Genomic DNA, 144,179 nt, shown 5'->3' with positions numbered 1-144,179 from the left:
AAACCTGCCCCAAGCACAGTCCTTCAAAGACAATTTCATATGGCAACAGAGGTATGTGCAAGGCGACCTTTCTTGCGTCAATGTCCTTCAAAACCTTGGTCTTGCCCTTGCACGGAGGGACGTATTCGGGAAACTTAGTAATAGGGTCAGAACCCTTGACTACAACATCCTCCACTTCCACCCCCATATCCTCATCATCCATCGGGATGTCCTCAATCTCTTCATCCTCTGGTTCCAAGTTAATAGTTTTTCCCTTTTCCTATGGGGTGAGCTTCTCCTTCTGTGGGTTTCTTCGAGGCAATGCACGCACAAGTATCGCAGCCTATTTGCCTTTCTTACCCTTCACACTCTCCTTGATCAGGGTAGGATTTTGTCTAGGCATCTGTGGCGACTTTGGGACTTCAGCTAGTACCTTTGCAACCTCCAGAGCAGCTCCCTCTACCTCCATAACAACCTCCGGCACAACCCCCGTGGTTGTCATTGCTTTGGCATCCATAGACTCTGACCCTGGGATAATGTCATCACTGATGTTGCAGTTAGACTTTGGAAATTGATCAAACACTAGCCAGTCAAGAAATTCTTCAAAGAATGCACGGTTCATGCACGTCTGAGAGCTCACCAACTCAATGCTCAAAATGCCAAATGTTTTTCATTGGGCAGCCACATGTAATTTATAGGCTATTTTGAATTCAAATCTGACCGTTCCCCCCAAATTCAGTTCGTTACTGCCAAATTGGCGACAGATTTTCAAGGTTCTTACCCATAAATTTCATCTTAAATGCCACCCCCCCTCTACATTTGGTCATGTTCTCATCGTCAAATCATGAAAAATGACTTTAACGGTCACTTTTTAGCTAACCTTCACTGCTTTTCCCTGGGTAGCACAACTCTCTCCGCACTATTTTGAACACTGTAACATCTCCTCGTTTCACGCAATCCCCCAATCACGCAGCTTCCCAACCTGGGCAGTGTAGTTTATAGTCCCGCGCCTCCTTTCAGCTGCTTGGAGCGCTAAGACTATGCTATCTTCATATAGTCACCTGGCCTGATCACTGGTGTATGGCTTCGATCGACTGTCATTCACCTTTCCTGGGAAGGGATCTCCATTCAATTTAACCAACTGAACTGCTCCACCATTGGTAATCTCCTTAATAACATAGGGCCCTAGCTAGTGCATCCTAAATTTCCGTGGAAATTTATCATTGCTATCATATAACAAAACTAGATCATTTACCTTAAAGGTGCGTAGTTTAATGTGTTGATCATGCCATGATTTTCCGCACTGCTTTTGGACCTGTTGGTGAAATCCAGCTGTTATAGACATATTTGGGCACTGTAACCCCAATCACATATGTCCATAAACCAAGGGCTTCTAAGTCCCTAAAAGTGTTGTTTCATACCCTAAAGGAGCAAGGTCAGCTGATTACATCATCTCCCAGAAGTTCTCCATGAAAAGCTACTCATAACCAGTTAAAGCAGGACCATACAAAGTGCCCAGTGCTAAAGGTGCGATGCATCTCACCTGCCACATGCAAAAAGTGCGATGTATACTGGAAAACCCTTCTATAGGGTGCGATGAGTGAGAGTAGACAAATGGCACAAGCAGTTTGCTAGGTGGAAACCCAGAGAATCTTGTAGAAGCTGCTCATTTGACACTTGCCTCTCTGATTTCGCCCAGGGATGAGTAAAAGATCTAAAATCTCCAAGTGGAACCAAGAACTATAAGAGAGATGACACTAATAAAAATCCCAGAAGCTGACTCACCCCCCTACAAATATCTATAAATGGATCCCTCATCCAAGAGATCCAAAGGTTGGAATTTGGTAATTTGCAAAGAGGTGCTACTGGTTTCTCTTTGAAGACATTGTTGGGTGATCTTGCTTTGTGTGAGGTGAAGAGGGCTTTCAAGCTGGGAGGATGACGCTGGGTCAGACCAAGTGGTTGTAATCCTCTATTCTATGACTTTTACTAATAAATCTATTTGAGTTTTCCTCCATATTCTTGTGTATCTCTGAATACTGTGTTTGTTATATGCATTTGTATGGTCAATATATATCTGATCCTATATTGTTTACAGTGAAAGATCTCTATGCTTTGATGGTATTATGCTACTGTGAATCTACAGGTGCTCTTTGAAGCTGGACAAGTAAGGAAGCAGTGGCGAGATTCTGTCAAAGGGGAAAGGAAACAAGCAAGGAGCCAAGTAGAAGACTGAGGTTGGTACTCTCTGCTTCTTTCTCATTTCTCTCTCGTAAAGGAAAAAACAAGTGACTTTAATCTTTTTGTTTCTAAGATAGCTACCCATCTTAATGGGACTAGTATCTCTGAATAGACACTAGATTTCCTGGTAACAAAATGGCGACTCCGCTGGGGAGCGATTAGTTTGATTGCTTGTCTCTATTTGTTTGATTCATAAACCACAGATGGAGCCTGAAGTCAAGCCAGCTAGCCTTCGAACTGCATTTGCTATGCAAGTGCAAAGTAGATCAATGCTGCTTCAGTTAATCTCCGGGTTTGTTTATGAACTGAAAAATTGACTTTCAAACCTCCTAAGTGCCTTAGAGGTAGCTTGAGTAACCTCATTAGATCAGCCCTATACTTTGTAGTTACTGATTATCATTTTCTCGGCCTAAATCCCTGAACTAAACTGCAAACTGTGACCAAAAACCAAGTTAAAGTCTCGTTCCTTGACCATTGCACCCTCTCCTTTAGGAAATCTGGATGCATCGCACCTCTCGTGTGCAGTAGGTGAGATGCATCCCTGTTTCCCTGTGTTACAGGTGCTATGATCAGACAAGGCTAGATCTGCCTCCAGATTTTGGTTTTTTCTTCACTATCTTCAGTTTTATTCAGGAGTTTTGCTGCCTATGATCAGTAGACCATTGTAGAAACCCCCCTTCTTTGCATCATCCAACCTCTATTGTACAAACAATTGTGAATGTTTTTTATGTATTGTGTGCCATTTACAGTTCTCTTTTACAAAATAGTAGCTTAATCGAACTGTGGTATGTTGATTTGAAAGTGTCACAAGTGTCGTTTTCAGTCAAAGAAAAGAATACTTCTCTTTTTTATAGTCGATTACACTGTTACTCTTGTATTTGATCTGAATTTATAAGTATTTCAAGTGTCGAAAGCAGTTTTCAATTCAAAATCGCAAAGTGTCGTCTTGCCTTCCTGTCATTTTTGAAAATAAAATCGTTAGTATTGTCGCTTTGAAAGAAGAAATAATTCAGATTTGTACTTAGTATTCTTTTTTGTCATTCACAAATTAAGAAAGCGGAAAACAAATACATGCACGTGCATTTAGACTGCTTGTTGATTTTCATTTAGGACAGTGCATCTAGTGTGTGCTCTCTGCTCTATGTTGAAAGGATTTCATTTCTCTTTCCTTAATAGCTAGGTTTTTCATTGCAAAAAGAAGATTAAACGATTGTTTATCATCTTAGATTGCATTTTAGGAATTGCATATCTACATCATGCGGTGAACCTTAAAGGAAAACTTCTTAAGAAAGATCAACTGTAAAATAAATTCAATGAACATAAAAATGTTTTGGAACCTAACACACAACATCTAGAAGTCTAGGCTAGAGACATATTCCAGCGTCGTAAATCCTGGTAACTGTTGCTTTCATCGTAGGTTTGGTGATTCCTCCGCTTTGAGACGATAAGTGCCAGTACGGACTTGTGCTCCCACAATCCGTCGAGTATATATTGGGAGACCGCAATATGCTATATCCTTTATCCTTAGGAAGCCGTGTCTGCGACCCTATCGATCGTAATGCACTGAACACAACATTCAAGAAGATTGACTGCCGTATTGTAAAAAGTATTCTGCAGTTTTGCGATTGGTTTGGTAATCCCTCTGTCTAGATTTCCAGAGTAGTATCTTTCATTCCTTTTCAGACTCCTTAAAGGAAAAGGTCCATCTGAGCACTTGTCACTTCAGCCTCATTAAAAATCGAAGGCAACTAGAGTCATCTTTAGCTTTTTCTTGACTCTTTAAAAGTGAAAAAGCAAGTTGTGTCAAAGCATCTAAAACTTATTTTAAGCGGAATAACATCACTGTTCCCTCATTGGTCTTAGGTTGAGAAAATGGAGTCCACCAACCAAGGATTCCCCTTGGGGGAAGTCCTAGTCCTTTCTCCTCTTGAGGGGATGTTTGTGCACCTCATATGGCCACATTGTCCCTTCCAGGACTGACAATTGGCTTGTCGGTATGGCTTTTCTCGACTTCTGTCGTTCAAAGCACCATAATTCCTGAACAATCGAATCATCAACTAGATCATACCAAAGCTTCCCCCCAACCTTCTACTCAGTTTGTCTCTCCCTCTCCTTCGTCCTCTTCGCTTGGTAAAGATAGCAAAAACCAAGTAACTGAGAAGAAGAAGAAGGGGAAGGAGAAGAAGAAGAAGGAGCCAATGACAAAAGGGGGAAACTGTGCGTCGCCTAGTGAAAATCCACACACTGCATCGTCCAAACCTAAATCTCCATGTGTCATCTGCAAAGGAGACCACTATCACCGAGATTGTCCTTGCATCCCACGGATCCTAAGGGATTGGTCTCCCCGCTTGCACAATCCGGTGTCGTCAACCTCTGACGATCATGTTGAAAGTGCACCGTTAACTAGTGAAAGCGAAGTCACCGGAAAAAATGGAAAATCTAAATTTCCCTGCAGACTGTGTGAAGGCGATCATTCCCTCCACCATTGTCCCTTCCTGGACGAAGCTAAAAGAGTCTTGGATAATCGTCCTGTATCACCACAGCGACTCCCTCCTAGGTACAAGAAACTCTTGCTGAATCCATTGCTAGTTGAAAATCCAACTGACCCACCTTTGGAGTCAGTCAAAGCACCTATCATTGAAGATAAACCCTCTGAGTCCACATCGGACCAAATTTAATAGGTCGAGACGGCAGTCGATCCCATCTTGACTTCAGAAGATTTACCTTCAGATGATATAGTCACTGAAGAGAATGAGAACAACACCGTTCAAATTCTTTTCGTAAACATAGACTCCGATGAACATGGGGGAAATCTATCCATTCCTTTACTGCAGGAAGGAAATTCGTCAGATTCATATCCGGCCGTTTATTCGGTCCCACCTCCAAGAAACCTACTCATTTCCTTCGATTGGAATCTACTAGGAAGACCTCATTTACCATCTAATGTACCATTTCGAATCATAGTGCAAACTTACAAAATGGTCATGGTTGGTACCATCATAGATAAAGGGGCTTCTGTGAGTATCTTTCCTCAATTGCTTGGAAAGTGCTTGGTTCACCATCGCTTTTGCCTGAGATGCGATATCTGACAAGCTTCGATAAAGGAAACAGTCGACCGTTAGGGATCCTTCCAAGTTTGCCTATAACTTTGAGAAGGAAAACCGTTTATCTAAACGTAATGGTGGTCCAAGAACCTTTAGATTACAATCTACTCCTTTGGCATGACTACATTTATAGCATGGGAGCCATCGTCTCCTCACTCTTTCGAGTAATGTGTTTTCCACATGAAGGCAGAGTGGTCCAGCTCGTAGAACAGCTTTCATTCCCCGGATCACACATAACTAATAGTCAAATGCCATCCATAACAGGCCTTTTTGCGCAAGGAATGTCTCATCAATCTCCAGTCCGTCCACCTGATGAGCGCGAGTGATTCGGTGGTCAAGACTGAAACCCAGGGGGCATGCACCCTCGCCTGCTTCGGCAAGAAAACTTCAGGTATAGGGTGGGTTTCCGCAGAAGATATATGACTAGTCTGACACACCCGTCTGTTTAGGAAAATGGGATTAGACCGGAATAAGATACCTCTGTTAGAAGGTAGGCCTCTCCTAATAGAACAAATGTTTCGTTTACAAATTGAGGGGTAACCTGGAGAAGGTAGGCCTTTCCCGATAGAACAAATGTTTTGTCTGAAAATTGAGGGGTAACCTGGAGAAGGTAGGCCTTTCCTGATAGAACAAATGTTTAGTTTGCAAATTGAGGGGTAACCTAGGAAACTCTACTTCACTATACCTAGGGGCATGCAAACCTTTTAGTGTGAAAGTGAAAAACGACCATTTATTTTCTTAGTTTGTAGGTTCTTAACCCTTTAAACTCGTAGGATTGGTCATTCCTAGCTTACATAATAAAAGGAGTCGGAGCATAATTTTGAATGGTGCAAGCTCCCTAAAAAATGAACCTATTGATGAGACATCCTTATTATACGACTGGCACGAGCAGTTTTACGCGAAGTTCAAGCTCATTAAAAATTAAACCTAGCAATGAGCATATGTTCAAATAAAATTTTAAATAATTTTAAATATTAATACAATATACTAATTTTTCTATTAATTAAATACTAATATATATTAAAAATAAATAATCATTTCACATACAAAATAAAATAAATAATATTAAATTAACATATATTAAATATTTAATGATTATTATTAGCATTAAGGTTAAGGATTTTATTAATAATAATTTAAATTAATATATTAACTCAATAGTAAAAATTAATATATTAAACTCAGTAGTAAAAATAAAAATAATTCAAAAATCTACAATTAAATATTAAAAATCAAGCTGACATTCAACTGATCCTTAAATCTATTTCCTCATAACTATTTATTTCCTTCAAATTAGCTCTTCTTATATCATCATTCATAAGTCCTGATGATGGATCCCAGTTGGGATTTGAAACGTTGACAGAAAAATGGTTCATACTGTGGATTCTCCGATAACTGAGTCAAAAGATATAAACCACAGATCTCTTAAATCCAGAAATAATCAGTCGTGGTGATAATGTACCATGCTCCCGTCTTCTTTCCTTGAGGTTGAATGGGTCCCACAAAATCTATTTCCCATTTCTCAAAAGGTTATAATGTCATCTGCGGGTTCAGAGGTAGCTCATCTCTTCACGATGGCCTACCAGTCCTTTGACACACATTGCACACCCTGCCGTAGGCTTTTGAATCCTTATGCAGGGTTGACCACCACAACCCTACACGTAGAATCTTCTCGGCAGTCACCCTTCTTGTGGAATGCCCTCCCACGGCACCCCCATGAGCATTCGTGACGATACTGCTTCTTTCAAAATACGGTACATATCGTCACAATACTTCATCAGAACCCATTTTGTATAAATGTCTGGAAATGATAGAAAAGTCTATCACACGCACCACTAACTCCTTTTTCTGCTGGGTGTTGTAGCCTTCTGGGGCAGTTCCTGTCATTAGGAAGTGTATGATGTATTTAAAGTGACCATCCATGATGCACAATGCAAATAGCTGCGCGTCAGGAAATCCCTTCTCCAAATTAGTGGGCTCTTCTTCCATTTCGATGCACGACAGATGATCTGGTCCTGCGTTCAATCATCCAGGATTCATAATAACTTCAAAATCATACTCCTGGAACAATACAACTACCTGCAGATTCTCCCCCCCAACATAGGCTTATTGACCAAGTATTTCAATGTAGAATGATCCATATACATCTTAAAATGTCCACCCAGCAAATAGTGTCTAAACTTCTGGAGTGCGCATACCATGGCTAGTCCTTCGCGTTCAGTGGCAGAATAGTTCTTCTTAGCCTTGGATAACTTCCTACTTGCAAATTCTATAGGATGGTCCAATTCTCCTTCGCTAGCCTATGTCAGTACTGCTCCCAGTGCTATACATGACGTGTCTACATGTACATGAAACTCCTTCTCCCAATCCGAGAAGACTAAAATCAGTGTGGTGACCATTTTTCCTTTCAGCACATCCAAGCTTTTCTGACAGTCCTCGTTCCAACAGAATGTGACATCCTTTTTCAACAACTTCTCCATACACGCGGTGATCTGGGCATAGCCCTTGATAAAGTTCCTATAGTACCTATTATATCCCAATGTTGTGCGCAACTGTTTCACACTCCTTGGCACCTCCAAGTTAATTATCACTGTGATCTTCATGGGATCTACCATCAATCCCTATCTGCATACCACATGACCCAGCAGAGTCCCAAAAGGGACACAAAACAAACATTTCTTCAGATTGAGCGCAATATGGTACCTTCGACAAGTATCTAGCATTAAGCGCAAACTTTCCACATGGCGTTTTACCAACCCAAACACAGTCCAGTCATCAAAGTACACCTATAGAAACTTATGAATGAAGTCTTTGAATGTAGCAATGACTACGCGCGAAAAAGTCGCAGGCACATTCTTTAATCCGAAGGGCATTATGGTGTATTGAAAACATCCCCATTCAGTCACGAAGGTCGTCTTGCTTCTATATTCAGGCGCGATTTTGATATGATGGTACCCAGAGAACCCATCAGTGAAGGAGTACGCTTCCTAGCCAATTACATTATCTAATGCCTCATCAGTGAATGCATTTGGGAAAGGATCATGCACGCTAGTGTCACCCAACTTCCTGAGATCTACGCATATCCTTATTTCATCCTTCTGCTTCTTTTCCTGTACCACCATTGGGCTCACCCAATCAGATTCCTCTACGAGCTCAATGATGCCTACTGTGAGCATCTTATCTAACTCTAAGCGAACCTTCTCTTTATACTTTGGATTGACACAGTAAGGTCTTTGCTTAACTGGCTTCGCGTCGGGTTTTAACGTGATCTTCATAATGCCCAGGTCAATTATTATCCCCTTTAACTCCATAAACTTGGTAGGGAAAAAATCCTGGTATTCATGATGAAAATCATCAAAACTACCCTTGTACGTACCCCACCATCTCGTCGGCGTAGCGCGCAATGCCCAATCCAAAGCCTAGAAGCGCTACTTCTCTAGTACTTTCCTCTCAAATGCATCCAAAAACACATCCACATCATTCAAGCCATCATAAGTGGGCCTATTGCTTACCTCTGACGACACACAATGCAACGACCGGGTCATCATGTTACAGCTCAACATAGTTACTTCATGTAGCCGATTCTGCCAGTGCTCTAATTCTTCGTCCGAGTTTGAGGTTCAGGAACTCTCATGATCCCATGTAATGTGTCCATCTGCTTTTGGCTTCACCCAATATTAGTCTCGCACTGTTATCTTATATATGCTTTCCAAATCGCCATTTCTTTAGTAATTGTGGATTGGTTCAGTATAGCGTGATCCTTCTGCAGGATTTAGGGGTACTATTACGCGAAGAGATTTCTTTTCAAATATCATCTTTCACTTCTTTAGGTTGATTACCCTGTTCATGTTAGTAGCCCAATAAATTCCAAGGAGTGCAAGGTAGGGGTTGCTATCATCCACAATTTCTATTACTTCAAAATCAGCCAATGCACTCGTGACTTCGATATCTACAATTACTCCCTACAACCATCCCATGGGGATCATCTTCTGCTAATTTTCCATCCTTAACTGAATCGGAGACCACCGTAGCATGGGTCTCCCCATCTGCTTGCAAGTATACTTTGGAAAAACGTTCGTGTTTGACCCTAGATCCAAAATAACTTGATCCCTTTTATATTCTCTTATCTACATGGTGAGTCTCATCTCACATCATGTTGTTTCCTTATGCTTACCAATATTCCATAACACGTGCGGTTACCTGGAGTGTTTACGGTGCATCTATTTATAAGTTCCTATAACCCCTTCACAGCCTTCCTATCGCATGGCAGCTTCATGCAGGTCTCTAGAAAGGTCGTAAGTATATAAGGGTACATTTCTTGAACAGGGTTATCCCATCTCCTTGAGGTAGAGGCCTTAGAGAAGCTTTTCTTTTCTTCCATGAATGTTTCGCATGCACGCTCCTAATAAAATTTAGCCTCCTTCTCTGGAGCTTTGTGAACCCACGTGTTGTCTTCAAGTTTTTTCCCCTTATCGTCACCTATTGCAATTCCACTTGGGAGCACTATATTCACATTCAAATCTTCTTCTCGAGGCTCAGACCTCATCATCTACATGTTCTGAGTCGGTTGCGAAGTAGAACCCATTTTTTGTGTATCCTTGCTATCAGTGTAGGAGAATCCTAAGTCTCATGATCACCTGAGTACAATATTTGCACGACAGACATGTTGGGTTAGTGCATTCACGGGCATAGTGTCCTGGTCCTCCGCAATTGTAACAGATCAGCTATCCCCGACCTCTGCCAGGTCCCCCTCCACCTCAGCCTCGTCTACGCCATCCCAACGCCCTGGTCAGGAGGCCACGTTTATGCTTGAACTCTATAGGAGGGTGTTCTATCCATCATCAATTCATAACTTCAACAAGTGCGGTCATTTTTCCCTACCGACCTGCAAAAGTTGCAAAACAGTTGTTGTGGTGTTTGTACAAAATTTTGTAGCAAATGACAATTATTAGTCATATGTTTCCCTGTTACCTGGCATATAGTGCACCACAATGTAGGCCCCGCGCTTGACCCTACTTGGGCTTCTGGACTCAAAGGCATTGGTCCTCCTGCTGCAATATAGTTCGCAAATACCACGCAGTCATATTTTTCATGCCCCTGACCTTTACATTTCAAGCACCATATCTCCTCACGTGCCTCTGGCTGAACTGTTCTATCCTACTTTAGACTTTCCATTTCGAGGAAAATATTTTGCAACTGCACATGGATTTACTGAACCCTAGACTCGAATCTTGCATTGGTGTTTCATGCAGCCTTATTGCAATCTCCAAGGCCTCTGCCTGAGTCATAATATTCTGTTGTGACAATGCAACCCTTAGGTGAGGCACGAGCGAAGCAACGAACCATTTGCAGTGATGCCCATCCGTTAAATTCATGTTAGCTTCACGGATTGTACACTTTAACCTCTGATCCAACTCCCAAGGTGTCTCACCTGGTTTCATCGCGATTTCCTTGAACCCCACAATCAGTTGCACTTCGGATTTAGGCTTATTGAACTCTTTATTCATTGCAGTCTAGATCTCTGCCAACACAGCATTTGGGTTATCATTAGAGTACTTGATGTACCAAGTTAGCACGCGATCCTGAAAAGAAATAACCAATGTTGCCTTCTTCATGTGATCGTCTGTGATGCCTTGAGCTTCCCATACAACGTTTATGATGAACTAGAACTAGTCCAGTTCCTCATTTCCCAAGCCCTTAAACAATGGTAGCTTCACTGAATTCGCCATGTTGAACTTTGGTGGAGGTGGTGGTGGTGTGGGCGAAGTCGCAGGTCACAGTGGTGATGGTGGAGGTGGTAGTCATGAGAACCCTTGTTTTATCAACTGAACTACACTTCACGGAGAAGCTTGCACTACTCCCTCGTTGTCACTCAAAGGGGTGAAATCAGTGGGCTATATTCAGGACCCTTTCTTCCTTTGTCCCAGTAAGTCTTTCCACTTTTCATAGCTTCGAACATTAAGGTAGCTGCATAATCCGTGTTTTGTGCAGTAACATCTTAATCCAAGTATTTAAAGACTTCAAGTACTTACCTTGTGGACCTTTAAAAAATCGTTGCTTCGCCTCGCTGTAACTGACTGATATATCGACCGCGAATTCAATGACAAACCCTCCTATGATATGATTGAGCTAATGGTCGATAGCGTAGGTAATCTTATCCTCAGAGGCTTCCAGTATCTGTACTAACTCCGGGGTCTAGACAATAGGACAGTCAAGCTTCCACCTTCCTTGGTTATCCGCTAAGTCAACTAGAAAGGAACATAAAAATATCTCATGGCTTTCTATATACAGGTACCTGTCTAGACACTGTTCCTTCGTTAGTCGCGGATTTCTGTTCTCTTGCACCACGAATTCGTGCATCTTCCTATCCAACCAGCCTTCGATCTCTTTCTTGGTTGGGTTCTTGTGATATGACATCACACATCTCTCATGAAGATTCTCAGTCCCGGTAATAGAACCATTTGTTGGCTTAGTGAGGCCCTAACCCAGGTTCAGCGTTAGTCAGCCAAACAAATCCCTACACTACTAGCCCTTTCAACATCAACCCATGGAGCGAGGACTGAAGTCTCAACCGAAGCAGTATGGGAGGATGCTGGAACCAATTTTTTGTAGCTTGAGATGGTCATGATGTCAGTTTATACCCCCTACTCCTACCTTCGCGCAGGTCACTAAGCCTTACGACTTATCGATCTACCCTTTATCCCACCCTTTAGTACCTTCGCGAAGGTGTATGATTGACCTTCGCGCAGCCCTAACTAGCGGTTTAGGTACTTTCGCACTCCTATGATGATGTATTGTATAAGTTCCCAAGTTATCTCAAGTGTTTTATTTATTCTACCAAATAATTACAGTTATCGTCGCGTAAACCAATATTCTTACTTGTGTTCATTTAACAGATATAATCACATACATTTGTGCATCAAATAAACAATGTAATATAAACCCAAATCGTAACGCAATATAATCGTATGCATTAACAGAGACTATATAGACAGTAATTGCATAATACTTCTCTTTATTGATATCTCCAGTTTAATACAGACTCTAACCACCCTGCGCACACAATTGTAGCAGTCCGCGCACTTAGTTGCAGACTTCTACCCTAGGCCTCTGCGCACTCAAATGCAGAGCCTCTACCTACGCTAAGACCAAAAAACATTTAGTCTTCTCCCAGCGAGATCACTCTATAGAAACCATCTCAACTCTACTTCGCTACTAACTACTTAGATCTTACTTACTTAGCTCCTTTTTATACAATCCCATGGTCTACATACCATGGGTAGATCTTTACAACCAACTTTGACACTTTAGAAAATAAGGGCAGAAAACACTTTATGAGTCTTGACACCTTCGCACTCCGCGACCACAAAATCTGGATACTTTACAAATTTATTGCAAAATTGTAAAACATGGGGTTTTAGCCCCAAAACTACTCGTGTGGGAACTTGTTCCCAACAGTTAATAAAAAAGGGAAATTTTAAAACTATGAGGGATATAGTGGGAAAAAGAAAACATCTTTTTCAGTGATGTGTATAAACTAGTCCAAAGAATCACCAAATTTATATTTTTTTCTCTATTTTCTTCCACTTATATATATATATATATATATATATATATATATATATATATATATATATATATATATATATATATATATATATATTCCTTTTCAAAAGAGATTAAGAAAGTTCCAAAGGATGAATGGCATATATCCCAAACATGTTTATAGATATCTCCACAAAAGTGTACAAGGGATTGTTCAATGAAATGAGAATAATTGAATCATATGAGGATTTATCCCACCAGAACGTGTGTTGGGCCATAGGAATTGCATCTTTTTGACAGTTTGTGACACTACTCTTTCAGTCATTTGCCACTTATCCTCACATTTCTACACTATTATTTTTTAAATAAAAAGCCATAAGGGCTACATAAATAATAAATAAGGTAAAGGTCCAATATTCTCTCAATTCTATATGTTTTCTTTGTAAATTTCATTTAGTTTGCATGAGTTACAGAATTTGACACATTCCGTATCCTCTCTAATATTTTGCAATTGAATCCAAGGTTTGAATAGATCCTATGGAAGATAGATCAACCAAAGCACATAAAAAGATGCCAAATGGTGCCTATATGGATTTCCACCTATTGGGTGCAAGCAAAAGAATCCTAGTTGACCACAACATCAAAGTCAAACCTTTGGTCAAACTATGACATGGCACATTCAAAATATACTTGGCATCAGAACAGAGAATCAGGCGAGGCGAATTCCATATCAGGAGACTGATATCATGAAGGAACGAAGGATCCGAATGATGATGATGTGTTTCTCACATGATTGGCTTCCTTTATAGTGAATCATGTTAATTAGAGTTTTCATAGAAATCAAAGTATGTGATTTTGTTTAATAGATATAGCTTCTAGAAATTATTTTCTCAAGGTTGTTATTTTAAAACACTATAAAATGCTTCACTAAGAAGTGAACCATATGCTTAGCATGCACAATGTTATTATTAATTTTGAATGCAAGTGAATTTCTTTTGATTGTACATGAACTACTTAGGTAATATAGTACTCTTTTATGGTTGCACCTTCATGAAAAGAATTGGTGTTTGATCAGTAAATTATCTTAGTTTTTTATCTCTCTTGTGCCTTAGGAGGGCCCTCTATCGAGTATGAGTGTAGATTAGTTTCCCTTATGTTTACTTTTTGCAAGATTTCTTTCAAGTATTTCGTTTAATGATCTATTTTTCTTTGTTCATTTACGCATTTTCTTTTACTCATTTAATTCTTGTTCTTCTATAGATACAAGTTCTTAAATAAACCTCTTAAAAACAACAAAAACATGTGTTAATCACTTCTTATCCTTAGTCTCATATTTGTAGATATTGCGTAGACATTAATGAAATTTGAACTTTGTACACGCACACTAGTCAATCTAAGTTTACTTTGATCTCATAGACAATTGTCATTTCAAATTTATCTTTCCTAGAATAGCATCTGCTCATTTTCATAGGATAAGTTTATCTTTATTTTCCTTATAATAGAGTTCAAATGCTTCTTCAAAACAGTGTTTACATTCTTTCTTAGAATAGAGTTTTCAATTAAATAGATTATGCTTGTTTTCATAGAATAAATCTATTTTTATATTCATTAGAATAAAATCCAAGATCTTTCACGAAATAGGTTTATAATAATAACTTTATATTCTTTCATCGAAATGGAAATTGGAAGTCTTTCATACAATTAAAGTTTGATTGCTTTCATAGCATAAGAATTTTGTTGTCTTTTATAGCATAGAGTTGGTTTCATAGAATAGAATTGCACTTATTCTTCATAGATTAGAATTGTGTTTTCATTTCACATAGATTAAAATTTCATTGCTTTCTAGTTTAGAATCTATTGCTTTCTTTAGATTGAATCTTATTTCATTCCTATAATATTTTGCATTTTTTTTTGTACAATGAATTTCTTATTTTCATAACAAAGTTTGTGAGCTCATTTTGGATATAATTTCATGAGTAGGATTTTATTTTAAATTTCATTCTTGCAATTCCTTTCAATAGATTAGATTTCCTCTTAAAATTGAAAGTTAATTTCCTAGCATATATTATGTAAGTGTACTTCACAAGTGTACAAATATGGACTGATAATTTAATACTAAGTAATTTAACTCACAATTAAATTACCCAACATTTTTGGCATCATTTCCAAGGAAGTATACATAGGCATTTATTGTCAATTTATAATGTATTTTTATTTCAAATAACTATAATTAGGAGGATCAGTAAGATGAGAGGTAAGAACCTGCACATCACGATTGTGGGGTTCTTCCTAACCAAAGTTGTTGCATTTTCATCTCATTCTTAGTTGCATTCATTTTTAGATACATAATTAAAATTCATTTTAGGATGCATGTATAGGGAAAGAGGCTCTAGGGGTATATTTTTTAGAGGACGTACTTCAATTCCATCATCACCAACCCCCCCTCCTAGACCATGTGGTGTAGTAAGAGCCACATCACCAATCATATCACGAATTCCATGTTTTGCAAGTAGAATAAGACTTCCATAGGTACAAAGTTCATAGATTTTACCTAGAGAAGAACCAGTGGTAGAGGATCCAAAGGAAGACAATTCAGTTGAGGAACCTTAGATAATCTCTGAAGAATCAACAATGGCATAATGAGAAGGAGAAATACATTATGGAAACACATTGAAAGGAGGAGGAGAAGTGAGACAACCATATGGCAGTGGTAGAGGAAGAAGGCCTCCTCCTAGACGTGGTAGAGCTGGAAGAGGTGGAAGAGGAAATGATAGAGATAACAATGAAGAAGAATATACCTTTGTATTTCCTATTCAAGATACTGACACTACCATTACTATGAAAAACATCTCCCCATCCACTCTTCCTAACTTCCATGCTATGAGGACATAGGATCCAGTAACATTTCTATTTGAATTTAAATTATTATGTAGATCTTATGATAATTTTCTTGATTCTCAAAAGTTCAAATTGTTTCCAGCCACATTGAAAGATGGGGCTCTCAAATGGTTTATGGGTTTAGGAACTAATTCTATAAGGACATGGGATGACATGAAAAGATTATTCTTAGAAAAATATAAGGATTATTGTATACATCATGACATTATAGAGGAATTTTTTTTAAATGAATTAAAAAGAAGATGAGAGCCTTGAGGATTTAGTAGATATATTTGCATATAATGTTAAAAGACACAAATTGCATAATTTAGGACTTGATACATTAAAAAATCTCTTACTTAGAGCTATAAGGGATGAATGGATTGATCTTATTAACCTCATGGGTAAAGGAGATGTGTCTCAACTATCATTTGAAGAGATTTGTGAATTATGCAAACATATCTCAAGAGGAAAGAGAAAATATGGCAGGAATCCTAGAGATCTAGTTATGGAAAGAGTAAGTAAATTTGCATCGGGAACGACAAGTTGAGAAGAACTCGATAATTTTCTTGATAAATTTAAAATTGATATTCTTGGTAATATTAGTGAACAAATTGATATGATAAGAATGAAAAACAAGAAAAAATATCAAAATGACGCTTTGTCTATATTATATCGTGGATGTAGAAAGAAACATGCATTACAAGAATTTCATCTTTACAATATTGAAATTTGTGTTATTTGTGCAGAGATTCATTCTACAAAATATTGTCCTTCAATACTGGAATTAAAGGTTGTTTACCAAGAATAAGTTGAAGCAATTCAAACAATACAAAAAATTTGTTATGTTACTCCTAGAAGACCTTGGCAGCCTCATCAACCAAGTCTGGCACAAGATCCTAATGCACAATTTCAATCTTATTCACAACCTTAGAATATTGAAACACACAACTACCTTCGAAAACTTGCCCACCCTCACCACAAAATTCATCATGGTCACAAGGATGGAAAGGTTCCTATGGTATAAATACACAATATCCTTAATATTTCCCACAATATCCTTAATATTTCCCACAATATCCTTAATCTTTCCCACAATATCCTTAATATTAGCTACAATATTATTCTCTGTAACACCGTCCTCCCACACTTACCCAATATTACTAGTCCATTGGGGTAAATATGTGATGAAGAGTTACTATGATATGATTCGACTCCCTACATCACCTTATGGAAGTGGAACCAACAAACCAAAACTTTACAGACCTCACTCGGGTGCTATAAGACCCCCTGGAGCTAAAAAACCACCCCATGTGCCCAACCCCTAAGTTAACTTAGCATTTCACTTAACTAAACCCCCAGTTGCTCCAATGACAAGGCCTCCCACAAGCCTGCTTCCCAGTGACTGCAGTCTTTTCCAAGCAATTATGTGGCAGTGACCGTGAGATCTAAGCCACTTTTTCTGGGCTAGGATCTAGAACTCTTCCCAGAACTTGATGAAACACTCAGAAGTGATAAATAACAAGACTAAAAAGCCTATATTGAAAAGCTTGAACAAGAACCTAGCCTGTCCCATCCTAACCATGACAAGAATTTTGTCAATCACATCATGAACATGTAATGTATATGTCATGAAAACACATATGAACATAGGGGCCTCATAGTTATCTGAGATTTGTTAAGAAGGTGTGGTTCCCTCTCACAATAATTGCATTATCATCTATTAGGTCATACATTCATTTACATTTTATTTACTAATCAAAACATGATGAGAGACATAACTCAAGTCTTCCATAAAACCATGCTTATAACTAGCATATAACCAAAATAATAACGATGATAAAACAACCATCAAAGCCACATAATAGCAAGTACATTTACCCATGAAATATAAGAGGAAAAATAGCTATTATTAACATATGCAAAATCTAACCAAGTTAGGGACTTCCACGTACCACCTGACCATAGATTGGGATGAACCAAATATTTATTTCAACCAATCACCCCCATGCCATATTTCAAGCATGAATGTGGGACTCACAACAAAACCAACTAGGGATTTTCAGGCTTTACCATGTATCTCGCCATTACTATTCAAGGGATTTCAAGGCCCAATACCCTCATATATAAAACTAGGCTTTATCGTGTATCCCGCCATTACCAGTCAAAGGATTCCTAGGACCAAACAATAAACATACACTACCATGTTTTACCGCCACTACAAGGAAAAAGGTCATTGGTGAGTGGTCATGCCTGTGACGGACCTTTAAGGTCCGTCACCAATGTCACATATGGTGACGATCTTTAGAAAAGCGTTGTTGTAAGTGTATATAGTGATGGCCCTTTAAGGTCTGTCACCAAAGACATTTTCAATGACACTTTTGGTGAGGGTTGTTAAAGGCCCGTCACTAATTCTCTCTTTGGTGACACTTTTGGTGAGGGTCATTAAAGGCCCATCACTAATTTTCTTTTTGGTGACACTTCTAGTAACGATCTTTTATTGACCATCACCAATTATATTTTTAGTTACTTTTGGTGACGACCAATAAATGTTTGTCATCATTGATCATTCTAATGAGTTTTTGATGATGCTTCATGCCTGTGATATGCGACAGTCTTTAAAAAATCGTTGTTGCAAGTGTATATAGTGATGGCCCTTTAAGGTTTGTCACCAAAGCCATTTTCAATGACACTTGTGGTGACAGTTGTTAAAGGCCCATCACTAATTATCTCTTTGGTGACACTTTTGGTGAGGGTCGTTAAAGGCCCATCACCAATTCTCTCAGTGGTGACACTTCTAGTGATGATCTTTTATTGACCCTCGCCAATGCTCTTTTTGGTTACTTTTGGTGACAGTCAAAAAATGTTCATCATCATTGATCATTCCAATGAGTTTTTGATGATGCTATGTACCTATTACTATATTTTTTGTCAAAATATAACGATTATAGACCATTTTTGTGGAACCTTTTTCATTATGTGTCCAAGGTCATAGTGGTTATAATAGTCAGTCAATTTGTTAAGAAGTAATTAGTGTGTATCATTTCCCTCAAGTCATAAGAATATAGTCTTCCTATGAGTCAACACATGATTCATCTCTATTAGGTTTATTATCTGGAAAATTTCCTTTAAATTAAGTTCCACTAGTGTGTGTAGGAGCTATATTATTTAATACATAATCAATCGCTATCAATTATATTAATGAGAGAAACCTAGCACTCCTCAACACTCATGGCACACCTTAACATGCTTTGGAACAATACACTAACATTCCTTGGCACCTCCCATGTCTTGGAACATCTTTGTACCTAGAACATCTTGCCATGAGTAGGACGCCCAAGCACATGTTGGCATGCCCTAGCATACCATAGAACTCCCTTATCATGTGTTGGCATGACCTGTAGTCCCTAGCATGCCTTGGAACACCTTGGCATAGTATTCCATTGACAAACATTAGCACTTGGAACACATTGGCACTTGGCGTGTATTGGAACATATTATTAGTTTGCCTAGCATGCCCCTTTTGAAAATGATAAAGTGCTGACTTATTAACCCTCTAATGTGTTCATTTCCTTGCATTTTAGCTTAGTTATTCCTTTTGTTTCCTTGAAACTCCTTGATGCACATTGGCATACTTTGGCACCATGCACATCCTAGCATGTCTTAGCACCTACCATGCCTTGGCACTATTTGTCACATGTTAGCACACTCTAGCACTTCTTGTAATTCCCTAATATTCTCTAGCATGCCTTACCCGTGCTTAGCATACCTTGTCACTCCCTCCTTGGCATGATATCAAACACTCATTGACACTCCCCGAAACACCCTCATATTCATTCCCTTCCATGCATTTTGACCTAGTGCTCCCTTGTGTTGTCCTATTACTCCCTAACACTCCTTAGCATGCATTAGCACTCTCTAGCACACCTTAGCACTCTTCAATATGCTCTGCCATTTCATAGCAAACATCACACTCCCTGACGCACATTGGCACTTGGCACTTGGCAAGTATTAGCATGTTTGGCATGAATTGAGATGACTTGGTGTGCTTTGGCATCGTTTAATATTAAATTTATTTGAGATCAATTATTGAAAACTATATGAGAAGAAACAGAGGAAGATTTGGCACTTAGAATGCATTGACACTTGGCACTTCACACCTATTGGCACCTAGTCTTGGTGTGCCTAGCCTGCCCCTCATGGAAAAGGCAAATTGATGACTTAATAACCCTATTATATGCTCATTTCCTTGTAGTTTAACTTGTTCCTCCCTTTTTTTGCCTTGACAGTCCCTGATATGCATTGTCACACCCTTGTACATCTTGGCATGCCTTAGCACTTGGCACATATTAGCTTGTTTGACATGTCCTTGTACTATCTGGCACATGTTAGCATGCCCTAACATTCCATAACACACCTTGGCAGTCATGACCTCACAACTAGCATTACATTTTTCCATGACTTGGGAACCTTACATTCACTAGAACACCTTGGCACTCCCTAGTTTTCATGCCCTCTGTTATCCTCCACAATGTCCCAGGCTAATGAGGAGATTGGCGGAGGTAACCATAGACCAAGATTTTAGTTTGGTAGCTAGCCCTACCAAACTAGAGAGGGCTCTCTCTATGAAATCATAGCCAAGAGATGACTGGAATGTAAAGGATTTTAGTCTAGATAACTAGGCTCAGGTGGGTTTTGGAAAATTTAGGCTCATCATGTTTGCACTGACATGGTTTGGTGCTGGCTTGGTGAAGTGTTTATGTGTGTTTTCAAGGCTTCCTCAATGAAGGTGTCCCATGTCGTGTTATTCTCTTTCAACTGATGGAGTACTATAACCTTTATTAGGCTATGGTGAAAGAGGTTGGGATAATGCACTTTTCCTTTCAATTGCACCCTTTCAAACATTTTAGTTAGGCTCCTATACAAGTAACTAGACAAATTTAGAGACTTGGTAGCTATAAAGTGCATGAGCAGTCTTATGTGGTATTCATATAACCTAAAAAATATGCCCTCACATGTGAAGAATTTCATCAAAGCCTTCATCAATGGTGCATATCTCTCCAACAAGTATACGAATGGAAAAACATATGAGTGAGATCCTTTGTATTGTGATTTCAAGTAGGGTTTGTACTTTTCTAGGTCTAGGTTCATGCCTTTGAACCCGTTTTCACCATGGTTTGGTATGCCTATAGCTTGAGAGATGGCATCCACTGAAAACATGAAATCAGTCCCTGCAATGGTGATCTTGTCTTCCTTCAAGGTGAGGGAAAATATACATGTGATATGCTCATGGTAACCTACTTCCTACACTCTTTGACAAAACCCTAAACAATTGACATCTTCAAAGCATTTCATGACAATTAGAGGTCTCAAGCCTCAATATCTTCCCCCCCTCAATAACTTTAGACCAAAAGAATTGATGCTATTATAGCTCGGTGCCTTTGGGCTAAGCCTAAATCCACAAATAGGATACTTAGCTAGCATAGCATAGCACTCCCCTATCATGTGTTGGCATGCCCTGTAGTCCCTAACATTCCCTCGAACACATTGGCATAATATTGCATTGACAAATATTATCACTTGGCACACATTGGCACTTGGCGTGTATTGGAACATATTATTAGTGTGCCTAGAATGCCCCTTTTGACAAAGATAAAGTCCCAACTTATTAACCCTCTTATGTGTTCATTTCCTTACATTTTAGCTTGGTTATTCCTTTTGTTTCCTTGAAACTCCTTGACGCATATTGGCATACTCTAGCACCCTTGTCACACGGAATCAGTCAAAAGTGCGGACACAACCGACCTTCCTAGAAGTCTAAGACATTCTAATGACAAACAAAACAAACTAGAGCTATCCTTCTCTAAACATGCATTATGATATGAGAAATCAAGTGTTTCGTTCTTACCTTTGTCCAAACGCTGTTGTAGAAGTCCAAGCTTTGTTGATCTGGATGAGCTCCTCCTTTTCTCCAAAACCTGCAATCACCAACAGTCAAACAATTAAATAGCACCTGATTATAACATAAAACAAAGCATATTCAACATATAGACCAAGGAGTACATGAAATAACCCATAAACAACAAGTTATTGAGAAGAATGGACCAATTTGCATTAAAGGTAATCAAAAGGAACCATTACAACCTGAGCCTTGGTGTTGTGCAAGCTCCTTCCAGGGTCCACAAGAGTCTTCCTCTACTTTGACAAAGCTCACCCACTTCCAAATAGAACAAGCAAAGATGGCAATCTCTCCTCACAAGCTTCTAAATGGGAGTCCTAATTCCTGCAGCATTTACCCTTAGAAATGTATAGCTTTCAACCTCCCTCCTTCTGGCCCAATGCCTGTATTTATAATGTTCAAGAGGAAGGTAATCAGGTCCACCATCAATGGGATAGTCCCCTCTTTGGATGGGATCACTCCCTTATTGATGGGATAAGTTCCTCTTTGGTAGGAGTGCATGAACCATCTGGAGGCGCTCAATACACGTCAAACAACCTTCTAGAATGCTCTAGAAATGACCACAAGTAAGTTTTTGAAGATAAAACTTGTGCATTTTAACCTTTTCAGAGGGACGCACCTGCCCCTTTAGATACAGAGCGTCCTTGGACGCAGACATCATGAACATTAGGTGCGTACCCGCAGGCAAGGTTGAGAGAACCTGCGTACCCAGAGATAAACACATTTATAAAAACTTTCTCTCTTTCTCGGAGTTTGACATGGATAGTAGAGGCATAAGACTTGCTTAAGAGGGTAGTATGACTATTGATAGAGCCATACCAACTGTAAATAGCCATGGTGACATTTTTTGGTGTAACAGATTGCCCCCTAAAGTGCGAAGCCTGGAATAGATTAGGGTTTTGTATTATCTAGGAAGGGTGAAGCGCTTTATCATTTCAAGGATTATCTCGTGGAGAGCCTGGTTGGAACCTGCAATTTTCAACACACAATACATGTATAAGATTATATCATCACTGAGGTAGGCATTTCCATACTCAGATAAAAACTTTAACTAACAGACTAACTACTCTGATACATGAATGATTTTGCAGTACATCATAATCATAGAATTTTGTAGACACAGTATAGGCGCAACCATCTGTTTATGATTAGTCTACTTAGATAATGAATACAAAACTCCTCGCAGCCTGGATGGTAAAGATTCGATCCAGGGTCTTCATTCCTACTTCTCGAATTGGTACGATTCTAGCCATGCGAATAAATGAGTCGATGTCGAACATGGTAGAAACCACTTGATTACCAGTCGATGATGTGAACTATTAACAAGCATGAGAGAGACCACCAGTAATGTCAATGGTTCTCAAAGTACCCAGTACAATCCATGAGATGTGAATGAATGATTTGATGTCGAACATTTCACGGAATCCTTCGATCGAAAGTCAATGATGTAAACTGACGTCAAAGGCGAGAAACCTGCCATTGATGCATGCAGACTTCAAGGTACTGACGATTTCTAAGTCATCTCTCTAGATAATGTGCTGATGTCGATAGAAAGTGACCCGTTGCAGGCAAGCCCACAACACGAAATCATTGTTCAAGTTGAAGAAATGTTGCTGTAAGGACTGACTCAGGGATGGTCAAATGGATGACAAGTATTTTGCAGATGAAAGTTTTGTTTGCAGACCTCTTGAACACATAACGACACGACAGATGGTTTGGTGCTAAATAACTCAAAGTTAATCCCCGGAACCCGGTTGAAGACTTTCAAAGTGGTTTGATCAACTGTGAGGTAAAGGATTTCCCAACCCAGGTGAATGAAAAGTGTCGTGTTCAAGAGTGGTAGTAAATCTTCTTCTGAGACAAAAGGTAACAAATAGGCTCATTCTTCTCTCTTTTCCCCCACCATTTCTGGCAAGTACCTCTTTATTTTTAACAAGCTTGAGGAGGATAACATGTGCTTGATTATAAGCTCACCCTTCGGATAAGTCCAACCTAGTTTTGATTCGAACCCTAGGAAGGAGTGGTTCGTTCCTGTTTGTAATTGAACAGGTCCTTTACTGTGAAATGTTTAACGAGCCCAGTATAGGAGAAACTCGGCGTTTTTCAATTTTAGAGAGTCTGAAAAACTTAAGAAGACTCCAAGTTGAACTTTTTCGTAGATTTGTGTCCCTCAAGCCCGAAAAAGTATAAAATAATACCTGGGGGAACTGCTTGATCTTGCGACCAAGGAGTACTTTCATAATTAGTGCCACTGACCTGAAAAGTAAAAAGCGATCAAGGACACGTCGTTTTATTTCCGTATCGAGTTTGAAACGACAAAAACCCGACAACCTTTTCCTGATTTTACGGTCATAAAAGAGCTATAAGGGGACCGTCTTTTAATTCCGTTTTAACGAGTGTAAAAGAAACGCTCGGCAATCTTTTCATTTTTTAGGAGTCAGAAAAGGGCTTAAAAGATGACTTTGATGTTTTAGTTCGTAAAAAATGACAATTTTCCTTCTAAGTCCCTTTGTCCTGCACAAAAGCGACACATTACTCATACCTATTTAAGATAGGCAAAAATACATCGAAAAACATCTTTCCATGGTGAAAAATGAACAAATTCATCCAAAAAACCTATAAAAAGACTTTTTACCATGTCATTTTTACCGTTTGACTGTTGAGGTTGAAAAAGGAGCTTTTGACAAGAAACTTCCCGTGGTCGCTGCGGAAAATCCGACCGTTAGAATCGAACGTCGTCTCTTCCAGGTATTTCACAACATCCTCCTTGTCAATTTCATCCATTTAGAAATTTATTTTAGGTTTCATTTTCGATTTTTGGGGGGTTTTGGGTTTTGAAAACCGCTCTGCGGGGGACGCAGGTTCCCTAAAGGCTGGCTTGCGTCCCTCGACTTTTTCCTACACAGGGAAAAGGTCGGGGGACGCAGGCTACCTTCAGGCCACCTGCGTCCCGGCGCACTGTGCGCCAAACGCGGGGTGCGTCCTCCGCAAAACGCGGATTTTGAAACCCCAAGCTCCCAAATTAACCATTGAATTTACCCAAAATTTGTTCTAATGCCTGTTTGTTCATGTGTAGGGCACTTATCATGCTGGATTGGAGATAAAGAGAGCATGAGGAGGTTGATGAAGCTGCAATCAATCATCAACCTTCCCTCGATGCCCTAAGAGGATGTGGATTATACAAATACTGGGCCATACCTGGCATGAGGGCTCAGGTAAGATTCTTGGAGTGGCTGGTCGAGAGATGGAACGTTCAAGAGCAATGCTTTTATATCGGGGGGAAACAACTCGAGATAGAGCCCTCTGATATCTACTTTCTTACTGGCTTGCCGAATAGAGGCGAGCAACTCAATCTAGCCGGGACTAGGCCGGGTGGCGAATCCCTTGATAGTCTCCGAGCAGATTGGTGCCTACCTGATCGACACCATGCGAAAGGCATAGAGATCAAATACATCTCTCGGCGTGAACTCATGGTCTTAGCTTTCACTGTGACCAGGATTTGTGGCTCAACCACTTTACATATTGCCACTGGGTCCCAAATGCGGATGGCAATTGACTCTCTCCAAGGCACCATCTTCAACTGGTGTGATGCGGTGTCGGCTAACTTGAAAGCTCAACTGACCAGGGCAAAGACCGGGAAACTAAAGACCTTTGGATATGGGCCTATAGTCGTGAGCTTTGCCTTAGAGAGAATTCCGATGCTGATCCCTCAGCATCTCACTGTTGATATTTTAGGTCCTCAGGAACCAAAGCTGGCACGATGGGTTACGGTGATGGCCCGGCATCCGGACGAGGGTGCGGCAGTTGTTCGATTCACTGACAGTTATTTTCACTGGTTAGAGGACCAGGTGTTTGCGATTCAGGACTTTCCGTATGCCGGAGTAGATTTTCGAGGTGATCCGGACATGGTTCTTCCACAGGGAGAACAATGGGACGACAGAGGTACTTTATTTTTCACGAGTTTTCAAATTATGTATTTTTTTTTTATATATATCGTCTCAAAACTGACAACAAAATTTTCAAAATGCAGATGTTGGTCCACAGCGTCCAGCCAACCTCCGACCTTTTGAGAGGAGACATCCAGTTGCACCGGTACCGGCCCCACAGGACACGGCGGCTGCAGAGGTACTAGCTGAGTTGGAGCATGATCTACAGCGTCTGACGGCGGATATACCTGAGACTACTATGGATGATATTCCTATCAGATTTCAGTGCTATGTAGTTGCGGTCCCTGGAACGTTTAGGAGATTTTTGCGCAAGGTAGCCCGTGCAGTGGTGTCATACAGAGAGCACCACCAGTGATTGGCTAGTCACTTTGTAGACACATGTGACATTTTTGACTTTTTTGTACCCTATCATTTTGCCGATCATAAGGTGTTTTTCAACCTATGATCGAAGACGATGTATATTTTTTGACACACTCCTATCTATATATATATCACTATTACCGGCTCATCTTGTTTAACATGTATGATGAAATGTTTTAAAATTTACTTGCATGATTATCGTAAATGTCTGTCCAACACTCGAGAAGCAATTGCATCTGCTAATGTATTTAAGGACCTTGGAATATGATGATATTCAATGTAATCAAATTCACGTTCCAAGAGACGCACTCTCAAAAACAACCTTAATAACACAGGATTTCTAATGGCATACACTCTATTAAGCTGTAATACAACAAGTTCAGAATCTAACCTCACTATCAAACGTCGAATTCCAAATGAAATAGATTCGGATAATAATTCAACCACTGCACTGTATTCTGCAATGTTGTTCGTTGTTTGACCGAGGCTTACCCCATGCATAGAAACTAACTCGTCAGAGGGTGAATAGATAACCCAAGTTGCGGAAGAGATATTTCGTGTACTACGACAAGCACCATCAGCAAATCCAATGTATGTTTGGAGAGGCGTCGACATCTGTAATATCAAGAGTAAAACCAAGATAAGCCAGAATAACGACGAAAAACACACTCACTAAGCTAAGCACACTGACTAACTAACAATCATACTAGCTAGAAAGAAAACCTAACCTAACTAAAAATTCTCCATACCCACCATTTAAGCATAATACCTCTTTAGGTAAAGTCCATTTCTGGGTTTACCCAAAGAGTCACCATCAAAATCTACCAGCTCATAAGCCCCTTTTGCTAGCTTCCGCTTTACAATATAGGGTCCATGCCACATAGGAACGAATTTTCCAGCACCTAGCTTATCGTTAGCTTGATCATATAAAAGCACTAGGTCTCGCTCCGAAAAACTTCGAGGGGTCACATTTCTATCATACTGAGCTTTCATTCGGCTCGCGTGAGTCTCGATTGCTAATGCAGCATCACGTCGAGTCTCATCTAATTTAGCTAAGTACAATAAACGTTTCTCCTCTTCGGAAGTAGCTGGGAGTAATTCGACAGCCATTTGAAGTGATGGGATTTCGCATTCAATGGGTAACACAGCTTCCAAGCCATAAACTAGCTAGAAAGGAGTGAACCCTGTTGAGGTTTTCACTGAGGTTCGGTATGCCCATAGAGCCGAAAATAAAATGTTGTGCCAATTCGACCGATGAATACCAATGGTTCGTCGGATCATGATAACTAGAACTTTGTTGATAGACTCAACCAAACCGTTGGCTTGCGGGTAATAAGGAGTAGAGCTGTCGTGGCGCAAACCAAGCTGGCTTGTAAGCTTAGTCATCATGTTGTTTCGAAAATGGCTCCCATGGTCAGTAATGATTGCTTGTGGGACACCAAACCTAGTTATAATATGATTGAATACGAAAACTGCAGCTGTTTTTCCGCTTGCGTCGAATGTAGGCATCGCCTCGGCCCATTTAGTGAAATAATCAACCGCGAGGATGATATACGCATGCCCCCCGGCCGAGTGAGGGTTACAAGTAATAAAGTCGATACCCCATTTGGTGAATGGACCAACGGCAATTATAGGGTGGAGAGGAGCAGGTGGTGCGCGCATCTTTCGATCAAACACTTGGCAGTTGTGGCACTTCCTGACTGCAATGATACAATCCTTAAACATAGATGGCCAGAAGTAACCAGCGCGCAACACCTTCTGAGCTGTGGCATACCCAGACATATGACCGCCACATGCTCCAGAGTGACAATCATTCAAAACCCTCTCAGCCTCTTCGTGAGTTAGACAACGTCGAAAAACTAAGTCTGCCCCCCGGCGATAAAGTGTATCTCCAATAATTTTGTATTGCTGCGATTGAAACCGAATTTTTCGACGTTCCGTCTTTGAAGCTTTAGGCCGAAAGGTTTGGGTTTGGAGATAGATGATTATATCTCCGTACCACGGATCTAAAGTACTGATAAGAAACAAAGATTCGTCCGCAATGGACTCTTCTGCCACAGTCTCTGTGTCAGTACGCGGGAAATCACATATCAATTCCGCAAAAACTAAGGATTTCTTAGACTTGGACTTCTCGAATTCCAAGTCGAACTCTTGCAGAATAACGATTCATTTAGAGTACTTGCCCCCTAGCAGTTGTTTTGTCAAAATGTAAATCATAGGGTTGCAATCCGAAATAACTGTAGTTTTACGGAGAAGAATGTAGTGACGAAAACGCTGGACAGCTTGAACGACTGCCAGGGCCAATTTATCCACATGCGAATATTTTAGCTCAGTGGGATTTAAGGTCCTACTGAGATAATATATCACATGTTCCGCTCCGAATTCATCTTCTTGAACTAACACTATCCCAATGGTGGAATGCGAAGCTGCGAGGTATAAGAAGTAGTCCTGGTTGTAGTTGGGAGGATGCAACAACGGTGCATGGGTCAACGCGTGTTTAAGTGCATCAAAAGATTGTTGGGCAATCTCGTCCCAAAAGAATTGAACGTTCTGTTTCAACAACCGTGTAAAACCTTTAGTGACCTCGGCGTAGTTTGGGATGAATCGGCGTAAAAAGTTCGCTTTCCCCTGCAAACTTTGGAGTTGGCGCAAACTCGAAGGAGGAGGCAATTTGATGATAGCCTCGACTTTCGAGGGATCGACGCGAATGCCGACTTTTGAAACAACAAATCCCAGCAATCGACCTGTTTCTATACAGAAAACACACTTGTGGGGATTCAACCGAATTCGATAATGCCTACACCTCATAAAAATTGCTCGTAGGTGGACAAGGTGATCAGCTCGACGTAAAGAATGAGCAGGCAAATCATCGAGATACGGTTGCACAATGTGCTTGATGTCGTGAAATGCGTAAGACATCGCCCGTTGAAAAGTGGCCCCGGCATTCTTAAGCCCAAAAGGTAATTTGCAATAAGAAAAAGTCCCCCATGGACAAATGAATGCCGTGTTTGGTTGGTCGGCAGGTAGAATATTGATTTGATTATAGCCCGAAAAACCATCCATGAAGGAAAACATTTCACTTCCGGCACAATCATAAATAATTTGATTGATATAAGGCGTAGGATAGTTGTCTTTTGGACAAGCTCGATTGATATCCCTATAATCGATACAGATTCTTATTGTTCCTTGTTTCTTGTTGACCGGAACAATATTCGATACCCAATCCGTTAACGGGATCGGATAAATGAAACCTGCTTTCAACAACTTTTCGACTTCTGCTTTAATCGCAGCCGCTTTTCGAGGGTGAATCTGACGCAACCGTTGCCGGACGGGTTTAGCATCCGGGTAGGTCTTTATTTCATGAACAACAATGGCAGGATCGATTCCCGGCATTTCCTCGTAAGACCAGGCAAACACATCGCGGAATTCTTGGAATAGGGCCTTGTAAGTTTGGATTTCATCTTTTGTACATGCGGCACCTATATGAATGTTCTCCTCAATTCCGGGCTTCACTGAAATATCAATGGGAATCGTACGAGAAATATTCCCTAAATTCAACTCTGAATCAGAATGTTTCGTTGGATCCTGAGCGTCTTTGACATATTCAGCGGTAAAGATAGATGAAAAATCATTTTCAAATGCATCATCCTTAGGTAAAAACGAAGATCTGTGATGGAGATCCTCCCATGGTAGATCGTCTACACTTAGGATTTCGCGAAGTTGTTCGTCAGATGACACGACTTCGGGAAACGCTATCCGTTCTAAGGTTGAGGTGAAAAGTGATTCTTCACTGACCACATTCATTTGGTCGATCTCGGTTGAATGAGAGTCGGTAAAAGACAAGAGAGCTTCATAAGCAATTTCATATGGACTCAAGGGCATAGCATTACCGAATGAGTCTATCTCAGAATCAGATGGGACAATCCAAGGATCATCATAAATAATGTTTTCTGATGTAATCATATGAATTGATGCAAATGAAGGTTCTACGCTTAGTGGAGGGAGAGGAAAAGTTCCCAGTAAACCGGAATCCTTAACTAAACCTACACCAACGTCCCTATAAGGGATTGTCGTCTTACCGACATGTTGGATACTCTCTGAAGAGGCTGGGTCGGATGAAAAGTATGTCAGCTGATCAATAGTCACGATCTTACCGTTATGTGGAAACTTAATTACTCTGAAGACCGATGAAACGACCGCTGTCATAGCATATGACCAACTTCGACCCAAAAGAAGGTTGTAGTCTAGAGGGGCATCAACCACTTCCACATCCAGACTAACGGTTTTACCTTCTACCCCTATAGGCAATTCCTGTAGAATACCAAACGGACGGAACCCACGGCCATCAAAGGCCTTAAGGATGGTGGGGGATTGGTTCAACGAAGGAGAACCAAGGGATCTCCAACATTGAATCGACATAATACACGTAGAAGCTCCCTCATCAATCACAGTCCTATGAATAGGCCTATTTTTGACTATCACTGGAATTTGGAAAGCCATTTGATGGGGGAGACGCGGTGTACTATTTTCTAGATCGAAGATCATTAGATTCGGATCCTGAACATCAACAGCTCCTATAGCCGACAAAAGCAATTTTCGTTGTGCTGGGCATGATTGCAGCACTTCTAACGCCGACATTGCTGAGGGTGAAACAGCTAAGTCCTCAACAATGTTGTAATTCTGGGCCGCTCTCGCATGTGGATTGAAAGCAGACCTTCGAAGTACACCCTTGGCGGGCGGTTTAATTACTAAGTCTGGGTTAGGTTTCTCGATCTGTAGTGGATCGGAACCAGGAGCTGAGGTTGATGGGTTAGGGTGAGAAGATTTTGCTTCCTTACCATCAACAGGATTCTTACTACCATAATCTTGCGATCGAGTCGCAATCCTCACATGAGACATCATCAAAATGGGTTCTTCACTGGCATTCGAGGAAGAACCTATCATTTTATTCTCCTGCTCCGGAAATGGATTTTTTAACACAGCAGGAGTGGGAGAACCTTTGACTATTTTCACTACCTCGGCCCGATGAGGGAAATCTCTCGTAAAATGATCCTCTTCACAAATAAGACAAGGATATCGAGGTTTGCGCTTTTCGTCATTGGTTTCCGACTTTTCTGTTTTCTCCTTTGGAGCCTTGTCTGCTTTAGCCTTCTTCTTTCCTTTCTTCTTTCCACCGTTTTTTGATTTGGCCGTAGATGACTCTACAGCGTGAATATCGGCGGTAAGTTCAGGAGAAGACTCTCCTGTCGGGGAATCGGGCAAAGTGATAATAGGAGTAGTTGAAGCCTTGGAAGACTTCTTCTTGCTCTTTGTATTCACGATACCAATCATACCATCAGCGGCATGAGATCCCGAAGGAGCAGCAGCGATTTGATTCGACTTTGGAAGATCCGGAATCTTCTCGTGTAATGTACCCGACTGAGTGTAAACTAAGTCAAGGTATTGCGCCTGAGCAATGACTTGCTCCTCAGTAACTACTCCGGCCTTAGCTACATCTTCAGTAATCCTTGGTAATAATGATTTAACAAACCATTCAGCTAAGATTTGGTCTGGGATAAAAACTTTCACTAGCCTTCTTCGACGTCTCCACTCATGAATGTGATCGGAAATATACGTGGAGGTTGATTGTTTTAGTGAAGTTAATAACTCCGTGCCGTTATCGTATCTGACTGGCAACTGAAAGTGAGTTAAAAACGAGGTAGCTAACTAGCTAAAATTGTAAAAAGAGGCCCGTGGTAATTCAATGTACCACTTGGCCGCGAGACCAATGAGTGTACGCTGGAAAAGACGTAAGCGGATCGAATCATCTGAGATAGAATTTGAAGCACACCAGAGGTGGTAAGTCATCACGTGATTGGACGGATCCTCTCCAGACTTACCTTCGAACTTGGGTATATCGCTGGGCAACTTATTTGGCATTGACGGCCAGAACGGAAGATATTGAATTGGATCATTCATTAGGCGCGTCAAGTCTGGTAAATCCAAAGTTGCGATAAATGGTAACTGCCGGTTAGGATCTCTAAAACTCTGGGTCACAGCACCGGCCCCAGGAGGAGGATATCCAGGATAACTAGGAACAGGAGTCGCATTTGGGATATTATATCCTCCTAGAAAACCAGGATTAACCGGACCGTATTGGGGTTGCTGAGGTTGTTGATAAGTGTACCCAGGATACGGTTGATACTGGTAAACCGGTTGTTGGACAGCTTGCCCAGGTTGGTACTGTCCCTGGTACGGAGGTTGAACAAATTGAGGTTGAGTAGTGACAACCGTACTTATACCAGGCTGGCCTATAGGCATCTGGACCATGGTTTGAATCGTAGATCCGGACAACGGTACAGATGTCTGAGGAGTGGTTACAGAGACAGTAGAAACCGGAGCCGTCGATACTCCAGAAGTAAGTATGGTAGATGTGGCGGTAGTTGCAGCAGCCGTTTGAGATGGAGTACTAGGTGCAATTGGCGGCTGAGTAACTACCGAAGTTACAGAGGTTTGAACACTTGACTGGACAGGTTGCGGTTGCTGGGGTGGACCAGAAACTACAGGTTGCCCAGCTTGAGGTACCGACTGTATACTTGGCTGCAACACCTGTTGACCCTGTGATGGATGCCACACTAACATTCCAGGCTATTGACCCATAACAGGTTGAGGATACTGAGGTCCATAGTCGGATTGAGGATAGGATTGATAACTGTAAGGTGCAGTTCCCATACCTTGACCATATGATTGACCTTGAGGTGGTTGATAACCTTGACCTGAGTATTGACCTTGAGGTTGATAACCTTGAGGTAAATACGGGTACTGGGGTTGACCTTGACCTTGAGGTTGGTATCCTTGAGGTTGATACCCTTGGGGTTGATACCCTTGGGGTTGATACCCTTGGGGTTGCCATCCTTGAGGTTGATATTGATACTGAGGTTGACCTTGGGGTACATATTGAGGCTGGGGTTGACCTTGAGGTATGTATTGCCCTATAGGAGCGTACTGACCTTGAGGTTGCCCCCCAGACACGAATGAAGTACCTTGAGGTTGCCCCCCAGGCATTAATGGAGGCTGCCCCCCAGGCGGTAATTGGCCACCTTGAGGTTGGGAAACGGGAACTGAACCTGACATCATGTAAATGTCTCCTACACCCAATGGTACATTACCACTGTTTCCAACTAATAACCCATGATCAATGGGTTGAGGAGATGCTCCTGCAAAGGTACCAGAAAGAGATTGATACCCAGTAGGAACAGAAGGACCGCCATGTAAAAAAGATTCAGGACTTTGTGTAAACACGGACGACTGACCAGACATATTTATAGGAGTATGAATACCTCCAGGTGGAAAAGGAGTACGAGGTGTAGAAAAACCTAGCCCAAAGTTGTCTAAATAATTGGTTAACGAAAGGTACCAAGTAGTATTTCTAGGAGGACTGTAAAAGATAGATTCACGCTCCCTTAGATCAAGGGTAATTTGATCTTCAGGATCAGAGACGCCTATTTCTTCCTCTGGAACAAGTTCTTCAATAACAATCAAACCAACAGGAAGATTTTCGGTGATAATTCTTTCTATTCTGGGTGAATCAGGAACACTAGAAGTCGGAGTAATAGGTTCGGATATTTATGGTTCTTCGCCTGTATCACTAGCAGACGAAAAGCTACCAACAAGCTCAGAAACTGTAACAGCTTCGGGATTATAACCTGTCTCTAAACTTTGGTAATCTGGATGGACCACCAAGGAAGATTCTCCTTCTTCAGGTGAACCTACTCTACTGCCACTAGGAGGAGTTACAAGGACCTTTAAACCTTCTAGATGACTGGACTCGTCTTGAGGAGGTTCACCCCTAAGTCTACGGGATCTTCTCAACAATTCGGCCACAGAAACAACTTCAGGAGACTGGCCCCGAAGTCTACGGGATTGTCTCGGTAATTCCGCCACAGCTAAAAACTTTTAACTACTACACACGAAAACAAAATAAAATTTCAAATCAAACCACCTAAAGTCTCTAAAGAACCAAACAAATTTGAATCACACGCCTAAAGAATCTAGGGCGTCAAACCAAACACAAACAATAGTCTTCCGGACCAAAAGCGCTAGTTGGTGATGAAGCCCAACCTCGCTGGATTCAGTACAGAAATGGCGGGTGGAACAGTTACCCCGACAACCTGCTTAATGAATAGACTGGACCAAGTTCCTCCACTTTAACCGTCTCGAGTGAAGTGAACCCCCCAGAAAATCCAAGTGAGTCTAGCCGACGTCTGCTCCAGGTACAGTGGGACCTTCCCTCCACCGTCACCTCGGTAGAATCCTAAAGATAATGGCCACTAAGGTTACCAACCGCAACAAATGCACCTGGGGGAATAGTCTAAACTCCGACAACACGCAAGGGCAGAGTAGCAAGCTCAATCCCCTTGCCGGCTCCTTGACAATAATCCAAGGTTTACCGACAAGTGACCCCTGGCTCCTCGACAATGGTTAATCCGAGGTTTACCGTTTGTAATACGTGCGTGTCTGGCGTCGTTCCCAACGAGGGGGGAATGATCCCCTCACTGGTTCGGACACGAGCTCGTGCTTCTCCTTTAAGAGGAGCTTTCCCAGAGTACAAGTGAGACAATTGGATTTATTCTATCACAAGATAAGCTACTTTTTTGGTTATTTTGTCTTGGAGAGTTAATTACTCACCTACTCCAAGACACTAGCCTGATCTAAATTGGTGTTTCAGAGCCCTAGTAAATAAAAGTTACTATTTCAATTTTACTTTAAGCGTTACTTTTATGGTTTTTCTTTAAAGTCAAAAGGTAGTGGAAGTGAAACCAATGGTGTGTAGACTCGACTCCAACCACGACAAAGATGCACCTAAGATGATTTACGCTACTTTCCTTTTTCAATGAAATTCTTAACTAAGAGAGTTGAGAGAATGCAAATTTTTAGAGAAAACAACTTCCTTAGAGAAGACAATCAAAGAAACAATTCTCTTTTTCTTTTCAAGCACACAAACATGACCACTCTTTACTTGCACGAAAAACTCTTTTTCTTTCAAAACTTTCAAAGCTACTTGAAACAAAACTTTTCAAAGGAGATGTTTTTGTATTTTCTCTTTTAAATAAAGCATATAAATCTATCTTAACAAAAAACAATCTCAAAAAACTATAAAATCTATGAAAACTTGACTCACAAGCAAATCAAAAGAGAGATTATTCTAAGCAAACCTAACAAGGCAAAAGCTCACAAAGATGATTCTAGGTTGTTTTACTTGATCAAAATCAAATCAAGGACCAGCTAATGCAGAATCAAAAGACTAGTCAAAACAAAACTCAAATCTTTTTGTTCTTTTTGTAAAATGGAATTCAAGACTTAAACAACAAGCACTTCGAAATTGGCCCAAGAGACAACTCAATGGTAAGTTGCTCTCACAGGTAGACTTTATGACAGGTCTGACTTCTTAGAATGCTGACAAAACCAGAGAGATCTAAGGCTTGACAACTCCTACCGCCAAAGTCACTACAAGACCTACTCAAAATCAAACCCTAAGGCTTGTACTTCGATGAAATCCACTAAAACACTCAATGCTATCGAAACAAGTTCAGGTGAAGATTCTTGGCAAGGGACTAATGAATCTGGGCAGAAAAAACTAAGAAAAAACAAAATCTAAGAGCAAAAAATGCAAAAAATGTAATTTTCTCAAATTTTAGCAGGGGACGCAGGCAACCCGTTAGCACAGGTGCGGGCCCGCTCTGTGCACACAGCAAAAGTGCGTCCAGGGACGCACTGTGCAGCACTCAGAGGGTGCGTCCTTCTGAAAAACTCAAGAAAAACCAAAATAAAACTAATCCTAAGCTAACCCACCCAGAGACAAAGTCACAGAGCCAAAACCAGAAAAATAAACCAATTTTCTCAAAGCAAAGTTCACACAAAGGAAAAGACTTTTCTCATTAATGGAATCCCCAGTGGAGTCGCCAATTTGTCACACGGAATCAGTCAAAAGTGCGGACACAACCGACCTTCCTAGAAGTCTAAGACATTCTAATGACAAACAAAACAAACTAGAGCTATCCTTCTCTAAACATGCATTATGATATGAGAAATCAAGTGTTTCGTTCTTACCTTTGTCCAAACGCTGTTGTAGAAGTCCAAGCTTTGTTGATCTGGATGAGCTCCTCCTTTTCTCCAAAACCTGCAATCACCAACAGTCAAACAATTAAATAGCACCTGATTATAACATAAAACAAAGCATATTCAACATATAGACCAAGGAGTACATGAAATAACCCATAAAAAACAAGTTATTGAGAAGAATGGACCAATTTGCATTAAAGGTAATCAAAAGGAACCATTACAACCTGAGCCTTGGTGTTGTGCAAGCTCCTTCCAGGGTCCACAAGAGTCTTCCTCTACTTTGACAAAGCTCACCCACTTCCAAATAGAACAAGCAAAGATGGCAATCTCTCCTCACAAGCTTCTAAATGGGAGTCTTAATTCCTGCAGCATTTACCCTTAGAAATGTATAGCTTTCAACCTCCCTCCTTCTGGCCCAATGCCTGTATTTATAATGTTCAAGAGGAAGTTAATCAGGTCCACCATCAATGGGATAGTCCCCTCTTTGGATGGGATCACTCCCTTATTGATGGGATAAGTTCCTCTTTGGTAGGAGTGCATGAACCATCTGGAGGCGCTCAATACACGTCAAACAACCATCTAGAATGCTCTAGAAATGACCACAAGTAAGTTTTTGAAGATAAAACTTGCGCATTTTAACCTTTTCAGAGGGACGCACCTGCCCCTTTAGATACAGAGCGTCCTTGGACGCAGACATCATGAACATTAGGTGCGTACCCGCAGGCAAGGTTGAGAGAACCTGCGTACCCAGAGATAAACACATTTATAAAAACTTTCTCTCTTTCTCGGAGTTTGACATGGATAGTAGAGGCATAAGACTTGCTTAAGAGGGTAGTATGACTGTTGATAGAGCCATACCAACTGTAAATAGCCATGGTGACATTTTTTGGTGTAACAACCCTGCACATCCTAGCATGTCTTAGCACCTGGCATGCCTTGGCACTATTTGACACATGTTAACACACCCCAGAACTACCTAGCACACTCTAGCACTTCTTGACATTCCTTGATATTCCCTAGCATGCCTCACCCATGCTTAGCATACCTTGTCACTCCCTCCTTTGGCATGACAACTAGCAATCATTGACACTCCCCGACACACCCTCATATTCATTCACTTCCATGAATTTTTCCCTAGTGCTCCCTTGTGTTGTCCTAGTACTCCCTAACACTCCTCAACATGCATTGGCACTCTCTAGCACACCTTAGCACTCTTCAATATTCTCTGCCACTTCATATCATGCATCACACTCCCAAACGCACATTGGCACTTGGCAAGTCTTAGCATGACATGCGTTGAGATGACTTGGTATGCTCTGGCATGGTTTAATATTAAATTTATTTGAGATAAATTATTGGAAACTAGATGAGAAGAAATGAAGGAATATTTGGCACTTAGAATATTGCATTGACACTTGGCACTTGGCACCTATTGGAACCTAGTGTTGGTGCCAATACCCATTTTGCACACCCTGGCACATGGCACATCTTGGACACATCTCGCCCTGAAACTCTAGCATGACTTAGCGTTGCCTATCATACCATGTTACTCCCTCCTTAACACACTTGGAACTCACTAACACTCCCTATCACACGCTCTTATTCATTCATTTCCATGCATTTTTACCTAGTGCTCCCTTGTGTTTCCCTAGTACTCCCTACCACTGCTTAGCACACATTGGCACACCTTGGCAGTTGACACATCTTGGTATGCTTACCTAGAATTATAGCATGCCTTGGAACTACCTACCATACCTTGTCACTCCCTCCTTAGCACACCTGGAACTCAATGACACTTCATTTCCATGCATTTGAAATTGGTTCTCCCTTGTGTTTCTGTGGCACTTCATCCTCACACTCCCTAACACGCGTTCATGCCACACCCTAGCACATGACACATCTTAGCATGGATATAATACCTTGGAACCATCTAGCATGTGCTAGTACTTCCTGACATTCCCCGACACACCTTCATACTCCGTAACTTTCATTCCCTTGTAGATAACCTTACTTTTTTTGCGACTTGGGAACCCAACCAAGTCATCGGGAAAACAAATGTTGTGCCCAACCCAAAGTCTCCCTTTGTCTGAAACTTCTTTGTCGAACCCCTTATTATAACCATAGGATTGCCTCCTACAAGTATTATTCTGACCTTCTCCTAACACACTTTATCCTTGAGACACTTGGAATCAATTGACACTCCTTGGCACACGCTCTTATTCATCCATTTCCATGCATTTTGACCTAGTTCTCCCTTATGATGTTTTGGCACTCCCTAACACTCCTCAACATGCATTGAAACTGTCTGGAATGTGTTAGCATACCTTTTCATTCCTTGGCACACCCCAACACTCCTTAATTATCATGCCCTCACAACTACCCTTACTTTTTTTGGGACTTGGGAACCCAACCAAGTCTTGCCTCAACTACAACAACCTGACCAAGTTACAGTTAATACAACTAGATTGTGCCTTGCTCACCTAAAAACTAAATTTAACTCATCTTAGGCTACTCATGTCCAATTTCAACTTATCTCACTTAACAAGTTACAAGTTACCAAGTCAAGGCTCACATCTAACCATGGCCATAAAAAAAATAAGAAACATAGTTTACCTCTTGACATGCCATAACACCTACCACGTCTAACAATCCCTTGGAAACATAGTTTACATCCTCTTGACTTGGGAGTTATTATTTTGTAAATGTGATCCTTGACTATGCCATGAAAACCCTCCAAAATGTTCTTAAATGATGATAACTCCTCTTCATGTGTCAAGCCAGTGAAATATTTGATTTGTGCCTTAGGGAATGTAAAAGATACCCTTAATAGAAAACATGCATACAAATTTGTAGCCAAGTTCCCTAAATGTGAGATGTTTCTACTTGTGCAATTGTGCTTCCAAATATGTGAACTCAACAACAAAACATGCCTTAAAATACATAATGTCTCTCAACGTGTGAAAGAAAAAGTAACCCTTACCTTAATCTTCCTCTGTTGGAAATTTGGGCCTTTTTTCACAAGGTATCTTCTCTTCTTTGGAAAGAGGACATAAACAAGCTTTTAGATGTTTCTAAATGGAGTACTCTTCACCTATGTCCTCCTTCATGCCACGTGATACAAATGCCAATTTTCATATTCGTGACTATGACATTATTCTTGTATACATGTGACCCTTGACTATGCCATGAAATTCTCCAAAATATTCTTAAAGGATGGGAGCACCTCTTCATGCATGAAGCTAGTGGAATGCGACAAGTCATCCAAAATTCCTCCAAATATGTAATTTGTGCCTTAGGAAATGTTAAAAGTACCCTCAATGGAAGAACGCATAAATATTTGTGGCCAAGTGCCCTAAATGTGAGATGTTGCCACTTGAGCAATTGTGCCTCCTTTTGATGCTCAAATCGGCACCCTAATTGTGCAAGACTCACAAGGTGTCACTTTGGGTCAACTCAGGGTTGTTGGCATTGTCACCTTATCAACGAATCCTCTCACTTTGGATTACTTATGGAATATTGGGGGTATCCCAAAGCACAAATTTATGGGGTCTTTTATGTGACTAGATCACTAGCACTGAAAAGCATCTTTACATTGGATGGCTCAAAATCTTGATGATCCCTACCCTATTGACCAAAATTTTTGTATTCATTATTGCTTTAATTGCAACCCCTCCAGTAGATATTAATGGTGTTCATGAGCCTATTTCTGGTTCTCTCCTTTATGGAAACAATATTATCTCCATCACCATTATTCGATGAATGGATACACAATGGGGACCCTATGAGCCAATCGTTCATGTTGTCGATGTAGTGCCCACATGACATAAACACTCAATGGTATATCATAGCTAAACACACTATGATGGGTTTCAAAGATACCCAACCTATGACAACAAGCTACATTCTATTGCCAAAGCCTGTAAGCAGTGGAAGAATTATATTCTACCAAAGGAAATGACCATCCACACCAATTGTAGGCCTTTGCCTACTCTAGATAATACTTGGGAGTTAGTGCCCCTGGATTTTATGTCATGTTTTCCCTCAACCGAGCATGGTAATAAATGTGTTTTTGTTGTTGTTGATTGCTTCCTTAGGATGGGATTTTTGGCACCTTGTAAGAAGATTGTCGCAACAAAATCCACTCATAAGTTCTTCTTCGAGCATATTTTGGTTCACTTTGGGTTTCCAAATACCATATTTCTTGAAATGTATAATAGGTTCCTTACTATTTTTTTTTTAACCTTTGGTCCATGATGACCATCAATCTTGACCAAATCCATTACCTTCCATCCCTAGATTGATAAATAGAAAGTATTAGTCAATATGATTATTATAGATGTCTTTAGAGTATACAATTCCGAGCATCCACATACACGTGTTGAAAGCCTTCCATATTTTCAACATAAATTCGACATAACTCTTCATATTTCTATTGCCACAAGCCTTTTTAGGTGTGCTTGGGGTCCCAACAATTGGCACAAATTGATGTAGCTATATTCATGGTATAACACATGAAGATACCTCCTATACTTGGAACGAGATAAGTAAAGAAACCAATTTTGAGGAACATATCCGACAAATTCAACAATGAATTCATGATATTTTGTAGAAAATTGCCAACTCCAAGTACAAGTAGGTACACAATCCATTGGGTTCGACATAAGTTTCAGGTTGGTGATGAGTTATGGTTGGACTTGCATAAAGGGCAATTGACAAACTCCTATAAGAAGCTCATACCACTTTGACACGAGCCTTACACTATCACTAAGGCTATGGGTGATAATTCTTTTGAGGATAGCCATAGGATGATTTATATTACTTCAAAAGTAGGTATATGTTAAAATGATTTATGCTTGATGGGGTGTCGGTCTAGAAAAAGTTCCTTTAAAAAAATAAAATAAATGATCACACCATTACTGACATAAATTATTGTGATATTCTACTTGACAATAGATAACTACACAAGAGATTTTAAAATGACATTTTTAAAATTTATTTTATATCAAAGCATATGGATCATTATGACTAAATTTTTTAAATATTACAACACTATAACATTATTTCTCTTATGACTAAATTTTTTAAATATTATCACTCTAATATTATTTCTCCTATGACTAAATTTTTTAAATATTATCACTCTAATATTATTTCTCTTACCCATAAGTGGATAGAGTAGATTTTTGGTTGTTGTAGTGCATCCCAGTAGCATGAAAGAATAAACAGAATGCAATAGCAAAAGTTGTAGACTCCCCAAGGGATCCATTCAGAAAATAAGAATGTCATAAACAAATAAGAAATGGGTGAGAATACAACTGTTTGTGATCTTGATGCCCTTCTATCTACCCTGCAATCGGTCTGTCATGATGAGTCAACTCATGCCTTCCATGATCAATAGGAAGAGTAGGAGGGTGAGTGGACATCATTGTCTCAATCCTCATTCTGCATTAATGAAAGAGGATGAAAATCCATTGATCAAAATGCTATAAGATACATCGTTAATGCAACACATAATCCATTGAATGACTAGTAGAGGAAAGCCAAGATGTGTAAGAAGCATTTGAATGTATATCCAAAAAGTGTGATTAAATGCTTTTTCCAAATCAATTTTAAGTATCATCCCTTTGAGGTTATTTTATTTGATAGAGTGAAGTGCTTCTTGTGTGGTGCCCACTGCTTCATGAATTTGTCGATGGTCAAGGAATGCAAATTTCTCCGAGGATATATGCTCAGATAGGATGGTTTTGAGCCGATTTGCAATGATCTTAGCAATGATCTTGTATATACAATTACACATTGATATGGGTCTATAATCATCAAAACTCCGTGGGTCATCCGACTTGGGAATGAGAACGATAAATGTTGAATTGAAGGCATCATACATTTGCCCAGTAGTCTAACATTATTCGATGACTTGTAATAACTCATGTCCAATTATATCAAAGATTGCAATATAAAATTCAATTGACCAACCATCTGGTCCAAGACTTTTTTCCTTCTTAAACCACTTAATAGTAGCCTCTACCTCCCCCATGGTTACAAGATTAAGTAGATCTTCACCGACATCTTGATTGACATATCTTGGGAATAGTCCAGCTACCCTGATAATATCAACAAGTTTTGTATCAAGAGGAGCTCTGAATAAACATCCAAAGTGAGACATACAAAGGTTGGCCAATTCATGAAAGGTCTTTGCTTGTGTGCCATGCTCATCCTTGAGATGCCAGATGGTGTTGTTGACTTTGCGCCCATTTGCAACATGATGATAAAACTTTTTATTCTCGTCTTCCTCCTTTAACCAGATGGCCCTACTTTTGAGTCACCAGGTTTCTGCCCTGTCTTTTAGGATCTGATTTTGCTTGATCTCAAGTCGAATCAAATGCTCTTGAGAATCAACACATGTGAATCCATGACTCTCAGGTCCATTCAATTGTTCAATCTCTAGTTCAGTGTCTTTTAGTATCATCACATCTTTGATCCTTTTATCCTTTGCCCATTTAATAGATTTATGTTTTATGATTGCCATTTTGTTTGCAAAAATCTCGGAGACACTTAAACCCTACTGAGCATCTATGGATTTCCAGGTCTGAGTAATCAGTTGTATATAGCTCTCATCATTTAGCCAGGTTGAGTTGAAGTTGAAGGGTGCATTAGGTTTTCTAACACCACCAACAATCTCCAGATATATGGGATGATGATCCGATAACCCCTCGGATCCCACCCATTTTCGATAAAGAGGTAATTGTTCCAAAAATTCTTCCTTTACCAGAAACCGATCCAGGCTTCTCTTTAATGTTGCATCCTCGATCCTTTGTTTTCTCCAGGTGGGCTTTAAGCTAGGTGAGGGGATATCAATCAGCAGCTAATTCTCCATAAGATGTAATATCCCATCTAATAGAGAGTCCAGTTGAGTATTCATGCCCCAAGACTCAACATGTCCCAAAGAAAAATTAAGATCCCCGCCAATAATAATGTTCTCAACATGGAATTGTTCCATGTCTAGAATCTTCTACCAGAAATTGAGCCTCTTGTTGCAAGGTTCACAGACATTGAAAATCCGCAGCTCTCTACCAAGCTCTGCTGAGTAAATATCTGCTCCGATGAAATGCACCCCCCTCAATAGTTTAATAGTTTGTTGGATCTGAGATCAATCCCCAACAATAAACCCCCAGGTCACCCACGAGCATCCAATGCAGTGAAGTGCCATCCAAGCAGCATAGCCTCAAGGGTGGGAACAATTTTCATACCAGTTGCAAGGGTCTCCTGTAAGAATATAATATCCATCAGTTCCAAGTCCATTAAATGATAGAAGGCTAATTGCTTTACAGGGCTGTCCATCCCCCTACAGTTGTAAGAGAGCCACTTCATGGGGAACCAGGGGGGAGGGAGGTCAGTGCTCTAAGGACTTGATCAATGGGGATTTGTCTCCAAGATGCCACTTCTAGACCAGCCTAAAGAATGGCTTTGGAGATGTTAGATTATCGACCCTGGGCCAACTTGGAATAAGGTTGATGAGGTGTAATGCCAAGGCCACTACCATCCCTCGAAGGTATAGAAGATATAGACTGAAGGAAATAACCATGTCCCTAAATAGATTCATTTGATGGCACAGGAGGGGAGGGGGAGTCCACAATCCCAAATATGGTAGGGGGAATAAATAGTTGCAGTGGTAATCTGAGTGCAAACAATAAGGGGACACTACACAAAGCCAACATTACAAACAGATAAACTAGGAGAAGAAACAAACGACATCATATGGGAAGGAGGAGGGTTAGAGATAGTACTCGCATCAGAGGCAGTTGCCACCACAACCGCACGCGATTTGGTGATACATGGGGATGGGGGATGAAACTGCTCCTTGTGAGTGTCTGTGCCACGAGTAGCTTGAGTGTCCAAAGGTTGATCAACCATCTAACCTACAGGTGCCTTCCCTCGTCGATCAGTGTTCGAATTTGTAGGAGCATGTTCAGACCGAGCAACTGAAGCCGAGCTGGATGCAAGAAGGGGACAATCCTTATAAAGGTTTCCAATTTTTTAACATCTCCTGCATCGGCAAGGGACTCCCTCATAGTCCAATATATGAATCCTGCAAGTGTCCCACAAATGCAACTGCATGCTTTCCTCCAGACCTTCTCTGGTATCAAGGAAGACCAGAATGTGCACCATGGACATGTTGCCTGTCAACATGTAGGATTTATCGAAGTACATATACCTGCCAAGAGCATTCCCTATCTGTTTGAAAATGTCTTCTGACTAAAAATGTAGAGGGATTCCAGGTAATCTAACCCAGATGGGTCTAACCCCAAGGTGTTCACGCTCAGGAATGAAGAGGGGGCTCCAATGCTTAAGGAGGACCGAGGCCAATTCAATGTGCTAGTGTTTTGATAACACCCATGGGATAAAATTAGGCCTTTGAAAGCACAATGTGAACCATCCTTGAGAGAGAGAGAGTTACCACTGACGACTATTATGTGAGGATCTGACCCCAAATCTCCAACACGCACTGCTTCAAACGTGTTGCCAAGTATGCCTGTCCCCGAACATGACCAACTAGAACTCGGTCAAACGTATCCACAACTTCTCCCATTTGTATATCAACCCCAAAAGTGAGGGATATCTATTTATTGCCTGTTTTAACCCCTTTTAAGTGATTTGTAAGGTGCCCTGGCTGAATGGGGGGTGTTCTCACCCACTGGGATAATGGCGGGTTCGTTGCAGCCTCCGAGACAGGATTCCTAGACAAACCTATTTTGGGGGAAGAAGAATCAGCAAAACATCTGGATGTGGGAGGGTCGTGGGAGGGAGGAGGGGGGAATGGGACCACAGGTTCAAGTGGTTGGGCCGACAAGGCTTGAGATGCCGAAGGTGGTGGGATGTGGGAGAGGGAAAGTGAGGAGGATGATGGTAGATGCGATGGATACGGGGGATGAGGCGGGTCGAGGTAGGCATAAATGAACTGAAGAGAGGTCGAGGATAAGGAAGGGAGGTTGGTTCCAAGTGGGAAATCCACCACATCCGGGCAACCAGAAAACGACAAGGTAGAGGAGGACGACCCAGAATGGTGAGTCTATAGAGCCAAAGAAGTGAAAGCAGGATATTTCAGGACAGAATAAACCCTAGAAGACCCGACTAGGGTAGAGGGAATGTTAAGCAAAATATTCAAGGAGATAACCGACAGAAGCGAGGGGAAGATAATCCAGTGGGGGTCTAGTGGAGAGGGGTCATCCAAGTAATCAATGACGTCATCCTCCATGATAACCGACAATATTTGTATACCATCCCAAGACCACAACTGACAAATGTCAAGTCAAGAGGGAATGCAATACAGGTCGCCGCGAAAAAAAAATAAAGAATGGACTAAATGGACTGAAACAGAGGTGGTCACCTGGTTAGCGAGCAAGTGATAATCTAAACAGTGCAGGGCACGGGTAAGCGAAGTCAGTGCAAGTCGATGTTAGGCCCCTATACTACTAGTGTAACCCCTTATTGTTATTAGTATAACCCACTTATTATATTGATGTACCCATGTAGTGCCCATATTGTTACTATTATGCCACATAGAAGCCCACCATTGTTACTGTGGTGCCCTACAATATTATTGTTATGTAGGCTTTGATTGTATTGGGACCGCTTAGACTCCTATATATAGAAAGGAGGTATTTTCATTTGTATCATCCAAGAATTTTTCATTTATGTAATGTAAAGGAGGTTGCCCCCTCGAAGAGGCTGAATTCTAAGGCGTTGATCTTTATTTTCTATCTTTTCTTGAGCTGGTTTCATAACATTTGGTATCAAAGCTTTGGATTCTAGGGTTTCGCTGCTCCAAACAGGTCATCGTGGCATTTTCGCTATAACTTTGTTTCTGTGACGTTTCAGAAGTCGCAAAAAAAACCCATTTGAGAAGAATTGGCGCTGAACCTTGGATCTGAATTTCAGATCTTTTCGCACGATATTTTCGGAGAGATGATCTGCGGAAGTTGGTCTTTGTGCAGACTCCTGAATTACACTCAAAACAGGTGACCTGGGGAAAATTGTCATAACTTTCTTTCTAAGAATCGGATTGAAATTTCGTAAGAAGGTACAGAAAGAGGACAGACAATAGTTTCTGTTTATATATCTTTCAGAGTTATAGGTTGAAATAGTGACACGTGGCACTTCATACAAGTTAGCTCTACTGAACTATTCTATAATCAGGTCACTGCGGGAGATTGTGCATAACTTTTACTTGGAGAATCCAATTTGGATCAGACTTGTGGCATTGGAAAGAGGACACAGAGGGCTACTACAGGTCACAATTTCAGAACTTAAGTATCCAAAAGTATAGAGTTACAGTCGTTTCAAGGTAGAGCTCATAAAATCAAGAAAAAGCAAGATGAGGAAGTTTGATGGCAAGGATCCGGTAAATTGGATACTTCAGATGGAGCAATATTTTGATATACATGGTGTACAACTGTTACAAAAGGTATGTATTGCATCTTCATATTTAGAACCAGATCAATTTTTATGGTACAAAGGGCTTTGTTCTCGTAAAAAACTTGTTACGTGGTCAATTTTCACGGAGGAAATGATAGCACATTATGAGGATATAAAGAGCAACACCTTCTTTAGAGCAACACCACAACAATTGGAAAGAGTAAAAGGGCTTTGTGACATAATGGAAAGCAAAATTATGGAAACCAGGAAGCATACCCCTCACAACTATAAAGATGGAAGTGTTGTTTCTCCCAGCCTTCCACAACCTACAAGGGTTACACCACAACAATTGGAAGAAAAAAGAGAAAAAGGGTTTTGTTACAATTGTGATAGCAAATGCACTAAAGGTCATATGTGTGCTGAGAAGAAATTATTTTACATAGAATATGAAGAGGAGGAAGAAAAGGATCAAGAAACATCAAAAGAAGAGGATATACGTCAGGACACCACCCCAGAGAAAGAAGAAATGAATCAGACCATATCTTGTAAAGCATTGGCAAGAATTACCACTCCTCAAACTCTCAAGATAGAAGGACATATCAAGAAGAAAAAGGTGCAAGAAGTGAAAGATCACATCGAGAAAAAAGAAATGAATCCAACCATATCTTGTAATTCAATGGATGAAATTACCACTCCTCAAACTATCAAGATAGAAGGACACATCAAGAAGAAAAATGTTCAAGAAGTGAAAGATCACATCGAGCATCAAGAAATGAATCCGACCATATCTTGTAAAGGACTGGAAGAAATTACCACTCCTCAAAAGATAGAAGGACATATCAAGAAGAAAAAGGTTCAAGTAGAGAAAGATCATATCGAGCATCAACAGCAAGTTCTCCAACTTTTAAAGGATAACGCCACTTCGGTGCAAAATCAAATGAAACAACAGGTAGATCAACATCGTAGTGAAAATTTTTTTGATGTGAGTGATTGGGTATTTTTACTGCTACATCTCAAGCAATCTATTTATGAGAAGGAAATGTTGGCAATACTACATGCACTTAAAAAATGGCGACCTTACAGAATGGGAAGACGCTTCAAGGATGAGGATGTGGAAGCATTGTTTTGTGCTATTTATATTATCCAACCAAATTGGATAAACGAAGCAACAGATGAATGGAAGAAGAACGAAGAAGTATGGCCACTTATTCAAAAGTTGCAAAAGATCCCAATTCAAGCAATATTGCCAGAAATTGAAGAGGAAGAAAAAATCATATTGGAACCTGGAGCAGTCACAGAAACAAGAACCCGACAGCTACGAAATCGATCAATTTCAGAGTATCTCATCAAGTGGAAGAACTTACCCACTGAATATTCCACATGGGAGGACAAGAATTTTATATAGAAGCATCAAGAACTACTCAAGCATTGAGGACAACGCTTTTTGAAGGAGAGGGGCATGTTAGGCCCCTATACTACTAGTGTAACCCCTTATTGTTATTAGTATAACCCACTTATTATATTGATGTACCCATGTAGTGCCCATATTGTTACTATTATGCCACATAGAAGCCCACCATTGTTACTGTGGTGCCCTACAATATTATTGTTATGTAGGCTTTGATTGTATTGGGACCGCTTAGACTCCTATATATAGAAAGGAGGTATTTTCATTTGTATCATCCAAGAATTGTTCATTTATGTAATGTAAAGGAGGTTTCCCCCTCGAAGAGGCTGAATTCTAAGGTGTGGATCTCTCTTTTCTATCTTTTTGTGAGCTGGTTTCATAACAGTCGATGAGCAGGCCGCCATGCTGAAAACTGATGATAACCTAGGCCATGGTTCGAGTTCGTTGTCCGCCACCAAACCCTCATTTTCGCCATGCCCCACTACCTACACCTATTTCCATGCCTCTACATCAACATCTATTAGTTTTTTGATAGCTTTTAGCTTAGGGAGATTTTCAAATATTTGTCTAAATTTTCTTAGCAACATAGAAAGTAAAGAGAACTATAAAAATAAAAATAAAACATAAAAATATAGAAAAAAACTACAAAAATGAACAAATAAAACAAAGACTATTTAAAAGTAATCTAATGTGTGATATCTTCCTTCTTAAAATTTATACTCGTTCAAAAAAAATAAAAATAAAAAATCCTTCATAAAATTTGTGCTGCTCTCTTCAAAGCATAAAAAAATTAGAAAAAAAAAATTAAAATATTTGTATGACTAAATTTTTTTATTTACCTAAAAATCATATAATATGTTATATTTTCCTTATTATAACCTACTTAATTTTTTTTATTACCCATTTGTCAATTAATATGCCCTCTTTGTTTCCTCCTCGCATTTTTAGTGATCACAAATTTGAGTTTTTAAATTTCCCTCTAAGCATTTAGTAATTTGGTGGGAGCTTCAAAATTTGAGTTTCAAAGTTTGTTTAGGCTGTTACAGTGGCATCTCAGAAAAATTAGCTATCCGACACAGTTACAGTTGGATCTGAGAACAATTAGCTATGGGAGATTCAAAGTTTGTTTGAATTGTTGTCTATGCATTGGAGATTAGCTACGGGAGATTCAAAGTTTGTTCGAATTGTTGTCTTTGCATCAGAGTTTAGCTATGGGAGATTCAAAGTTCATTTGAATTGTTTTCTTTGCATCGGAGAACTAGTAGCCATCGAGACTTTTCCCTTCCTGGCCCTAAGGTGAAGCTTATCGACCCAAAGGTTGGCCGCATTTATTAGATTTCGATTTAAGGTCTTTATTTTTTATGTGGTGGCAATATGCATTTAGTTATCTTGTCGTTATGATAAATTCTGTGTGGATGATTATATGTAATGTTGAGTGAATTTCGAAGATGTTTGGAATGCCATTGTTAGGATATGATGAATGTTTAAAGACCCAATTTTTATTATATCCAGATTGGTTTTTATAGTCTATGATAGATTCAATCTGTTGTTGTTGTAATGGTTGTAGATTGTTTACTATATATTGGCTTTTTGAAATAAGTTTGTAAACCATCGGCATGTTTTTTCATTTTGGCGAAGCAGGGTTGTGAAGTGGAGCAATATGGAAAACTGGGGATGTTGAAGAGTGGAATGGGGCGGCATGACAGAACCTCAAGTCACTCAATCTTTTCAGTCTCAGATAGTGAAGAAAGGACAATGAACACTCACAGATTCCATTCCCTTCAAATTCCGATGGACCAATGAGTCATCCTGTATGCTCTTCTGTTGGAGAACAATCATTTTGAGGGCCTTGTTCCTAGTTTTAATCAGTGTGGCATGAAAATATTCAATGTTTTTAATGACCAACTCTATGGAAGAATGCCAGCTACTACAGTTATGGCCATGTTCAATGCTTCTTTGTTTGCAGGAAATCCTGGGCTCTGTGGGAGCCCATTGCCTAGGCCCTGCGTGCTTAACACAGTAGTGACCCCTTTTCCATGCCCTATTATTACAAGCTTGCCAATGGAGCAATCTTTTAGGCAAATTTTTAAGAGGAATGAAAGGCTAAATCCAGTGAAGATAGCAGGAATTATTGCGGGATCCATTGTTGGGGGTGATTTCCATGGTGTTCCTTATTAGCTTTTATGGCAAGAGGTACAGGCAACAAAAGCCTAGGGATGAGGTTGAAAATGCTGCAGGTGATAATATTTCGATTGAGGAGATTGGTTATGATATGTATTATGTTAATACAGATTGTAAGAGCCTCCATCATGAGTAGCAAAGGAGTCAGGTTCTTAGGTTCTACTGTGGTGAAGCTCAAATGTACACTTCGGAGGATCTGCTCTGTGCATCTGCTGAAATTATGGAGAGAGGCATGCTAGGGACTAATTATAAGGCTTTGATAGAGAACAGAATGATGGTAACTGTGAAGAGATTGAAGAATTCTAACAAGATGACTAGGGATGAATTTGATAGGCATATGGAGATGGTGGGTAAGCTTTGACACCATAATATAGTTTATCTGAGAGCTTATTTCTAGGCCAAGGAGAAGCTTCTTGTCTATTATAACTATCCCAATGGAAGCCTTTTTTCTCTCATCCACAGTATGTGCATGATTACTTCTAAACCCCTTCTCTTCAAGATGTAAAAATAGAAGTAGAGCATTTTTATTTTTTACAAAGTTTGTGTTTCTCATCCTAACGGCCACTCATGTCTTCCATGGCGTTTGAACATTGCTTTCATCTATTTGAATCCAAGATCTTTACTATTTCTTGTAACCCATGTTGACAAGCTACAATTGTGTTGAATATACAAGCTCGACATTGAATAGACCAACCTACAAATAGAGTCTTGATAAAAATAACTAGTCTCCCTCTGTGCTCAACCCCTTGATAATAACAAAATCAAGGTCACAATACACATCAGAGATTTACCAGATTATTTGTCCTCTGGAGCTAGGTTTTGGACCTCTTTGTTCTTCGTCCCCTTAACCATTTGGCAATCTCTATGGCTCTCTTTGTAGGTTTCATTAAGACTTGAAGGGTTCTATACGACTTTCTTTATGGGCATCATTTGGGTTTTCTTTTCTTTTCTCTTTGAAGTCTACCAGAGATATTCCAGTCCCGTTAACTTAGTTTGGTTACTAGTGGACTAGGGGACCCTTATATCAAGACTCCAATTGCTTGTACATTGGCATCATAAATGGCCTTTGGTTTTCAAAACAACAATTGTCTTTGGGTATTTCTATGTAGTCCTCCCAAATATTGACTTAAAAAATTATTGTTAATGGGAGATATAATAAATTGATGGCCCATTTTGAAAGTCAATGGTGAACTCTTACATGGTTTGTCCTTGTCTCTCTTGAAAGAGATTCCATTATATTTTCTTTCTTACTCATATCCAATGGGATAGAACTGCCACATAATGATATTCTTTAATGTTTCCCATTGATTTACTAGTGGTTCCTACTCAATTATTCGAGTGGTAACATAACTTTCCCACTAGGTTAATGCATGGCATTCTAAATTCAACCAAGTGAAAGAGATTATTTTATCTTCACTAATTTCATGCACACTTAAATAAACATCGAGATGTTGTAACCATTGATTGAATTTAAGGGTAAAAATGTCAACTACATAAGGCTTGAAGTCAATCTTCATTTTCTCTCTGATGGGTGTTTGGAATTTCATAGTGTTCCCCATTTCCCGCTTTTGCTTATCTTCTCATTTAGATTCTTCTTCTTAGAACTCAAACTTCATCCATGAGGTTATATTATTGTTTGACCTTTCCATCCTTATGGTCTACTGCAACATGTTTAGAGACATATGGATCATTTGAGTCTTTAGATTAATAAGTTTGGTTTCCAATTCACTACCTTCTTAATTGTCCCCCATATCAAAATATCGAGCTTGTTCCTTTCTTCTTGCTCCAATATTAGCTTTATGAGGAGTACTTCCTTTAAACCAGGATTGTTTACTTTGTCAATAGGGTGTGTATAACACATGTCCTCCTCTCCTTGTAGTGCTCCTCAAGAATGTCCAAATATAGCAATTGAAATCCTTAATTTGTGTGGAGTGTTTCTCAAGGTTGACTATCATTCTTCCTTAAGATCATACATTGTTGCCATGTGTTCTCCTTTGAGCTAGGGCACTCAAACGAAGCATTTAACCTTTGACCATGTCTTCTTTGTCTTGCAATGGGCGTTGGGACCATTAAGATCATTCTCCTACTTGCTTGAAGTAGTATTACCAACTTTTACTTTGTTGTTAGATTATTTTATCTCTCCCCTTCTAGTTCTTTCTTGTTTGTACCTGCCACTATACCTGGTACCCAAATAAAGATTAGATTAGAATGCATATAATGCATATAGAGTGAAATATATATTACCATATAGTACCTGATACTTAGTACCATCCCCTCTCTTCCAATTCCAAACCTTATAATTCAAATCTTGTGCTCTATATGGTGCCTCCATTCAGTCAAATATTAGAGAGAAACCTTTCCTCTTTATCTATGAGTCTATTCTTTTCTTTCTTTACTAGAATCTATTCTTTCTTTTGGAATCTATGCATGCATTCTCGTCTTATCTGTCTGTACTACATTCTATAGTGAAACCACACATTATGGCTCTATGAAGGCTAGTGAGCTGGTTCCAATCTCTATGGTTCTGTTCCATCCTTATGGCTACTGAATGAGTTCAACCTTTCTAAGCTTCTAAGAAGGCTAGTGTGATTGAGTTCCACTTCTTCCTTTGCATGCAATCTGTCTTGATTCATCCCATCCTTAGTGATTGAGTTCAACTTCCCACTTCTTTCTTTGCAATCTGAAGTGAGTAGTTCCACTTCCCTCTCTATGGTTCCATCTTAAGAGGATGAGTTCCCATTTAGCTGCTCTAAGAAGTAGTGTGTTAGTTCCCACTCTATGGCTCTAAGAAGTAGTGCAAGTCTCATAGGGTTCCAACTTTGGGCAACTTAGGGATCTTGCCACTGTCACCTCAGCAAGATGCCCTCTAACTTTGGACCGGGAGACAAGTCTTTTGGGGTATTCCAAGGAATCACTTTGGATATAAGTTTTCTTTTAATTATTTCCAAGTACAAGAGAGATTACACTCAATGTGAAGGTGAAATATGTTAATTCAAGGGATTCATAGTAGTTATGTTGTAGAAAACTAGTATCACATAGAAAAGAGACTGCTTCTATTTAGAGTGATTACTTGTGTCAGACAATAAGCATGTACACATTTAGATTATGTCACAATGTATTTAACCAAATAGATGTGCAACAATATGTAATTGTATAATCCCTTGGTAACAATATTATTCCCTTAACAAGTGTTGTTATACATCATAAGCAAAATAGTATCTATCAGAATCACACCAACACTTGTATCATGTCATACCAACATTTTGTTTTTAGTCAATCAACATAGATACACACACACACACACACACACACACATATATATATATAGTCAATTACACAAGCCATATATCAACAAATAATCAATTATATCAGCAGAAGATTGAAACTAGTGTTGGAGCAAGTTCTCCTAGGTAAGTGGGTACTTTTTTGAATTCAAACCAAAAGAAATAAGAGGAAAATGTACAACCGTACTTTTGCAGCAGTAAGAGTGAATCATTAAGACTTGAATCAGAGGATTAGGAACAACAACAAGTTCCTACCTTCAAATTAAGGAAATCAACCATCAAAATGAGTCCTAGATACAAGGAGAAGACTTAGGGAGAAAAAGATTCATTTCAACAGTTGAAACTTTCTCAAACTCAGTCAAAACTTGATCGTAAGGTTGATACAATCCTATAAAAACAGTAAATGTCTTTATCCTACTAGCTAGGGAAAAACAAGGAGGTAAGGCGCCTATGTCAAGTAGGTCTAGATTTGAGTATTTTATGGTTTTATAGTATTTAAAGGTTTTTCTATGGCTTAGGGTAAAACCCTAGATAAACCGTTACCTAGGATGAGACTTTGGGTTCTGTGAAAAGGATCAAATTTATGGTAAGACTAGTGCCTCACTCTAATCTAGGGTTAGGGCAAATGGAGTCAAAGCAACCCTAGGGATAGGGTTTGAGGTTACTCAAGGAAGGAGAGTGAAGTTTAGCAAGCACAACTCCAAGCACAATAAAATGGTTATCATAGATTAGGGTTTTATAAGGATGAGGTATAAAACTAGGACATCAATCAACTAAGGCTTCAAAACTATGTTTTAGCCTTGTTAGATTATGAGGACACCTAACCAATACAAGAGAGAGGAACCATCAAAGTAAATAAATATTCAACAACTAGGATGATCATAAGAGTAATTACTTGAGAAATCAACCATGAAAGCACATAACTCCTCACTAACCATGAACCAAGTAACCATGAACATCAACCTCAAGCCAAAGCTCTACTCCTCTACGCCAGGTTCATAGCGAGTAGTCGTAGTATGGGAATAATTCTTAATAGTAGGGGGTGAATTTCTCCTATTCCCACTTGAATGTTTCGGATGACGGGGTCTAATGCTTTAGCCATAACCCATCCCCTAAATTCTCTTAAGGTAGTTGGAAGGATAGGGAAACACAACCCCTCAAGGCTTTAAGTTTTATCGTCCTTCTCCTTTTCCAGCATGATGCTCACATTTTCATTTATTAGAATCTTGTTCCTTCTCACCAAAGTTTTTTCCTCCATTTTCTTGTCCCATTGTTCGATTTATTTCCTTCCTGTTGATTTTAGGTATGTTCTATAATTAGAGCAATTTATTTCAATTTTCACAGTTAGCTCAATATCTTTTCCAGATTAGCAATCACATCAGCGTTAAAGTAAATTACAGATAGAACATAAACATAAGTCGCAGAAGACAATCCAATACAAGAGGACACAAGATGTGGCGCTAGCCAATGACAAACCCCAATGTGTAGAAACCCTTGATCAATTCTTCTTATATGTTCTTCAATAGTTCAACAAAGAGAGGGAGATAGTACATTTACAACAGAAGTCAACACTTTGACTTATCTACATAAGAGAATAGATCATCTCTAAGAAGATGATACATGAGATCAGTTGAAGACATGTTGCTTCAACTAATTCTCCAAGGTGACTCCTTCACCTATCATTGTGCTGCATTCCGTCATCATGTTGCACCTCACCGCGCTGCACCCATCATCACTATGCTGCATCTCATCACGCTTCATTAATCATGATTGTACCCATCACTGTATTGCATTATGTGCCATTGTTGCACCATGTTTCCATACTAACCTATGTATTGGCTTCACCTTGCTTGCTTGTTGTCCCTAGCATGCTTGTTTCCCTTAGCATGCTTTCTGTTGCAGGCTAGTTGTCCCTTGGATGCTAGCTGTAACATTGCATGCTTAGTGTATTTGTTGCTAAGTACCATACAATTGTCCCAATGTTAGTTCATTGTCCCTTTCGTGTTTCTCTCCTTTGGAGATAGATGCTCTGGTTGTTCTGGCAGTTTCGACAGTTCCCGGCAGTTCTGACAGTTATGGCTGTTCCCAACAGTTTCGGCTGTTCACGACAGTTCCGGCTTCTGCCCACTGCGTCAAATTTCCCAGCTATTCCAGTAGTTCTGGCTATTCCTGCCAGTTCCGACTTCTGCCCTCTGCGTCAACTTTCCCGATAGTTCCGGCTTCTATCCTCTGCGTCAGCTTTCCCGGCTGTTCCCAGTAGTATAATCATATTTATTTAAGAAGAGCCAAAAGGTACTAGGCACGCCTTCCTTTAACAATGTTTCTAGATTTAAAGTCTTACTACCCTCTAGCCTAAAAATTTCCTTAAAAAAGAGTGGAGGATATGGTTCTGCAGCTTCTTCATTGAAAGTATGCCAATGGCCCATTTTCTCAATTAGGCCATTCCTGAAGGAACTGCACCATTTCTGGTGTATTCTCCCCTTACCTCGATCAAAAACTATAATTATGTTGTTGGGTAACTGAGTGTAGGTCTTTTTTTTGCTATCTTGATGATGATACATATCCCCCAATTCAATACCTTCAATTTTACAAGAGTTGAAAAGAGTATCCTTCATAATTTGATCCTTGTTTTAACTTTGGGAAAATTTCATGTTTCTTCCTTGTAAAGTAATCACACATGGCAATAAACCCAAGGTCCTGCTACTCTGCGTTGGATCAGTAATATTTTCTTTACGAGTACTAGGGATAGCTGGATTATCCCTCTCAAATATCTTCCTTTCAGGTCCAATGTGTTCTAACAAGACTCCAAGTCATTTGATGGACAACTCAGCTTGTTGTTCCTTGATAGTGGTAGAATAATTCTTATTGATACTGCCACCAACATTATTTATAGAATGAGCAGTGTCACCATAATCTTCTTGGCTAGGTTTGGACTTCTCTGGTCCTTTGTTACCCGTCAAATAATCATTTTCATCGATGCCTTGAGGATTCTTTCTGGAGAACTGATCTTCATATCCTACTCAATATCCTTTGATTCATCACTTTTTTCCTGGCTCCCTTCAGATGTAATTTCCAAAGCTCCTTGATTTTTGGCAGTCTTCAAGTCTTCCTCTATGCCTACCTTGGTATACACCACTAAGTCTTCAGTTCTACTTATATCATCATCTTCAGACTTGTATTTAATTTCCTTTTCTCCTTGCCATCTTGATGATACCCACACCTCCATGAGCTTTGTAGATAATTGCTCAAACAATTCATGTGTTGTCCTATGTTGCCTTGGTATTGCTTTAGCAAAAACTACGAGCCTCATTTTTCCAACATGAACTGCAGATGGAATTAATACAATATGATTTCTGCAATCAATAGAAGATCATTCTTGATCTGAAAGATCCTTAATAAGTAGGATTGAATATCCTCATCTTTACCCTTCTTAATATCCTTCAGCTTATTTTTGAGAAATAAAATTTGATTTGCATCACTAACCTTGAACATGCTTACCAATCTTTCACAGATATCCTTGGAGGTGTTTAGATCGGAGATGTAGGCCACCAAATGCTTGTCAATGAAATCTCTAATAATCTTCTCTTTGAATTCACCCTTGGTGTACTTGTTCCTTGTAGAAGCTGGTGCATTTGATGAAGGCTCAGGGATTTTACCCTTCACGTAATCCAACACTTCTTGAACTTCCAATGTCAGATTAAGAGACATCTTCCATCTGTGACAGTTAGACTTTTCACAAAGCTTGTCTTCAGCCGAGAAGTGGGATGAGGAACCCATTGAGCCTTTTTCCCTTTCCAACTGTCTTCGGTGATTTCTCTTCCACTCTTGCTTGGGATTTGTCTTCATCTCAACTCTGATAGTTAAATTTAGGTATGTTCTATGCTTAGAGCAATTTACTTCAATTTTTCATATTAGCCCAATGTCAATATTCAGATTAGCAATCACATTAGCATGATAGTAAAGTCCATACAGAACATAAACATAAACAATAGAAGACACACCAAGACAAGAGGACACAAGATGTGTCACCAACTAGGGACAAACCCCAGTGTGGGGAAACCCTTGATCCATTCTTCTGATGTTCTTCGATAGTTTAGCAAAGAGAAAGAGATAGAGTACAATGATTTGAAGTCAATACTTGACTTGCCAAATAGGAGATCAAAAATCTTCTCCATGACAATGATGCAATGAGGTTGCAATTCTGATACCAAGGATTGAAGATATGCAACATATGATAGTCCTAGAACAACTCAACCAATTACCTAGAATATTGAGGCTTTCCTTCAATAAGACTCTCCTTCCTTTATTTCTTCATTGATCATGATAGGTTGCTAATCTGGCACTTTTCATATGTTGCAAGGACTGGTGCATTTCATGGCAGACTTGGTCACTAGTTAGGGCACAAGCTCTAAGTGCCACAACACCTTAAACACACCCCACAGTCCACCTATTGACTGCGGCTAGCCTTCATACAATCCCTCCAACCATACGCTGCCTTATAGGGCTGCTTACCTTCTGAACGCAACTCCTAAAAAGGTCTCCAACTATTGGCTATGGCCTGTGGCCTAGCCCAGCAGTGGACTGTAACTTTGATCCCTTCAAATAGTGACCCAATCATCCCTTAAACAATAGTTTCTTGCTCCTCCTTTTAGCGGCTTCTATTGCCCTGCAAATCGAGATCAAGACCAACCTTATCATGCCTAAACAACCTTCAATGAGACCACACTGTCACCTACAACAATGTGGTATTAACACAGAACCTTCACACTACTGTAGTACTCCTTTTGCTGCGACTAGGTCCACACTTCTAGCTGTGTCTAAGGGTCCCTTTAAAGCTGTGATAAGGGCTCCTCTAATTGCGGCTTTATGCCTTCATATGTTGCTAATTAGGGCCTCACAAATTGTGGCTAGGAGAGTTGTGTATAAGGCCTTTTCATGACAGTAAATAGGAGCCTCCCAAGATTGCGTATGGGTCTCTCTTGACAGCTCATTAGGGTTGCTGATTAGGTCTCCTGCTCTTGCGTAATAAGGCCTATTGTTACATCATTAGGGCACCTCTAAGACAATGACCATACATCCTTAGGGCATGGCTAGATCTCCCTTTTGAACAGTGGCTAGGCTTCCTCCATCAACTACGTATAGAACCCTTCCTCCACTGTGTCTAGGACTTCTCCCTCTTGATCTCTTTAGCCACCAAACCCAAACGAGTGGAGAGAGATCTTAGGAGAAGTGTGTGTGCAAAATGACTTGAAGACCTCTTCTATTTATAATGAAACATTGACAATAAGTTGGGGTAATTTGGTTGCTAGCTGACCTTGACAAATTGTCAAGTAACACAAATAAATTCATATCTCCATGAATACATGTCGGAATTGGATGATATTTAGATCAAAACTACACCTCTCGACGAGAGGAATCCAAGAAAAATATCAACTACCATAAATAAGGAGACCCACATGGAGTTTGGCCCTAGTTGCCAATTTTAACAGTTAAGCCATCCACCAATGTTTATGGCCAACCCCACCTGTATCATGATTTTCAAAGGATTCAATATTGGTGCAAGTGTAATGTTCCTCTTTGAATGATCACACTAAGGGAAAAAAAAATATATAAAAAAGACACCAGTGGAATTTTGATGATAAAATAGAGATGAAGCTCACTCTTTTTTATGATAAAAGAGAGATGAAGCTCACTCTTTGGGCATGCACAATCATTTGCTCATAACAATTTGGAGAGCTCTTGTGGCTTTTGAGTGCTAAGGGTGAAACCCTTGAATGAATTAGTTTCGGTGGTGAAACAAATCCACCCTAGTTGATTAGAAGAAAAAAGACCACTCAGATATTTCACTGGTATTTATTGCTAAAGATTCATCTCATTGCCAGGTCATGGGTACCACCAGAAACTGTGGGATTTTTGGAGGTCATATTTTCCATCTGTAGTTTGTGTAGGAAAAAGGGGGTTGATTCACTCATTTCCAGACTTTGGGATCACTTGAGGAGGTCGTACCAATTATTATCAGTAAGTTGAAGGTATTTTTTGTGGGTAGTTTCACCCAGATGTTGGCATTATGACACAGATTTGACACTATAACACAGGTGTTGTCCTTGATGGAAACTCACTCAGATGACAAACCATAGTTTAGACTCACAGAATGAAGAAAGAGAGGTATACGCGGGTTCCCCATCGACCAAGCCGGACGTACACGTAGGTTAGAAGACCAAAAGGAGAGTATAATGTACACACGCCCTTTCACAGAAGGAAAGGCGCGTACATGTTGGAAAACTAAGTTTTGGTCCGTGGTATTTGGTCCATGGTATTTTGATCTATGGTATTGGTCTAAGCTATCTGGTCCGAAGTGTTGACCCCAGGTATTTGGTCCAAGGTATTGGTCTTAAGTAGTTTTGGTCCATGGTATTGAGTAAGGCCTAAGACTATAAGAGGAGGGGAAAATCATTAGGAAAAGGTACTTAAGTATTGAATATATGATGAAGAGAAAGATCTAGTATACAGGTTATTGGGTTATGGTGCATAGCTGGATCTGAACCAAGGATGAAGGGAAGTATCTTTATGTGATTTGATCATTTATCTGAATAACTAGCGCATGTTGTAGTCTGTAAATATGATGGTCTAGGTATAACTGAAGTTTGGAATTGTTGTGAAGTTTAAATCATCATTTACAGATCTGTACATAGGTTCACTTTAGAAAAGGCGCGTATACACGCTGGTTCTACATATCAAAACAATGTATACATCTTAAATTTGATTTGCAGATCTGTACGTAGGTTCACCTTGAGAAAAGGGTGTATGCACGCAGGTTCGACACATTGAAGTAGCGTATACCTCATAAAATATGTTTTAGCTACCTGTGTTTGCTATTGCAGTGTTATGGGTTCTGGTTATTGTGTTCTGGTTACTATATTCTGGTTACAACATTCTGAAAGATCAGATTGAAGGGTTTTGAAAGTGATTGGTTGATTCAGTTGTGGTTGGTGCAAAGGAGATTGGTTAATTTGATGATTGAATGATGTTATTGATGGATCCAGTCTGAAAATTTATGAAACGTGGTCCCTGGAAGAAAAGAGAAGGTTGTAGCCTTCTATAGGCTGGCACCTACGTACTAGTAAACATAGTAGCTTGTACAAGAGCTAGGGGATTGTAGCTCCCTTCCAGGAGGAGCTGGAGAACGAGAGAAGGTTGTAGCATTTTTCAGGTAGAAGCCTGCGTACTAGTATAAGACTGCACCAGTACAAATAAAAAGAAGTTTCTAATTTAAAAAGAAGATAGAGACAATTGCAGCAAGTGGTTTTAACCCACATTGGGTTTCCACCTTATATCTTGTGTTCATGTGTGTGACTGTCTATTCTGTTTTTACTACACTTGGTTACTATTTATATGGTTCTGATGCATTGATTAAAGATCAACATATGATGAATTAACTGAATCATAAGTTTGTAGGATATACGCTATTTGCCTTAAACAAAATTACGTATACACGTGAGTTCCATTAACTGAAGTAGCGTATATGAATCTGATTATGGAAATGAAAAATTATTGATTTGCTAATACTGATTCAACCCCCCTCTCAGTATTATTTCCAACAATTGGTATCAGAGCAGGTCCTTCAGAAGAAGCTTGATCGCTTGAAGGAATATCCATCATCATGAGTAACCAATAAAGATAGGGATCCATCAGACCACCAATCTTTGATGGGAGAAACTTCGTTTATTAGATGGTAAGAACCACAACCTATCTTCAATCTCTTGGAACAGATGTCTGGGAAATCGTAGAAGGAGGATATACATTTCCATCAACAATTCCTACATATGCGGCAGGTAAAAAGCAATATGAAACCAATGCAAAGGCTGTCAATACATTATTGGGGAGTCTGTCACAATTAGAATTTGTCAAAGTTATGCAGCTCAAATCTGCCAAAGAAATATGGGACAATATCATTCTAAGCTATGAACGAGACAATAAGGTAAAACGTGCAAAACTGCAAACTCTCATAATTCAATATGAAACTCTCAAAATGCACAATGATGAAAGTATAGCTAGTTACTTCTTACGTATAGATGAGATTGCTAATTGCATGAAGATTTTGGGTGAAGAGATAAAAGAAGTTACTTCAGTTGAAAAGGTTTTAAGATCCTTGTCTTCTAAGTTTGAATCAAAAGTATCTACCATAAAAGAAAAGCAGGATCTTCAGACTATTACTATGACACCGTTGCACGGAATCTTAACTGCTTTCGAAATGAGAAAAGGAGGTCTATCAGATATGAGAGAAGCCGCATTTAAAGCTTCAAGAAGAGAAGAAATCAATGAATCAGGACATATTTCAGAAGGAGAGGAAGAAGCAAACTTTATCAAGAACCTTCAATGGGATTCTGAAAGATTCAGAGGTAAACTACCTTTCAAATTTTTTGCTTGTGGAAGAGTCAGTCATTATGTTGCCAAATGTCCTCATAAAGATAAGCTTGATAAAGGTAAGGAATTAGCTAAATGGAATAGAGAAAAAAGTGTAAGTAAGAAGAGCTACTATACACATGAAGATAGCGATGGTTTATCAATTAGTGATGAAGATGAAAATAGTACTGACTATAGACTTCTGATGGCTTTTGAAGATGATGATTTCTTGGATGCTTTAGATGAATATGACCTTAATGCAAAAATCTCTAAACTCAAAATCTATTTAGAAGAAAATAATATGATTATAGATACTTTGACATTCCAACTTGCTGAAAGAGAAAAACCCAATGAAAAACTAGAATGTGAAATTGTGGGTCTAAGAAAGGATATTGAGAAAACAAAAGCTCTAAATCTTATATTTTCTAAAGGATCAGAATCATTTAATGAAATTATCAAAGTGCAGTGTTCTCCTATGATAAAGATAGGTCTTATATATACTGAAAAACCATCTCAAGCATAGAAGTTGTCAACCTCCACTAAAAGCTATCTTGATGCAGCAAAGAGAAGTGAACAGTTTGACAATCATCAGCAAAGGCATAAAGTAGATCACCAGGTAAATAAAGCTCAATTTACTTCAAGGATGAACAGAAGCTACAACCAACCTCAGGTAAATCATACTCAATTTGCTTTAAGAATGAATATCAATAGAAACTACATTCACCAGGTCAGTAGATTCGATAATCGCAGGAACTTCTTTAATGGCCAATGTTTTGATGCCATAACTTTGGACACAAAGTTGATCAATGTGTTGCTTACAAGACCATCATGACTAGAGAAGCATGAAATCAAAGGAATGTGACAGGGATCATGAAACGGACCTACAATAAATTTTCTCTTCTTGAAAATGAAATAGAATGCTCTATCTTCAACAACTTCAGTCATGAAGAATCTGAATGCAGAAGTAAATTTTGGCAAACATCTCAGAAGGAGCAAACTTCACTAAGTCCAAAAATATGGAGAAAGAAATAACCGCAAACAGAAATATGTGGTATAGCCTTGCATGCATAAGGACAAGAAAATTAGTGGTACATCAACAGTGGATTCTCAAAACACATGACAGGTGACAAAGAGAAACTTCAGTCATATAATGCCTTAGAAAATGAAAAGAAGGTCTCATTTGGAAACGACACTCTTGCTGTCATAAAAGGTAAAGGTTCTGTTCTCTTAAAAGAAAAAGTTAAAGCTAGGAATGTTATGTATGTTGATGGTCTAAAGCATAACCTATTGAGTGTCAATCAAATGTGTGATCAAGGAAATGAAGTAGTATTTTGATCAAATGGATGTGTTGTTCGTGAGCTTGATACATGAGAAACCGTGATCAAAGGTATAAGAACTCCAAACAACTTATACATACTCAAGGGAGGACAACAACAATGCTATCTAAGCAAAAATGATGAACACTGGCTATGGCACAGAAGATTGGGGCATTTAAGCTTCTCTCAAATAAGAAAAGCATGCATATTCCAGGTTGTTCGTGATCTTCCTGATATCAGCATCCCAGAAAATACAATATGCAAATCATGTCAATTTGGTAAGCAAACTAGAGCGCACTTCCCTGAAAAGGAAGGATTAGCTAATAAGCCTCTTGAACTTGTTCATATTGATTTATGTGGACCATCGAGGAAAAATTCACCTCGTGGAGAAGAATACTTTATATTGTTCATTGATGATTTTTCCAAAATGTCTTGGATAGGACTTCTAAAGCACAAATATGAAGCATTTGAAAAATTCAAAGCCTTCAAAGCTTTGGTTGAAAATGAATTAGATCACAAAATCAAATGCCTCAGATCTGATCGAGGAGGCGAATTTATCTCAGATGAATTCTTTGACTTTTGTGAAGAACATGGAATAAAAAGGTAATTCTCCACTACAAGGACTCCTCAGCAAAATGGAGTGGTAGAAAGAATGAACAAAATTGTTTAACAAATGGCTCGTTCTATGCTAGAGGAGTCTGGAACTCCTGCAACCTTCTGGGGTGAAGCTGCATTCACTGTCATCACTATTCTCAACCAAGAAAATGTTCGGGTAAACAACACTCAAACTCCATATGAACTTTGGTATGGTAAGATCCCTACTGTAAAATACTTCAAAGTTTTTGGAAGCACATGTTACTGTTAGGTAAACTTGACCAGGTTAAACAGTGATTGTCGTGGCAGAAAAAGTCGTTTGTGCGGACACAACTGACCTCCCTAGGAGTCTAAACTCTCTAGCGACAAACAAGACAAAATGGAACGATCTTTCTCTAAATACACCTTTTAAAACATGAAAACTACAAAGTGTTTAGGCTTACCTTATTCCAAAACGCTGTTGTTGTAGTCCGTCCTTGCCGATCCGGATGAGCTCCTCCTTCACATCAATTCCTGCAACCACAAACAATCAAACAATTACCAAGCACTTGCATCTCATATAATAAAACATATATTCAACATGCAGACCAAGGAACACATGAAATAACTCATTAACACAAGCTATTGAGAAAAATGAACCAGTTTGTATTAATAACGAAACAAAGAAACTCTTACAACCTGGCCTTGGTGTTGTTCAAGTTCCTCCCAGGGTCCATCAAGGGTTTTCCTCTACTTTGACAAAGCTCACCCACTTCCAAGTAGAATCAAGCAAAGACAATCTCTCCTCACAAGGTTCTAAATGGGAGTCCTAATTCCTGCAGCATTTACCCAAAGAAAATGTATAGCTTCAACCTCTCCTCCCTCTGGCTCAATGTCTTTATTTATAGTGCTGTAAAGAGGTTATTCAGGTCCACCATCAATGGGATAATCCCCCTCTTTGGGTGGGATAGCTCCCTTATTGATGGGATAAGTTCCCCCTTAATAGAGATACATGAACCAACTGGAGGCGCATCCAAATCATCAAACCGACCTCTAGAAAGTTCTAGAAGTAACCACAAGTAACTTTTTTAAGATGAAACTCGCGCATTTTGCCTTTTACAGAAGGACGCACCTGTCCCTTAACATACAGAGCGTCCATGGACGCAGATTTTGTGAACATGGTCAGCGTCCCCGCAGGTAAGGCTAGAGAGAACCTGCGACCCCAGAGATAAACATAGTTTTTACAAGACTTTCTCTCTTCTTTGAGTTTGAGATGGATAACAGAGGCATGAGACTTGCCTAAGAGGGTAGCATGACTGTTGATTTGAGCCATACTAACTGTAAGTAGTCAAGGTGACATTTTTTAGTGTAACAGATTGCCCCCTAAAGTGCGAAGCCTGGAATAGAGTAGGGTTTTGTAATTCTAGGAAGGGTGAAGCGCTTTATCATTTCAAGGATTGTCTTGTGGATGGCCTGGTTGGAACCTGCAATTTTCAACACAAAATACATGGATAAGATTATATCATCACTGAGGTAGGCATTCCCATACTCAGATTCAAAACTTTAACTAATGGACTAACTATTCTGATACAGGAATGATCTTGCAGTACATCATTTTTATAGACTTTTGTAGACACAGTATGGACGCAGCCATCTGTTTATGATTAGTCTACATAGATAATGAATACAAAACTCCTCGCAGCCTGGATGGTAGAAACTAGATCCAGGGTCTTCACTTCTACTTCCCGAATTGGTACGATTCTAGCCATGTGATTAAATGATTCGATGTCGAACATGTTAGAAACCACTTGATTACCAGTCGATGATGTAAACTGTTAACAAGCGTGAGAGAAACCACCAGTAATGTCAATGGTTCTCAAAGTACCAAGCACAACCCGTGAAATGTGAATAGATGTTTTGATGTCGAACACTTCACGGAATCCTTTGATCGAAAGTCAATGATGTAAACTGACGTCAAAGGCGAGAAACCTGCCATTGATGCATGCAGACTTCAAGGTACTGTCGATTCCTAAGTCATCTTTCTAGATAATGTGTCGATGTCGATAGAAAGCGACCCGTTGCAGGCAAGCCCGCAACACGAAATCATTGTTCAAGTTGAAGAAATGTTGCTGTGAGGACTGACTCAGGGATGGTCAAACGGATGACAAGTATTTTGCAGATGAAAGTTTTGCTCGCAGACCTCTTGAACACATAACGACACAACAGATGGCTTGGTGACGAATAACTCAAAGTGATTCCCGAAACCCGGCTAAAGATTTTCAAAGTGGTTTGGTTAACTGTGAGGTAAAAAATTTCCCAACCCAGGTGAATGAAAAGGTGTCGTGTTCAAGAGTGGTAATAAAGTTTCTTTTGAGACAAAAGGTGACAAATAGGTTCATTTTTCTCTCTTTTCCCCCACCATTTCTGGCAAGTACCTCTTTATTTTTAACAAGCTTGAGGAGGATAACATATGCTTGATTGTAAGCTCATCCTTCGGACGAGTCCAACCTAGTTTAAATTCGAACCCTAGGAAGGAGTGGTTCGTTCCTGTTTGTAATTGAACAGGTCCTCTACTGTAAAAGTTTAACGAGCCCAGTATAGGAGAAACTCGGCGTTTTTCAATTTTAGAGAGTCTGAAAAAACTAAAGGAGACTCCACGTTGAACTTTTTCGTACATTTGTGTCCCTCAAGCCCGAAAAAGTATAAAATAATACCTGGGGGAACCGCTTGATCTTGCGACCAAGGAGTACTTTCATAATAGTGTCGTTGACCTGAAAAGTAAAAAGCGATCAAGGACACGTCGTTTTATTTCCTTATCGAGTTTGAAACGACAAAAACCCGGCAATCTTTTCCTGTTTTTACGGTCAGAAAAGAGCTATAAGGGGACCGTCTTTTAGTTCCGTTTTAACGAGTGTAAAAGAAAAGCTCGGCAATCTTTTCATATTTTAGGAGTCTGAAAAGGGCTTAAAAGAGAACTCCAAGGTGTCACTTTTTCGTAAGTTTTAACGAGTTCGAAAAAATGATAAAAATGTACTCATGGTTTTCACTTTTTCGTATGTTTTAACGAGTTCGAAAAAATGATAAAAATGTACTCATATGGCCGACTTTCAATTTAATTTACGAGTAGGAAAAGACGGAAAGATCTCGGCATTTTCATTTGTTTTACGAGAATGAAAGATAGCAAAATAATCTCGGTATTTTCATGAGTTTAACGAGTCTTGAAAATAACTGAAATTGACTCGAGATAGGTTTCATTTTTACAAAAGCTTGAAACAGAGAAAAACTATGCTTCAGAGTAGTTTCATTTTTACACAAGCTTGAAACAGAGATAAAACTGTGCTTGATGCCCCCTAAGCATAACTGCTAGAGTGCATGCCCCCCTAGCTTCATTTCATTCAACCATTTGGATGAAATGAAGGTTTAGTGACGAGATCATTTAAAAGACTTTGACCTAAAACTGTAAGAAAATTATGCAAAACACCGAAACAACTAACCTAAATATACAACTTAACATCTACGAGATCTAGTCAATCTCTCGACTCAAGTAGAGGAGGATTTGTTTCATTTTTTAAACGAGCTTGACACAGGAAAAGAACTATGCTCGGATTCGGTTTCATGTTTACACAAGCTTGAAACGAAAAACTATGCTTGTTACAAGTTCACATGCCCCCGGCATAATGATGCAAATCAAGGTACATGCCCCCCAAGCTTCATTGCATTCAATGAGGTGGATGGAATGAAGCTTTACTTTCAAAATCTTGGAAAGACTCGTGGGAGTTGTTTCATTTTTTAGTGAGCTTGACACAAGACGAGGAACTATGCTCATAACTACTTTCTACAATCTACCTAACAAAAAACTATACTCTAAAAAACCTTGATTCATTTTTTAACGAGCTTGACACAAGACAAGGAACTGTGCTCTAAAAACCTTGATTCATTTTTTAATGAGCTTGACACAAGACAAGGAACTATGCTCTAAAATCCTTGTTTCATTTTTTAACGAGCTTGACACAAGACAAAGAACTATGCTCATGACTACTCTCTACAATCTACCTACTTAACCTACCCTTGTTTCATTTTTTAACGAGCTTGACACAAGACAAGGAACTATGCTCAAAAAGTTCGCATGCCCCCAGCATAATGATGCGAAATGAGGTACATGCCCCCCAGGCTTCATTGCATTCAACCGGCTGGATGAAATGAAGGTTTACTTTCAATATTTAACTTGAAAAGGGAGTTGTTTCATTTTTAAAGAGGTTGACACAAGAAAAGAACTATCCTCATACCTGATTCATTTTTTAACGAGGTTGACTCAGTAACAGGAACTGTCCTCAAAATCCTACTTTCTACAATCTACCTAACAAAAAACTCTCCAATTTGTCGTGGCGGAAAAAGTCGTTTGTGCGGACACAACTGACCTCCCTAGGAGTCTAAACTCTCTAGCGACAAACAAGACAAAATGGAACGATCTTTCTCTAAATACACCTTTTAAAACATGAAAACTACAAAGTGTTTAGGCTTACCTTATTCCAAAATGCTGTTGTTGTAGTCCATCCTTGCCGATCCGGATGAGCTCCTCCTTCACATCAATTCCTGCAACCACAAACAATCAAACAATTACCAAGCACTTGCATCTCATATAATAAAACATATATTCAACATGCAGACCAAGGAACACATGAAATAACTCATTAACACAAGCTATTGAGAAAAATGAACCAGTTTGTATTAATAACGAAACAAAGAAACTCTTACAACCTGGCCTTGGTGTTGTTCAAGTTCCTCCCAGGGTCCATCAAGGGTTTTCCTCTACTTTGACAAAGCTCACCCACTTCCAAGTAGAATCAAGCAAAGACAATCTCTCCTCACAAGGTTCTAAATGGGAGTCCTAATTCCTGCAGCATTTACCCAAAGAAAATGTATAGCTTCAACCTCTCCTCCCTCTGGCTCAATGTCTTTATTTATAGTGCTGTAAAGAGGTTATTCAGGTCCACCATCAATGGGATAATCCCCCTCTTTGGGTGGGATAGCTCCCTTATTGATGGGATAAGTTCCCCCTTAATAGAGATACATGAACCAACTGGAGGCGCATCCAAATCATCAAACCGACCTCTAGAAAGTTCTAGAAGTAACCACAAGTAACTTTTTTAAGATGAAACTCGCGCATTTTGCCTTTTACAGAAGGACACACCTGTCCCTTAACATACAGAGCGTCCATGGACGCAGATTTTGTGAACATGGTCAGCGTCCCCGCAGGTAAGGCTAGAGAGAACCTGCGACCCCAGAGATAAACATAGTTTTTACAAGACTTTCTCTCTTCTTTGAGTTTGAGATGGATAACAGAGGCATGAGACTTGCCTAAGAGGGTAGCATGACTATTGATTTGAGCCATACTAACTGTAAGTAGTCAAGGTGACATTTTTTAGTGTAACAGTGATGGTTTTGGGGCAAATGGTATTGTGCACCCATAGTATTCTGCCTGTGGTATCATATGTAATGGAGCTTATAAAAGGCTGGAAGGACTTCATTGTAATGCAAGACATGGAGGTGACTGGTGAAGGTTCACTTGGTCGGATTGGCCAGGGTTTTGGCCAAGGATAATGAAATTTCATTATGGTTGGGTTTTTCCCCAGATTTGGAGTTTTCCCGAATAAACATTTGTGTTTATGTGTTTATGGTTGTTGCTAGTTATTTTTATATTTATTCCTCCCAGTAATTCTCAGTAGTTATTTATGTTATGCAGTAAATTTCGTAACAACTGGTATCGGAGCCAGTTTCCTTGTAAGATCGTGGATCATTTTATTAGCCAATATAGTTCATGATGTTGAAACATTGTGGAAAGAGAGTGATTTGATTAGATCTATCACATCTGATGATGTAGATTTAGTGCTTGCGCGCTTCCATAAAGTCAAATATGGTGTAGATCTCAAGTTTAGAGCGAGGTTTCCCCTAAATGGCCTGCTAGTCGATGGAAACGAGTAGTAATGGTTAAGGCCATGGATCAAGTGACAAGATCTGAGATTCTACAGCAGACTATGGATTGAAGTGCGTTGAAAAATCCAAAGTCACAGGCGGCGGAGGAAGCACCGGTTCTCGTTGTGAAGGAGCTAGAGCTAGTAAGATCTAGTGTGGATCTCAATATTGCCTACCGAGAGTCTGGCATGAGACGTCGATAACAAATCAAAGGCAGGTTAGGTCTGAGGTACAGGGCTTCGGTGATGAGAGACTCGCAGGTCATTGAAGCTAGTTACAGGTTCGAATATATCCTATTTCTTGTCACCTTTCCATGGTTTTCCTAATCCTTCCGAATGCAGGCTAATTTGAACACCGTGGAGAGCGGTGCCTAGGGCGTGGGTAAGAGCTTGCTGGAGATATCTCGGCTTGACTATGTTTTGACTCTTTTCATAAATGGCAAGGGGGGATCTAGGGGCAATGATGGGATTGGCTATCGTTTTGAGGGAAAATTCGCAGCTGTTGATGCTCTTGACTACATCTCTAGCCATCTTGATTGGTTGCGTTTTGTTCCTTGTTTGGCGGAGAGGGGGATTGGCTCCCTCGAAGCCGTCGGAGAAGCCAACCCTCCTGGTGAAGTCATCCCAAGCGAGGGTTTCAAGGACTCATCTCAAAAATTAGAGACAATTAAACTTGGCAAGAAGCAGCAAAGAAATGAAACAAGGATGCCCGCAATTGAGAGAGGATGGATCAGAATCGCAGCAGCAATAAACAATTTTTTTTTTAATGAAATCAAAGTTATTGCATGTAAATGGGCATACTATTGTAAGGCCTGGTAAGGCATGTGTACCCCTAGGTAATCACTGCTAAAGTCTGGTTTAGACCTAGGTGATAGGGGGATGTCGAGTTAACAATACCCTGGGTAAAAACTTTGAGGGGGGTAAGAGCTAGAGTGAGTGGGATTGTCTCATTTAGTAGGTTTGGCTGGAGTTAGTCAAGGAAGCCCAAGTCAAGTTTAAGGGGGGAATTGTTAGGTAAACTTGACTCAGGATAGAGTCAAAGTTGACCAGGTTAAACAGTGATGGTTTTGGGGCACATGGTATTGTGCATCCATAGTATTCTGCCCACGGTATCATATGTAATGGAGCTTATAAAAGGCTGGAAGGAATTCATTGTAATGCAAGACCTGGAGGTGACCGGTGAAGGCTCACTTGGTCGGATTGGCCAGGGTTTTGGCCAAGGATAATGAAATTTCATTATGGTTGGGTTTTTCTGGATAAACATTTGTATTTATGTGTTTATGGTTGTTGCTAGTTATTTTTATATTTATTCCTCTCAGTGATTCTCAGTAGTTATTTATGTTATGCAGTAAATTTCGTAACAGTTACATCAAAATGACTGATGAAAAACTATGTAAGTTTGAACCCAGAGCAGATGAAGGCATTCTCCTTAGTTACTCTTCCCGAAGTAAAGGATATAAATGTTATAATAAAATACTTGGGAAAATTATTGAAAGTATTGATGTTGTGGTTGATGAAGAATGCAAAAATCCAAAGCAAGTAAAAACTAAAGATTGTGAAGAAGATGAGGATTATCCTCCCACATAAAATCAGCCTAATTCTAAAGAATAAAACAATGAAGCACCAGAAGAACAGATAATGGTAGATGAAAAGACTCCATCCAGGTATCTTGAGAAAAATCATCCATAGACTCAAATTTTGGGACAGAAAGAGGTAGGTGTGCAGACAAGAAGAACTATTACAGCAGATTCAAGCTATCTAGCATTTCTTTCCTCCACCGAACCTCAAAATGTAAATGAAGCATGCAAAGATGAATGTTGGGTCAAGGCCATGAATGAAGAACTTAAGCAAATTGAAAAGAATAATACTTGGGAAATAGTTCCCATACCTCATGATAAGAATATCATAGGAACTAAATGGATATTCAAAAACAAGCTAAATGAAAATGGAGAAGTTATTAGAAACAAGGCCAGACTTGTTTGTAAAGGATATGCTCAACAAGAAGGTATAGATTTTGAAGAAACATTTACACCTGTTGCTAGACTTGAAGCCATAAGAATGTTCCTTGCTCTCTCTAGTTTTCAGAAATTCAAAGTATACCAAATGGATGTAAAATACACCTTTATTAATGGAGACTTAGAAGAAGAAGTCTATATTGAGCAACCAACCAATTCATTCTTGGAAATGATGTAAAACTTGTATGTAGACTCAGAAAGGCTCTCTATGGTCTAAAACAAGCTCCAAGGGCTTGGTATTACCGTCTTGACAAATATCTCCATCAACAAGGTTTTTCAAAAGGATCAGCTGATAGCAATCTATATACAAAGATTGACAATAATAAATTGCTAATACTTGTTGTGTATGTTGATGATATCATTTTTGGTAGCAATGAAGAAGCCATGAATTGGAATTTTGCTTCAGTAATGCAACAGGAATTTGAAATGTCTCTGCTTGGTGAGCTTACATATTGTCTTGGTCTACAAGTTCAACAAAATAAAGATGGTATTTTTCTGTCACAAACCAAATATCTCAAACATATCTTGAAAAAATACGGCATGGAAGATTCTAAACCAGTCTGTACCCCAATGATAACAAGATGCAGTCTCAGTTAAAATGATGAATCAGCAGCAGTACATCAACCAACCTATAGATCCATGATTGGCAGTCTGCTTTATCTAACATGTACCCAACCAGACATCATGCATGCAATAGGAATAGTTGGAAGATTCCAAGTAAATCCAAAGGAATCGCACTTTCAGGCAGTCAAAAGGATTTTCAAATATCTTCAAGGGACACAGAATTTTGGTTTATGGTATCCTAGAGATACAGATCTTACACTTCATGCATATACAGATGCAGATTGGGCAGGAAGCATTGGTGACAGAAAAAGCACTAGTGGCGGTGCATTCTATATGGGTTCCAGATTAGTGTCTTGGTTCAACAAGAAACAAAGTTCAATTGCATTCTCTATAGCTGAAGCAGAATATGTGGCTGCCGCATCTTGCTGCACACAACTCCTTTGGATGATGCAAACATTGCAAGACATTTAGATCACATGTACTCCACCCATCCCCATTCTATGTGATAATACAAGTGCCATCATTATTTCAAAGGATCTAATCATGCATTCCAAGACCAAGTACATACCTATCAAATATCATTTTCTACGTGAACAAGTGCTTGAACAAAAGGTCAAATTGGAGTATGTTCCCTCCAAAGAACAGGTTGCTGATATATTCAACAAACCACTACCCAGAGATACATTTGAATATCTCAGATAGAAGCTGGGAGTAGTTGATGCATCATCCTACTGGTAAAACTTATCTGTTTCAGAGAAAGGTGGTTATACCTGAGTTTCTTGAAGCGCATGTTTAGTCAATTTAACGTCTTAAATTGCTCTACATAAATTATCAACCCGGGTATCGTAAACTGATGAAGTGTGGTGCACTATATGTGCTTAGTTAACCTCTTTCTTACTTCGTTGTTTTATAAAGTTATAATGTTCAACTCTTCCTAACCTTCTGCTTTCAACATATAGTACTATGTTAAGCACGATTAAGAATAAGTCCAAGAAGTAATCAAGCTCTAAGGTGACAAGTAAGAAAAACCACTTTAAAGACCAGTTATAATGTTCAACTCTTCCTAACTGCCTGCTTCAACATATAGTACTATGTTAAACACGATTAAGAAGTAGTTAGAAATAAGTCTAGAAAGTAATCAAACTTTAAACTTGCAAAGAAAGAGCTTGAAAGAAATAACTTGAAATGAAACTGAAAGCAAAGAACTTGAAATGACTTGAAAGTAAATGACCACATTCTAATGGCATTAGTCACTACTCATATTGCTGCAAATAAAAGAAATAAGAAAATCACTTCAAGGACTGATGATAATGGTTATCTCTTCCTAACTCCCTGCTTCTATCACATAGTACTGTGTAAAACACGATTAGGAAGTAGCTAAAGACAAATCCAAGAAATGATAAAAACTCTAAATGACAAATTATAACACTACTATGCCTTTTCCATCATACTGCTTCCTACATACATGATTATGTGTAACAAGTGGAAAAAGAATTAGTGCTACAAGCCAAGACTACTTCAAAACAAGCTGCAATTCATTAGTATTTGGTTCTCTTAAAGATAAATAATTCATGATAAAGAGACCATAAATTAGTTAGCATACAACTTGTAAAACTAAACTAAAAGCTAATCTAGAAAACAGAGTAAAAAGGGCAGCACTATGAATAAGACAACTGCAACTACCATTAGATATTAAAGCAAATACAACACACACAATCCCGGGAAAAAATAAAATGCAGTAATTCAAACTGTACAAGGCAGGGGCCCCCTTCTACCTATGAAATCAAAGCAAAATTAAACACACTTGCATAAATTAAAATTGCATGAATGAAAATCTAATCTACCTTACATTCTACAAAGCAATATTTACAAAATGAAATCTAATCTACTTACATCCTAATATGCTCCATGACATCTACTTCACATCTCCTTCCATGTTGAGAACATCAAAGCTTTATTCAATTTCTTCAAAAGTGCAAAGTACAACAAAGCTCTCCAAAGCTTTCAAAAGCCATGGGACTAACAAACTAAAAGGACTAAGAAAAGACTAAAGGAAAGACCAAAGAGAGACTAACTAATGAAGGAGAGACCTCCTATTTATACAAAAAGATGAGAGCCATCTCATTAATGATAATCCATGAATCTCTCCCTCTACCTCTAGAGTCCTAATCAAAATAGGAACTGATAAGACACATGTCTTTTAGAGTTACAATACAATTAGGAGATGTGACACATATCCTCATGATCCCATGATTCTTTCCAACCAAATTCGAATTTGGCCTTAGAGTGCCACATAAGGGTCTTCTAGAAGTCTCCTTTCAACCTACACATGTCAACAAACTCAACCCATTTGTTAGGTATAAGCATATGCACATTATTTTCTAATGTTTAACCACAAATTCACTTAAAAGGCTTAGAAATAATAAATATTGGAAAAACATAAAGGTAGCCCAATGATAAAAAAGTGGGATGAATGTGGTGACATAGTAGTGAAATGGAGGTGAAATGGAGGTGATATAATGGACATAATAGTGAAAGTGTAATGGAAATGAATGACATTTTCAAGACTCAACATACCCCCCAACTGAAGCTATTGCATGTCCTTATGCAATATATATTACATTAACTCTTTTGATCCTTGAGCTTTGGCTTAACTTTGCATGATATCATTTGATAACTTCATATTTCTGCAAAGTGTTTCACTTGAATTGCAACATGGTTGGTTCTTGTGTTACAACCATTTTTTTTTTTTTTTTATTGTTGCCTTCTATTTTGATCTTTGAACTTTGCATAATGATATTTTGATTATTGTTGCAAAGTATATCTTTATTGGATTGCATGATGGTTGGTTCTTGTGTGACAACCATGATTTTGTTTGTATCCAATTTATCCTTTAAGCACTTTTTCAAAAGCCATTGTATGCTCATAATAGCAATGTAATATTTAATATATGTTGGAAGTATGTGAGCTCTTGAATATGATATGGACATGGAAAGATATGAATATGAATGTATTCCCCCCCAACTGATGGTATTGGCAATTTTATGAAATGAGGAAGAGAAATGTTTTTCCAACAATTATCATTCTAGCTTTTTATGGAATTCTATGGTTAAAAGTTAGAAAATGTCGTACCTTCACTTACCCTTTGGAATGGATGAGTTGTATGTGTAGTGGCTGAAAACTTCTGATCATTTTCTTCTTCAAGTGGCTGATCAAGAGGAGTCATGGATAGAGAGATAAGATGACTTTTTATTTCTTTTACTAAAACTTGCTGACTCTGCTCCAAAATGCTGAAAATAATAGTCTTCATGTCTTCAAAACTCATTGGCACAATTCCTACTATGTGAAAAGATGTTCTGATGTCGAACATAGTAGGAAATTGTTGGCTTAGTGGCCATTAATGGATGCCACTAGTCAACACGAGCACTCTCACCATTGATGTCAATGAGAGTCAAGATGCCCAAACACATCTTGCTAGGTACGAATGAATTTGCTGATGTCGAGTCACCTAGAAGATCTAACGAACAAGGGACATTAATGTATTCCCATTGTTTGTCAGCATGAGGACTTGCCATTAAGGCATGCAAGCCTCAAGGTGTTTTTACAAAGAAATTAGACTCAAAGGACTATGGACTCAATAATTTGCATTGAAGCAGGGCTTATTTGCGGAATGAAAATGACAAGGAATGGAAAGTGAAAATGTAAAATGGCAATGGAGAACAGAAATGACAATGGGCAATAAGCATGTGAATGAACCTTTTGCTTTTATTGGTGGGTTATGAATGGACAAAAAGAGATGGAAAGTGTATGTGAATGAAAATGGAGTGGAATGAGGTGAATGGTTTATTATGAAGTATGGATGTGATGGAGACAATAGTATCTGAAGGTTTTTCAAGTGTTTGGATCTGATTTTGCATCAGCTTATTTCCTCTTTGTTGTTGATCATCCTCTTATGAAACAAATTGGTCTCTTAGAGAGATACCATTCTCTTGTAGTCATTTGTCCTTCCTCCTGGAACCTGCAAAAAAAATAATACTTCTTCTGCAATGGAATGTAAGATTATCAAAGGAGAGAGGTGATCAATCTCTCTAGTTATGATATTTACACACAAAACTAAGAATTTGTATTAATGAAACAAGTTCTCAAAGGAAAAAATCAAAAGAATTTATACCTGCTTTGGAATAAGTGCCTCAAGTTGATGTTGCTTCTTTTCAGCAATTTATTTCATTATTTGCCATTTCAAACTCTAATGATATATTTCTCATTGTATAGATCTTGTTGAGATCTTTCCAATGGTACTTAAATCATCAAAATCTGATTTTGTATGAGAAAGATAGGCTGATTTGAACAATGAGGTTTTTTTGGCTGCGGAATTGAGGAACAACTCTGTAGCTAAAAATCTTGAATAAAAAGTTAGCCATTCAATTTTCATTATCAGTCCAAAATTAATCAATACCTTCAGAAAAGTGAGAAAATAACTTGTTCATTTCATTGATTCAAAATTATTATTTTTTCCTTGACATGCGGCGACTTAGTGTGGCGACTTTATGATAACACCCAATTTGACTTCCCTTTGACCGGGGTCTTTTTCAGCAAATTTGACCGAATGAATAGGACACCATCCATGTACTAACATTTCCCTAGCTACCCATGTGACCTGTTTTGCCTGATGACACCTACAACCTAGAGTTTAACAAAACAGCTGCGGAATCACCAGATGGCTGCGGAATCGCTGAATGGCTGCGGAAAGTGCAGAGTGTAGAAAGTGTTGTGAAATGGAGTGGCTGTGTGCGTGGAAGAGAAAAAAATGTGCCCCTTCAAGACAACTAACACGGTTCAGCTCTGCCAAGCTTTGTTTGAGCTGCAATTAACTGATTTGACTTTCGCTTCAAATAAATCACTTGAGTTTGACGATTTTTCAGCAAAGCATGTGAGGTGTATGGTATGTAGCTCATTCATACTGATATTCTCCATATTTTTCAGTTTACTAGGCTTATGTAGCACACAAAATCACTGCCTAGTGAGTAACACAGATAGCCTATTATCTATGAGTGAATTCCTGATCATCAGTTTAAATGAATGCTATCAGTCAACGTATTGTGCTGTAGTAATGACTGAACCAAATATTGATGGGAGCTTAGGCTACGCTGTGCTGCATAATAGTTTTTTTTTTTTTTCAACATGCTGCACCAACATATATCAACGTAATGAACCATGCAATTTTAAGGTTTGCAACACATGAGTCAAACGTGTCCATTCAAACGCAAAATCATCCATTGCCTATGACAGAATCACAGCACACTCAGCATCATGATATGGATGCATCGGTCACGTCTCAAGAGTATAACTATAATTAGGCTTTGAACAACAACACATAGATAACTCCTATTTGGATTTCTCCTCCTCAGACACGCGGAGTTAGTTTAATTAATCAAACTATCAGTTAATAACTCACGTTTTTCTTCACGCGGCGGCAAAAAAGAGGCTCCAAAGAACCGAAGATTTCTCCCAGACCGCCATGAATTTTCTCAAATAGTTTCTGGGTTATCTAATTAACCCACCTGGAAAAAAAACCCATGTTTTAGTTTTTTGCAATTCGTCTCTGTTTGGGAGAATCGAAGGTGTGAAGTTTGACGTTTTTCTGCTGTTTACGTTTTTCTCTGAGTTAATTTTTTCTGTTCTGCACTTTTGATGAATTGCTGCGTTCGGCTTTTTGGGAGAATAGGCTAAGACCAAGGCGCATATCCCTCATGAAGACTCAGCAACTGGATCTCAGTTATCTGCTTTCTAGTGTTGGACGACTAAAATGGAGCAGCACAAAGATACGACAACAAAACGTTCACACAAATGGGCCTGTTCTAGATGACATTTTGTTGGCGGATCCTCAGATTTCAGATGCAATAGAGAAGGAACTATACATCGTCAAATCTCTGGTTGTGAAGCTATATATCCACTAGGTTCATGGCCGTTGGAATTTCCTTTTTGATACGAGTCATAACTTATTGTTTTGGCTGGTATTAAAGGTGATGTCTGTGGGAAAAAATTTAGCGCAGATTTCCAGCTAATGTTCAGACTACTCAAACTCTTTCTATTCCTTGGATTTTTCATACATAACCCAGCAAGCCCATGCATGATTGAAGAGAGTTTTGAGCCCAAATTGAAACCACACATGACAACAAAATCCACCACTGAATCCAAATGGACCAAAGCTTGATCAGGGAGGCAGATTTTTTTTTTTTTTTTGAAACCACAATGAAAAATAGGAATGGAGACAGCCATAGATTGCTTTTCTCTTTTTTTTTCTTCTCTGAAATTGTAAAATTTTTTATAAAAAGGATTAATGATTTTCAATTTCAGGCAGCAAATACTTCAAGAAAAACATGTTAAAAACAAGACTTTGACTGAGGTCCTAGGCTGGTTTTTCATCGATCTGAGCTGGGTGACTAGGATAGGATCCATGTCGGGACAATTCTGGAGATGCCCATGTGGTCGGTTTTTTCATTGGATGCCTGTAACCTGCTAAACCTTGAAACAACTGCGGAATTGTCAGATGGTTGCGGAATCAGGGCAGTTTCTGCAGCTAAGTGGCAAAACCTTATTTGAACAAGATACAATGTTTTGAAGACCACTACAAAGCATAACCAGACAATTTTGGACAATTTGAACCTATCAAAGCACTTGAGTTTCATTTTTTCATTTTTAATTTTTTTTATTGAATCAATTGAAGTGATGAAGTTTATTTTGTCTCCTATTATTTTTTTTATTTTTTTTTAACAATTCTTTTTCTGATCCTCCAGATCACACAGAGTGCAGGAGGAGAGCATACTCAAGAATTATTATTTTGTCTTTTTTTTACTTAACAATCCTTTTTCTGATCCTCTAGATCACACAAAGTGCAGGAGGAGAGCATACTCAAGGATTATTAATTTTTTTTTTCAGATGTAAGAAATAAGGTCTCCTAATTACACTTCCCCGGCAACGGCGCCAAAATGTTTAGTCAATTTAACGTCTTAAATTGCTCTACATAAATTATCAATCCGGGTATCGTAAACTGATGAAGTGTGGTGCACTATATGTGCTTAGTTAACCTCTTTCTTACTTCGTTGTTTTATAAAGTTATAATGTTCAACTCTTCCTAACCTTCTGCTTTCAACATATAGTACTATGTTAAGCACGATTAAGAATAAGTCCAAGAAGTAATCAAGCTCTAAGGTGACAAGTAAGAAAAACCACTTTAAAGACCAGTTATAATGTTCAACTCTTCCTAACTCCCTACTTCAACATATAGTACTATGTTAAACACGATTAAGAAGTAGTTAGAAATAAGTCTAGAAAGTAATCAAACTTTAAACTTGCAAAGAAAGAGCTTGAAAGAAATAACTTGAAATGAAACTGAAAGCAAAGAACTTGAAATGACTTGAAAGTAAATGACTACATTCTAATGGCATTAGTCACTACTCATATTGCTGCAAATAAAAGAAATAAGAAAATCACTTCAAGGACTGATGATAATGGTTATCTCTTCCTAACTCCCTGCTTCTATCACATAGTACTGTGTAAAACATGATTAGGAAGTAGCTAAAGACAAATCCAAGAAATGATAAAAACTCTAAATGACAAATTATAACACTACTATGCCTTTTCCATCATACTGCTTCCTACATACATGATTATGTGTAACAAGTGGAAAAAGAATTAGTGCTACAAGCCAAGACTACTTCAAAACAAGCTGCAATTCATTAGTATTTGGTTCTCTTAAAGATAAATAATTCATGATAAAGAGACCATAAATTAGTTAGCATACAACTTGTAAAACTAAACTAAAAGCTAATCTAGAAAACAGAGTAAAAAGGGCAGCACTATGAATAAGACAACTGCAACTACCATTAGATATTAAAGCAAATACAACACACACAATCCCGGGAAAAAATAAAATGCAGTAATTCAAACTGTACAAGGCAGGGGCCCCCTTCTACCTATGAAATCAAAGCAAAATTAAACACACTTGCATAAATTAAAATTGCATGAATGAAAATCTAATCTACCTTACATTCTACAAAGCAATATTTACAAAATGAAATCTAATCTACTTACATCCTAATATGCTCCATGACATCTACTTCACATCTCCTTCCATGTTGAGAACATCAAAGCTTTATTCAATTTCTTCAAAAGTGCAAAGTACAACAAAGCTCTCCAAAGCTTTCAAAAGCCATGGGACTAACAAACTAAAAGGACTAAGAAAAGACTAAAGGAAAGACCAAAGAGAGACTAACTAATGAAGGAGAGAGACCTCCTATTTATACAAAAAGATGAGAGTCATCTCATTAATGATAATCCATGAATCTCTCCCTCTACCTCTAGAGTCCTAATCAAAATAGGAACTGATAAGACACATGTCTTTTAGAGTTACAATACAATTAGGAGATGTGACACATATCCTCATGATCCCATGATTCTTTCCAACCAAATTCGAATTTGGCCTTAGAGTGCCACATAAGGGTCTTCTAGAAGTCTCCTTTCAACCTACACATGTCAACAAACTCAACCCATTTGTTAGGTATAAGCATATGCACATTATTTTCTAATGTTTAACCACAAATTCACTTAAAAGGCTTAGAAATAATAAATATTGGAAAAACATAAAGGTAGCCCAATGATAATAAAAGTGGGATGAATGTGGTGACATAGTAGTGAAATGGAGGTGAAATGGAGGTGATATAATGGACATAATAGTGAAAGTGTAATGGAAATGAATGACATTTTCAAGACTCAACAGCGCAGTCACGTACATACACTAGTTTCTGTGGATACAGTCGCGTATATGTTGGTTTGAGGAAAAGAAGTGGGCCAGACTCAGGATGAAAGGAGTTTGATATGGTTAAGTGAATTATCTGCTCTGCTTGATGATGGTTACAGTCTGTGGATGACATGAAGAAATATGTTGGCTCTCATAAGTTGTTGATAACTTGATGTATATTTGATTGATGATGATGCCTTGATAACTCTTCTACTATATGAAATTATCAGAGCTGACAATGATCATCTGGCATAGGTTCAGGGGGAGCATATGCTTCTGCATTGTTGGCATTATCTTAAAAAATCTTGGAACAAATTCACACAGTTGCTTTTTATTCAGGTGGAACAGGTTCAGGGGTAGATCATGGTTGCAGGTCTGGATGCTGATTGAAAGATGCTACTGATGACAATTACTAATGACTATCATGGTCTTGTCTCAAATATTTGGTTATATATTTCATTTATATATTTTAATGTAAAGGTCGTGAAACGACTTTTTTTGTAACCCCACTATGCATGGGATGGATGATGTAATGTTCTTGTTTTGACATGTATAAACAATTGGTATATCCCCACTTGGTTGGGTGGATGAGTCAAACTTGGTATATCCCCACTTGGATGGGAGATGGATGTATGTATAAGTCATTGATGATAGGAAGGTCATTTATGATGTATGTATAGAGTTAAGTTCCTCTTTTAGAACATATTTTTGCAAACCTTGCTTATATTCAGGGGGAGCATGGACTCGATCATGGAGCTCAATCAGCACACTTCAGCATATCAAAGAATTCAGCATGTACTCAGGGGGAGCATAACCCTTTTCCCTTGATGAAAAAGGGGGAGAGTGACTTGGGGTTGCCATCAAGTCCAAAGGAGGAGATTGTTGGCATTATGACACAGATTTGGCACTATAACACAGGTGTTTTCCTTGATGGCAACTCACTTAGATGACATACCACAGTTCAGCCTCACAGAATGAAGAAAGAGAGGTATACGCAGGTTCCCCATTGACCAAGCCGCATGTACACGCAGGTTAGAAGACCAAAATGAGCGTATAAAGTACACATGCACTTTTACAGAAGGAAAGGTGTGTACATGTTGGAAACTAAGTTTTGGTTTGTGGTATTTGGTCCATGGTATTTTGATCCATGGTATTGGTCCAAGGTATCTTGTCCGATGTGTTGACCCCAGGTATTTGGTCCAAGGTATTGATCCTAAGTAGTTTCGGTCCATGGTATTGAGTAAGGCCTAAGACTATAAAAGGAGGAGAAAATCATTAGGCAAAGGTACTCAAGTATTGAATATCTAATGAAGAGAAAGATCTAGTATACAGGTTATTGGGTTATGGTGCATAGCTAGATTTGAACCAAGGTATACAGGTTATTGGGTTATGGTGCATAGCTGGATTTGAACCAAGTATGAACCTTAGCGCTTGATAAAGGATAAGATCTAATGATGGGCCAAGATCTAAAGGCTTGAAGTGAAGTATCTTTATGTGATTTGATCATTTATCTAGATAACTAATGCATGTTGTAGTCTGTAAATATGATAATCTAGGTATAACTGAAGTTTGGAATTGTTGTGAAGTTTAAATCATCATTTACAGATCTGTACACAGGTTCACTTTAGAAAAGGCGCGTATACACGCTGGTTTTGCATATCAAAATAGTGTATACATCTTAAATTTGATTTGCATATCTATACGCAAGTTCGCCTTGAGAAAAGGGCGTATGCACGCAGGTTCGACACATTGAAGTAGCATATACCTCATAAAATATGTTTTAGCTGCCTCTGTTTGTTGTTGCAGTGTTCTGGGTTCTAGTTACTGTGTTCTGGTTACTGTATTCTGGTTACAGCATTCTGAAAGATCAGATTGAAGGGTTGTCAAAGTGATTGGTTGATTCAGTTGTGGTTGGTGCAAAGGAGATTGGTTGATTTGATGATTGAATGATGCTATTGATGGATCCAGTCTGAAAATTTATGAAACGTGGTCCCTGGAAGAAAAGAGAAGGTTGTAGCCTTCTGTAGGCCGACACCTACGTACTAGTAAACGTAGCAGCTTGTACAAGAGCTAGGGGATTGTAGCTCCCTTCCAGGAGAAGTTGGAGAACAAGAGAAGGTTGTAACCTTCTGCAGGTAGAAGCCTGCGTATTGGTATAAGATTGCACCAGTACAAAAATTGTAAAAAGAAGTTTCTAATTTAAAAAGAAGATAGAGACAATTGCAACAGGCGGTTTTCACCCACATTAGGTTTCCACCTTATATCTTGTGTTCATGTGTGTGACTGTCTGTTATGTTTTTACTACACCTGGTTACTATTTATATGGTTCTGATGCATTGATTAAAGATCAACATATGATGAATTAACCGAATCATAAGTTTGTAGGATATACGCTAGTTTCCTTAAACATAATTGCGTATACACGTGAGTTCCATTAACTGAAGTAGCGTATATGAATCTGATTATGGAAATGAAAAATTATTGACTTGCTAATACTGATTCACCCCCCCTCTCAGTATTATTTCCAACACCAGATTTTTGCTAACCTATCCAGCGCCAATTTTTTTTTAGATGTTCAAGCCATCATTTTCCAAGCCATGGCATCAAAAGGGAGGGTCAAACTAGCCATCAAATATGCTCCAGTATAGTAATTCACAACATGTTCTTTGCTTAGGTTAGATACTTCATTCAACCATATGCCCATTAATCCATTTACCAATCACATTAGACATTATATAATAGTAATTGACGAAAGAACATAAATGATAGATGCAGAAGATAAGCCAAGACTGAAAGACACGACAATATGGCTCAAGCAAGGGAAAAACCCCAAGATGGGGAAAGCCCTTGATCAAATCATCTTATTATTATATCATCAAATGTTCAACAGAGAAAGAGAGAGAGTACAATGATATAAAATAACTTTCCAATATGAAGATCAAGCATCACTGCTCTTAGATCCATTCAATCTTGTAATCTGGGAAGTCTGGTCATAGAGGACAAATCATATTGTTGTAGAAGATCGGTCTGGTTAGGGAAGCAACAATCCACTGCTTTTTAAGTGGACTAATCCAAAAATCCTCCTTTTTATTGCGGCCTTCCTTATTTCACATAATGCTCCCTTTCACTGGCTTAAGGAGCTAGTTTATGACCACATTAAGGTCACCCTTGATATTTTCTTTTTCGTTATGGATTAGGGCTTCTGAAGCATGCTTCTCCAGCCCTTGAATATCTACAAACAATGCGAACTTTTTCTTCTTACAAGGGCTCTATTATTTGTAGTAGTTCTATCATTTTAAGTTTCCATGTCATCCTCAACAAGCACTCGAATACTATCATATAAGGTCAACGGCTTTCAGTTGTATTTCAGCTTCCTGGGCAAGTGATTCAAGGCTTGTGGTCAAGCTGTGAGAATATCTTCTAGCTGTTGCCAAACTATAGGAAGAAGTCCCATATGAAACAAGTCACAACCCATATATAAGATTGTCCTTAACCATAGTGAAGCACTGCTTCCAAACTCGGACCTGTTATGACAAAGCCCTAACCAAAACAATGCCAACCATAACCAGAATTTATCCTCCTTAATCTTTGCTGCTAGCGAGATATCTTTTTCTTTTGATTGATGTGTCCCAAATGAGAGAGAATGCTCCTCTATATATACAATTCAGTGGAGTTGAGTGGGCATGACTTTTGATCTTCTTAAGCCGACATATAGTTGAGGCCGACCTAAATAATTTACATGAGAAACATAAATTCAAAATTCCACTTCTACTTATCCAAATTTGATGATCTTTAGATCGATTTTGGTCCTCTCGAAAACAGGAATTCAATGCCACAATTATCTTCCCCAAAGGACCTGTTCAAAGTGGAATTTGGCCCTAGTTTTCATTTTTAACAAAAATAACCATCAATATTTTTTTCTAGCATTTTGGGTTGAATTCACAATAGTATGCTAAAAAGTGTCATTTCAATGTCTGGAAATTAGGATATATAAATGTGAGATATATACTCTACATATTTGGGTTATCTCCTTTTCAAATTTGAGTTTTTTTAGGCTACATGTTAATTGTTTGAGCTTTGAACTTTGAAGAAATTCTTGAATGGACTTTGTAAATACTTGAATGAATGGACTTCGTAAGGTAGTGGTACCATAAATTGTGTTATTTCAAAGATTTGACTTCCATATTTTCACAAAATACAATGTCCTCAATAAATACTTCTATGTATAAATACTTATGTTTAGGATTATATATGTGTTGGAGCGGTTCGTATATGTTTTACTATAATCCTGATGTTGACAAGCTTTCGCTGACTTTTTTCATCAATTGCTCATAGAATATGCAAAAAGAAATGATTGTCAAAATGTGGCAAAAATTACATTTCTCCTGAATTTTTTTTTTATTGCTCATGACAAGATAATCATGTTGTAGGAATGAGTTATCCTACAGTCTATTTCAATTTGTGGATTTTTTTTTTCCTCCAATTTTTTTACACGGATGTAGATTTCATTTTCATGTTGATGGGTTTTCCATGTTATCTAGCCCCAAATGCTGGTAATGGAGTGGATCTTGAGAAGTAGTCATGGACATAGACTCTTTCAGAGGTTACTGTTACAATACCACTTCCACTTAGCATCAGAAAAATTTTAATGGTCTGTGACATAAAGAAGAGTTATTTAACGACAGGGTTGAAAGGGCAACCTCATGTCTTAGTTGTAAGTCATTTATTTGTGTTTCTTAGCTGTAAGTTATCTGTTTGATTTTGAGCTTTATCATATCAATTATTTCAATAATCCAATATGCATGGCTTGTATTTCTCACCCAATGTTAGTTACTTGACATGGTTGATATAACATTCAATTCTAGGCCACTTTTATTTTAAGTCAGAGATTTTATTGATTAAAAGGATGTTCATATTTTGATTGGTTTACTTGGAGCTTGATTTAAAAAAGTTTTGTAAATTCCACGTGGATGTTATTTTTTCAGGGTGAGTTCTTTGCACCAGTAAGGTCAGATGATTCCTAGAACATAGGTATACAACAAGTGCATCTTTGGCCTTTGTTGTGTATCTGTTATTCTTTATATAATTGATGGATGGTTATTGATTGATGTAAAATAGAGGATGGGAAGGTCCTACCAATTCTCTTGACAAAACAAAATCAAATGGAGTGGTAGAATTGTGTTTTAAAGGGTGAGCCAGAAATCAGTATTTGAAAGGTAGAACTTGAGAATAACAAGCTATCTAATATGGATCTAGAGACACAACAGACCGTGGAAAAAAAATGATGGTATTGACAAGTCTTCCCTGCAAATAAGCTCTAACTGTTAGACCACTGCCCAAATTTCAGTTATCTGCAATGGAAATAATGACTCTAGCTTTATTTGTATGAATAACGACTTTGGCCATTGTCCTGTTCGTTTCTAGTTTGTTTTTAAATAGACAGAAGTGATTTCAAAATACAAATTTCATTAATTAAGAACATCGTTTAGACTTATTAGCTAAGTTATGATTATATTTCGGTAGGGAGTTTTGTGTACGCTAATATTGTGTTGTCTATTTGGCTTTTGTCAGGTAACAATGGTTAATAATGAATGTGTTCTTGAGTAGAAGACACACATCTTATTCTACTATTGACATGGATCTCCATGGTTTTCATGCATGGCAACAAAAACACAGATGTCAGTGGGGTCTCCAAAGTCTGTGTTGGATGAATTTAATACTAGTGATGATTTTGATTCCTTGTCAGATAAAGAATCTCACAAGTCAAATTCAAATAAACAAAAGCAGCTCAAGAATGAAGGTGAAGCTATTGCTTTCTGTCCAAGTCAATTTTTTTATTTGTTGGTTGTTGTCATGTTTTGAGTGAAAACTTGTGAAATTCCAAATTGCATGTTGGTTTATGTGAAGGGGAAATATATATATATATATATATATATATATATATATATATATATATATATATATATATATATATATATATATATATATATATATATATAATTTTTTTTATTATATGTCGTTCATGGTTTCCGGAGATCCATGTTACATTTGCATAGAAGTTTAGATATCATTCAGATATCTAAACACCAAACAACAACATTGATATTTTTATTTCACTCAACCTATAACATATTGCATCTGTCTTCATCAATGCTTTTCTTCCATATGCTATCCACTTATGACATTTACTTTGCAATATTTGGTGCATTTTCTATTTATAGGTCATTTATAGGTTATAATTGTCTTCAGAGTTTCACTTTTAATTGAGTATTCAACTGAAAATATTTATTCACTTATACAAAACTATTTTTCATTTCACCAACTTTTTATAACTTCGATAACCATTAGGTAGGGACTTGCAACTTCGATGTTGTTTTGCTTGTTTAATACAATATTGCCGAGACTTTAATTTATTGAAAGTTGTAGAATTTACAATTTATGAAGTTTCAAAGTCTAATCCTTTAAAGGGTGCTAGCTCAATGGAAGAGCACCTGCTTTACAAGCAGGAGGTTGGTGGTTCGATTCCATCATGCCTTGACATCCATATGGAATGACAACTATCAATTTTTGGTGATGAAGGCTATTTTGACCATCACCAATGAGTATTGGTGAAATTTTTCGACCCTCACCAAAATATGAAATGGTGACGGTCACCATATATACGCATCAATAGTGATGACTCTCAAAGGCCCGTAACCATAAATCATTATTGTTGATATGAAATGGTGATTTTCGATGTTCGTCATTATAGTCATTATTCGTGATGGACCTTGAATGTCACCACAACACCTATACTTCTGGCAATGCGACTTTTGGTGACGGTCAACGAATGTCACCATATATATGCACCAATAGTGACGACCATGAAAGATCCATCACAATAAATCATCGTCGTTCATATGAAATGGTGATGGTCATTATCTGTCATTATAATCAATATTTTTGAAAGACCTTGAATGTCACTATAACACCTATACTTTTGGCAATGCCACCTTTGGTGACGTTCAGTTTTTGGTGACCAAGGCTATGGTCCATCACCATTGCTCATATGAAATGGTGACGATCACTATCTGTCATTATAATTCATTATTGGTGGCGGACTTTGAATGTCACTACAACACTTATACTTTTGGTGACACCACTTTTGGTGACGTTTAGTTTTTGGTGACGGAGGCTATGGTCTGTCACCATTGCTCATATGAAATGGTGACAGTCTCTATCCATCATTATAAATCATTATTGGTGATGGACTTTGAATGTCACCACAACACCTATACTTTTGGCAACACCACCTTTTGTGACGTTCAGTTTTTGGTGATGAAGGCTCTTTTGACCGTCACCAATGAGCTTATGGTGACATTTTTTGCCCCTCACCAATGTCCTTTTTCTTATAGTGTGCAATCCCACCACATATCAGTCAAAGGATCACTAGGCCCTAAATAAGCATGGATGCCTTCAGATCTCTCCAACTAAACCATCAGGAATTATCCCATCTCCACCCTCGAGCTTTACCATGTATCCCACCCTTATCAGTTAAGGGATTCTTAGCCCTTTGGGAATTTTCTTTAGACCACCCCACTCAGTTTTGAAACCATCTGACAATCCAGTTCAACCAAGTAAAAGAACCCTATCACACCATGGTTATCTGAAAATGGAAAGGCAAGGTTGAAACCACTGTCAAACCTAGAAACACCCATGCTAGTGACAACAAGAGAACCAAATACAAGCATGCATGTACCATCCATGCCAAACCTAGCAAGGAAATCATACATGCAACTCAATACCTGCAAGTAATTGCGTTATAGCCGCTTGATCCAACTCTTCCTTGCTTGATCTTTGCTTCACTTTGCCTCCTTGTTTTTCCTTTTCCTTCCTTTCTCCAATGCTAGAGTTTTCCAAGAATTCTCTAAGTGTGCAAGAGTATGAGAGATTAGAGATAATAGAAAGAGAGGTCCACAACTGAACTGAAAAAAGGTAAACTCACATGTGAACTGATCCTCATAATACTTTTTATTAATAAGGCCTTTATTTTCTTCAATTTCCATTATTTTCCTTCGATTTCCTCCTCAAATGAAACATATCACCTTTCACCTTCTTTTTCTCCTAATTTCATCTATTTTCACAAATAAAATGCCAATCAATGCCTCTTACCTTTCCAAAGCCTTTGTCATTTCCTTTGCCAATTTCCCCTTAGCCATAATAATCCAAATGAACACCCACTAGGATGGTTTTCCCAACATTCAACTTGGAATATGTGTCCCATGACCTTGGACTTATTTTTCCTTTATTAACTTTATTACATGAACTTTTAACCTAGGGTTGTTACAAACCCCTCCCCCTTAGGGGAACACCATCCTCAGTGTTCTATGACACCTACAACCAACAAGACTACTAAAAACCAAAACATATTTATTATGGAGATTTATAACTTAGCTCGATGTAGTAAAGACAATGATCCATCTTTTGAAAAGAAAACCAACATAACAACATGACAACCATAACGCTTATTGGAGCTTTATAACACAACTCGTTATTTAACAATGACAACCATACATAAAAAATTAAAAATTAAAAATAAAATAAATAAAAAAAAACACCTCATTTACCTTCACTGGAAAATAATGAAGGATACATATTCTCCATCTAATCATGCATCTCCCATGTAGCTTCATCGAGCCCAAAATTCTTCCACTGCACTTTAAGTTGCTCGATTTCTCGATTCCAAAGCATGAGCATATTTCGTTGCAATATGCACTGAGGTTCTCGCTGGAATTATCCTTCTAGATTCATCTGCAATACAGACCAATCAATAACATGATCAACATCCTTTAGATATATTTTAAGCAATTATAAATGGAAAACATCATGGAATTTGATGAGCACCAGTATTGTAGCAAGAATGTTGCAACTCCTAGGCCTACCAACTTTACTTCATCAACTTGGGGTTCGTACAAACTTGGAGGTGGCAGTGTTGTATACACAGTAGATGCAATGGTATATTTTTGTAACTTTTCATCTGGGGCGATAGACCACTAGGGTTTTTCAAACCAGTCTTCTATTGACTAGAAGGATTCTGACTACCAAATGGAAAGGGGAAAATTACTCTTAATGCAGAAAGGGAATGTTGCCTACTCTAGGAAATGGAAGTGCTAAATTGGAAGGTTCTATAAAGTGATATGAAATCATCTAGCTAAACATCTACCCATATTTATTGTAAAAGAGACCTAACTTAGCCTAGCATACAACATCTAATTATCTGGACTAAATGAGCAAGGAATTTTATCTAAGAACTATTGTGACTATTGCGTGCATGTGCTAACTAGAAATTGCAAAAATCATTTATGGTTTTCAGTTTTATGAATGCAAATGCTAATTTAACCAATTTTTTCTTTTCCAGGGGAGAGAGGTATGGGGAAATAGGTACGAAATGGTGTCGAAGGTATAGAATCCAAGTGGAGGCCTAACCTAAGCTTAGATGACCATTTCTGCTCAATTCGAGCTTAAAACAGGTTGATACAGGGTTTCCTGTACTAATACAAGATGTCCTAGTTCTACTATAGGATGTCATGTTTTATTACAGGAAATAGGCCGAAAGCTTATAAGGAGGTATGAAAGTTAGAATGAAGTGTGGAAAAGGTGTCTGAAGGGGAAATGAGGTACAAAGGAGGTGTACACTACCCAAAGCTCAGTCCAAGGCTTCAAGATGATTGGACTTGCTCAAGGAAAATGTCCACTTTGCTTACAAAACAGGAATTTGGATTAAGGTTTGGTGGACTTTGGCAGCATAGGTGGACAAGACTTTGGATAAGGCTAGTGAGATTAGGTCTCCCTATATATCGGAAGCTCCTCCAACAAAATACACTCTTTTCTTCACTTATGCAGAACTTCATTTATACATGGAAAAGATGAGTTGAATGTAGGAAAAACAAAGTTATTAATAACTAATGGTTAAGCTTATGAATGTAAGTGCTTATAGACCATACCAAACTCAAGAGATCAAAATGACAATTGTATATACTTCTAAAAAAATTATAAATATTGATCTATTCAACAAGAAAGCCTAGGTTTTGAAGTAATAAAACAATAAATATGTTTTTGGGTTGTGTGAATGGAACCCTCAAATCATGATCCTGTTAGGGAGATGAGGCAAAGGCCACTATCAAAACATTTTCTGAAGTGTTTTTGGCCACTATTGTACCACTAATCTATCTATCCACAAATGGAAGCAAACTAAGTAATCATCCAAATACTTGTAGATTAAACAAAACCAAAATCACTTGAGTAGCTAACTATGAATGTAATCTAAGCATACATGTACAGAAAGAGGAACCTGTGCTACTAGGGTTGGGCCCTAGCCCACGAGCTTCAACCCTTTGAGTCATATCAGTGCTAGATCAAGGGAACGCTTTTCATTTTCATTAAAATATAAAAAATACATAAGAGTTATCAGTCACAATGTCTTAGCTCGAAAATGCCTCTTGGCTACAAAAAAGGTTGAATCCTAATGAGGCTTTAGGCCTTCTTATTTATACAACTGAAGCTACCAATAACTTCCTTAAATTTAGGGAGCCTTGGCTCCCAACTGGAGATCAATTCATCTTCAAATATGACTGGCTTGGCTGCCAATGACCTCGATGGGCTTGGCTGCTTGTAACTCTGAGCTGATGAGATCTGGTGGAGGAATATTCTTGTGAGTGAGGAGATGAGGAGGGGGATCCAATATCCTAAAATCCATCTTGCTTGTCTACTTCTAGTTCTTGCACTTAAATTAGCCAAAATTGCTCCAAATCTTGTAATTAATGCACATTAGGCCACATGACATAACATCTCATCTTTACCCTTCTCGCTAAGAAAAATATAATAAAACATGAAAATAAATGTGATAAAAGTTGATTTTAATAAGCTGGAGAGTGGCATTAAGGTCCATATAATTTACCTATTGATGAGCCTCATCATCACCCCCCTATTGAAAGTATTTATCATCCTCTGGGAAACTTAAAATATGTCCATGTCTTTCATTGGTCTTATGGCCAATTGGTTCTCTTTTTCCTGTACCTGCCTGCTCATCCATGTGTTTTAGTCTCTAGTTGAGATTTCGTAACTCTTTCTCTATCTCTTATCTCACTCAACTCTCTGACCATATCTAGTAGCTTCTCTTCCATATGGCCCACATCCTCTACATTATTTGATTAGCAATTTGCATCCAACGATGTGTCCTTGCTCTCTCCTTCTCAAGCTCAAAGAAGAGAGGGATGAAAAATTTTTGTGGTATTACTCTGTCTCCTTCAATGAATCTGTAATAGGAGCTAAGATTGGGTTGTGGGCTAGGTTCCTGCAACTCTTTGGATTCTCCCTTTACTATTTTTGGAGCATATGTTTGCCCCTGTACTTTTGTTGTTGCTTCCTTTCCTTTCCTTTGTCCTTGTTTTCCTTCCTAATGCTTTTTTTGTGTTTCCTATAGTGCTAACAGAGTTTCCTATAGGACTTTCTATGTTTCTTGTAGGAGGCTTTTCCCTTTATGAAAGGGGGTGAAAGGTTCTTTGATTTGTTTTGCTGAGGTTGACTTGGTGACAGGGCTCCTAACATAGGTGATTAGCGACTTTGGGGAAACATGTTTTGATATGACCTCTTCACCTTTCATTTCTAGGGAGATTAGATTTTCTTGTCCTTTTGGTGAGTCTTCAATGATGATAGGATTCTTGGTAGATGTTTGTGGTTTCCCTTGCTTTATCCTAGTGCTCCTCCTTGTTTTGAAATATAGGGGAGTCTGTCTCTACCTTTTTCCCATTGACTTTATGGGTGTGCTTAAGGCAGTCAAGGCAGCAATTGCCTCCTTCTCTGTGGGTTCAGGAGACACTCTTGGAGATTCCTCCCCTTCCTTGATATGTGTTTCAAGGCTTGCCTCATCTTTCTGTGCTTCTTCCCCGCTGTTCTTTTCTCTTTTCTCGTTTTGTTTTATTTGTCTATGCCTCCTCCTCTTCCTCTGGTTCTTCCTCTTCTTCTTCAAGTTCCTCTTCCTCTTCTTCAGGTTTCTCCTCCTCTTCTTCTTCTTCTTTGGGTTCCTCCTCTTCTTCTTCAGGTTCTTCTTCCTCCTCACCACTAGAGCTTGGGTCTATTTCATACTCAATTGCTTCAATTACAACCACCTTGTCCATGTCTATAAATGTGGACCATAGAATAGGGACTCTTAGTTGAGTTAGGGCATCTTCTAGTATGAGCTTAATTAGTCCATGATGTGCCAGCTGCTGATGTTTTCATTCCTGTACCTTGATGCTCATGTCTATTATTAATTGCAGCAAGAAGTAGGGCACACTAAGTCTTCTATTAAGGGGTAACTCTTCTCCAAATCTTAGCTCATGGGGGAGTCTAAACTGGTAACCATAAACTATAATGAGCCTCCCCTCACAAGAAATATACTTGAGAATGTGATATCTTACTTGATAGCTTACTTCATCCCAAGGATAGGGAATGATCTCCCTTCTAATCCCATTTTTGTCCTCAATTGGCTCCTCGTCTCCCAAGAAAAAGTTCTTCTTCGCATAAGTGTTGCTAACTTTATTTTTTTTCCTCCATTGTAAACCTAGAGGAAGTGTAGTGATTATGCTAATGCTTTCAGGGGTAATTGTTAATGAAAATCCTCTCCACGAAAGTGGCACTAACTCTAGCTTGAGGTGTTAGTGACATGGCGAATTCCTGAGCTACATCATCATCATATCCTCTAAGTTGGTTGAAGAATCCCAACCATTGATGCCTTCTAAATATCTCTACCACAGGTGGATGGAGATGTATTCTAGATGTCCTTGTGGGCTCCCTTCTGTTGAAACCTCCCGTAATTTTCTCTCTCTGTCAACCTAACTATATGTAGTTTGGTGGTTTTAGCTTTATATCTTTCCTAGTTGATTGAGGGTTTATAGTTTAGGATGGTGATGACTACAATTATTCATATCCCCACACGATTTCTCCACACAATTATGTCTATCTCTATGCACACTGTAATTACTAGGAAAAAAATGAAAATGTCTTTCCCTTTTCTCTTTTCTAGCTATCAAGTCAAACACAAAGGATATGGGCCACCTACCTTTCACTGTAATGCCTGAGGAGAATTCTTGAATAGGTCGGCCCTAGGCACCCCCTCATAGATTTTTTGACAATTCCCACTGTTTCCTGTAGCTTTTCTCTGTTTCCTGTAAGTGTTCACTGTAGGATGGACGAGACTATATTTCTCCTTCAATGGCTCCTCCAGGTGGTCTCACTTCTCTAAATCACGAAATGAATGATGTATGCATGAAATTTAGGGATTTTTCTATTTGTGATTGATACCTTGGAGCGATGTGTTGGCTTGTAGGGTACGTGATTTCTCCTTTTGGATTGTTGGCCCATTATTAGTTATCATGCAGCCCTTTCTCGTAATCATCACCCACTCCTGTATAGCTTAACTCGAACACATTTCTGACTTATTTTCCTTGATGTGACCTTTCCATGTGGCCTACTGACTAGACCTTCACTTTTTGTTTTTGGGCTGAGGGTGACCAAGTTAACTCGCCACCTTCATCTTATAAAACCTACTTTTTCATATTCTTACAGTTTTATCATATTCTTACTTAGGAAAGAGTGTGGATGAAGTGCCATACATATGGCTTCCTTTTCTCAGTCCATGTAGGATGGAGGGTGGCTCTGTTGTGCTTTTTTTGGTTCAGGCACATATTCTCTTTTGCGCTTGTTTCGTTGATTTCAACCGGCTGATATGTTTGTCTTCTATGTTGTGATGTGCAGGTGTTGGCCTCTTCTATTTCTACTGAGCTCTCAATAGGTGCCATAGTTCCTGTAGGGGTGTTGATACTCTTCCTCTACATGGATGTTGAAGTAGGAATATGGAGACTATTTTTGTTATAATACATGCTGCTACAAGGTTTCTTGTAGTACTACAGGAAATCCTGTAGCTGCCTCTTTCTTTAAAAAAAAAATATATATGTTGGAGGAGGAATAGGTGTTGAAGTAGGAGTGGAGTGGTAGGTGAGGTAGGCCACTCATGGTATGGCCCTTGGACTTTTCTTTGTTTTCCTTGTTTTTTTTCTCTTTTTTTTTACTTTTTTTTTCTTTCTAAGTGGATTTCTTGATGGAAACAGAGGGTGGTATGGTCATGAATTGGTATTGGGACTGCATCATTATTTCTCAAATGGGATTCCATTCATGTAGATTTTTAGGACATCATGTATAACTATAGGAAACTCTTGTAGTAACTATAGGAAATCCTGTAGAAGTCAGAAAATGCATGCAAATTGGTTCTTGAAGCTTGGAGATGAGAATGGATGCTGGCGACATGGTGGGAATGGAAGGTATGAAATGAATTAAGTAGGAATGGGGTTTTTCTTAGCTTGCTACCCTATGAACTTAGTGTCCTTTATTGCCTTGAAAACCTGCAAAAACCACAAACTTTTATCAGTGAGTAGGTTTGAGGTCCCTGCCATAATATTTTTGTGTTTTTTAGTTTTTTTGAAAGACACGCAGGTCACCTCAAAGGAGGTTTTCAAACTATTTGCCTGCCTTAGGCACCTCAAGGGAGGTTATCACCCAGGGATATTTTATTTTTTCCTTTTTTCACTCTTGGGCTGCCTCAAGGAGGTTTTCAACCCAAAAGTTGGTTGTAGGTGCCTCATGGAGGTTTTCACTTAGGTCCCTTATTATTCTTTTCTCTTTTTTCATTTTTTCAAAAATAAAACAATCCTTAAGAATTTGGTGAGGTGGAAGTTGAGACACTTCCAATCACCATTACTGCCTTACTGATACTACTAACAAACTCTTCCTTTGTTAGATCTGAGACTTTTGTGATCCATATTGTAGATAAATGTCTTTTGTAATAATCACTTCATTAGGATTTGGTCGACGTTTTGAACCAACCAATGTGGTTCATCCTTAGGACAACATGAAAGAAATCGTACATATTCAGGAATAAATACTAAGGATGCATCATTGCCCCAGGTTAGCCGTTGGAGAACAGTCGAACAAGGAAATAAAATATTATTTTTATTTAAAAAAATTTATTATTTTTATTTTTATTTTAAAAGTTTTAATATTTTGATATTATTTAAAACTCAAGAAATTTTTATATATTTTTATTTAAAAATAGTTTTAATATTATAATATTATTTAAAATCCCAAAAAAATATTTTAGATCTAAATTATTTAATAATCCTAAATTTAGTAATACAAAGTTTTAATATTTTAATATTATTTAAACTCTTCCTTTGATAGAGGTCTTTTGTAGGCTTTCAATCTGTACCCATTGACAAGCAAGGGGATACCTTCTTCATCAATGGTTCTTATCTGAATAACCCTATTGTCATGGAATTTTCCTATCGCATATGGGCCTAGCCATTTGGTCATCAATTTGCCTTTGAAATCCTTGAACCTGGATTCATATAGCAATGCCCAATCACCCTCTTGAAAAACTTTGTCTTTGAAATTTTTGTCATGCCAAACCTTTCTTTGTACTTGAGTCACTTCTATGTGTAGGAGGTCGTACATCCTGAATTCATCTAACCCATTGAGCTGGAGCAACCTCTCTTGTTGTGCCTTTGTAACATCCAAATACAACTATGTTGCCATTCTTAAAGTGTTGTACTCAAAATCAATGGAGAGCAGAGCCTTCTTCCCATAGACCAAATCATAAGGGGTGAAGCCAGTGGTTGTCTTCCAAGTTGTATTATAGGCCCAAGTGGCCTCCACTAGTCTATCAGCCCAATCTTTCCTGATGTTACTCACCACCTTTGTCAGAATGCTTTCCAATGCTCTGTTGGTAACCTCTACTTGTCCATTGGCTTGAGGGTGGTAAGGAGTTGATTTCCTGTGCTTGATCTTATGTTGGCTCAATAGATTCTCAATCAGGTATGAGATGAATTAAGTGTCATGACCAGTGACTAGCTCTCTAGGGTACCCAAACTTATAAAACACATTCTCCCTCAATAACTTAGCCACTTTCTCTTCTGTGGTTGCCTTGACAACCTTGGTTTCAGCGCACTTTGTCAAGTAAACAGTGCACACAATTATGTACTTTTCTGGTCCAGATGGTGGATCAATGGGCGCAATGAAATCCATGCCCCACTTGTCAAATGGCTCAAAAGCCACTTGAGGTTTCAAAGTAATTTCATCCTTGGGAGTAGGTTTCCCCATCCTTTGGCATCAGACACATTGGATGATATATCTTCTTGCATATTGGTGGAGAGTGGGCCAATAGTAGCTAGCTTGTAGTACCTTGAAGGATGTGCCCATCATGATAGGCCAGAAGGATGTAAAAAACTTCTTCCTCCCAGAAACATCTTCTAAGAATTTTATCTGAGCCTAGCTTGACGAGATTGCCCCCAATCCAAGTAAATGGTGCACTTTTCCTTATAATTCTGCTCTTTTCCTTAGAGGACAGATTTGGAGGGAACTGTGCAGACACTAAGTAGTTGGTTATGTTAGTAAACCATGGAGAGAGAACTGAAATAATGAATAAATTCTCATCTGGAATATGGTCACAAACCATTCCTTCCTCACCTACAGGTAAAGCCAGTCTGGACAAAAAAATATGCAACTACATTTTCTCTACCAGGCTTATCAATGGTAGTTAGATCAAACTGTTGTAACAGAAGCAACCATCTAATAAATCGGGCATTCACATCAGGCTTGTTCATAAAATATTTAATAGTAGAATGGTCAATATGTACAAAGGTATGGTAACCAATGATGTAATGTCTAAATGTATTCAAGGAACGGACAACGACTAGGAGCTCTTTTTCAGTCACATTATAGTTCAATTCAGCCTTGGACATATTTTTGTTTATAAAGTAAATGGAATAAGATAACTTGTCATCTATCTAGTCTAGAGTTTCTCCTATATCTTTGCCATATGCATCAGCATGGATGTGGAAAGGAATATCCTAATTTAGGCCTCAAAGTATAAGTGCAATGGTCAACTTTTCCTTTAGGGTTTCTAGTTCCTCTTACCAACTTTCTGACCATAAAAATCCTAAGTCCTTGGCCAATAGTCCAAACAAAGGTGAGGCTACTTTTCTATAGTCTTTTATGAATCTCCTATAGTATCCAACTAAACCTAAGAAACTTCTGACATCCCTTTGCTTCTGAGGAGTAAGGACCCTCTTTATCATAGAAATTTTATTTGGGTCCACTTGCAGTCCTTTCTGGGATATTGGGTGACCTAGAACAGTCCCTACAGTCATCAAGAACTCACACTTATCAGGACTAAGCGATAATTTCATTTAAATGCATTTGTTTAATACTTTTCCCAAGCTATAGATATCCTCCAGGAAATCACACCCATAGGGGGTGAAATCATCCATATAAATTTCCACAGAGTCATGGACTAGCTCTGCAAAGATGCTCAAGACTGCCCTCTAAAAAGTGGCAGGGGCATGGCATAATCCAAAAGGAAGGACCCTATATGCAAAGGTGCCCCAATGACAGGTGAAGGTGGTTTTATATTAGTCCTATGGGCTGATCTGGATCTGATTGTAACCACTGAATCCATCCAAGAAATAGAATAACTTCTTTCCTACCAAACCATATAATAATCCGTCACTAAAAGGTAGAGGGAAATGGTCCTTTTTTGTTGCTTTGTTTAGCTCTCTATAGTCCACATAGATCCTCCACTTCCCATTTTTATTTGGAACCAGAACTAGAGGAGATACCCACTCACTATCTGAGATGGGGTAAATGAACCCTGCATCCAACAACTTCTACAGTTTTTCTTTGACTATATCTGTGAGGGTTGGGTTCATTCTCCTCTGAGGTTGGCACATTGGCTTGCAAACTTCCTTGATGTAAATGTGGTGAGTAAATGATCTGGGTTCCTTCAGCTTTCGAAATCAACCAAGACCTTTTACTTCTATGATGTTGTTAAAATTGCATTTTAAAGAGCATAGAAGAACATATGTGCATGCTTAAATAAGAGGAAACATGACAACGATCAGCAAATCAAAACAAAAGAAATTTATAACAGACTTCGTCCAGTGTGGACTACGTCTCCAAGCTCAGTGTCAAGATGGTGTTGGTCGCTTCATATAATGGTGAAAATGATGATGATGTACATGGAAAACACTTTGTCATGGCAAGTTCATATGCCCTCAAACAAGAGTGGCTTTTCTCTCCATGAGACATTCCGCTTATAGGAATTCTCACTCAAGAAGGCTTCCTCTCAGCATGACAACTTAACATGATCTCACACAATGTGGCAATGAGTATCCCTTCAACATAGTTACACAGGGATCTCAACAACAATACATAGCATGACAAGCTAAATACATCTCACATAATGTGGCAAAAGCGATCCCACAACATAACATCAAGTAGGGATCTCAAAACATAATACATCATCCAACAATTATGAAGGAAAACATGACATGACTACTTCATGTACCCACACCTCTAAATTTGGCCGAAAAAGGTAAGTCTCAGCTACAAAACCTAACTGCATCACTGAATTTTTGTTGTCGAGAGGTGTAAAATAGACAATCCATTTGTCAAATTCTGACACTATCAAAATCTTGGTATGTAGGAATATTTTAGATTCCCTGTGCTTCTCCAAAGATTCTGTTCTCTAGGATGACTGGAGATCTGCAACTCATATCACAAATCTGATCTCGCCATCATGATCCTTGTGAGATTCTGAGACTTTTGAGTATAAAGTTGGCTGCATTCTGACTCTAGCGAATTTCAACCTCCAAGGAATCTGGAAGATTCCCTCAAGATTCTTCAAAGATTCTACTCTATTGGGAATCTGCAAATCTACTACTCAGATGGTGATTTTGATTTCACCATCGTGTTTCCTATGAAATTTCGATTAAAATGATTGTAAACTTCATATCATTCTGACAAAATAAAAATTTACCTCCCAGGGAATCTTTCTAGGATCAAAGATTATTCTCTGCAAAAGATTCTTTGCCTCGAAAAAATGTGCCACCATGGTTCTGCCTTTGGCCTGCAAATCATGGTTCCACTCCTGGCTTAGGGTTCCGCACAGTCACGGTTCTGCCTCCGCATTTCTCCACCATTCGCTCTCGTTCGGTGTTCCTCTCCCCCCACAAGTCGAATGGTTTTGAAGGGTTTTATATAATTATGGGCGGCGTATTTAAAAATGAGGTTGTTTAAACTAATGGTATATAGATCTCGGTTTGTGCGGCGGTGACCCAGGTTCGAGCCCCACCCATGCCATAATTACACAACAATTTTTTTTCGCATGGCATATGGTTATCAATATATTTTGAATGGTGGTGGCGTTTTGTTCTACATGGGGGCGCTCGGGTGGTGGCTCGGCTAACTGGTTGGACGGGTTCAAGCCCCACCGTCCTTGTTTGTATTGTGACAAGTGGCATATGGGGGGTGGCAGGTCCGTCATCGGTGGCCCGCTCACCATTCAACATGTGTGTGTGTGTGTGTGTGTGTGTGTGTGTGTGTGTGTGTGTGTGTGTGTTTGTTGTTGTGAGGGTTCGGCGGGGGTGGTGACCCGCCAATCTATATTGAATGTTTAACCAATGTGACCGAGGTGACGGGGGTTATGGCCTGCCCCCTATTTTTTTTTTATTTTTTTTTTAATAAAAATAATACTTTTTTTTTAACTTTACAAAATTTAAGGCTCATTGGGCGTTTTAAAGAGGTAATAATTTTGCCTATTCCGGTGGCCAGATTCCAATGACCTCTGCTAGTGCAATTTGTAGGTCCATTAAACCTGCCAATTGGCCAAGTCAACCCTAAACTTTGACTTTCTCTAACTTCTTCATATCAGTGTAGATTTGAGTTATGTTCACATCATTGGAATCAGGGCGACGAGTACTTCAATCTAGTGCTGGTTTGAGAGCAATCTGACCACTTTTAATTTTGACCATTGCTGAGCCCTCCTAGACTTTTGCATGTGTCTAGAGCCACCTGGATCAATACTCCCTATTTAAGAGCTTTTGGTCCTCCAAAAGCATGAACATAATCTACAACTTCTTTGTACCTTGTCTGCACTACAAGTGTCATGGTAGGTCACCCTTCCTTCTCCTTCACCTTTGTCCTTTGGAGGCATAAGCGATGAGCTGACACCTGCACCCTCCACAAACATGTAGTACAATTCTACAAATTAAATGCTTAATTTACATGACCAACTAATGACCCAAGCATCCCATACTTGCCATGATTTTATAACACATACTCTGTGGTCAAGTTTACATCAAAATGGAAATAATACCCCAGCTATGAAAACAAGGTCAAAATATCATTGTTGCTTCAACAAGTGACAGAAAACACATCATCAATTTTAAATTTTAAGTTGCAACACATGATTTACAAAAATAAGGCCATGACATACTATGCAATGTAAAAAAACTATTTCTTACTCAATAAAGTGAACCACAATGAATGTGGCAGATTTGCTTGTTGAACATTTCTTCAACTGGTTTCTTCATGGGCGTTTGTCTTTAAGGCACTACTCTAGATGGAGCCTCCAACACATGTCTCTTTGATGACCACCTCTGTTGCAATGACTACAATGATTCTTCTTCCTCCAGATTTTCCTAACATGCTTCTTTCCTTGATGTGGAGAAGGCCTTTCACGCCTCATCCTCTTTCGTGCTGCCATTCTCTTCCAACACTCAGCAATCACATGGTTATGTAAACCAAAAAAACCACATATTTTTCAATTCCATGACTTACATTCATCATTAACAACATGATTGTAATCGAAATTAACATTAGAATATTGAGACTTGTTATACCTTTCCTGGTTGTCTCTAGTTCCATTATGGCGATGAGAGATTGCCTTAGCTCTTTCTCTAAAATGTACATTGTCGTGGGATGATGGTGATGTATTCCCATCATTCTCTTTCCTTGATGGTTTCAACAATGTCTCAAAAGCATCTGATACCTTTGAGAATTCTCCTTCGGTGTATCCCAAGCTTGCGAAATGAGGTCTTTGCACGACCTTCAATGGTTGATTCATGCCTTGGCCATTAACACCAAGTCCTCCTCCTTTATGTCCCATCTTGGTAAGGAGTCTCATGCTAGTTCCTGTAATGGGTATCTCCACATTTCCAACACAAATAATATCATGTGAAGATGAAACTGAAGAATGATCAAAACTTTTTACTTCAGATGTTGATTTTGAAACCGGTGATGAGGGATTTCCTAACCCTTTGTCATGTCTGAACTCTTCCAAGGTCCTTTCTGTGGCTTGTAGCTGAAGCTGCAATCTCTTCTTCTCCTCTTTCTCTTCCTGTAGAAGCCTCCTTAATTCATCATCCTTTGCTTGAAGGCTTCGGTCATTTCGCTTCAATTCTTCCAAGGCTACCTCTGCGGCTTGCAACTAAAGTTGCAATCGACACTTCTCCTCTTTCTCTTCTCATAGAAGTATCTTCAATTCAACATTATCTTCTTGAATAATCTGGTTGATCTCCTCATTCGAATGATAAGAAGATGATGAAGACAATGAGTGTACACTAGAAGATGTGGATAAAGCATTGCTTTTTGCTTCTTCTTTCTCCTATCTCTCATAAGCTTCATACAATATGTCCACCATTTTGGACATCCTGAGCATGGCCTCGTACATGTCTTTGTCATCCTCCATTGTTTCACATTCAATCATTGTTCAAGCTCGCAATTCACATCAACGAGAAGACCGCTCTAATACCAAACTTGATTCGGTTCCTTCAGCTTCTGGAATCAACCAAGACCTTTTACTGTTGTGATGTTGTAAGAATTTCATTTTAAAGAGCATATAATAACATATGTGCATGCTTAAACAAGAGGAAACATGACAACGATCAGCAAATTATACATTTGATAACGAAGTTCGTCCAATGTGGACTATGTCTCCGGGCTTGGTGTCAAGATGGTGTTGGTTACTCCATATAATGCTGGAAATGATGATGATGTACATGGAAAACACTTTTTCATAGCAAGGTTATATGCCCTCAAACAATAGTGGCTTGTCTCTCCACAAGACATTCCGCTTATAGGAATTCTCACTCAAGAAGGCTTCCTCTCAGCACGACAACTTAACATGATCTCACACAATGTGGCAATGAGTATCCCTTCAACATTATTACACAGGGATCTCAACAAAAATACATAGAATGACAACCTAAATACATCTCACATGATGTGGCAAAATCAATCCCAAAACATAACATCAAGCAGGGATCTCAAAACATAGTACATCATCCAGCAATTATGAAGGAAAACATCACATGACTACTTCATGTACCTGCACCTCTGAAGTTGGACGAAATATGGAAGGCTCAACTGAAAAAAATAACTACACCACTAAATATCTGTCGTCGAGAGGTGTAAAATCGATTATCCATTTGTTGAATTCCGACACCGTCAAAATCTGGGCATGTAGGAATCTTTTGCATTCCTCCTGATTCTCCAAAGATTCTGTTCTTTGGGATGATTGGAGATTTGCAACTTAGATCAAAATATGACCTTTCCATCATGATCCTTACAGGATTTCGAGACTTTTGAGTATAAATTTGGCTGCATTCTGACTCTAGCGAATTTCAGCCTCCAAGGAATCTGGAAGATTCCCTCAAGGTTCTTCAAAGATTCTGCTCTATTGGGAATTTGCAAATATTCTACTCAGATGGTGATTCTGATTTCACCATCATGTTCCCTGTGAAATTCTAGTTAAAATGATTGTAAATTCATATCATTTTGACAAAATAAAAATTTACCTCCCAAGGAAATTTTTCAGGTATCAAAGAATATTCTCTGCAAAATATTCTATGCCTCGAAAAACGTGCCATCATGGTTCTGCCTCTAGCCTGCAAATCATGGTTCCTCTCCTGGCTCAAGGTTCCGCACAATCACAGCTCCACCTTCGCATTTCTCCACCATTCTCTCTCGTTCAACGTTCCTCCCCTCAGTTGAATGGTTTTGAAGGGTTTTATATAACTATGGGCAGCTAATTTAACAATGAGTTTGTTTGGCCTAACGGTATTAGATCTCAGTTTGTGCGGAGGTGACCCGAGGTCAAGCCCCACCTACGCCACAATTACATAACAATTTTTTTTTTTAGCATGGTATATCATTATCAATATATTTTGCATGGCGATGACATTTTGTTTTACGTGGGGGTGCCCAGGGGGTGGGTCGGCCAACTGGCCGGGTGGCTTTGAGCTCCTCCGCCCTCGTTTGGATTGTGACATGTGGTATATGGGGGATGGCGGGTCCTCTGTTGGTGGCCCACTCACCTCTCAACAAGTATATATATGTGTGTTTGTTATTGTGTGGGTTCGGCAGGGGTGGTGACCCGCCGACCTATATTGAATGATTGACCAATTCGACCGGGTGGCGGGGGTTATGGCCCGCCCCCTATTTTTTCTAATTATTTTTGTTTTTTAATAATAATATTATTTTTTTTAGCTTTGTCGAATTTCAGGCTCATTGGGCATTTTAAAGAGGCAACAATTTTGCCTGTTCCAATGGCCAGATTCCGGTGACCGTTGCCGGTGCAATTTGTACGTCCATTAACCCTGTTACTTCGCCAAGTTAACCTTGACCTTTGACTTGCTCTAACTTCTTCATACGAGCTTGGTTTTGATTTTTGTTCACACCGTTGGAATCGAGGTGACGAGCACTTCGTTTTGGTTCTGGTTTGAGAGCAATATGACCTCTTTGAATTTAACCATTTCTGAGCCCTCTTGGACTTTTGCATGTGTCTTGAGCCACCTGGATAAGTAAAAATAAAGGGTTCATTCCCTTCATTTCCTTATAACCCCAGGCAAAGGCATCCATATGTTTTCTTAGGATGTCACATAACTCCTCTTCATGATATGCAGAGAGAAAGGGGTTGATTTTCAATATTCTTTCTAGACCAAATTCTATCATCGTGACATGAGTAGGACTTGAGTCAGCTAGGCACAAGTCATTCCAAGGGTTGTCTTCAGATTTCTTCACTAACTCCTCAAGGGACATGGTGTTTGGGTGCTGGCTCTGGAGGATTTTCTCAATCAGGTCATCTTCATGAGGTTGCCCCCTCCTATAGTAGCATCTAGGGTACATATTGGGGAAGAGTAGACTTCATCTTCCTGCTCCCGTTCTAACCATAAAGGTAAGTCATGCTCCAGAGATGGTTGAACGGGAGGGTACAAGACTAATTGTTTGGACAAATGCACATTTTTAATGGTCATATTCCCAGCCCTGTAACTTATGTAGGCATCAATAGTGGCTAACCATGGCCTTTAAAGGATGAGAGGATAACCATTGAACTTGGTCTTAGTTTGGAGAACTAAGAAGTCAGCAAGGTATTCCCAGGAATCAATGGAGACCATCACATCCTCAACAACTCCCTCAGGAGCTACTGTGAACTTGTTTGCAAGTTGTAAGACTGTTTTGGTCTTTCTTAATGATCCTTGGAGATTCAGTTTAAGTATAGTCTCCTTAGTCATCACATTGATGGCAACACCAAGATTGATCAAGGTATGGGGGACAATCATACCATCGATGTGCACATCTACTAGAGGATTTCCAAGATCTAGATACTTTTGTAAAATCACCTGCCCCAACATTAAGTCAGATAGTTGTGCAATGACATTAATGGTAGGGGTGTCTTTCTTTTGCCTTCCAGTATGTTTCAAGCATTTCTCCTTGATTAAATTGTTGTACATGGGGAAACCCTTGATAGCTTGGAGGAGAGGGATTTTAACACACAAGTTTTTCAATTCACCCAAAAGTTTAGTATCTTCTGTGATGTGCTGGATAGGATGGATTAATCTCTCAAGAAAGGAGGCAGAGTGGCTTGAGGACCACTCTCCTCCTTTTCCTCTTCAAGCCCCTCAAGTGGAGATGGAAGTTGATTATCTGGAAGCACTCTTCCAGACCTGAGGTTGATTTCTTGAATTTCCATAGCATAGGCAGGGAAATATGTCTCCCCATTGTAGATTTGTTATGCCTGTCTGTTGTTCGGTTTCAGATTTGGTTGAGCAAGTATCTAAGGTTGCTTCGGTGGAGCAGGGTGAAGGAGTTGTGGTTGAGATGGAGGTGGAGCCAGTAAGAATGGAGATTGGTTGTATGGGTGCCTCCACCCCTAGGATAGTGCATTCCATTGAGGTTGTGGAGGAGTATATGGCTGAAATGATTGATTGGCAGGTTGGGACTGGTATTGAGGTGAAAGATGTGGACCATGAAGGATGGGCAAGAGGGAACCATGGGGGAATGGATGCATTCTTGTTAGGGTTGTAATATGAATAGGACGCCCCTTAAATGCCTTTTTGCTATGGTCAAGGTCCTTAAGGCCTCCTTTGGTTGATATAGAAGAGTTATTTAGTCACCCCTTTAGTTCCTTGATACATAGCTTTGAATCTAGGCATAGAAGGGCACTTTTCTGTGGAGTGGTTCTCCTCATAGACCTAGCAGATCTCTATAAGATTCAATGGACATTCATTTCAATGGTGCCTTCTAGTTTATCTAGGGCAAAAAACAGCTAAGTCTCCTTATGATTCCTCCTGCTTCCTCTTGATTTGCATGGTGTTCATTTGCAGAGCAAGGCTATGCAACATTTCACTCTTGAATTCTTCCAACATGTTCCCAATTTCACTTTTTATGGATGTTTTGGAGGAGGATCAACTGGCCAAATATTGACTAGCACTACCCTTATTTATGGTTGCCCTAGAATTATTTTTGAAAACTATATTGATATCATCATAGGGTAACTGATAGATGTCCCCTCCTGACAGCATGTTTAGGGTCTCTACGAGCTCTTCCCCGATCCCTCTAAGAAGGACTAGCTTAATTGATTCAGTATCGAGGGTGCACCTGGCCCTTTTGTAGCTGAGTTGGAGCCTTTCCTCATAAACTTCCAAACGCTCATCATGTCCCAAGGTCATTCTAAAAATTTCCTCTTTTTTATCTTTGGACCTACAATAATCCCTGTACTTATTGTTGAAGGCTTCTTGCATTTTAGCCCAGGTGGTGATGCTATCCCCAAGTAAACCCATGAACTAGCGCAAGGCTGCATCTTTGAGAGTGGATGGAAATAATTTCAACTTCTGGTCATCAGAGGTATAATCATAAGTTCTCCATATTGCAGAAAACTCAAACAAAAAGGTATCTAGGTCCTCTAAGGTTAAGCCATGGAAGTGAGGAAGGGCAGAGGGGCTTATGTTTTTCATCCTAGCATCTCCACTAGTTTCTTTGATGGGAAAAGCACCTTCAGCTCTATTTTTAGCTCCTTCTCTATTTTCAATCCTATTTCTATTTTCAACCATGGTGTAGGTTGGTGGAATGGTCTCTTCTTATTCTTCCCAAATAGGCTCTTCAAAGATCATATAAAATAGAAAAAATATGCTTAAAATACCAACCCAGCTGAGATGTAGCTTTATATATATATATATATATATATATATATATATATATATATATAGCTCTTTTAAGCTTTTACAATCCATTCTGTATATACAGTGGCTTGCTCGGGCACTTGGTTAATATTAATTGATAATTCAACCATATTGTTTAGAGTCATGATTGTCATTAGACCAAAAACCACGGGTTTTATTCAACTATCGCATCACCAGAGACAAAGATCCATGGGAGGCGGTTATTCCATGTTAGAAACACACAGGGAGTGTCGGTTTATCCAATTTCCAACAATATCTCCCCCAACGCGAGTTGGGTGTGTATCAAACTCGTGACGTGCGCTCTAATACCAAATGTAGGTTTTAACCCTGCACATAAATTACCTACAAACAAATTCTTAAAAAACAAAAAATATAAAACAATGGTGGGAGCATAAAACATAAAATATATATACACTGAGATTTTCCTCTGGATCCCAAAACAAGGACTATGAGATTGATTGTTTTTCATTATATTCCTTTCAATGTTACAATAAATTTATATACATGCCAAAGCATCCATAAACCCCGATCCATTAACCTTGGATTAGAACATAACCATAGTTCCTTTGACCAGATCTACAAAATAACATGGGAAGAAACCCATCATGCCCAAAACCATGTGCAAAATCCATGCACAAAACCATAGGTATGTCAACCCACTTAATATAGGCTCAAAAAAAAAATATCAAGGCACTACACCCGATGCAACAAAAGGGGGGCTGCCCCCCCCCCCCCCCCCCTCTAACCCCCCTCCCCCGGCATCGCGCGTGGGGCTAGTCGTGGAAATAATCTAACACACAACCAACATTCTCCCACTTTATGTTTTCTTTTCCACACAGAGGGTCACATGAGAGATTAATCATTGGTCCAGCCTTACAATGTCCATTGTTTCTCTACACTAAGAGAACTTCTTAGTGCTCATAGACTTTGTCAATGAATCTGCAGTATTCTTCAAAGTGTCCAACTTTACCAACAAGACATTTTTGTCCTCAACCATATCCCTTACAAAGTGATACTAAACATCAATGTGCTTTGTCTTTGAATGATAAGAAGGGTTCTTTGGCTAATAAAATTGCACTTTGGTTGTCACAGTCTTTCCTTATAGCTCATTGTAATAACTCCATACTTGAACACAATATCTGCAACCAAACTGCTTCCTTTCTTACATGAGTGGTTGTCATGTATTATGCCTCTGTAGTTGAAAGTTCCACTACAGACTGTCTCTTACTCATCCAACTGAATGCACCTCCAAATAGGTTAAACACATACCCACTTGTAGATGTTCTCTAATCCAAATATCCAACCCAATCTACATCAACAAAGCCATGTATGTCCAAAACTCACTAGTGCCACGCAAATACCTGAAAACCTGCTTCACTATTGTCCAATTCTCCTTCCATGGTTTTGACATAAACCCGCTCAATACTCCCACTGCATGTGCAATGTCTGATCTAGTATAGACCATTGCATACATCAGTCTACCAACTGCACTTGCTTGTGGAAGATGGGACATGTCATCTTCCTCTTCTTGTGTCTTGGGAGATTGTTCAGCAGATAAATTTACACCTACAAGAATAGGAACCTTCACTAGTTTACTATCCTACATATTTAACCTCTGCAGTATTGTATTGACATACTTCCTCTCATTTAACCAGAGCTTCCTCTTTGCCCGATCTCATTTAATTTCGATGCCAAAAATATAGTTTTCAGCACCAAGATATTTCATGTCAAATTTGGAGAACAATTGGGTCTTCAATTCTTAGATAATTTCTTTGTTATTTCCAATCAGCAACATATCAACCACATACAGGACCAAATAAATAACATGGTCACCAATTAATTTAAAATACACATAGTGATCTGCTTTTCTACTGGTGAAGCCAAGTCCCCATATAAATGTATCAAATTTCCGATACCACATCCTTGGTGACTGTTTTAGCCCATACAAAGACTTTTTTACTCTGCATATCAGTTCTTTATTTCCCTTCACCATAAATCCTTCAAGTTGCTTCATATCTTCTTCCAGATCCACGTGAAGAAATGTTGTCTTCACATCCATCTATTCTACCTCAAAATCAAAAGTAGCAGCAACAAATAAAAGTAATCTAATAGAAGCTACCTTCAAAACAGTGGAAAAAATATCACCAAAATCAATTCCTGGCACCTGGGAATAACATTTTGCTACCAACCGAGCTTTGCATTTCTCCATCTTGCCTTCTACATTCATCTTCTTCTTAAACACCCATTTTATTCCAACGGGTTTCCTTCCAGCTGACAACTCCACTAGATCCCAAGCCTCATTTTTGTCTAAAGATGCCATTACATCAACCATGGCCTCTTTCCAATTTTTTTCGTCATTTGAATATACTGCCTCCCTGACATTTAGGGGATCATCATCAGTAATAGATAAAACAAAATTTGAACAGAAAGAAGATGGAATATATCTTTTTGACTTCCTTCTTTCTTGAACTGATCTTCTCACACCTGGAGTTTGTGGCTCTTGTTACATAGAATTTTTTCACACCTCCTACACTTCCCTATGACATACCCCGAAGTGCACCCAACATGACCATTATGTAGTGTACTCATTCATATATGTAGCTTAGATCCTCCCCAATACATTGATTGGAAAATGCCTTAAGCTTGCCCTAAAGGAAATAGCCCTTAAACCCTAATTTGAGAATCATCGCTCTTATGAGACTAAAAACAGTGATGGTCGCCTATTGTATTATACTTAGCCCATGATGGCATCATCTTGTTTACTTGTAGACCCGTGATGATCCCAAAAAGGAAATTTTCCCAAAGAGCATGAGAAGTTCCGTGATCTATAACCTTCTAGAGCGGCGAGATGGAGGTTGTTAGACATATATGAGGTTGAGTTCTCCAAACTTTGCCTATTGGCCTTATCCCTATGAGCTACCTCCTTGAGATGAGGGCCTACTCCTATCTTTGGAGGGATCCTAACTCCCTTTCCTAGCCTATATATTCATCCCCTCTCATTCCCAAATGGTTGGTCTATGTCTATTTGCACCCTTATGCTAATATTGTGCCTATATGCTACTCATTTGGCTTGGAGGAGTGCTTGGAGAGCTTGGACTTGGATATTCATTCAAGGAGAGCCTATTGACATCAAGGCTTAGTTGTGTGCTTCCTCCTTTATTCTATTAATATACAACTATTGGTTCATTTTCCATTGATGTGTATGCTTATGTATCATCTATCTTAACATTCCTTGATTAGTTAAGTAGGTTGCTTTTGAATATGCTATATTCATTTGCATGTCTTGTTGTGTCTTGATCTCTTTTATAGGCGCAGAAATGCAGTGAGCAATAGGAATGAGCCTGTGACGTAGGTGATTCAAGGTCTTCAACAAAGTAGAACGAGATAGCATTAGAATGAGGTAGGCCATCTTCTTCGTCTCTCTTTTCAATTGTAACTTAGGAAAGTGTCTGGTAGATTGTCACTTAGGTTGACAGACCCACTCATTGGGCTAGAGGGATCGTCTTTGTCCGCAGAGAAGATTTACCTAGACAACACTCTTCATCTTTTGATTCCTCCTCTGTTGTAGAGTCTGGTTCTTCCTCATTTAGATCAAACTATATCTTCTCAAGTTCCTTTGGTAGGAATTTGTGTTTAATAACATCTTTTACCTATCTAAACATGAAATTTCAATTGTACACAACCTTTCTTGTTTTTGGGTTCCAAATCTTATAACCTTTTAAACCATCCATATACCCAATAAAGATGCACCTTTCATCTTTACTATCCAACTTGGTTATTTTATCCTTTGGAACATATACATGTGCGTACCCTCAGATGTGAAAGAGAGAGTTTCTTACCATTCCATAACTCTTGTGGAGACTTATCCTCCAACGCTAATGGAGGTGATATATTAGCCAGGTAACATGTAGTCTCCACCTCCTCTGCCTAGAATTCTTGTCTTAACCCGACATCTCTAAGCATTCTTCTTGCATTCTCCATTAACATCTTGTTCATTCTTTCTGCAACTTTGTTTTGTTGAGGTGTGTATGGAGTAGTATTTTGTCGTGTTATACCACACTTCTTACATAACTCTTCAAAATCCTTCTTGCAGAACTCTCCACCATTATCTATCCTCATCACTTTTATCTTCTTCTTTGTATGATTTTCCACCAGAGCCTTAAATTCTTTAAACATGTCAAAGAATTTAGATTTCTTCTTCAGGAAATATATCCATGTATTCCTTGAGAATTCATCTATAAATGATACATAGTGCACCAACTTACCAGGTGATGGAACCGACACAAGTCCAAACACATTACTATGCACAAGCTCTAATATCCCTTTCGCCCTCTTAGAACCAAAGGGGAAAGTCACCCGATTATGCTTCCCATATACACAATATTCACATAAATAGAAATCCATAGAGAAATTAGACATACCTTCTACCATACCATTACCATGAAGTATTTGAAGGCCCTTCTCTCCAATATGTCCAAGCCTTTGATGCCATACCATGGTATTTTCTCTAGAGACCACTAAATTTTCTACTCCACTTTCAAGAACCATAGAATTGTTGCACCCATGAATAAAAATACTACCTAGAAGCTTGTTAAAATTTCCAATCTGAACTCCCCACACCAATACAGTGCTCCCCAAACCATCTTGCAGGGATCTTTCTCGAAGACTATTTTTACACCTGCATCATCCATCTTGCTTACAAAAGTCAAATTTCTGGCTAATGCATGAATATGAAAAACACCCGGAAGTGTTCTAATCCTTCCATCTTGCAACTTCAACTTGACTTTTCTGCATCCAATGATTCTAGCCTTCCATCCCCTAAGAAGACATCACCACCATCATATTTCTCATACTCACAGAACCAGGCACTATGGGGAGTGAAGTGAAAGGATGCACTTGAGCCAATCAACCATGCCTCATGATCTAAATGTGTACTTGAAGAAGAAGCCAAGTACACATCCCCACCTTCATCTAAGGTGGTTTTCACCTCTAAAGAAGGAGCATCATCAAATCCCTTTCCTTTCTCAGGAGATTTATATCTATAGCCCTTTTTGAAGTGCCCTTCCTTTCTTCATTTCCAATATACCTTTATAGGTATGCTTCGAAATTTAGATCTCCCTCCAGATTTAGATCTCCCACTCAAGGATTTGTTTTTGTTTCTATTCCAGGACTGTCCTCGTACAGAAAAGGCGTCTCTATTCTCCCTCTCCATAATTTTCCATCTCATCTCCTCCAACAACAAGAATGAGACTATTTCATCAAACTTCAAGGTAGTTGTATTTCTACCTATTGCAACAGCTAGACTATCCCACGAATCTGTTAGAGAACATAACAAATAGATGCACTTATCTTCATCTGAAATTTTAATATCAACAAATAGAAACTAGCTTACCATAGTATTTAAGGTGTTCATATGCTCTGTCACCGAGTCTCCATCCTTCATCCTTAGGTTACACATATTTTTCTGTAGGAATAGTTTATTCACCAAAGACTTAGATTGGTACAAATTCCCTAACTTGTCCCACAAATACTTCATTGTAGCTTCCCTTGATACATTCAACAATACTGAATCTAAGATACACAACCGTATTGTGCTCTTTGCCTTCCGATCCAACTTCACCTAGTCTTCATCTGACATTTTCATTGGTTTAGTACCCATATCTACCGCAATCCACTCATCTTTATCCACCAACAGATCCTCCATATTGAGTTTCCACAACTCAAAACTTTGACCATTAAATTTCTCGATCTCTATCTTTCCACTGCTCGCCATATTCTTTCACTACAAGAATCGATCCCGCAGATCTCCCACTGAACAGGGTCTACCATGGGCCCAAACAAAACCTCTCTATAGCAAATATGTCCCCTTGAAGCCAAAATAGATCTGATACCACTCGTTGGGAATCACGATTATCGTTAGAACAAAACCCACAGGTGTTAGTCAACGATTGAGAGGTGGTTAGTCCATGTCACGAAACACACAGGGAGCATTAGTTTATCCAATGTCCAACACATATTCCCATGGCCCTCTTTGCAGTCTTTTGATGCTTTAGATGTGTTTAATCCAACTTGGATTTGTTCCCTTTCTCTAGAGTGTTGCTTGCCTCCAATCTTCAGCATTGCTATTCTTGCGCTCCTTGTTCCTTTAGTGAACAATTCATGGCTCATTGTTTCCCAGAACACCCCCAATGTGCTTATGATTCCAATTAGTTATGATCATGATGAAAAACCAAATTATTTTTTAGCCTTCCTTTCTCTACTTCCTAGTCACTCGAGAAATCCAGTCATCCTCCTTCCATGCAATCACTCACCTTGCAAGTTCAAGCATCTCCATCTCTGATTTCTAGTACCTCGGGTGATACATTCCTTTGCAAGGTTTCCTCGCATCAGAAGAGTCTCATATCCAAGGCATTTCCCTGCCTCAAAACTATCATACTGGTCATAGCATGCTTTATGGAAATCAGTTGGCATCATTGGTGCTAGTGTCCAACAATGACCATGTTCCTTAAATTTTTGGCTTTTTCACATTATTGTTGTTCTATCTTGTGGTCAGCTTTGTTTATCTAGATTGAGAAATCTCATGTCTATTTCATTATCATAGACACACATATCCCATGAGACTCATCATAAATAAAAATGTAATAAATATAAATTATACCTTATTAGCAGTTTATCCTTGTAGTGAACTTGGAATTTTCCATAATTCCTACAACAAACCAGGTTAGTGCATAAATCAAATCATCATAAACTAAAACATATCATCAAGTTAGCTCAAAAATCCAAGCTATCATAAATCATGCTCATAATTTAAAGATTCAGAAGATCAATAAAGCATTGGTACTTATCTTTATTTAATGGCTTCCTCTTTTCTCGTATACACATGGGGTTAATTTCCTATCCTGGCAAGAACCCAGACAATATTATGTCCTCCACCGCTAAAGTTCCAACTCAAGGCTCTAAAGTGCCAACCCAAAGTGACTGCTCCAAGGCTTTATGTACTCTCCAAAATATTTTTTAAGGCACCCACTCAGCAATCATGTTGCTCCAGGGCTCTAGGTACCCTCAATGCTAACTACCAAGGTACTGACCCCACAATCATGCTCGATTGGTTTCCAAGGGAACAAGGGAATCCAAAGGCTCACCTACACCCTAAATAATCAAGGGAATCTAGAGGTTTATACCTCCACCCAATGATGATTATATATAAGCCCATTTTTTACTATGGGCACTACTAAACAAGGTTGTCTTCTTTCGCCATAAATATTATCATTGGGAATCCAGAGGTTATCCCACCTCTACCCAGAAACAATGCATAGCACATGAGCCCAGACAATCCCATACCTGCTTGTCCCAAAAAAGTTACATAACATAGCATATACACAACACAATGCCCCATACACATAGCACAATACACATACATATGGCACAATACAACATATACATATACATGTACAATACATGCACATATACACATGACTCAACTCATTACACATTATAATATAGAATACAAAGATCACATTGTCTCTATTTATGTGAACTAGGCCATATTGCCTCTCTTGTTTTTCCATGTTCACAATCTTTGCATGGGAAAAATTTGAGAGTCATGTTCTCATAAATCAACATGAATTCCTTTTTGTTAATAGATGCCATCCATGAGTAGTCATCCTTCCATTAGAATGACCCTTGACAACCTATCAAACATAATGGCATTTTCATAGACATATTTCAATTTAATCATGTATACAATATATAAGCACACCTGAAAAATAAGGTTAGGGTTAAGAGGACTCCCTTTTACCATCATATTGTCCATCATTTCTATGGACCCAACTATCCTAATTGGCTGCCATGCTTAATTGATCCAGGTGGCTCCAGAAACGCTCAGAATTTAGAAGTGGCTTTGGAAAAGCATAATAATCAGATTTCCTAAATTGAAGTGAAACTAGAATCGTATCGAAGATCTCATCGCAATCTTACCAACAATGCAAACGACACATCAATATGAGTTCACATGTGAAAGTTGTGGCTAGTCAAAGTTTTGGTCAAACTAGGGCCATTAGTAGCCACTAACGAGGCATCAATTTGGAAACTATCGGCGATGGATTCAAGAAGACCGAATGGGTGAATTTGTTGCCTCTTTAATTTTTCTGGTGACCCTAAATATTTAGCGGAAATAAAATTATTAATTTGTTTTCTTTTAAACAAAAAAAATATTAAAAAAGGGGTGGTGGGCTACCACCCCACCACCCCCGCCAATGGTTGTGTTTATTAATAATTTATCCCATATATTTGACCCAGGACCCTGCACACCATAACAGTGGCCCATTTACAACAGAGTCGACAGGGCTTGAACTGGCATCGGCCACGTGGATAGCCCACCCATTGCGGTGGCTCCACAACCAACTAACTACTGGAGCCCCCAATAATAAAACACTCTAATTTAAAAAAAAAATAATAAAAAAATAAAACAAAAAATCGTAACCAAATGCAAATGCTGGCAAGATAATTAGGGGAGGCAAGAGGGTTTGACCCTAGGACCTCTGCCCATCCAATTTGGCCTCCAACCAACACGCCTGGTGGCCGAACACTGTAAAGTTTGCCACCAAGTTTTCATTTAAACCATTCGCTGCCATTCAACCAAGGGGAGAACAAATGGAGAGGCGAAGCCAAAAGGAAGAACCAGGAGCAGGTGCAATTTTCGAGATAAAGAATATTCTATGGGAATATTCCCTAGTATATTATACAAAATATTCCATGCAGAATCAATGAGGAATCTAAAAGATTCCCTTATGGAAAAATTTTCACAGTGACGAAATCATGTCAAATTTATACTCAAATGAACTAGAGTTTCCCTAGGAGTCTGATGGCATGATCCATTTTCAGATCTGAGCAACAGAATTTCAGCCAAATCGCTGAGAGGAATCTTTGTGGAATTGTGAAGAATCTAAAAGATTCCCTGAGGGTTGATTTTTTACAGTTTCAGAACTAGACCGATTTTATACTCAAATTACTCAGTTTTTCACAAGAAACTCAGTGGTGAACTCAGAAATTGTCATATGAGCATCAAAACTCCAATCAACCAGTGAGAAGGAATCTTTGAGGAATCTTCTAGAGCCTCCAAGACGCACCCTTGTCCATATCAAGGGATTTTCTAGGGGTTTGATGCACTAAAAATCAGTGGGACCCAGGGACTGATCATGGGGATGATTAGAAATGCTTCTGGGAGTCCTGTAGAATGTATAAAAGGTTTTTGTTATGGGTTTCTGTCGATTCCACATCCTTAAATGACACATAGGGAGTCAAATAATATCATAGTATCCCCTCATCTCCTATGTACCCCAGGTAAGTTGATGAAAGGGGGTAGATATGAAGGTAGGAGGCATTACAGGGTGGTATTAGAGCAGATTACGCTTTCTTTGGGTCAGATTTGATACCACAGGGTGGTATCAGAGTAGGTTGCACTCTCTTTGGATCATATATAATACCACAGAGTGGTATCAGAGCAAGTTTTGTTCTCTTTTGGGAATGTATAGTTTATTTTCTCTTTGGTTCATATCTGATACCACAAGGGTGGTATCAAAGTGGGTTTCTTTCTATTTTCATGATGTCTAGTTTCCAATCTCTTTGTGTGATATATGATACCATAGAGTGGTATCAAAGCATAGTTCACCCCTCGGATTGGATGGGCGGTGTGTTGGTCATGCATTCATGTCAGCTGCATATGTGTTCCTTATTCTTGTATTGAATGTGCTTGTTGTATTTTCATGGTGTTGATCATGGTTGTAGTGTGTCATCATGTGAAGGTTTATGGTGTTGTTGTGGGATGCAACATCATGAGTGTATGATTGTATATGAATTTGTTATGCCTGTTGGTGTCTATATGTAATTATGCATGCATTTTCATCATGAAGGTTGTTGTGCATAAGGTCATTGTATGAAATTAGGTCATCGTGATTATATTGGTATGTTATTTTGGAGTAGGAGTATCCCCTTTACGGACAGAGGCGATCCCTCTAGCCCAAGAGAGTGGGTCTATCCGCAAACAAGACAATCTAATTTAAATTTCCTTAGATTAGAATTGAATAAGAGGGCCTACCTCTTATAATAATGCTAATCCACTTAATGTTGATCTTGCTTCCTTACTCTAGCTTCCTTTCGTTCCTTTCATTCAAATACCTGAATCAAACATGCAAGAAACAACAGTAAACATGATAGCATAAAATTGAATTCAATCTACTTAAAAGGTCAAGGAGTTCTAAGCAATCAAATGTAATATTACAGACAATATAGGAAATAAACCATTAGTTGTATTAAAATAAACTTCAAAGAGAAATACAACTAGAGCCTTGATGTTGTAGGTTCCCTTCGACGTGTCCGGGTTCCAGCACCACTATAAGCATCTCATGATTCACCCTCAAAACAATGGAAGTTCAAGGCTTCTTCCTCTTTACTCCAAACCAAACACTACAAGCTTATTCTCCCTTCACACACAAACTAGAAGGCTAAGGTTCTCAAGATGGCTATCAAGATTTGCAAATTATTTCAGCCCTTTCATTAGCTAGCTGAGGTTGGAAAATGAGGAGTTTATATAGCTTTGATAGAGGGGAATGGATCCTCTTATGATGAGAGAGGTCTTATTGCTTTTGGTTTGTTCAATTTTAATAGGGGAAAAGAGCCCAAACAGTCTCTCTCAGCTCTATCTTGCCCAACCATTTACCCGACTTCCATTCACAAAGCTTCTAGACTTGGAAGCTTCGACTCCATTTTTTTAAAACTTAGCAAATGATCTGATATTCACCCTATGAGTGGAATAAGTTAAAGATTTATTAAACAAAGGTATTATAGACTCATGTGCTGGTGTGTAATCTTGTTATGAAACCAACTCAATAAAAGGATAGAAAAGATAGATCAATGCCTTAGAATTCAGCCTCTTCGAGGGGGAAACCTCCTTTACATTACATAAATGAACAATTCTTGGATGATTCAAATGACAAAACCTCCTTTCTATATATAGGAGTCTAAGGAGTCACAATATAACCCAGCCAACCTAACAATAATAATATAAAGCCACAAAAATAACAATAGAGGGATTCTATGGGGCACAGTAATAACAATATGGGGACAATAGGGGCACAACAATATTAATAAGGGATACAAATACAATAGTAATGGGGTAATCACTAGTATTATAGGGACCCAACAAATCTGTGTTATTAAAGCAACGAATCGATCAGATTACCAATACACAGACAATTAAATCGAAAGACATCAGAGAAATACAGTAAGCAAACACAAAAACACAAGAAATTAATAATGAGTTCACCCTATTCTCCAGGGTTACATCTCCGGTCCAACTTTTAGTGGTGGCCTTGTTTTATTGTGTCTTTAAGCAGAAAAATTACAATGCAGGGACTCAATGTGAGTTCTACTTAAGCATATTTGCTTGGCAGTGTGGTTCTTGGATTCCCAAAGCCACTTGAGTACACCGAATTCTTCTTCCTACCAGCTCTGTGACCTTCTGGTCCACAGTGGAGAGCCCAATGTGGTGCTCAGCCCGGACAAATCCTCTCTGGGATGGCTCAGATCTCTCAAGCCTCTGGTGCTCGACGCTGCCTCTGGTCAGCTCGGCCCTCTGTCCTCTTCTGCTTTGCTCTACTACCTTATTTCTCTGTTTCTGTCTCTCTGTGTTCAGTCCTCCTTTCAGGGTTCACTGTTCCACTTCTCCATCTTCGTCTAACTTGACTGTGTATTCTATCTCTGTTCATGGCTTTGAAGCCATCCATTTCCAAGACTATTCGGTTCCTCTTCCACCTCTATCGATTCACCTTCTGCAGCTACACTTGGAGTTCCATGGCTCAGCGTCATCATCATCTTGAAGGGAGTGGTCACATGTCCTCCTCTAAATGGCGCCAGCCTGCTTCATTGGTTTGTTTCTTCAGTTACATCGTGGATGAAGTCTTTCCTCCACCGTGGCAGTCAAATGGATTTCAAATCCCTGCTAAAATGTGGCTCATTCCTTCGTCAATTCCGCTTCCTCCATCGGGCGCAATCTTAGCCGTCCGATCTGGGGCCTATAAATCTGACGCCATATGCACGTTTCACGCGGTTGACTTGCTCAACCGATAACGCGCGATCAACGGCGGTTTTCTCTCACCTCTGCCTGCCACATGTCAATCGATGAATGGAATCACTCCGCTCTCGTCCAAAACCACTTACTGTTTGAGGGCGCCCTGATCAATACCGCTGGTTTCCAGAGCGCGGGTCCCGCCTTTGTCCTTTTAGCATTTTTTCCTTTTTTCACCCGTGGTTCTCTAGCTCCCCATGCGTCCGAGTGCTCGGGCTTCCTCCATTATGGCCCTGTTCGCCCAGTGATGCACGATTAGTGCTAATTGCGCTTCAAATTCCACCTCCTTTTCTCGATCCGGGGCTCCGAGGGGCTATTTTGGCCTCCTGCGCAGTCTCCATGGGCCTCGGTCATCACGCTTTGACCGAGGTCCTCGTTGTTCCACGCTGGCTGCCACTGCCACTGGTTCAGAGGTGTTTTTTATTGTTGTTCTGGAATTTCTTAGAGATTTGTCCCGACTTGATACAGTCATGGTTCTTTAACGGTCTTCTATGGATCCAATTCGGATCACGGCCTTCCCACTGAAAAAGATTTTGGACCACCAAATTTTGGTTTTCAAGCATCGACTAAGTGAGGGTATTGCTTTCTCACTTGTCCAATCTCAATCCACTTTGCACTGCTCGGCTTTGAACCTTTAAACCCAATTATGAGGTACTCAACATCTCCCCTGCGCGTCATCCTCACCTTCCTGTCTAGCACTGTGTCTTCCTGCAACTCATTGAGATATTCAGGTAGTAGGTCATCAATAGAAGGTAATTAACTTTGCTCTTCAGGGTCCTCAATCATTGAAGGTTCAAACAATCTCAAGCAATATGTTACGACTGAGTAGATGTGCATGTAAGCTGGTAGATCAAGGTGAAAAGCATTTTCACCAATCTTCTCAAGTATCCTAAAAGGTCCATACCTAATAGGCTTTATCTTTTTACCTTCACCTTGCATCATGTCCTTGCTGATATACAGCTAGACTTGGTCTCCAACTTGAAAACTATGCTCCATCCGATGCTTATCATGCCTAGCCTTGTACTTGGCCTGGCTCTTTTCCAGTTGTTCCTGTACTGCCTGGTGGATCTCTTGGATCTGTTCAATGAACCTAGTTGCCTTATCCAAATCATTGTGTCCATCAACCATGGTATCTTTACCAAAGACAAAATCCAATGGAGACCTTGGTGTGAAACCAAAATAGGTCTCGAAAGGATATCTCTGTGTAGAAGAGTGTTTTGTTCTGTTGTAGCATGCTGCACATAACACAAGTGTTCATCCCAAATCTTAGGATGTTTGCTGCAATAACCTCTCAGTAACTGGATCACTGTCCTGTTTGCTACTTCTGTCTAGCCATCTATTTGTGGATGAAAATATGTGCTTTTCTTCAGTTTGGTGTCCATCAGTTCCCACAGACTCGACCAAAACTTCCCCACAAATTGGGTGTCTCGATCAGATACAATGGAAGTGGATAACAAAATGAACCCATACATGTTCAAAGAAAAATTTTGCAGCCTGTTCAGCTATGATCTGTTTATTACAAGTTATCAAAATACACATTTTACTGAACCTATCCACAACAACATATAAATAATCATGACCTTTCCTAGATTTAGGCAGTTCTCCAACAAAATCCATGGAAATAATTTCCCAAGGGTGAGAAGGAATTGGTAATGGAGTATACAAGCCTAGTTTTCTATTATTGGGCTTGCTTTTAGCACACATAGCACACCCTCTTACATATCTAGAAACTGTCTCATTCATTTTTGGCCAATAGCAGAACCTTTGCAGTTGTGCAACTGTTTTACTTACCCCAAAGTGACCTGATATCAGAGAAGTGTGTGCTTCCCTAATTATCTTTATCCTCTCAGTTTGTGGAATGCAGAGTTTCCCACAATGATATAAGAGTTGGTCCTTCACATGATAGTCCAATTCTTCTACTCTTTTGCCTTGACTCAAAGTTGCATATAAATCGTTAAAGTCCATATCCTGAGCATATTCTTCAATTTAGCTTTCATGTAGCACAGAATTATGCTTAAGTATGGTAGATGCATTTATAATGGGTCTAGACAACATGTCTGCAACCTTGTTATGTATGCCCTTTTTATATCTGATGACTAAGTGAAACTGTTGTAGAAAACCCATCCACCTGTAATGTCTTGATTACTGCAATTTAGTTTGGGAGTGTAGATATTGAAGTCGTTTATGATCAATATGTATTATTTTCTCTTTTCCCATTAAGTAATGTTTCCACTTTTTCACACTCTGAACGAATGCATACAACTATTTATCATATGTAGGATGGTTACCTACTGCAGGATTAAAAGTCTCAGAATGATAACATATGGGTTTACCGTGCTGTGTCAACACTACTCCCATGGCATAGTCACTGGCATCAGTTTGGATCTCAAATGGTCTTTGTAGATCTGGCAATGCTAGTACAGCTGCTGTACTAATATTTTCTTTCAAGGTGTCGAATGCTTTCTGATGTTTGCCTCCCCACTGAAACACCTTATTCAATCCTGCTAAAGCATGTAAGGGAGTTGCAATCAAGGAGAAGTTAGAAATGAACTTCCTCCAATATTGTGTTGCTCCTAAGAAGCTTCTCACTTCTCTAGCAGACCTGGGTTTATGGCAGTTCATAATGACTGCCACTTTAGAGGGATCTATTTTTAATTCACCTCCCCCTACTATATGACCCAAGTAGTTTAGAGATGTTTTGCCAAATTCACATTTTGAGAGTTTAACATAAAGTTTTTCTCTTTTCAAAACATCTAATGTCTGCTTAACATGCCTTAAATGTTCTTCCCACGTTTTACTAAAAATCATAATTTCATCCATATACACAATAACAAAATCATCAAGAAAAGGTCTGAGTACATCATTCATTAATCTCATGAAAGTAGCAAGAGCATTAGTTAAGCCAAAAGGCATAACCAGCCATTCATACAATCCCTGCTTTGTTTTGAAAGCAGTCTTCCATGCATCTTGTTCTGCAAATCTGACCTAATGGTATCCATTGTGCAAATCCAGCTTGGTGAAATAAACAACTTCTTTTAATTGATCTAAAAGATCATCTATGCGAGGAAGGGGATAACGATTTTTTATTGTTATCTTATTCAGTGCTTTGTAGTCAATGCACATTCTCCATGAGCCATCTCTCTTTCTCACCAAAACGATTGATGACCCACATGGTGATGTTCTAGGCCTGATGAAATCTTTCTCGAGAAACTCCTGCACCTGATTCTTGATTTTAGCATTCTCTAAAGCAAATAACCTTTTATACTTGTGGCTCCTATAGTTGTTTCATCTCTCGAGTCTGACCCCAAACCTTTCTGAATAGCTGCAGTAGTCTTCTTCTTCTTGCCCTCGAACTTCTTACGTCTCAGCTCTCGATGCAGAATCCAACAATGCTCATCATCATGCCCATCCTTTTTACAGTGAGTGCATGAAGCTTTGCTTTTCTATGCAGTGTTAGCCTTCCTTGCTTTCCACTTCTGCTTTCTTTTCTCCTTGCTCTTGCTTATAGTGGGTTGGGATGGTCCCCCAACTTCTGGATTTCCATTCTTTCCTCTGGCTTCTAGATGAGTAGCTTGTACAAATACCTCATCTATACTAGTGGGATTAAACATGAGGATGGTATGCCTCATGTAGCTGTGTAGACCACCAATGTACTTCAAAAGAGTCTTCGGTGAGTCTAATGAGATACCCAACATCAATGCTCTCTTTCTGAACTCTTGAGTATACCATTGCACACTTTGCCCTTTCAACTGTCGAAGAGTTTTCCAACTCATCATGGCTTGTTGCATGTAGGCCAATGGATAGAATTTCTTTTTGATTGCAGCAACAAATTCACTCCAGACAGAGATGGTCTTACCATGTCTTTTCATATCAGTTTAGGTTCTGCTTTCCCATCAAACCAAGGCAGTGCCTCCTAGGCGTAGGCTTGCCAGCTGAATCTTACTCTTGTCTAAGTCTATGTTCTGTACCCCGCAATACACATCAATTTGTCTAATCCATTTGTCCAACTTTTCAGCATTTAGCTCTCCATCATATATAGGAAAATCAAATTTAACATCTAGCTTAATCAAAGATGCTTTCCTATTATGCACATGGCTATTAGCAGGTGTGACAAAGCTTTCATCTTTTCGCTTTCCTTTGGAGTGGTCTTGGTAGTGAGACTCATCTTCTTCTTTATCTTGTTTATAACCTGATGAATCTTAAACCCTATGCTTTCTAAAGTCTCTATACATTTATTCTACCATAGACTTTATAGCTAGGAAACTTTCTATGAATTGAGGGTCTAGCCCCACAAAACCTTCTGCTGACATTGTCTTCCGAGGATATACTCTCCCAATTTTAGGATTAGTTTCCACCAACTCTCCTTCTCCTAATTTGAGCTTTGATCTTGTGAGCATTCACAGCTAAACCAACACAAGCTTGTCTAACCTTACAGCCTAGAGCTCTGATACCACTTGATCTGATATTCACCCTATGAATGGCATCAGTTAAAGATTTATTAAACAAAGGTATTACAGACTCATGTGCTGGTGTGTGTTCTGTGTTATTGAAGCAACAAATCAATCAGATTGCCAATACACAGACAATTAAATGGAAAGACAGTAGAGAAATACAGTAAGCAAACACAAAGACACAAGAAATTAATAAGGAGTTCACTCTATTCTCCAGGGCTACATCTCTGATCCAACTTTCATTGGTGGCCTTGTTTTATTGTGTCTTTAAGCAGAGAAATTACAATGCAGGGACTCAATGTGAGTTCTCCTGAAGCAGATTTGCTTGGCAAGGTCGTTCTTGGATTCCCCAAGCCACTTGAGTACACAGACTTCTTCTTCCTACCAGCTTTGTGACCTTCTGGTCCATAGTGGAGAGCCCAATGTGGTGCTCAGCTTGGACAAATCCTCTCTGGGATGGCTCGGATCTCTCAAGCCTCTGGTGCTCGATGCTGCCTCTGGTCAGCTCAGCCCTCTGTCCTCTTCTGCTTTGCTTTACTGCCTTCTTTCTCTGTTTCTGTCTCTCTGTGTTCAGTCCTCCTCTCAGGGTTCACTATTCCACTTCTTCGTCTTCGTCTAACTTGACTGTGTATTCTGTCTCTGTTCATGGCTTTGAAGCCATCCATTTCCAAGACTGTTCGGTTCCTCTTCTGCCTCTATTGATTCACCTTCTGCAGCTGCGCTTGGAGTTCCCTGGCTCGACGACATCATCAGCACATAGGGAGTGGCCACATTTCCTCCTCTAAATGGCTCCAGCCTGCTTCGTCAGTTCGTTTCTTCAGTTACATCGTGGATGAAGTCTTTCCTCCACCATGGCGGTCAAACGGATTCCTAATCCCTTCTAAAATGCGGCTCATTCCTTAGTCGATTCCTCTTCCTCCATCGGGCGCAATCTCAGCCGTCTGATCTGGGGCCTCTAGATCTGATGCCATATGCATGTTTCGTGCGGTTGACTTGCTCGACTGATAGCACGTGATCAACGACGATTTTCTCTCACCTCTGCCTACCATGTGTCGATCGATGAATGGAATCACCCCGCTCTCGTCCAAAACCACTTATCGTTTGAGGGCGCCCCGATCAATACTGCCGATTTCCAAAGTGTGAGTCCCGCTTTTGTACTTTTAGCGCTTTTGCCTTTTTTCGCCCGCGGTTCCCTATGCGTCTGAGTGCTCGGGCTTCCTCCATTATGGCCCTGTTCGCCCACTTAGCGCGCATCAAATTCCACCTCCTTTTCCTGAGTCGATGCTCCCAAGGGCTATTTTGGCCTCCTACACAGTCCCCATGGGCCTCGATCAAAGCGCTTTGATTGAGGTCCTCATTGTTCCACGTTGGCTGCCATTGCCACTGGTTCAGGGGGTGTTTTTTATCATTGTTCTGGAATTTATTAGAGATTTGTCCTGACCTGATACAGTCGTGGTTCTTTGGCAGTCTTCTATGGATCCAATTCAGATCAGCAAAAGAGGGCCTACGCGGTTCATGAATGGCTTACCAACATTGTTCTATGCTAGGCCTAGCGTTAGACATTGCAAATCAGCGTAGGGAAGAAACTGAGTGCTAGCGTTGGTCTTGAAAACTGAGTTTGAAGGAATAAAGCATGAAGGGCGAACAAGAGTGAGGGGTGAAATGATTTACGAGTAGATGCATAGAACGGGAACTGTCGTTGGAAAACCTGAAAGAAAGCATAGATACATATACATCACAGAAATTGTTGATACATGAATCATGGTATGGATGCAGCCATCCAGAAGAAGATCATGTAAATGGATCCAAGGTATGGGCACAACCATCCAATAAGAAGGATCATATCAAAACCAAGGTATGGTCGCAGCCATCCCATAATGAGAAGGATCACATATAACAGACTCATGGTATGGTCATAGCCATCCATCTGAAAGAGACATGTATGTAAACATGATCATGTCAGATCACTCTGCAACCTAGACTTTTGTCATATGAGCCCAGGGTATTACGCTCTAATGCGACCCAATCAAAGTACAAATTCTATCATGTGAATATATGTGTTGAAGTCGAACATGCTAGAAAATCACTTGATTACTAGTCAATGATGTGAACCGTTAACAAGCGCGAGAGAAACCACCAATAATGACAATGGCTCTCAAGGTACTAGCAGCACAATTCACAGAGTGTGAATAAGGAACTGAGGTCGAACACCTGTGAAGTCACTCGATCGAACGCCAATGATGAGAACTTGTTGTCGAGTGCAAAGAACTTGCCATTAAGACATGCAAGCTCTAATGTACTAGAAGGGAGTCTCTCGACCAACTTCCTGGATAATGAGCTGAAGTCAACAGGAAGCAATCTACCAAAGGAAGGTCATAATGAATCCTTCATCATCAACATGAAACTGGAAACATAATGAATGAGAGTAATCCAAGATGGTGACATATGATCAAACAATGTACATGTAGGAAGACTTCTCTTGAACATGTGGATGACACGACTCCAAAGTTTGGTAGCATTTGACATCATAGGATCAGAGGTCATGGTGACGTGGCAGAGATCATATGAGAGGTTTAAAGTGGATAACCCAAAATTGAGGGAGGAAAGTGACAGAGTGAGGATGTCCCAAAACCCGACACGAACAGCTAATGAGTGTCAATGTTCAAGAGTGACATGTTGCCTCAAGTGAAGAATACAACTCATGAAATACTTCCAAATTTTCCCCCACCATTTCTGGAAAGTACCCCAGTTATTTTTACACAAGCTTGACGGGGAAAGCATATGCTTGTAATATAATTCCATTCTTTAGATGGATCCATCTTAGTAAGTTTTACGAGCCCTAGGAAGGAGTAGCTCGGTCTTGTCATAATGACAAGTCCTATGTCGTTTAATATTTTAACGAGTTCGACAAAGGTGAAACTCAGAATCTTTTTCATGTTTAGAGAGTTTTAAAAAGACACAGAAAAGAAAACTCCAAGGTCCCTTTTCGTAAAGTTGTCTCTCGAGCCCGAAAAGGTAGAAAACAATACTCGAGAGAATCTCCTAACCATGTTTGACAAAAGTGTATCTTTTTCGTAAATAGTTTATCCCAACCCGAAAAAGGGGTAAACGTATACTGGGTAAACGACGTTTCACAGCCTTCAACGAGTTCAAAACGACAAGAGCTCAGCAATATTTGAGTGTTTTGAGAGTCGAAAAAGAGAGAAAATAGGACTCCCTATTTTTATTTGCTTTAGTGAGTCTAAACGGGAAAAATACTCGGCAATCTTTTCATGTTTTACGAGTCAGAAAAGAGCTTAAAGGTGACTCTTCCTAGAGGAACAAGTGGTATAAAGGGTAGCAACTGGAACTACACAAAAACTAAGAGGTCAAGAGATTGGCTAGTAAAACCACTCACTGTTGTGGTTCCTCAGGAAAGGAAAACACAACCAAGTGAAATCATATGATCGGCCAAATAGATGGTGGTGATGGAATGAAACAACCAAGGCTCATCTAACAAAAATTAGCTGATAAAAATTCCCATCACGAGATGTAAATTAGGCATGGGTTCATTTTTACACAAGCTTGAACCATGGGGAACTCTGCTTGAATTCAGTTTCATGTTTACACAAGCTTGAAACAAAGACAAAATGTGCTTGAGTTAAGTTTGCATGCCCCTAGAATAATGACTCAATTCGAGGTACATGCCCCCCAAGCTTCATTTCATTCAACTAAGTGGGTGGAATGAAGGTTCACTTTTGAGATCCAGGAAAGACTCGACTAGGATTTTACAAGATCTTAATCAAAGACTCGATTTGCAAACGGGAGTTGTTTCATTTTTTAACGAGGTTGGCTCAGTAAAATAACTATCCTCAGACATCTGTTTCATTTTTTAACGAGGTATATATAAGAAGAAACTATCCTCGGACTCCTTGATTCATTTGTTAACGAGCTCGATACAAGACCAGGAGCCATGCTCTCATCCCTTGTTTCATTTTTCAAACAAGGTTGACACAAGACCAGGAACTATCCTCAGACTCCTATTTCATTGTTTAACAAGGTAGAAACAGGAAGAAACTATCCTCACAATCCTTGATTCATTTTTTAACGAGCTTGACATAAGACAAGGAACTATGCTCACGGCTCTTTGTTTCATTTTTTAAGGAGCTTGACACAAGACCAGGAACCATGCTCCCATACCTTGTTTCATTTTTTTTAATGAGGTTGACACAAGACTAGGAACCTGCTCCCATCCCTTGCTTCATTTTTTTTAACAAGGTTGACACAAGACCATGAACTATCCTCGTAATCCTTGATTAATTTTTTAATGAGCTTGACACAAGACAAGGAACTATGCTCATACGTTGTTTCATTTTTTAACGAGGTTGACATAGGAACAAACTATCCTCGAGACTGCTATTCATGGACCATACGAGAACATGGCTCCCAAGAGGTCCTCACTAGATGGGAGAACCATCCTCTGGGAGGAATACATGTCAACTGGTACCAAGTGTTGGGTGTGGAGCCCGATTATCTTCTTTATTCAGAGGTATTACCGCATTAGACCCCAGTTCGTAATATGGAGGCAATGCCGCCCGTAAAATTTACGTTGCAAGGGGGGTCCGGGGGGGGGTGGATGCGATCTTTGGGAGCCCCCCCCTTGGCGGGGGATCGGTAGAAGTGCACCCGAAGCTAAAAATAGATGTAAAATTGCCGTGTAAAATATTGTAATTTCGTAGTCGATCTGGGCCATTCATTATTTGGAGATCTGATGGTGGAATTTATGTTTAATTTAGGTTTTTTGCCCTAGAAGGAAACCCCTCGCTATATATGAGGGAATTGTATTGCATCTATGGAGATCTGTATTATGAGAGAGAAAGAGAGAGGAGATTGTGTGAGAGCAAAGATGGAATTACAATAGATATGCTATAGGTTGTATCTCTTCAGTTTGTTGGATAATATAAAAGGAAGGATTGGTTGTTTCCCGTGGATGTAGCCCAAATTGGGTGTACCATATATATCTGTGTCTCTCTTGTTTTATGTGTTTTATGTGTTTATATTTCTGCAATATATTTTATGGGTTCCATTTCTTTGTAATATATAATTTTCTAACACCAAGGATAGATCGGGTTCCAATGCCCCCAGTACATAATGTACTATACCATCTGTTTGATCATCAGTAGATGTGGGGGTGGAATAGGTAGCCACATAATTTACCTGCGGCAGGGAAGGTACTTCTTGCAGAAAAGAACAAATAGGGGATGATGGTTGCAAAGGAGGAACTTGGTGACCAATGAATGACAATTGATCAATGGTCACGATTCTCCCTTCGTGTGGAAAATAGACCACGCGGAAAAGCGAAGAAACAAGAGCTCCCATGACATAAACATAGTCGTGTCCAAGGAGAAGATTGAAGTCTAAGGGACCTTGGACTACCATCACATCTATATAGAGAGTCTTTCCTCCCAAAGTAATAAGGAACTTTAGAAGGATCCCTAAGGGTTGATTGGTTCCTCTGTTGAAAGCTAATAGATTTTGGGTGACAGGCACAAGTTGTGGGGAACCCAAAGCTTTCCAAGTAGTAGAATACATGATGCTAACAAACTCACCTTCATCTACTATAGTGCCATGTACTACCATATTATAGGTTTGTATTGTGATCTAGAAAGGCTCATGAGATAGAAGGCGGAAAACAGTAAATTGACACCAATCAAAAGCAATGACAGAACTACTTGGTGGGGGTATCATATGGTTCCCCCCATGCTCTGCAGGAATAGGATAAGGACTCTCGTGAACAATTGGGATGAGAGGGTCACTCGCCGATTCATGTGAATCTAAGGAAATGAGAAGAACATGAGCAGTATGATCACTACTCTCTTTGGGAACAGAGTGAACAATTGAAGGTAGAGCCAAGTCGACACTCTTTTCGACCAATGGTTGGTCGGGAATAGACACAAGAGAGTCATCCTCAAGAAGAGCAGGATGGTCGAGAGATGAATCCAATTCAATCTCTTTACCAACAAGGTGAGGGTCATTAGAAAGTCTCTGATAACCAATAGGGAGTTGGTCCTGAGGAGCTGTAAGGTTTTCCAAAAGTTTGGAAGCTTTATCCATAAGAGGACAAAGGTGAAGAAGATGTGTCCCTTCACATAACTTACAGATATAACCTTCCCTTTCTTCTTACCATCGCTAGCCAAGGGTGTAGCATCAACATGATCTCCAGAGGTCAATGGGGATGGTTGATTCAGGTCTTGAGACAATACCTCTAAGACTCTAGGAATACGAGGACAATCTCGAAGGAGATGGTCACCCTTACATAGCCTGCAAGGGAATTTGACCTTCCGTGAAAGATCAGAGGGTTTTTCGATAGGAAGTGCATTGGGAGCAATAGTTTCATGGTTGGCCTCTCGCATATTTGACTTCTTCTTCTTCGTCTTCTTCTTCTTCTTCTTAGCCTCCTAGTTACTGGATTTCAAACTTTCACCAAGTGAAGTAGAAGAGGAAGGGGAAGAAATAGGGGAAGAAGGTGAGAGGTCAAACTTAGAATCAATGTGATGTGGTTCACATGAAGGAGAAGACTATGTAGGAGTTGGGACACTCAGGACCACCTAGGTCGAAAATAACTAGACAAGTAAACCAATGGTTAACTCAGGGAGGTGTTATCACTCAGATTTTCCTTGAAGTTGTTGGAAGAGGAAAGGGGTCTGACGTAACCACAAACCAACTTTTAGATATAGAATCTAGCCAATCTGTATCCAGAGAGGGCTCTCTCTTTAAGTTTTAGCTTTGTTTTGAAGGATATTAGGCTAGTTATGAAATTTTATGGGTTTTGATTGAGTTTGGGTGGTGAAATTCAATAGCAAAGGGGTAGGACCAAGTAGTTTAGGCCATGGGCTAATGGAGACAAAGAAGATGGCTTAACTGGATTTTTTTTCTTAACAAAGGATGGTTTCACAGGGCAAGATGGTCAAACAGGGAACAAATAAATACTTGGGATAGATGGAATGGACTCAAAATGGGTGAAGGGCAGTTAAGAATCCTTCAACCTATTTGAAAAGGGAACTTGAATGATTAATAATAAAGAGAAGTTGAGTATTCTTTACTAAATAATCAAAGTGAATAAACTATAAAACAGGAGCAATTAAAATTTCATTGTTTATGCTAGTTCAGAAGAAAACATTGAGAATAATAATGATTGAAAATAGAGTGCAATCAAGCATTTTCCGAATTACTCTTTTTCGTTTGTCATTCGGATATGAAACAAAGATGATATAAGAAACAAGGAAAACTTTAAAACATAAGGTATAGAGGACTTATTGATCCGATGTTTGATTCAAGGAATCTGTGAAAAGTCGTTTGCATGAATTCTTTATCCAGCAAGCCATACAAAAGTTGGTCCAATAGCACTTTATTCCAAAATAATCAGTATTACAGTAATGTCTAAGAATCCCCCCTCAATACTCCAATTGAGGGAGTATTTATACAAAATTTTACAAAAAAATCTCATAACAGAGTGAGATATATTCTAGGATGACTATGAATAAGTTACAAGAAAATAGAGACAAATGGTCTCGAAGATAGGAGAAAAGGTAAAATGATGTTGTGTTGTTCCTATTCTCACTGAGTGTGCTGGAGGCAGGCCCTATGAGTTGGCTTGCTACTGTCTTCTTTGGTAACTTTGTGTTGGCTGCCCTGTTTTCACTGATACTCTTTACCTGTTCTGATCTCTGATCACCTCTGTTAATTTTCTTTACTATTACTTACTACAACAAATAACCAAAATTTACATTTTACCAAGGATAATTTTACAAAATTTCAAATATGTCTTCCCACCATTTTGGTTCTGGAAATCTATTTTTCTGAAGTTTCCTCAAGGTCTCATCAGTTTCTGTGTATCTGAAAAAGGTAGGCTGAATTGGGAACAGGTGCTTCATCTCATGCTCGACATAGAACAAGTTCTCCAGACTGTCATAGAGAACTCTTCCTCTAGGCAATGCTTTTGTTCCTGATGCACTTGTTGATGAACCCACTTGGTTGCCTGCATACTTATTCAATTTCTCCACATAGTCTTTATGAGTCATTAGTTTATCATGAATAACTAGAGGACTTGGCAAGCCTTTACTCTGAAAAACATCAAATCTCTCTATGAAGGCATTGATTTCTTCCTGCATATCATGGCAACTTATTTCTAAGTTATGCATCAGACTTCTTTTTGTAAAAACCCTTTTGATTTCCAAAATTGTCCCTGTTCTATCTTGAATGCCCAGATCTTCAAGCTGGTACTTATTCCTGGTAATCAAACACTGTATGAGCCTGTTGGCCTCCTCATGCATATTTCCTAATTCTTCCCTTGTCTTTTGAATTTTTTCTTGAGCTAGTTTCACTAGATCAATTTTCTCAAAGATTATTTGAATTGATGGCCAAACATCATTTATTGATTGAGTGATGTTGGTCCAAAGAATTTTCTTGATTTCTCACAGAGGCTTGTCAAAAGTAAGATATTTTTCCAATGATTTCACTTTGTTTTCTAAGACTTTAATCTCTCTTGTCTTTTCTGCAGTATTTATTTTTGAGAGATCATACCTTTGCTCTAAATTGGCATATTACTCTTTTACCTTATTTAGCTCTGAAACTTGTAGTTTTAGGTCCTCCATTGATTTTATTAGCTCCTCCATTGATTTTATTAGCTCCTTTGTACTCAAATTAGCAACGCTGCCCTGTGCTACTCCTGTTGTTCCTGTTGTTGTTGTACCTATAACTGCCTCTGTTGTAACTACTGGAATATTTGGTGCTAATGCTGCTCCAAGAGTTGAAGGGACTGTTGTTGAGACTATTGGTATCACATTGGGAGGCTGAGAGGTCGAATCTCCCTGCTTGTCCTTCAGTGCTTTTTCAAGTTCTTGCTCAGTATCATTTAGTCTTTCATTAAGCTTTAAGAGAAAATCCATCAGCTCTTCTTCAGATTTTTGCTTTATAACCTCAGCAGTTTGTGGATTCCTGGAAGGTGGCAGCTTTAATTGTTTCTTTAGGGCTGCAATATCTTCATCTTTCTTTTTTATCAAGGCTTCTGTAGCCTTAAAATCTTTGGGATCATGACCCAATCCAATAATTATTTCTTCTAAGGACTTTATTCTATTATCTTTGGCCTGAGAGGAGGCCTTCTCCAAATTTAGTTGAGTAGTAGTGTTATCCAAAGAATTGTGCAACCTTTGGGCCATCATTGCCTTACCAGTCAAGGTTGAGTAAATCAATTCTCTAGTTTGTTTATGCAATTCAATTTGATCCAAAGGATGAATATCCTTTGCCATGACTTCAAAATTTGTTCTGATATAATCTACCGCTGATTTAGGCTGTTGCACATTTGGCTTGAAATAGCTCATTACCATTTTGCCTTCTTTGATGTCATAGGCTGACATCAATCTCTGTTGATTTGTAGGAACGATCTTCAAATATTGGTTATAAACATGAAGTCTCAATGGATCATTCCTGGCCTTTATTTCTGTAAATTTTTTCTTAATATCTGAGGCATCAGTCCCTGGCGGCCTGAAAGAAGATATCTCTGCACTTTGCTATCTTTTTAGCTCCTGCCTCTGTGAGCTAGTGGATGTTCCTCCGACAGGAAAAGTTTGTTGGCTCTCTACTTTTTCTTCCCTTTGACTATCTGTAGTTTCTTCAGCAAATTCCTCCTCTGAAAGGGGATTTAGTCTTTTTCTTTTTGTTCCAGGCTGTCCTCAAGGTTCCCTGGCTGGGGTAGTTGTTTCCCTGTCTCTTTTTTTAAATTTTGATTTTTTGACAATATGGAAAACCTTTGCAACAAGGAAAGGTATGAACATATTCATAGCTCATCAAGTCAATCACGAAATATGAAACCTATTGGTATAGGAGCATAACAAGAAAGACAACATTTCCATATAATGAGCACCAACATTTCCAAAAGAAGGAAAAGGACGAGGATTCTCATCTGAGGGGAATCCTTGACTGGTAGACTCTGGAATGTTGCCATTGGAATCAAACCTAAAGAATCACTAAGGAAGATAACTTTAACGAGGAATATTTCATGGGTAGTTAATTTTAAGACACTGAAACAAAACTTTGCCTTTTCATGTTTTGAGAGTCGAGAAAAGGACAAAAGATGACTCTAGTCGCTTTTAGATTTAACAGGCTCGAAAGGACAAGTGCTCGCTAATATTTTGAATTTAAAGAGTCAAAAAGACAAAAATGACTACTTTAGGATAATCTAGGCAAAAGGATTACCAAGTAACCGTGAACTGCAGAAAACCTCCTAGTGAACTGAGAAGTACGGGCAGGAAATCTCCTTGAATGTTGTGTTGGGCGTATCACATTTACAAGGCAGTAGACTCGGCTTCCTACAAATTAAGGATTGCAAACCTAGTTGGGTCTCCCTTTATATAAATGTTGGTACGAGGAGCACAAGTCCATGCTAGTGTTGTCTAATGGTGAAGCGAACAACAGCTTCTAGGTTTAAAGACACCGGAACATGTCTCTAGCCTAGACCTCTAAATGTGAGCGTTTAGTTTCAAATGCACCTTAGGTTAATTGAATATATTTTAGAAGTTTATCTTGAAAATAAGTCTAGGTTTTTAGGCCCTATGGATGTCACCTGAAAAACTCTTATGTGCAACTATATGAGACAAAACACTTCAAATTCAATGAATGCTTACACTAATTGAGATAAGAGAAAACAATCAATGCAACAAACAAGCAATCAAAAGTAAGATTATTCTTCACTACTTTGCTTTTCAAAACCAAATAATGAGAATTGTTTCCACTTCCTACTCTTCCTATCAAATGCACCTCAACTAGTCCTTTTAATAGTAAAAGAATTTCATTACATTTCACATGCTCATGATGATGCAATTCTAGTTTTCAATGATACTACTCAATGCAACATATCAATTAATCAAACTAGAATGATGTATTTTCTTCAATGGAATGCTAAAATGAATCTTTCACATACACATTTCAATAAAAAAATTCCAAACACCCAAACATTAATCAAATGCAAAGCACGATAAAAAAAACTCCTTTCAAACCAAATGCAAAGATTCAATCGAAACAAACCGAGCAATGTGATCTATACTCAAAAAATAGACATTCACCAAGAGAAGAACGAACGAAACTTTTTCACTTACTTAATCGAAACCAAAGAAAATAGGTGCAAAGACTAAAACAAGAAGCAACAAACCAACAACTTGACTTGATGAGTAGATCAACAAATGAATGGACACTAACCTAGATTCCCTAGGGACATAAACCACCCAAAAACTCAAAAAATAAAGTAAGGCAATCTCAAACCAATCAATCAAAAAAATCAAGCTCACAAAGTATTCTAATTAGTGAGAATACAGGAAAACAAGCCAAGAAATAAAATTTATGAGGACAAGACACACTGTCAATGATTTAGGAGAAACCTTGATCTTAACCTACAAGAATCGGTGCAACTGTCTAACTAGAAACAATCACCAGAAGGGGCTGTGGCGCGACTATTCAAAGGGAACTCGCGCTGGTCGGCACAACTATTAGAAAATAAATAGCGTTGATCGAGGGACTTAAAGAAAAAATAAAAAATTTCACAAACCAGAACCAGTCCTGTCACTCTAAATTCAAGAATCAAAGCAACAGATGACTTGAAGTACAGATTACCAAAGAGAAAGAGTGAAACAAGCAAATTTGATGAAATGAAAAACAATCCAAAGAGAGGGATGGTTCCCCAGTGGAGTCACCAATTTGTGGAGTAGGAGTATCCCCTCTGCGAACAGAGGCGATCCCTCTAGCCCAAGAGAGTGGATCTAGCTGCAAACAAGACAATCTAAAGTAAATTTCCTTATATTAGAATCGAATAAGTGGGCCTACCTCTTATAATGCTAATCCACTTGATGGTGATCTTGCTTCCTTGCCCCAACTTCTTTTCGTTCATTTTGTTCAAATACCTAAAACAAACATGCAAGAAACAACAACCAACGTGATAGCATAAAATCGATTTCAATCTACTTAAAAGGTCAAGGAGTTCTAAGCTATCAAATGTAATATTACACATGATATAGGAAATAAACCATTAGTTCTATTAAAATAAACTTCAAAGAGAAATACAACCGGAGCCTTGATGTTGCAGGTTCCCTTCGATGTGTTTGGGTTCCATCACCACTATAAGCATCTCATGATCCACCCTCAAAACAATGGAAGTTCAAGGCTTCTTCCTCTTTACTCCAAACTAAACACTACAAGCTTATTCTCCCTTCACACACAAATTAGAAGGCTAAGGTTCTCAAGATGGCTATCAAAATTTGCATATTATTTCAGCCCTTTCACTAGCTAGCTGAGGTTGGAAAATGAGGAGTTTATATAGCTTTGAAATGGATCCTCTTATGATGGGATAGGTCTTATCCCTTTTGGTTTGTTCCATTTTAATAGGGGAAAAGAGCCCAGACAACCTCTCTTAGCTCTACCTTTCCCAACCATTTACCAAACTTTCGTTCACGAAGCTTCTAGACCTGGAAGCTTCGAATCCATTTTTAAAAACTTGCAAAAAGAGGGCTGGCGCAGGTCATGAATGACTTACGAACATCGTTCGGCGCTAGGCCCAGTGTTAGACTCTGCAAATCGGCTTAGGGAAGAAACTGAGTGCTAGCACTGGTCTTGAAAACTGAGTTTGAAGGAATATTCTTGGGAAATGATGTAAGAGGGAAATGTTATGCAGATGAAGAGATATGTAAGCACATGTTCTTCATTATAGGAAACACATGAGGATCACTATAGGGGTCCTCCAGGATCAAGGAACAGGGAGTACAGGGACGGTGACAAAATGTTGTGTAACAGTTATGATGCTAATGTATTGGCTGAGATAGAACATGAGATGTAGATCATTAAAGTGAAGTTGCAACAATGGACTTCGGGGTAAGAGCAAATCATGATACATGTTTCTATGGTGGGAAAGTAGGTATGTTGGTTAATGTTTGTTATAAGCATTAGGGTTACTGATATGCTTGTGATTCTATTTTTATTATGGTTACATGTATGATAAATGCTAGTTGATTAGTGGTCATATTCACATGTGTCGGATAGTCATGAATGATAGTAACATGTGGTTGTATGCATTGTTGTTGTTGTTTTATGATATTTAAATTGATGATTATGTTATAAGTTGTTGATGAGCAAGTTATATGTTAACTTGTTGTTGGTATGTGTTAGTTAATGATTAGGGTTATTGCATTAAGATCTTGATGTTATATGTACCATGCTAAATTAGATTGGCCTATGCATATGGTTAGGGTTATGGAATTAAGGTATGAGTTTGACTATGTCATCTATTTCATGTTTGAGTGTTTGATTATGTATTCTAGTTGATTTATTTAGCATGGTATGTTTGCAAGTTCGTTCAATTTTTTATGAATTGCATAATATGAGTATGTGTTCAAATGATCTTTTTTTAAGATTATTGTACTAACACATATGTGTTGAGATAGTTGATACGTACTTGAGTGTAAGTAGGTGATAGTCATAGTGTTATGTCTAATGACTATGAGTTGAATATGAATTATGACATGATTGTTAGTCTTGGTAAAGGTTGATTTCAAATTAGTAGATATGTTGCCTTGATCCTTGGAACATGTGGTCGACATGTGTGAGTAGTTGCAGGGAAACATGTTCGACGCAAAAAGGTAAGGTAATTGGTGTAATGTTGTGTTCACTTATGCACTACCAATTATGTGTTATGGCAGTATGATATAGAGAATTGCATGGAAAATAAATTGCCATGAAATCTTGAAGTAGGCTCAGGTTGAGATTTTCCTTGGAAGCACTCAGAACCCATAAGGATTGAGTCATGGTGTCTGTTGAGAGTCTTTTTCTTTTGGTACCTTGTCATTTGCTTGCGCTTGATTTGCAGTTTTGTTATGTCTAGTGCATGATCACACCACTTTGTTTGCAGTGTCATATTATTATTAGTTTTCATGATTTTCTTCTTGTTTGTTTCTTGTTCTTGCCTTTTATGTTTTGAGGGTCTTGGGAATTGATTGGGAAAGAAGAAAATTGATGGAACTCTGGGAGAGATGTGTGGAACCCATCAAGTAAATAAAGACTAGGATGAAGCGGGTGCATGTGTAAGGGAAGCTAAAAGTAATAGTATGACAGTCGGCTAAGTTGGTTGGGTCAGTTAGTGTAAATAGATGGTGGCAAGATAATCATGAGAAAGCTAACAGGAAAGGTAAAGTTAATGGATGTGAAGCATCTGACTCCTTGGCTATGTTGGGAATGATTGTTCTCAATGTTGTGCATGTTGTGCATGGATAAATAAATTTCTCTTAACCTTGACCTTATGATATTTGGTAATTATGTTGTGATCATGTTTATGCTAATGTTTATATATCCATGTTTTTATGTGTGTATGTATGCCGTTTTCTGACAGCATCATGATTGTTCTAGGTTGATGTATATATATATATATATATATATATATATATATATATATATATATATATATATATATATAGATATATATATATGCATTTCGTTGTCTAATAGGGTCATCAGGAATCGTTCTTGTGGAGGAATGATTTCTTATGCAAGTGAATGACATGAAGAGATTCTTGATCCATGAGGACTCAATTAGGGAGAGTAGCCTTACATATCTCTGAGGTTAGTATAGTGTGGATATGAATTGATATTATGTGATTATACTATATCTATGTTTATGTTATGTATAGGCTAATGTTGAGAGAGACATTAGCGGAATCAAAACAATGTGATCCGTGACATGCTAGGGTAAGTATGGATGGCGAAGAGACAGAGGAAGCTAGGTTGCTTGGGAGAGGCAATGTGGTCTTAGATGTGCAATGTTATTATTGTGTATATGTTGTGCATATTTTATATTCAATTATTGTAGCTATGGTGTTGTGTGCATATTTCATAAGCAGTTTTGTGTGCATATGGTGCTATGTACATGTTGTATATGTGGCGTTGTGTACATATTATACTGTGTGCATGATGGATATGTGACATTGTTTGCATATGGTTTTGTGCGCATGTTGGATATGCAATGTTGTGTACATATGATGCTATGTACATGTTGTATATGCAGTGCTATGTACATATGGTGTTGTGTGCATGTTGTACAAGCGGTACTATATACATATAATGTTGTGTCCATTATTATACATGTGGTGTTGTGTGCATGTCATGCATGTGGTATTGTGTACACGTTGTACAGGTGGTGTGGTGTACATGTGGGGTTATGTACGTGTTGTGCTAGTGGTGTCGTGTACAAGTGTTGTTGTTCACATGTTGTGCAGGTGGTGTTGTGTACAAGTGGTACTATGTACATGTTGTACATATGGTATTGGTGTACATGTGGTATTGTGTGTGTGTCGTACATGTTGTGTTATGGGCATGTGGTACTATGTATGTGCATTATGTAGTCATGGTATCGAGACATTTGTATTCGTTGTGTTATACTATGTGTACATATATGTATTGTGTTGTACATCGGGTGTAGGTGTATGAATTGTGTTGTGGTGTACACTAGATGTAGGAGTATGTATTATGTTGTGGTGTACACTCCATGTAGGTGTATTTGTGGTATATCAGGTGTAGGTGCATGTATTGCATGGTGTTGTATGTCATGTGTGGTTGTATGTGTGTGATGCACACTATGTGTATGTTCAAATGGTTGAGGATAAGAATAAGGACAAAGGTAGAAGCTAAGGATTGATTAAAGGATAAGTATTAGTTTTTTATTTCAATTTTATTATGCATGTGATTTCTGATTTTGGTCTATGATCATTATATGTGATCTATGATTATGGTTTATGATGGTTACATGTGATTTTTTATTTTGATGTATGATGGTTGTGTTTTGAGCTAACCTGATGTGATATGTTTATACATGATGATTTGGTCAAAGATGCTAGTTTGACTTGTTATGACAGGAAGCGAACAGAATTGCAAGTGTACCTTGTTGACGGGCCACCAATGAGGTATGATTTGAAGTTATTCAATTTATTTTGAATCTAATGGAAATTATGTGCTTGGTATAGGAAACAATGACATGCTCTATTGGGTGGTCGAAACTAACAAAAATAATTAGTAGTAGGAGTGAAAGGAATTGGAACAGGGAGAAGTATGTTAGTAAAGAGTTCAGGAGCAGGGTCATTGTGGTACACTAGTACCTAATAGTGTCCATTGATTTCCATGAGCATGTTATGACCAGTATCATGGTTTTGAGGTAGATATATGCCTTGGTTGTTGACCTTTCGATGCGAGGAAACCTTGCCAAGGGAAGCATCACCCGGGATAGGGGATGACAGGGATCTTGGAAGGTGAGTGACTGCACGGAAGGGGGTGACCAAATTTCCAGAAGGATTGTGTAGCAGATAAGGGAAGGTTTAGGATGGATTTGTTTTGGTCATTAACATTTCTAGATGGAGTAAAATGGACATTGGGAGTATGCCCTGGAACAATGACTCGGTAATTGTTCGTTGAGAGGACAAGTGGTGCATGATTGTAGCACTGGACATTGGATGCAACTATGAATTTGGTAGTGGATTCACAACTTCCTAGGAAGGAAGTGAATCTTAGCATTACTTTGAGGGTGCAGGTGTAAGCCTCTCGATTCCATTGTTTCGGATGCAAGTATCATATATTTTTATTTGTTGGTTTAGAAAATGTGCATATGTGGTTATTGTAAATACTGTAATGAGTTATGTTATAAATATCCATGGGAAGTATGTTTTGTTTTCAGTGGTCTTGATGGTTATAGGTGTCATTGAACACCGAGGACGTTGTTCCCCCAAGAGGGAGGGTTCTGTAACAACCCTGGTTAAAAGTCCATGTAAAACTATATAAGACCACAGTCATGGGACACGTATTCCAAGCTAAATAGTGGGTAAAACATCCTAGTGTGGGTGTTCATTGGTTATTATGGCTAAGGAAATTGGAAAAAGCAATGACAAAAGCTTTAGAAAGGAAAAATGGCATTTTTGGCACAATTATTTATGAAAAATAATGGAAATTAGGACAAAAGGAAGGTGAAAGGTCACAGGTTGCATGTGAGGAGGAAATTAAAGGAAAATAATGTAAAATGGATAAAATAGAGGCCTCATTGATAAAAAAATATTTTAAGATCAGTTGGAAAGCTTTTGCAAGGGCTTGGTCAGTGTAAGCTTTTGTCAGTTCAATTTTGGAGCTTTTGTCAGTTCAGTTTTGGATAGTGATGGAGTTTGGAGGCATTCCAAGCTCGATTTGGTTTTGTGATCTTGGTGCTGGTTTTGGTGAGGGTGGAGGTGGTTTAACCTCTAGATTCCCTTAGTTGTTTTTGGATTGGTTTATCCATGAGATCCCACATTCATGCTTGGAATATGGCACAAGGGTGACTGGCAGAAAGAAATATTTGGTTTAGCCATGTCTATGGTCAGGTGGTATGTGGAAGTCCTAAACCTTGTTGGCTCTTGCTTATGTTTAATAAAAGCTCAATTCTCTTGTTTTTGTACTTGTTATTATGTGTGCTTAATGGATGTTATCTCATTGTTATTTACATGGTTTAATGTTGGTTATATGATTGATTATAGTCATGGTTATTTCATGTATTTACTTGTAACTGAAAGGATAATGGATGCAAGACCTAATTGATCTCAATATAATTAAGGGAGGAGGGTGGTGATCCTTATTTTCAAGTTTCATATGAGTCATTAGTCATTTATGTTCTGCCTTTTATTCATGTCCTGTAGATTGCATTGATGCCAAGTGTTTGACAGAATGTTAGTCCTGGTTAGGGATCGTCAGGCCTAGTCCTGGAGCCAATTCTTGGTTTGCAAGTCTTATTTTCATGTAAATTATGGATTCTGAAAGCTATAGGGGTTTCTAAGCAGTGGCCTGGATATTGGGATTGAAAAGTGGCACGAATCCCAGAGTCACAGGCACAAAATTTGGGAAACAAGTGCCCAGAAGCTCCCTTGCCCTTGTTGTGGGAGCTTCTGGAGCCTCCCGGACACACTCTTGTCCATATCAAGGGAGAATCTATGGGTTTGATGCATTGAAACTCAGTGGGACCTAGGGAATGGCCATGGGGATGACTAGGAAGGCTTCTGGGAGTCCTGTAGAAGGTATAAAAGGTTTGTGTTGTGGGTTTTCATCGATTCCACTTCCTTAACTGTCACATAGGGAGTCGAATCATAACATAGTAGCCCCTCATCTCATGTTTACCCTAGGTAAGCCAGTGAAAGTGGGTAGATATGAGGGGGGTCATATTTACAAGGTGGTATCAGAGTGGGTTGTGCTCTCTTTAGGTCACATATGATACCACAGGGTGTTATCAGCGCAGATTGCGCTCTCTTTGGGTCATATATGATACCACAAAGTGGTATCAGTGCGAGCTCCATTCTCTTTGGGGAATGCTAGTTTAAGTTCTCTTTGAGTCATATCTCATACCACAAGGGTGATATCAGAGTAGGTTGCATTCTCTTTGGGTGGTGTTTGGTTTTTGATCTCTTTGTGTGATATTTGAAAACACAGAGTGGTATGAGAGAATAGTTCACCCCTTGGCCTAGATGGGTGGTGTGTTGGTCATGCATTCATGTCAGTTTCATATGTGTTCCTTATGCTTGTAGTTCATGTGCTTATTGCATTTGCATGGTGTTAATCATGGTTGTAGCGATGTCTCCATGTGACGGTTCATGGTGTTTTATGGGATGTGTCATCATGAGTGTATGGTTGTATATGCATTTTTTATGCATATCAGTGTCTATATGTTGTTATGCATGCATTTTCATGGTGAAGGTTGTTGTGCATGAGGTCATTGTATGCAATTAGGTCATCATGATGATATTGGTATGTTATGATGCTAATGTGTTGGCTGAGATAGAGCAAGAGATGCAGATCATTAAAGTGAAGTTGCAACAATGGACTTCGAGGTAAGAGTAGATCATCATATAGGTTTGTATGGTGGGCATGCATGTATGTTGGTTAATGTTTGTTATAAGCATTAGGGTTACTTATATGCTTTTCATTATATTATTATTATGGTTACATGTATGATAAATGCTAGCTGATTAGTGTATTCATATGCGCATGTGTCAGATAGTCATGAATGATAGTAACATGTGGTTGTATGCATTGTTATTATTGTTTTATGATAGTTAACTCGATGATTATGTTATATGTTGTTGATGAGAATGTTATATGTTAACTTGTTTTTCTTATATGTTAGTTAATGATTAGGGTTATTGCATTAATATCTTGATGTTATATGTATCATGCTAAATTGTATTGCCCTATTCATATGGTTAGGGTTATGACATTAAGATATGAGTTTGACTATGTCATCTATTTGATGTTTGTGTATTTGATTGTGTCATCTGGTTTATTTATTTAACATGTTATGTTTGCAAGTTGGTTGAATGTTTGATGAATTGCATAATACAAGTATGTGTTCAAATGATCTTGTTTTAAGATGATTGTACTAACACATATGTGTTGAGACAGTTGATATGTACTTGGGTGTAAGTAGGTGATAGTCATAGTGTTATGTCTAATGACTATGAGTTGAATATGGATTATGACATGATTGTTAGCCTTGGTAAAGGTTGATTTCAAATTAGTAGATATGTTGCCTTGATCCTTGGAACATGTGGTTGACATGTGTGAGCAGTGGTAGGGAAACATGCTTGGCGCAACAAGGTAAGGTAATTGTTGTAATGTTATGCTCACTTATGCACTAAAAGTTATGTGTTATGGTGGTATGATACATAAAATCAAATGGTAAACAAATTTCTATGGAATCTTGAAGTAGGCTCAGGTTGAGCTTTTCCTTGGAAGCACTGGGAACCCATGGGAATTAAGACATGGTGTCTACTAAGAGTCTTGTGCTTTCAATACCTTATCATTTTATTTCGCATGATTTTCAGTTTTGTTATGTCTAGTGCATGATCATGCCACTTTGTTTGTAGTGTCGTATTCTTATTAGTTTTCGTGATTTTTTATTGTATGTTTCTTTTTCTTTCCTTTTATGTTTTGAGGGTCTTTGGAATTGGTTGGGAAAGAAGAAAGTTGATGGAACTCTGGGAGAGTTGTGTGGAACCCAATAGGCAATAAAAGACTTGGATGAAGTGGGTTCATGTGTAAGGGCGGCTAAAGGTAAGAGTATGAAAATTGGCTAAGTTGGTTGGTCCATTAGTGTAAATGGATGGTGGCAAGAAAATCATG

The sequence above is a fragment of the Pinus tabuliformis genome, chromosome 2_2, assembly GCF_031772625.1.
Source record: "Pinus tabuliformis cultivar Carrire ecotype Pingquan chromosome 2_2, CPIR1, whole genome shotgun sequence".
NCBI lineage: Eukaryota > Viridiplantae > Streptophyta > Pinopsida > Pinales > Pinaceae > Pinus > Pinus tabuliformis.
The sequence above is the reverse complement of the archived record's forward strand: the minus strand, read 5'-3'. Positions refer to the sequence as shown.